Here is a 140,229-nt window from a genome sequence, read left to right on the forward strand (position 1 = left end):
CCCATAACTTTAGCTTGACCTTCCTTGATGAGGCTTTTTATCTGCTGGTAGAACTGCAGTCGGTTGTCAGGATCAGCAAATACTGCTGTAAAAGAATTGATGGATCACATGATAAAAATAGATGGAAAGTTCATATGTTAAACGCAAGCAGAGTATGAGAACAGGAGAGAAACAACCCACCATATCATCTGGGAAAATGAAACTCCTTGGCAAGACTTCACAACAGCCTGATTCAAAATTTCATAATGAAATTATGTCTCTGATCAAAGCCTGAATGAGCTCATGGGCTGATTTTTGCCATTCGTGTTTATTCTGGTTTGAACCAAATTGAGGCATCAGAAACACATTATCCTAGTCTCGTCTCCGGAAGTGGGCTCTTGCCTCTCTGTTTGAGGGACCAAAGGGACAGGGTGAGGCAGATGGGGACACCTTTGGGTCTTCACTGGGTGTCAAGTTGCTTCTGACCCGCTTTGAGAGACTTTCCTCAAACACCATGGCAGAGGTAGGAATGTTCTAGCAAAGTTGTGTTTAAGCTCATGATACTTGCCCTGGGGGCAATAAAAGTGAGTCTCAAGGGAGGAGGTATTTCCCACTCTTGTCTAGGACATGGCCTGGTTTTCCTCTAGAAAGAATAGTTTGGGGTTTGTTTGTTCAGACTCAGAGAAATAAGGACTCAATCATCCATCCCACAATGAGAGAACTTTGCTTTATACCAAGTTGTTTGTTTTTACAGAATGAGCTACCCCACAGCCCAGGATCCACTTTCTTCCTGCCTAACCACCTCTTCACAGGTAATCCTCCTGTAAAGGCAGAGTGATGGACACTTCCGGACAACTTGTGGTGCCAAAAAAAGAGGGAGGCTTCTTGGTCACTGCACAGACATCTAGAGACTTTATTTTGACTAGTATGGGTCTTACTACCCTCATACCCCCTTAGGAATGAAGAGACATTTCCATCTGCTATTGACTAAATGTTTGTGTCCTCCTAAAACTCATGTCATTGAGATTCTAATCCCCAATGTGATGGTATTTGGAGGAGGAGGGGATGATTATGTCTAGATGACGTCATGAGGATGGAGCCCCCATGATGGAATTAGTGCCCTTATAAGAAGAGAAAGATGGGGGTCCAGTGGCTAAGACTCCACACTCCCAATGCAGGGGGCCCCAGGTTTCATCCCTGGTCAGCGAACTAGATCCCACATGCCGCAACTAAGGGTTTGCAAGCCACAACTAAGAGTTCGCATGCAGCAGCTGAAGAATGAAGATCCTGCATGCCTCAATTAAGACTTCATACAGTCAGATAAATAAATAAATGTTTTTCAAAAAATAAGAAGAGAAAGACACCAGAGTCCTCCGCCTTTCCCCAGCGTGTGAGGTCACAGTGAGAAGACAGCTGTCTATAAGCCAGGAAGGGATTCTCACTAGGAAGGCAACCATATTGGCACTCTGACCTTAGACTTCCCAGCTGCCAGAATTGTGAGAAATGAATGTTTGTGGTTTAAGTCACTCAGTCTATGGTATTTTGCTACAGCAGCCCCAGCTAAGATGCCATTTATTCATTCCTTACTTCAGTGAATATTTATTTAGTCCTTGCTATGTTTCAAATGCCTTTCGAAGTCTTGAAGATACAGTGGTGAACAAATTTTCAAAGTCCCTGCTCTCAAGATGCATACATTCTAGTTTTGGGGAAGCAACTGATAAACTTGTAAATAAAATAATTTCAGCTAGTAATAAATGCCATGAAATAAACAAAACAGAATGCCACACCAGAATAACTGCAGAAGAGTGAGAGATTGTGATTTAGACAGATTAGACCGGAAACTTACCCTAGGAGGAAGAGATGCTGGATAAAATACAGGATACCCAATCATTCGCCATCACCTCATGGCAAATAGATGGGGAAACAATGGAAACAGTGACAGACTTTATTTTCTTGGGCTCCAGAATCACTGCAGATGGTGACTGCAGCCATGAAATTAAAAGATGCTTTCTCTTTGGAAGAAAAGCTATGACAAACCCAGACAGCATATTAAAAAGCAGAGACATTACTTTGCCGAAAAAGGTCTGTCTAGTCAAAGCTCTGGTTTTTCCAGTAGTCATGTATGGATGTGAGAGTTGGACCACAAAGAAAGCTAAACAGCTTCGATGCTTTTGAAGTGTGGTGTGGGAGAAGACTCTTGAGAGTCCCTTGGACTGCAAGGAGATCAAACCAATCAATCCGAAAGAAAGTCAATCCTGAATATTCACTGGGGGGACTGATGTTGAAGCTGAAGCTCCAATACTTTGGCCACCTGATGCAAAAAGCCAACTCATTGAAAAAGACCCTGATGCTGGGAAAGATTGAAGGCAGGAGGAGAAAGGGACAACACAGGATGAGTTGGTTGGATGGCATCACTAACTCAATGAACACGAATTTGAGCAAGCTCTGGAAGATGGTGAAAGACAGGGAAGCCTGGTGTGCTGTAGTCCATGGGATCACAAAGAGTCAGACATGACTGAGCGACTGAACAACAACAACCCTATCATATTTTAAATTAAATCATGTAATGATTTTTTAAATTTAATTAATTTATTTATTTTTGGTTGCCCTGGGTCTTCTTTTGGAGAAGGCAATGGCACCCCACTCCAGCACTCTTGCCTGGAAAATCCCAAGGAAGGAGGAGCCTGGTGGGCTGCAGTCCATGGGGTCGCTAAGAGTTGGACAAGACTCAGCGACTTCACTTTCACTTTTCATTTTCATGCATTGGAGAAGGAAATGGCAACTCACTCCAGTGTTCTTGCCTGGAGAATCCCAGGGACGGGGGAGCCTGGTGGGCCGCTGTCTATGGGGTCGAACAGAGTCGGACACGACTGAAGCGACTTAGCAGCAGCAGCAGCAGGGTCTTCATTGCCGCATGTGGGCTTTCTCTAGTTGCTGAGAGCAGGCTTCTCATTGCAGTGGCTTTTTTGGAGCATGGGCTGTAGAGTGCAGGCTCAGTAGTTGTGGTATATGGGCTTAGTTGCCCCATAGCATGTGGAATCTTCCCAGACCAGGGCTTGAACCTGTGTCCCCTACATTGGCAGGCGAATTCTTAACCACTGGGACCACCAAGGAAGTCTTCCCAATCACATCTGAATTTCACATAAAGAATGAATTTTTTTAGTACAGTTCAGTTCAGTCCAGTCGCCCAGTCGTGTCCGACTCTTTGCGACCCCATGAATTGCAGCACGCCAGGCCTCCCTGTCCATCACCAACTCCCAGAGTTCACTCAGACCCACGTCCATCGAGTCGGTGATGCCATCCAGCCATCTCATCCTCTGTCGTCCCCTTCTCCTCCTGCCCCCAATCCCTCCCAGCATCAGAGTCTTTTCCAATGAGTCAACTCTTTGCATGAGGTGGCCAAAGTACTGGAGTTTCAGCTTTAGCATCATTCCTTCCAAAGAAATCCCAGGGCTGATCTCCTTCGGAATGGACTGGTTGGATCTCCTTGCTGCTGCTGCTGCTAAGTCGCTTCAGTTGTGTCCGACTCTGTGCGACCTCATAGACGACAGCCCACCAGGCTCCCCCGTCCCTGCGATTCTCCTGGCAAGAACACTGGAATGGGTTGCCATTTCCTTCTCCAATGCATGAAAGTGAAAAGTGAAAGTGAAGTCGCTCAGTCCTATCCGACTCTTAGCGACCCCATGGACTGCAGCCCACCAGGCTCCTCCATCCATGGGATTTTCCAGGCAAGAGTACTGGAGTGGGGTGCCATTGCCTTCTCTGGGATCTCCTTGCAGTATGTCCCAAATATTACATGGGACATATTTACACTAAAATGTATTATTGCATTGCTTGTCTGAAATTCAAATTTAATTAAGCATCCTGTATTTTTATTTGCTAAATCTTGCAACCTTACTTGTAGGTGACATTTGAGCTGAGACCTGAATGACCAGAAGGAAGTAGCCATGCAAAGGTTTAGGGAAATAATGATTCAGGCAGAAGGAACATTCAGCGAAAATGACCAGAGGGAGGAAGGTACAAATGAGGTAAAATAAATAGGCAGGGACCAGATCACTCAAAATTCTGTAGGGATAGCAAAGAGTTTGAGTTTCTCTTTCTCTCCTCTAACCCTGAGAGTGATGATACGTAGTGGAGTTTTCTGAGGGATGACAAGTTCTGATTGGTATTTGGCTATTGGGTAGTCGGCTACTTTTGGAAGGGCTTAGAAGACAAATCCAGAAGATAATTAAACTTAAGCTTGCGTCATTGGCTTAGGAAGCGGCATCTACGTTTGCGGGCAGGACTCCTAAATCTAGGAGTTCTAGGCCGCAAGTCTAGGGTAACTGGGTGGTTGCTACGGAGGGCAGCTTGACGGTTGCTAGGGAGTGAGAAGGGCGGGGCTCGACGCTGGGAAATGTCTAAGCGGCGGGGTGGGGGCGGAGCTAAGAGTGCGGCGGCGCGCTCCTCGCGATCGCAGGAAGTCGCGCGGGGAAAGAAGGGTGCGAGCGGAAGTGACGTCGTCCCGCACACGCGGTCCAGCGTGGTTCGCGCGAGTTTCCACGGTCCGGTTCGGGAAGTTACGAGCTTTTGTACCCCACGCAGGCCGGGCCCAGCGGTCTGGTACCAGTCCTGTCGGCAAGATGGTGAAGCCCAAGTACAAAGGACGGAGCACTATCAACCCCTCTAATGCCAGCACAAATCCCGGTACGGGCGGCTGGGCTTGCGGAGGGTGGGGCTTTGAGGAAGCTTGGGGTTAGGGACTCCGAGTGGCCTTGCTTGGAGTGACTTCAAGCACTGTGGCCTTTGGGTATGAGAAGGGAGAAGGTGATTTCTTGTTCAGAGGCACTGAGGAGGGCTGAGTCTGGCGCGCCTGTTAAGGGTAGATGCCGGGTACCAGGTTTAAAGCCGGGAAAGGGAACTCTCAGGCCTGGCAGCCTTGGGGAGTCTCCAAGGTGAAACTGGGAAGCTCAGAGTTGGAAGGGGCACTTAAATTTGACCTTTTCTTGTTTTCCTGTGTGTCGGGTGTTGAAGCCCCTCCCCCATTATAGGTCAGTCTTGAATGAGTACAGCTCAAGGAATTGCTAGAAGTAAGTTAGATAAAGTCAGATAAAAGTGATGTAGACCCATCCAACTGGCCTTTTATACTTGGCCACACTTGCCTGCCACCTTACCTTTGGCGGTTTAAATGAGAAAAGGACTGTAGATTTAGCTCTTGGGGTCGTCCAAGTGCATAGAAAACGTTACAGATAAGTAAATATGGTTGTGTCAGGAAAGATGTTTTTGGAGATGTGTATGAATTTTGAGGTTCCACCACGGAGTGAACAAGATAGCCCTTGTGAGAGTCCTTGCCATTTGGGTTTAGTTAATCAAACATATTAAAATATGGCTTAAAGGTTTTGGTTTTAATTCATGTTTAATATTTTCCCTGGACTGCTGCTAAATTATTCAGTTTGTGTAGACTGGCATCTTACAGTATTAAGCCTGAAAAGGCCCTCAGAGATCATGATGTTATAGGTGAAGAGACTGAGCCAAAATAGGGGAAGTGGCTTCTCACAGTTGACACCTTAGTGAGCAGCAGAGCCGCCAGTCCTGTGGTTTCAGCCTGTTTTCTACCGCATGACTTAAGGAGTAGACAGGCGACTTGATGCTCAGTTGATAGTCACGTCTGACTCTGCAACCCTGTGGACTGTAGCCCACCAGGGAAGGCATCCCCAAATGTGAAGCTAGTATTACTATGCTAGTTTGTCTTTCTCTTTCTCTCTGAGGTGTAAGGCAAAAATTACTGTCTATTTTTCTGTTGAGTAAACTAAGATCAAGCATTAAGAAATTAAGAACCTGGTACATTGGGAACACTTAGGTATCAGAATCGTACAGAACCTTCACAGTGCTTTTCCTGGAGCAGGTACTCAGTATTTGTTCAACTGAGACCCAGACGTAGGCATCTTAGTGGTTAAGAGCAGAGATGGTGATCCAGTGCTTTTGTTCAAATTCTGTCTGTGCCATCTTTGTCTTTGTACAGGATGGCTGCCCACTGTGCCTCAGTTTCTTAACCTGCACAGTGGGGATAATGTGTCCCTCCTTATAGGATTATTGTATGGATTATAAGACGATGCCTCTAACATGGATAGCACAGTGCCATAATAGTGCTCAGAAACATTACCTGTTATCATTTTCAAAACAGTCCTATGGAGGATTCAAGATTAGGTCAGCTTTGTCATACCATGTAGCTTCCAGGAATGATTCTGTTGGAGCAACACATGGAGAAAGTGGAGATTTTGCACTGAGTTGGCAGCTTGCCTACTTGCAATGAACTGGTTGGTGTGCTTAAAGCAATGGCTATAGTTAGACTTGTTGGTTATCAAACAGTGTGCAGACTACTCTTGTGTTTCCTAGATCGAGTGCAGGGAGCAGGAGGTCACAACATGAGGGACCGGGCCACAATTCGACGCCTGAATATGTACAGACAGAAGGAGCGCAGGTGAGCCTGGACACTGTTGTCCCCTCCCTCTTCCCTTCCTGCCCTGGACTTGTAGCTGCACCTGTGAAGCCCTTGATAGTCCCACCCCCACTTTCCCCAAATAGGCATCCCCAAGTGTGATACCAAGCCAGCATTGCTATCCTAATTTGTCTTTCTCTTTCTCTCTGAGATGTAAAGCAAGAATTACTGTCTATTTTGCTGTTGATTAAACTAAGATCAAACATTAAGAAATTAAGAAACTGGTACATTAGGAACAGTTATGTGTCAGAATCATACAGAATCTTCCTGATGCTTTGCCTGGAGCAGGCACTCAACATTTGTTCAGCTGAGCGTGTTTTCAAATACTGTTTTATATGATCAACTGTGAATTTTGAGTTAGAGACATGGGTAGTGAGTGGTGAAATAGTGATCATGTCATAGTCCTTACCCTACAATAGCCCTGTTCCTCACAGCTTTGGCCTCCACAAATTGTGTGTTACATCTCAGGGTAAATGTCCATCAGATGGAAATCTGCTTTTCTTGAACAAAGCGTATAGGGCAGTGTCATGAAAGCAGCCAAAAAAGTTGTTTTTTAAGGCCAGACTTTAGATTACCACACTGTGGCACTTGAACACTCATCACAACTCTGAGTTCTGCTGAGGCAGCCTCGACCACAGGGACTTGCTGACTCTGACATTTTGTGAGCTGGTCTTAATTTGTTTGGTGATTGGATTCTTCATCCGTTCTAAAAGATGTGTCTAAAACACAAACGTCAATGAACTCAATCTGCTTTAGTCACCTACTCTGCAGTTTGTTTTAGAATTTTGAGTTCCAGCATAAATCACCCTCTACTCAAAATTCATTTAAACCAGCCTTTAAATGATTATCCTAAAAAGGCTCAAGTATGTGACTTTTTATTTAAAAGCAAACAGTAAACAGATTTTTAAACACGGGCATTAGTTGTTATTCATCGAGCGAAAATCATTACGTGCTCTGTTGCAAGAGGTTAAATGGCTTGGGGCAATCTGTTTTGAATGTCGAAGGACTTTTTGTTTACCAAAATCTGTATTTCATGATCACTTAAAACCAGGAAAGCAGGGCGGGGGGAGGTCCTTTTGTTGGAAAGAGTATTCTGTAAACCGAAATTTGCCCTTGTCTTTCTTCTGTCCTCAACCCAAATCTTTTGTTTCCTTCATTTAGGAACAGCCGTGGTAAAGTGATTAAGCCTCTGCAGTATCAGTCAACGGTGGCTTCTGGCACAGTGGCAAGAGTGGAGCCAAACATTAAGTGGTTTGGTGAGTATGACCCTCTGCTACTTTTGCCCTAGAAAATGTGCACTGTGTGGGAAAGGGTAGAATGTTCAGATGTCTAAAAGGTGTTGGGGTTTTGGGAAACTGTCAAGGACAGTGTGAGAAAGGAATGAGATAAGAAGCCCCTGCCATGGGAAAAATGCAGAGAAAAGTGGTACCGGTGGCTTTCATAAATGGCTTCCTCTTTTGAAAAGAGCTCATCATTGTTCACTGAGAGTGAACCTCTTAGACAGACGAGATCGTCCTTAATGACTAGCATTCACAGACCTCGGAGCGCTCCTGTGTTCCTCTTCTAATTTCTGATCGCCTGGAGAGATGACTGTTTGAGAGGTGCCTTGAGGTGTGTTTGTGCCTTTAGCCTGGAGTTCCTCTGAAACCCTTTATCTCAGTGCAGTTGTATTTGGACTGAGTGACAATGAAAGGACCTCTCGTTAGTCCTTCCCGGGAGCGAGTGGCTGTCTCCAGAGGCAGTGGGGAGGCAGGATTTCTTCCTTTGGAAACCCCACGTTCATCTCCGTTGGGGCTCTCAGCCTTTCCCTCAGCTCTGCCAGCTGTGTGGACATGTCAGGTGGCCAGGCCCCATTGTTTGCCTGCTGTTTGAACTATCCTTGACCATCTCATAACATCTCTGGGTGGGACGGGTATCCCCTAGAAAACTGCAGCACAGGAAAGTGTCCCAGAGAAGAGGCCTTTAGCACGGTGGCAAGGTCCTGTGACTCTAGATCCAGACCTCCTGATGCAAGTCCTCGTTCTACCCTGTCTGGGACCGTGAGCAAGTTCTTAAGGGTGCTTGTCAGTTTTCCATCTGCAAAATGAAGACAGAAATAGCTCCTGTTTTGTAGGTCTGCTGTGGTAATTGAGTGAGTTAACAGGTGATGTATAAGTGTCTAGAATAGTGCCCAGTAAGTCGTACAGTAGAAGCATTAACTGCTATCACTGCCGCCACCCCTGCCGGTGCGGTCTTCCCCTGGAGTTTGGCATGTGTGCAGCAGTGTGCCTTTTAGTCTCACATTTCCAAGTCTCTCACTTCCAAGGTGTGCTCCGGGAGGTGTTACATAGTTTTATTTTGTTTCCTTGCAGGGCTTGGTTGGTTATTGTAACAGTTCCTTCAAGCTTTCTTAATCAAAACAGGAGCGATGACTCTTAGGAGGTGCTGTGCTGGGATTCTCTGCGTATACTACCTGATCAGCTGTGATTGGCTCCAAATTTCTTTGCCACGTCTAGCCGGAAGTGGGGCATCTGTCAAATCTCAGTTCCATTCAGTGATGTTAATTTTTCAGTTTTGTCCAGTTCGGAAATTGGACTTGGAAAACCACTGAAACCCTTTGTGTGTCTGGGTTGGTGATTTAGTTCGTTGTGTATGAGTGCAAGAGAGGCAGTTTTTGTGTTTTTTGGTTTTTTCCTTTTAAGTTTGAAAATGGCTTTAGGGTAGATGTGTCAGGTGTTTGGGTAAGTGAGGGCAATTTAAAAATCTTGCCTTTCACTGTGTCATTGGGAAGATGGAGGCAAAAGCAATAAGGAGCAATTTATTAAACAGCAACATTCTTTTGTAAAACAGGAAATACACGTGTGATTAAGCAGTCATCATTACAAAAATTTCAAGAGGAAATGGACACAGTCTTGAAGGATCCATACAAAGTTGTCATGAAGCAAAGCAAGTTACCCATGTCTCTTCTCCATGATCGAATCCGGCCTCATGTAAGACAGAGGGTGTCCCTGGCAGACGACACAGATCCCTCTCTACCATATTTAGCTCTTGCTTTTTCTATAGAGAATAGTGCCTGATGCAGTACCGATGCGCTTTCTGAGACTTCTGCTTTCGCTGTTATTAAAGGTCTCACCTTCAGCATGAACCGAATTCTGTCAGAGAGGTTCGATAGCATGGTGGACCAGAATGCAGGCCTGACTTTTAACCTTTTTACTGTGGCCCTTTCTGTGGCCTTGGGTGTCTCTGTGAGCTTTCACTTCCCTAGGTGATTGGATGCAGATGAAAAATCCATTAAGGCTCTTGGCACAAAGCAAGCACTTAGGCCGCCACTTAATTAGAGCTAAATAGATCATGGCTCAGAGAAGGCAATGGCACCCCACTCCAGTACTCTTGCCGGGAAAATCCCATGGATGGAGGAGCCTGGTAAGCTGCAGTCCATGGGGTTGCGAAGAGTCGGACACGACTGAAGCGACTTAGTAGCAGCAGCAGCAGCAGATCATGGCTATCACCAATACCATTTTTAAAAGTTTTTGCAGGCAAACTAGTTTAAGTGGTAATTCCATCAAACTTTGGGGAAATGTAGAATTAGGACTGGGTTGGTAGGAAAGGAGACTTTGGTGTTGAGTACTTTCAGCTTCAGTGAGTTCCTTGAAGAGTCTCGTCCCCGGAAGGAAAGGGTACTTGTCAGATTGGTTGTTAAAATCGATGAAGTTCAAAGTGCAGTAAGGACTGAATCTGGCTCGAGTGGAGTGAGTTTCACAGGGAACCAGAGAAGTGGCCTAAAGCTTGCCTGCACGTTTTTACATGAACTGAATAGTAATTTCCCCAAATATCCATCAGTTACAGCACAGAGCTTCGGTTCCAGCATCAGGAGGGGAAGAAAACATTTACATACATACAAGAATTAAACAGTTCAAAGAGAAGTGTTTACTTGCAGAACAGAATAAAACCCAGGGCCTGGTTATTGCCTCGGGTTTTGTCAATTACGCTTTCTTCTGTGACGGACTAGAAGAATGGCACCTATTAGCGGAGTGACTGTTTTCTGTCAGGGAAACACATGGGTGTAATTCGTGAAACACAGACGAGTTGCCATTTCTCTTGTTCTCTCCGTCTGTTCTCCCTAAAGCCATCTTTTAACAAACTGTTGAGTCCTGCTCATGAGAAGAGCAGAGAAGCTCTATTGTGGATTTACTGCTTTGTTGCACATGCCAGTTGTTCGGTGTTTTTAAAATGCAGTGTGTAAAGGTCTGATGGTATAGATCGGAGGGCCCGTGGCTGCAGCGGCCAGCTTGCATTTTGGTGCAGGTACTCAGAGTAACTGGCGAGTTTCCTGCTCTGGCCTTGACAAACCTTGAGTGTGTTTGTGTGTGCTCAGTCGCTCAGTCATGTCTGACTCTGAGACCCCATGGACTACAGCCCTTCAGGCTCCTCTGTCCATGGGATTTCCCAGGCAAGAATACTGGAGTGGGTTACCATTTCCTTCTACAGGGGATCTTCCCAGCCCAGGGATCAAACTCAAGTCTGTTGCATCTCCTGCATTGGCAAGTGGCTTCTTTGCCCCTGCGCCACCACAGTGTCCACTGCTCAGTATAGAATCTGATTCTGAGATGTGCTGCACAGTGCGGTCAAGGCCCGTGGACAGGGGAGCCTGGCGGACTGGAGTCCATGGAATTGCACAGAGTTGAGCGTGACTGAGCTCACACCCGCACGCACATACGTAGTCAAATCAGATGTACTTTTACCTTTTGCACGTTCACCTGTATGTGCATAATAATTACTGTGTTTCTATAGCAATACTACAGTCAAAATACTGCAGTGTACTTTGTGTATTTTCTTGTACCCTGCATATCACTACATTGTACTTCCTGAGGTATAGGTTTACAGACACAGATCCAGGTATACTGTATTTTATAGGCTAAGAGATTTTCAAGGATAATTTTGGTCATAATTTTCCCAGTGACTTTAGAACCTAGTTTTCATGTGAAATGTGACTGTTTTGTGTGGGGATGTTCCCTTGTTGGAGTGTAGTGAGTAAAAGTAAACTAAGAGATGGGTTAGAGACTCTGCGAAAATGATAATATCTGAAGGATCTTTAGGAGTTGGAGGGGATTCTGTTTAGAAGCCATGGGGTTGTTCTGTCTTCTGAATTTCGTAGCTGGTGCTTACAGAGGAGCCTATACTGAGGACAGAAGGTGATTTTGTTTTTTTAAACTTAGAATATTCTCTGCTGGCTATTAACAACATACTGTTATGTGATAGATCCTAACTCGGACTGTGACTTTCATCCTGCTTCAAAAATTCCTCTGCTCGTAGCTCCTTTATAGGCACATCAAATTCTAGTTAGGATCAGGTTCCTCTTATCACATCTAAACTATTATTTTGGAGTTTTGCTAGATTTTTTCATCTGAAGACTTTCCATGTGCATTTAATAAAAACGTTACCTAAATTAGGGAAAATGTTATCTGAAACTAAAACGCATCTTACAAAACAAGCAGTTCCTTTTAGCCATGAAAGAAATTAACTTCCAGGAAAAAGTTGGCATTTACAGTTGGTTTAAAAAAAAAAACACAAATTTGAGTATGATTGTCCTTGACAAAATCTGTGAATTTGGCGAATTTTATGCACTTGTTTGAAAACTTTAAGAGGAAAAGGGGGTTAGAAAAGAGAAGCTAATTTTCAGTATTGTAGCCTTAATTGCATTTGACTAAAAGTTTATGATAAATGAAATAAAGCTGAGTTTTGGCAAGTCTTACACACAGCTATTCATATTTGCTTCGATTATTTGTATTTTGTATTTCTCCAAGGAAGCTTACAGAACTTGAAGAAGAGGGGAACAAGTGTGTTTGCTATTTAAGCATTTCTGATGAGAAGTCAGGCTGTATTCATGTTACATATTTTGGTATGGGTTGAGCTTTGTGAAAATGAGAGCAGAAAGCCTTTCCTGGGTAGGTTTTGAACTTTTTGCTTTTTCTCTGTGCTTTGTTTAGCATTACCTATAATTCTCCTTTCTCTTTAGAATGCAAAGGTGCACATCCTTGATACTGAAAGCTTCGAAACAACATTTGGCCCCAAAGCGCAGAGGAAGCGGCCAAATTTATTTGCAAGTGATATGCAGTCACTTATAGAAAATGCAGAAACATCCACTGAGAGCTATGACCAGGGCAAGGATCGTGACTTGGTAGCTGAAGACACTGGTGTGAGGTACTGTTTTGAAGTTGGTGCACATGTCAGCATTTGCTCTTTTGTAAAACAGACATCTTCTATACAGTTATTTACCTGCAAGAAGCTCAGTGACTTATCTCATAGATGGAGTTAGCCTCTTCCCTTATACTAGAAAAATTAGTGAACTTGGTTGGGGCCAGATGGAAGATAATTTAAGGTAGATGATTTACTATTGGCCTCTTAATCCCCCCAAATAAAAATAAGTGACACTTTCTTCGTAATAATAGCAGTATATTCTGTCACAGGCAATTTTTAAAAATATAGTTAAATTGGAAATGCAGTAGAAAGAAAAGAAGAACTCCTAATTCCACCACCTCTGTTGTTATTAATATTTTGGTGACTATCAGGATTTCCTTAATCAGAGTCTCTGGGTCACTGAGCGGGGTTCATGGATGGCCTTTGAGGTTTCTGTGACCCTCTGAAGATAATATGGAGAACTTTTATGCATACATAAAAGTAGTGAGGTTTTGTTGTTTTTAGGGAAGAGGAGGGAGAGGAAAAGGATCCATAACTTTCATCATACTTTCATTGGTGTTCATACCCAAAAGGAGATCAAGAATCATTCAAGGATATGTGTGTGTGTGTGTGTGTGTGTGTGTGTGTGTATGTATGCGTGCATGCTAAGTTGTGTCTCTGTCCATGGGGATTCTCCAGGCAAGAATACTGGAGTGGGTTGCCATGCCCTTCTCCAGGGGTTCTTCCCAACTCAGGAATTGAACCCACGTCTCTTATGTCTCCAGCACTGGCAGTCAGGTTCTTTACCAGCAGTGCCACCTGGGAAGCATATAAATATATATATATTTATATATATATACACACACACATATATACATATATATACACATACACACACACACATTAGACGTTTCTAATGTGGAGTTTTTACTTATAAATGCAATACTTTAAGACTGTATTTTAACTTGCTTTTAATGTATTTTTCTCAATTAAGAATATATTTCCATGTCAGTACTTAGTCAACAGCAGTATAATGTTTCACGTCAGAGCAGGTTTTTGTCGTGGCCAGTTCCACATTTGGAGATTTATACTATTCAAAGTTTTCCCCTGTGGTAGATGATTGTAGGGTAAAATGTCAGTGTGACTAATTCTCTCTCATCCTGAATTGCCCCCCAAGGATAAATTCTTAGGGGAAAGGACAGTGTCCAAGAGTAGGCAGGGTTTTGATCAGTGGCTGCCCCATTGCCCTCCGGAAAGGGTCTTCCAGTCTGGTGCTCCCGGTGCCCCCTCCCACGTCCCTCAGGCACACTGGTGGAAACGTGCTGTCCCTGCATCAGCGCCACCGCCTCGGTGCTGTCCTCCGCCCATCGCTAACCCTGGACTCCTGGAGGTAAAGTCGAGCCACTTGAGACCAAGCAGGAAGACGCAACGAGTTCATTTTTTCCTAGAGCTTTTTGAACTTCGTATGTTTCTGCTGATTTGAATTTTTTCCACCTCAAAAAGGTACAGTCAGCAATAATGTTAGTTCTCAATCATATCCGACTCTTTGCAACCCCATGGACTGTAGCCCACCAGGCTCCTCTGTCCATGGAATTCTCTAGGCAAAAATACTGGAGTGGATGGCCATTCCCTTCTCCAGGGGGGTCTTCCCCACTCAGGAATTGAACCTGGGTCTCCAGCATTGCAGGCAGATTCTTTACTATCTGAGCCACCAGGGAAGCCCTCAGTCAGCAGTAGGGGAAACATAAAACTATTTTTTTGTGTCAGAGACATTGGGTAAATATCTTTGAGGCTAGTAAACAGATTCTCAACCTTACCAGCAAAGTTTCACTCTCTTTTGGAGCTGTGGCATGTGAATTACATTTCACATACTGCTGATTTCCTTTTCATAATTCTCTGTGACAGACTGCCTAAATTGTAGCTGCCTCTTTAAATTTATATATATATATATATATTTATCATTTATGTTTGCTGCACGGGGTCTTTGTTGCTGCACTTGGCCTTTCTCTGGTGTGGCGAGCGGAGGTGTCTCTGGCTGCGGTGTGCAGGCTTCTCACTGGGGGCTTCTCTCACTGTGGAGAATGGACTAGGGCACGCAGGCTTCAGTAGCTACAGCTCGTGGGCTCAGTAACTGTCACGTGGGCTTAGTTGCCCCCAGCATATGGGATCTTAGTTCCCCGATCAGGGGTTAAACTCACACCCCGTGCTTTGCAGGGCCGATTTGTAACCACTGGACCCCGGGAAGCCCCACCCCAGAGCTTTGAGTAGAGCCCCTGTGCTGTACGGAGGAGGTCCTCGTGCAGCTATCTGTCTTATACATAGTAGTGCACACACGTCTCTCCCAATCCCCCAGTTCATCCCACCCCCCTTTCCCCACTTGGTAACCATAAGTTTGTTTTCTGCATCTGTGACTCTGTTTCTGCTTTGCAAATAAATTCATGTGTACCATTTTTCTAGATTCTACACACAAGCAATACTACACAATATTTATCTCTTTCTTACTTCAGTCTGTATGACAGTCTCTGGGTACATCCACATCTCTGCATATGGCACTATTGTGTTCCTTTTTATGGCTGAGTAGTAGTCCATTGTATATATGTACTACATCTTCTTTATCTGTTTCTCTGTCAGTGGACATGGAGGTTGCTTCCACATCCTGGCTATTGTGGATAGTGCTGCATTGAATACTGAGGTTCATCCCTCCTTTTGAATTACGATTTTCTCTAGACATATATTTTCTCTGTTTTTAGTTTTTTACGGAACCCACATACTGTTCTCCATAGTGGCTGTATCAATTTACATTTCCATGAACAGTGTCGGAGAGGTCCTTTTTCTCAAACCCTCTCCAGCATTTATTTTTTGTAAACTTGATGATGGCCATTCTGACTGGTGTGAGATATACCTCATTGTAGTTAGGATTTGCATTTCTCTAGTCATTACCAATGTTGATAACAACTAGTCTTGATACCCTATTGCCTGAGCACATGATTGATTTTTCCTTAAAATATCCTTTTAATCGTTATAGTGCATCAGTTGCTCACTTTGGTTGCTTTCTTATTTAGAAATGAAGCCCAAGAAGAGATATTTAAAAAGGGACAGTCTAAAAGAATATGGGGTGAGCTCTACAAGGTAAGACTTTAAATTTTCTGTCATTGAGTGGTTCCTTTGGCCTTCATGATCTTATGTGAGAAAACAGACTTGGCCCTACTGATGCTCTGTCCATCCATCCATCCTCTCTCCATGGAGAAACCAGGATGGATATGGCTTTGCACATACTACTGTTGTTCTAGATAACTGCGTTTTTCTTTATTACTAACATAATAGTAACAGCCCAAATTACATGGATTCATATATTCTCTGTTCATATTGATATTTCTTTGGATTGCCTGCTAAAATGATATTCCTACTGAGATTTATTATACTTGTTAGAGCTGCATGAAAATTTTTAAATTCCTTAGTCCAGCCCTCTTGTTTTGCAGACGAGAACGCAGGTCTGGAAAGCTTGAGTACCTTCCCCAGCTCACCCGGGTAGTTAGTGCAGGGGGCTTTGTGTCTCCTGAGTCCTGGTCCAGTGCTGTTCAACTAGCTGAGCTGAATTTGAGTAATGTTCTCAGTAAAAAAATCTTTCAAGTAGAGTCATGTAATTAAACGGTAACATAATGAAACTAGTACCATGAAGGCAAACGCAATTTTTTAGTTTTTTGGTAAAATACGTAACACTTATAACATGGAAACTTAGAGGTTTAAGAAGTAAATGATTCTACTCACTGTTGCATAGCAGTCGTGAAATAGACTGGTTTCATCCAAGCCAGTTCTGCTTGAAATTTTGACAAGTTTCAGATACCCACAGGATGAAAAACACTTTTTAGAATACTGACTACTGGGTTTTGCGATTGGCTACAACCTGCCCTCCTTGTAAGACTGTTGAGAGGTTATCCGTGTTGTTGCTTTATTTTTCCCAGGTTCCCTTAAATGCCTTCTGGCTTTCATTTTGCCTTTGTACTACTGTAGCAAATCACTTTTACTTCTTTGAATTTGCAGGTGATAGATTCATCAGATGTTGTGGTTCAAGTTCTTGATGCTAGAGATCCAATGGGTACACGTTCCCCTCACATTGAGACTTACCTGAAAAAAGAGAAACCCTGGAAACATCTCATTTTTGTTCTTAACAAATGTGACCTTGTTCCAACCTGGGCAACGGTAAGTACAGCTGCTAATGCGGAACAGATAACCAAGGCCACGTGGCTCGTTATCCATGAATAAGTAGGCAGCGTGATCAGTAGGATTTGGGGCAGCAGATAAAGTGTTGCACTGTTGAGGTTGTAGTCACTGAGGTGTCTTCACTGAGAGCAAAGCTCAAATGGGCTTCATTGATGATGGGCAGTTACCTTTGATCCCTGATGGTTGGCAGTGGCACAGCTGCAGTGCCCACAGGAGGACTGGTGTGGGCCCTTTAGAAGGTGCGGCAGCTGCAGCCCCTGGCCCGTTTCACATTATGTTAGGTTAATTGCATTTAGTAACAGTGAAGGCATTTTGGGAATACTGTTTTGTGTTTATAAGGCAAAAAACAGCATCAACTGTCATACTTGAAAAAATATTTCAAAGAAGTACAGCTAGCATTTTCCTTGGACAGCTGTGTATGTGAAGCACCGTCCTGCCATTCGCTCTCTGGTTCTTCCTGTGCTGTAAATAAACAACTTCCAATTTACCAGCTTCTTTTCTTGTCTCCCTTTAGAAACGATGGGTTGCCGTCCTCTCCCAGGATTACCCGACGCTTGCTTTCCACGCGAGTCTTACTAACCCCTTTGGCAAAGGAGCGTTTATTCAGCTTCTGCGGCAGTTTGGAAAGGTATCGAAACCTGGCCTGCCCCTCCTGGAGTTGGAAGGCTGTGGGTTAGTGTGAGAATTTCTCTTCCCAGAGTGCATCTCACCTCCCACATCTTCTCGGTAGTGAGAATGGTGTGTTCTGGAGATGTAAACACTCACAGAGCCTCAGGGGATCCTCAGATGCTCTCTAGCTCAGCCTGTACCCCCTTCCCCGACGAACATCGCTTTGCTTTCTGCCATGTCCCTGGAGTCGAATGGTCCACCCTCTGCTCGGGTTGATGACCTGCCCCCTCCTAACACTCTCTCCACTCTGGGCTCCTGGGCCATGCATTCTCTCCCCTCTGCCTAGAAGGGACCCTGCTGGACTCCAGCCTCTGATCCCTGGTCAGATACTAGTTCCTCAGGGAGGCCCTGAAAGCAGACCTTCTCGAAATTTCCTGTTCTGCACCTGTGACTCTATATTCATGAGTTCAGTTCATCTTATCTGGCTTCTAACAAGGATACATGACCTCTGTCCTACCCTTCCCTGCTTCCCAGAAGAAATTCATGGCTGTTACTTCTGGCATTTTCTTCCATGTTTTTGTACACGCTTATGAGTTTGTTTCTTCATTCCCCACCCTGCTCAGTTTTACGAGTTTGTTAAGCTCCTGCTATGGAAAGTGAGAGTAAGGTTTCTTACCCCGTCCTCTCTCCCCACTTCCTGTGTCCTTGTACGGCATTTGGTTAAACTACTATTTGCTCAGTGTTTACAGTATTATGACCGAAGTGTCAGTCCCTGCTGATCCACAATGCTATGATTATAATTCCTTTCTAATAGGACCTTCAGTTTTATCTGGTGTTAAGTAGCTCCGCTTTCTCACTGACGTGTCACCAAATCCTTGATAGCGTGGGAACTTTCAGAGTGTCCAGCACCTCCCGTCCAGGTGGGGCCACATCCCAAACTGCTGCCGGGTCTTCCTGGGGTCTTTCACCATCATCAGAATTCATATGGCTGTTTCCTGTGTTGACTCCCTTGTTCATTGAATCTCTTTTCTTTCTTGGTTTACTCCTTCCTTTTGATGGAATGTGTTTTCCAAAAGCTTTCTGAGGAAGAGTACTTCGGGGAACATTTTTTGAGACCTTGCCTTCTGCAAATTTCTTCATTCTACCCTCACACCATTTGTTCTTAGAATGTTGAAGGTACCACATTGAATCTTCTTTGTTTTTTTTTTTTTGGCCTTGCCACGTGGCTTGTGGGGTTTTAGTTCCCCCACCAGGGAGCGAACCCATGCCCCCTGCAGTGGACGTGCAGAGTTATAACCACTGCACTGCCAGGGAAGTCCCAATTGTTGAATTTTCTTTGCTTCAGTACATTTATGACATTTTGTCCAATTTTCTGGGCAGTTACCTTGATTCGGTCATTTAGCTGTTCTATCATGAAATGTTTTGCCTCTCACTTTTAATGTTTAACTTCCGAAAGCTCTTATTTAACTCCGAGTTGCCCTCCCCGCTTTAACAGCCTGTTTTTGTTTCACGGGTTCACTGGCTTCTCTGTCTGAGGACGATGAGTATAGTGGTGTTGGGGAATTGTCCTCCACATTTTCCTACATTGATGCTGTCTCTTCCAGGTTGCTGTTTTCCTGTCTTTTCTACTAGAGTCACACGTGCAGTGTCTGCTTATTCTTGGTTCTCCATTCATGTTTAAGAGTGAGCCACCAAAAAAAAAAGGCTATAGAAGCTTTATGCAGGGGGTAGGCTTGTTGAGAGGCTTTACCGTAGGGTGACTGGGAAGAAACCGGAATTTCGTTGGAGGACACTCTAGATGTTGCTCTCTGTAGGTCTATTCTTATTATTTTAGCTGCCCCATGCAGCATGCAGAATCTTAGATCCCTGACCAGGGATCAGACCTGTGCCCCTTGCAGTGGAAGTGCTGAGCCCTAACCACTGACTCATCAGGGAAGTCCCCGTCTGTAGATCTTACTCCTGGACCTGTGAGTTTCCCTAGAAGGGAGTCTTCCTGTCTCCAGCTCGGGGGTGTGTGGACTTGGTTGCCAGGATTCTAGGAGTGCAGTGGGAGTAGGGGCCTGGAGTTGCCCTATTCAGTATTTAGACGTTGAACACTTGCTTTCAGCAACTGTCATGTCTAAATCTAGGGTCCTTGTCAGGCCTGAAAATTAGGAATATTTTCAGACATACAGGGTTCCAAAACAGTTATTGTCTCCTAAGCCTCCGGGGCAGAGAAGTTGGGACGCCTGTGCTGGGCAGGGGAAGGAGAGGTGTGACTATCTGTACAGACAGTCCACTGGTCAGTCCTCTGGATTTGAGTCCCAGCCTTAGAGAGGACTGTACTGCCCGTTCCCAAGGCCTGTATTCCTGCATTTTGCAGTGTATTTGATGCATTTTTAGTTTTTCTACCTTTGCAGCCACGTAGCTTTCGTATTTTGTAGTGGGTCAAGTTAGATACTGCTTTTTAACTGGTAATATTCTGTTAACATCACACATTAGTTTGTTTTGTCTCATCTCTAGCTCATGCTTCCGTTTTATGTGTTTGGCTCTCTGGGGACCAGGCGTAGGGGTGGAGGGGATGTGAATTCACACTGCTGTTGGCTCTGTGGGTGTGAGGGTGTGTGTGTGAATTCTCACTGCTGTGGTTCCAGGGGGTTTGTGGAGGGAGTGAGGCAATCATGGATGTTCAGTCCTCTGTCTCTAGTCAGAAGCCCCCATTGATTTGTAGACTCTACTTGAGCTCTGCCTCCTTGAGGCTCTCACCCAGCTATCTAGCTTTTGAGACTGCCTTTCTTTTCTTTTGCCGTTTGTCTTTGGCAGTGAAAATGCAAAATGTGGTGTGCAGAGAAGAGGAGGGGTGGGTCGTGGGATTGGTACATCTGCTGAGGTTCTCCTCCCTTAAGACATGTATCAGTGGACAGCATTCTTCTACACTGATGGCTGACGAGCTGTTTCTTTCTTTGTTTCTCAGCCTACATACTTTCAACCTTAGAACATTCAAGAATAGTCTCACGTGAGTGACTGAGGCGCGGACTCACCTCTGATTTATTAATGAGGATGTGTATGCAGCCCACTCAGAATAGGCTGGTGGTGCATGTCTGGGCTTTAAATCAAGTCGCATCGGTAGTTTTGTACTGTATTCTTCATGGCAGCAAAGTAACACAACCTGTTTGTCCCAAGACACTCACACCAGGTGTGTGTGGTGTGTATTCTTTTCTTTGAACAGTTGCACACTGACAAGAAGCAGATCAGCGTGGGGTTCATTGGCTATCCAAACGTTGGCAAGAGCTCTGTGATAAACACACTGCGCTCCAAGAAGGTCTGCAACGTGGCCCCCATCGCAGGTGAAACAAAGGTACATCTGGCTCGAGGGGCCTTATTTACTCTGACTTATTTCCCACGGAGGGTGGTAATTCAGGACATGGAGATGTCTGTCTGCCTCTCTCGGATGAAGATTTCCGCTGGGAGTTTGGTCTCCTTGTCGCAGGTGGCGATGTCCTGGAGCTGTTTCTGCCCTTTTGAGAAGACTGAGGGTGCTCTGTGTGCCACTGCCTGCTTTGGGCATGGTTTGCTGTGTGCCACTTGGGTCCTGTTTTCTTGTCACTCCAACCTTTTGCTTTGATAAACAAAACTAGAGAAAATTTGGTGTCTGGCTTAAGAAAGAAAATTCAAGTTTAAGATAGACTGTGTTGGGTAGGGGGCCTACCCTGGAACACGGAGTGTGGGGTGCAGCATGGTTCTGCTGAAAGGAACTGGGGCCAAGCAGCATGAAGCTTCCAGAAGCACTTTTAGAGACGTCAGAGAAAGCTTTACTGGACGTCATTGCACAATCCTAGATGGAGAGCCTGCCTCTGCATTATTGTTAGACACTTAGCTGATGGAAACTATAGTTTATGCCTTGTGGAAGTGCCTCGTGCGTGGCATACGGAGGAGGGGCTTTGGAGCTTCATTACCTAGTAGGCTGCTCCGCTATGACCGCCTCCATACCCGACCCCCAGCCCCAGCCCCAGCCCCCTCTCTCATTAGGTGAGCATCAGGGCTTCGTGAAACCCCTCCGGGACTGACCCGGAGCAGTCAGAAATGGAAGTCTCTGCTTTTAGGTCTGGCAGTACATTACCTTGATGCGCCGGATCTTCCTCATCGACTGTCCGGGTGTGGTTTACCCCTCCGAGGACTCAGAGACGGACATTGTGCTGAAAGGAGTCGTGAGTATTTTGGTCCCGGGAGGCTCTTTGTTTGCCTTCGAGGGGAGCTCTGGAGACCTCTGCTTTTTACTCATTCAGCAGGCAGCTTGGGGTCAGCCTGTCTGGCCGGACTGGAGGAACATGACACTGAACAGGGCGGCCTCTCTGTTCCACTTCAGCCTGTTTGAGGAGGCTGAAGGGCATATCTGGTCAACGTCATCCCACAAGAGCGTTTGTCGTTTACACACGGGATCCAGAGGGAAGCAGGGCCTGTTTATGTTTAGCAATAATTCATCTTCGTGGGTTTATGGATTGAGTCATTTTGGAACTCGGTTATTTCCTCACTTGTTCCTGAAGACAACCGAGAGCTTTAAATGATTCCACTTAACCTTTGCCAGTGTTTCTGGCTATACACATCCTGGACGGTTCCTCCCTCCTTCCTTAAACTATTTATCCCCTTCTCTTTGTGTCCTGGAATCGGCAGACTTTTAACCATTTCTGCAAGTCAGTAGCACAAAGCATTCTGAGTTTAAGGTGCTTGCGGGAGCCATGCCATCCGTTTGTGGTGAGCCGAATTAGAGCCAGATTAGAGCGGGGTTCTGGGTTCCCGGCTGCGGTTGGCTCTCCATGGTGCTCCTTCCAGCCGACCATGTCTCATCACCTCCGGGCTCGCTTGCTTTGAGGCATTGAAATCTATTTTCAGACACGATTACAAAGAACACTCGGAGCTTCACTCTCTCCATAGTCAAGTTTGTAAGCAGGAGCTTTCCTATCAACATTTAGGTTCAAGTTGAAAAAATTAAGACTCCTGAAGACCACATTGGTGCTGTACTTGAACGAGCAAAACCAGAGTATATCAGCAAGACGTACAAGATTAATTCTTGGGAGAATGCTGAGGACTTTCTGGAGAAGCTAGCTCTCCGGACAGGGAAGTTATTAAAGGTGAGCCAAGGTTTGTGAGAATTCAGACTGGGACCTGCTTCAGGCCTGTGTGCACAATGTGTGGTGTGGACCTTTTTTTTTTTTTTGGTACATGTGTGTGAGCAGTGTGAAGTATGAACCTTGGCAAGGTGGTGACGGGCAGCTGGGACAGCGATGTGCCACCAAAGCGGGAGGCAGCTTGGTTGTTTGAATCGGGCATCTTTCTGCAATGTTTCAGGGTGGAGAGCCCGACCTGCGGACTGTGGGGAAGATGGTCCTCAATGACTGGCAGAGGGGCCGGATTCCTTTCTTTGTCAAGCCGCCCAATGCAGAACCCCCAGCAGCCCCCGAGGTAAGACAAGGGTGGACCCACCTCTCTGGAAGTGGGGTTACTGACCCGCATGTCTTTGGACTGCAGCCATCTTCCTTTGGGGTATAACTTTGAACTGTGGTGTCTCCCCAGGTGCCACTGGCTGTGACCTTGTGGGGGGTTACCTGGAAGTAGAGGTGTGATAGGAGACTGCGTGTAAATGCCAGTCTTCAGGGCTTTGAAAGAGGAGAGCTCATTACATGCGAGTGCTCGCTTACAGCTTCAGTGTCTCATCTTCTGCTGGAAGAACAGAGACATTTCCAAGGTTTGTTTTGTTTCACAAGCCCAGCCAGGTGCTGGGCACTGGGAGCACGGGATTAGATAGCATGGTCCTTGCCCTCAGGAAGCTCGTGATCAGGCGGGAAAGGAGAGTGGTACAGTGGATGCTCAGGGAAAGTCTTAGGTCTGGGGGCTCTGAGCTACCCAGAGAAGCTTCCCAACCGTTCTGTGTCTCTCTCCTGGCAGTGGGCTGCACAAGACTCCAACTTGGGCACTTTGCTTTTCTATTTCTAGGGTCTTCTTCAGAGCTCAGCCAAGTCTCTTGAAGAGATGGCTTTAAGTTTTGCTTCATGCCAGTCTTTGGGGTCCATATTTCTCTGATATCCTCTCACCTGGCTCCAGTCCCAGAGTTTCCATTGTCAGCTAGAAATTTCCATTTGAATATTTTCTCCAGCATTTCAAAATCAACACACCTGAAACTGATGTTACTCAACCTTTTCTCCTCTCCCCCTAAAACCACCAGACAACCAGTACTGCAGGACAAGGCCCTGCCCTCCTGTACATGCACGCACACACATGTCCATGTCCATGTGCCAGTGGAGGAGTACCTGTTGTTTTCTGATCCCAGATAGGCTTCATCTTTCTGTACCTGTTATGCAAGCTCCGGACACCAGCTGGGTAACTGCCAGAGTTAGTGCAGACCCCACAGGTTAAGGGCTGAAATCCCACAAGACTGCCCCCACTTCACGTGCCAGGATAGATGGCATTCTAAGGCTACCCACACATCTGCCCAGCTCACTATGAATTCAGGGCTTCCCATGTGTGATCATATGCCGAAAGGACTTACAGAACTCAGGAAAGTGATTTGCTTGTGATTACTGGTTTGTTGTAAAAGATATAAGACAGGAATAGCCAAATGTCAGGTGCATAGGGCACCTGTGGGGTGGAGGGTGGCATGGAGTGTCCACACCCTCTCCAGGCAGGCCACACTCTCAGCATGTCAGGGTGCTCACCAGCCTGGAGGCTTCCTTACACAGGTGCGGTTGACAGGCTCATTAGCCGTCAGTGATTGAACTCAATTTCCAGCCTTGTCAGCAGTTGCTTGGGCTCTTGGTGGCCAGCTCCTAGTCTGAAGCTGGGTCCTAGCACAGTCGTCTCACTAGCATTAACTGATTTGGGGCAGAGGGACTTACTAAGAATAACAAGAGACACCAAAGGTTTTAGGAGCTCTTGTGCCAGGAACTGGGGGTCAAAGGCCAAATGCATATTTTTATTACACTATTGGAAGACACGTAGTACACAGATAAATACGTGATGTCAGGATGTACCGATTGCCGTGAGGGAAACTAAAGCAGGTTGAGGGTTTGTGGGAGACAGGAGTGCTTTGTAAGTGAGGTGGTTAGGGATGGCCTCTGGGGAAGGGGCCTTTTAGGGGAGACCTTGGTAACCTGAAGCAGGAGCTCCATGGATGTCACAGGAGAGGTTCCAGGTGTCGGGAGCGGTACCCCCTAACACCTGAGGCAAGGGGAGCCCCATGTGCCCTGGTTCTGGAGGGCGGCCACGGGGTGGGCAGCACTATGGCTGGTGGGGCCGAGGCCTCTGGCCCAAGGAGACCATCTTTGCCCCCGTGTGACCCTGTGTGGAAACGGTGGGGTTTTCTGTAACTCTTCCTCCATGTCTAGCTGTTAAGTTGAGACAGTCAGTTTTCCCCACTCTGTGACTTGCCCTTCTCTCCTTTTGGTGGTGGCAGAAACGCCCTTGAGAATCCCAAAACTAAAAATCTACCTCAACAGAAAAACATATGAAAACATATGTAGGAATTTTGTATACTGTTTCCTGAATTTTATGGATTCCTGATGTATTTAGTGCTTTGTGCAGCCACCTCGCCTTTGGAAAATTGCACGGGTTCTTCCAGCCTCAGCTCTGAGTGCCCAGTGGCACTACATGAGGCCTCACACTGCCAGCCCACATTTCCCTCTGCCCCTTCCCCAGAACATGCCTGGCACCTGAGTGTCCACCACCTCAGGGCTGGTTCTGAACATTCCGTTTCCTCCCGCTCTTCTCGCGCAGCACTTCCTCGGTGCCTCTCCTCCACCTCAGCACTTTCTGAACCAGCGCCTCCTTGGCCCTCTGCATTCTGCTGGGCCTCCATTCTTCCCCCGGGTGTGTGCTCCCTGGGGACGTGCTTCCTCAGCAGCCCCTGATCCTTCAGTCCTCAGGGATGGTGTAGGCAGCCTCCTGTGTCTACAGTGTCTAGTGGTTTTGGTTTTGATGGCTGAGTACTCTGAGTTGGCGCGTAGCTGTATTCCTCTCATCCTCCATGCTGGGTTCAGGGCTTAGTGCATATTGACTAAACGCTACATTAACAACATGACTGAGACGTGCGTGTTTTTGACACTTTCCCTTGGTCCTGAGAAGAGGCCTGCCTTGTTTAAGAGCATGATATGTAAGTTCAGAAATTCAGCAGGGATTTCTGTGCAGTATTATAAATTGGGAAATTTTTTTTGAAAAAGAAGAGATACAAGTATATGTGTAACTGAATCACTCGGTTTTATACCTGAAACTAACACAACACCATTAATCAACTATACTCCAATGTAACAAAATAAAGAAATTGAGTTTTCATTTTCTGATTCCATTTCTCTTCCACCCCCACCCTTCTGTCCTGATTAGCTTCCATCCTCCTCATCTTTGGAAGTTGCCGCAGAAACAACCCAGAACAACCCAGGAGAGAAAGTCACGGAAACAGTAGGTGAGGAGTCGGAATCCATCCTCGAGAAGGAAAAAGAGGAGCCCCGGCACTGTGGCATCGATTCAGAAATGCAGCAGATTCTGGCGCGGGTCCGGCAGAACTTTGGCAAGATCAACGTTGCACCTCAGTTTTCTGGGGATGACCTGGTTCCTCTGGAGATGTCCGATATCGATGACGAGCTGGAGAGCCTTTCTGCGGAGAATGAGGAGGAGGAGGAACAGGAGTACCCAGGAGACGATGAGGACGAGTCTTATGCAGAGTCCCAGGAGGAACATGCGGGAAGCACCACTAAGGGCGTTATTCAAGCCCTGGATGAAAAGATCGCCAAGTACCAGAGGTTTTTAAACAAAGCCAAAGCTAAGAAGTTTTCAGCAATCAGGTAGTGTCCTCTTGATCTCACAGATTGCTGTGTGCTTATTCATTTTCCCAGAAACTTGCCATAAGGAGTTTTTTATAGGGTAGGGGAAGGTGTTGCTATACATTTTTAAAATGTACAGCTGCCTGAACCTTGAGAAGCGTAGTGGTTGGGTCTTTTACAAATGTCCAGGGGCTGCAGAAATGGTGTTGGCTTCTACCAGTGGCATTAACCACATAAAGAGGAGCAGGTTTCTTTCATCTGGGAGCTTGTCACCATCCTCACGTTTGTGTGGGCTGTGGGCAGTGGAGGGGAATGTCAGATGGTTTCATTATCTGACTCTTCCCTTTTAGGATATCCAAGGGACTGAGTGAAATGGTTTTTGCAAAATCCGAAGGACGAAAAAAAGGAAAAGCTGAAGAAGATGTAGATGATACAGGTACAGTTAAATTACTGAAATCAGGTAGATGCGATATGCATTTTCAAAACTTTGGGAAATTTAAGTTTCATCTCGGGAATTATCTCTTGTACTGTCATCCTGATATTTATCATATTTGGCAAATTACCTTGGTTCCACTTACTATTTATCACACAAATTGTCTTTATCTTCTTTTAAAAACATCTTTTATGGCTGCCCTGGGTCTTCGTTGCTGCTCTTGGGCTCTCTCTAGTTGTGGCGAGTGGTGGCTCCTCACGTCGCAATGCGCAGGTTCTCATTTTGCTGGTTTCTGTTGTTGCGGAGCTCCAGCTCAGTAGTTGTGGGGCAAGGCTTAATTGCCCCGTGGGCGGTGGGATCCTCCCAGATCAGGGATTGAACCCTTCAACCCAGTCGTGTCCAACTCTGTGAACCCATGGACTATACCGTCCATGGAATTCTCCAGGACAGAATACTGGAGAGGGTAGCCTTTCCCTTCTCCAGGTGATCTTCCCAACCCAGGGATCGTACTCACGTCTCCCGCATTGCAGGCAGATTCTTTACCAGCTGAACCACAAGGGAAGCCCAACAGTACTGGAGTGGGTAGCTTATCCCTTCTCCAGTGGATCTTCCTGACCTAGGAATCCAACGGGTCTTGTCATTGCAGGCGGATTCTTTACCAACTGAGCTCTCAGGGGAGTCCTTATCGTGTTTTTTTTTTTTTTTTTCCTTATCGTGTTTTTATTCTGCACATTTCTTGGGGTTAAATTGGTAATTCAAGAAACTTTCTCTAAAAAGAATACATTATTAAACTTGGAATCTAAGGGTGGATCCAAAGACAGATTTTCTTCGGGCGGGCAGATGGTTCATATATTTATTCTTTATGCAGTCATTCTAATAACTTCTACATCGGGTATGTTTTCAAGATAAACTGGAGGCCTGGGAGCACACCCCCACCCCTGCCCCCGATCTGGCAGCCTCCTGGCCTCGTCCTGATTTTATCTGTGTTTCACACCACTCTGTGTTCACACCGGCCTTCTGCCTTCCTCCTCCAGCATATCAAGCTCATTCCCACCTTAGGATTCACGGGCACATTTTAAATTAAAAATTCCCATTTCTTTTCTGTGTGTGTTCGTGTTTCGTTTCCAGCACCTCCCAAAAAGGGAAAGAAGAGGAAGGCCCAGAGGGAAGAGGAGCAGCCAGACAAAACCCGCAGGACGCTTACGTCTAAGGAGGCATGTGTTCTGGTCCTCAGCATCACCCAGTTTAGAGTAGGGCGGGGAAGTCCATTTCTTACAACTCACGCTTGATGAAATTAATGCTCTAGAGTTAAAGTCAAGGAACCCCAGTCCTAAGTGACCTGGTTGGGGTCAGTGAAATAGGATCAAGAGTTGACCTTGACTGCATGAAGGTCAGCTGAATGTATGTCTTGTTTCAAGAATGCCAATCGCTGTCCTCAAACTTGAGGACTGCTATTGGAAAGAATGCTGGGTTTATGTGGCCTCAGGGAAATGACACATGACGAGCCGAGTTGTGTAGGCAGACAGATTGCTGCTGTCTGTGAAGCTCAGCTCTGTAACCAGGCTCTCGAGAGCTAGAGGGTCCCCTTTGGGAGGTGGCGAGCTTGTAATGAGTGTCCAGCCTTAGAGCAGAGGACCACTTGGCAGGAGTGCAGAGAAAAGATTCGGGCATTGGCTGAGGGTTGGGCCACATCACAGCCTGTCACTCGGAGTGTCACAAGCTACAGAGGAGGTACACACTTGAGTCTGAGAGGTGAAGCCTCCCTCGTCAGTTCTGCCGCCAGTACTCATGGGAGCCGCGTGGGAATGGAGCACAGAGAAACAGGGGCCTCTTTATGACTTCCAGCGTTTGATTGGTTTTTTCCCCTCTTGGTGTGTGTGCCATTTTTTACAGAGGAGGCGAGAAGCACGGCAGCAGCGATCTAGAAAAGTCGGCGTACGCTACTATGAAACACACAATGTGAAGAATAGGAACAGGAACAAAAAGAAGACCACCGACTCAGAAGGGCAGAAACATAGACACAAGAAAGCCAAACATAAGCAGTAACGTGTTAAAAGTTGTCTATTAAATTATACAAAAATATGCAACTAGAAACTGTTCATTTTCTTCATGACCAGTTGGCATTTCAAAGGCCATGATGCATCTGTTCTGAGATTGGACAGTTGAAACCACCCACCAGTACTAGTGAAAGTAAAGAGAACTCCTCACCCCCAAGGATTTCAGTGATGGAGTCCCCTCGAACTCCTGACAAATGAGTTAGTCCTCTGAGTTCCTAAGAGTATAACCCTGGCATGAAAGTGTCTGACACAAACAGGGCCGAGGTCTAGAAAATACGGAGTGTGGTATTTATTTTGTACTAGCAATGAGCAGTTTAGTTTGGAATAGAACTGTTTTTGTTTTAATATTATGGATGTTGTGTCAGAGCCTAGGCTTTAAAATACGAAGCAAAAGCCTCAGCAGCTCGCAGTGCTCCTCACTGGGTCTGTTAGGAGAACCCGTTTCCTCACTGGGTCTGTTAGGAGAACCCGTTAGGACATGGCTGCTTTACAGTCACGGAGTTGTGGGTCTGGAACATCTCTGTGACCACAGCTCTTCCCATGAAGATGACGGAGCACAGACAGGCTGTTTCAGTGGAATCTGGGGGCTGGTGCCTCAGGACACCTGGATGAGGGCAAAAGCTGTGACTTCAGATTTGAGATGAAAGTATAGAGGGCTTGTTGGACTCAGTGGAACACAGCTCTTCTTGTTGGCCTGCCGTTCTCTGAGGGAGCCTGGAAGCCCTCGCCAGACAGGTGTCAGGTCCGAGCACCTCTTCATGGGAGCACTGAGCACCTAGCACCTTCCAGCGAGGGGAGATGTTAGTGCCTTCTTAGTTATGCTACTTGGGAAGTTTGAATGATGGAACTTAGTCATTTTGCTAGTCTACCCTGAATCAGATTTATGTTGCTAATTTAGTCTTCTGGGTCTGTAAAACGAGAAGAGTTCTGAGCCTCCAAACTTTGAGTCTAGCTTATGAGGAAGAGTAAAATGCAGTTGTCTCCTCGCCATGGCCTGGTCACTAATAATAATGAGAACTGCATGTGAGGTGTGGGCTAGTCAGAGTTGTAGGGCTGAAGTTTGATTTTCTGCAGAGTAAGGTGAAAAGATCCAATCAGTGGGGGAGGAGCAAGGTCCACGCAGCTCACAGTGGACACCTCGACCTGTATTTCTTTCCAGCAGACACTCACTTTTTTGAAACTCGTGGGTGTGACTCCCTGCCATTGCCTCTTACCCAGCAGTATGCAGTGGCAGGGAGGAAAGGGCCCAGTGACTTGGTGAGCAGGGATAAGATGAAACGGTATCAACGGAAAACTCCAAAATGAGGTGTTAGAACTTCACTGGAGTATGGACGATGAAAAGACTTCAAATAAGGACAAGGTTAAGGGACAAGGTGAGCTGTGGACCAGAAACAGAGAAGCAGCTTCCTGTGACCGGAAATCAGTGATGGAGTGGAGAGACGACGAGAAAGCCGCCGCTCCACCTGAGACGGGTATGGCCAAGAGGGCTGAGTTCTAAGTCTCACTGTCGGAGTAGGCAAGTGCCAAGGTTGGCCACGTGCAGAGGCCACCTGGGCTGTACTGCCTTCATTGTCCAGCCTGGAGCCTGGCTGTCAGACCTGAGGTGCTGCGCAACACGGGGCAGTGGTGTGACTTCTGACAGATAAGTAGGTGGTGCTAAGGGGCGGGGGTGTGGCTTCCTTCACTCAGGAAACTAGCTTTTTATTACAAAGGGCTTATGATGGGGTCGTTAGTGCTTGCCGAGACCCACGTGGAAATTATCACTTCTTTGGCGCAATAATGCCTTCCAGTTGGGCCTGAAAACGAGAAACAAACTCCATTAATATTTGAAACATGCAGCCTAACACAAACAGCTGAGAGGTGACAAAAGTCTCCTGGAAGAATGATCCAGATGCTGCCACTCCAATGATTTTTTCCCTTCATTCCCAACTCCATGTTTTCTAGATTAGCTGGTTTCTGGCTTGGCATTCAGTCTTGCTGCATTAGGAGAAATCAGAGCTGGCCTGCTTTCCATACAATAGCTGCTCAGTGTATAAGGCATTGAAAAGGAAATTGAATAAAAGTTGTTGAAATAGTGGTTTTTTCACGGCTCACGTTTCAGGCCTGAATACTTCTGCTAAGTTAAACATTTGGCTCTCTCATTTGGGAGCCTGGGAGCTCTGTGCTGGGACAAGAGGTTTGGGAAACAGCAAATTTTCAGCCACTGAGACAACTTGACACCCAATTAGAGAAAATTGCTACTGGTGAGTAGGGAGCTGTCCATCTTGTATGTAAAGCGTCAGACACTTGGGAGTTACTTACTCTGCTCCTGTGGCAGCCGGTAAAATAATTCACTATCATGGTGTGTGGACAGACCTTTAAGTAGGTCTGTCCTGGGGACTGCAAACAATGCTTTATTTGGAGTGCAGCTTTGAGCCAATAAAAATAACTCACTTCTAAAGAGTCCTTCGCCCCAGGGATAACAAGGTTGCTTGTAAATGTTAGAAAGATGCCAAGGTATGCTGCTTTGCTCTTGCCGCCAATACCATAGGAGGCACTGGGGAACTTGGGCTTATGATGAAAGAATATGGCAGATAAGGGAGGCAGCCCCAGAGACTGCTAAGTAAACAGATTCACATCTGGCTGCGAAAGTTTGTTTTGTTCAACTTGCCAAGGAGAAAATCTGTCATCCTCCACTAGCAATTAACACAAGCCCTTCTTTATCTCAAAGGCTTGGCCTTCTTGGCTTGTAGCACCCACAAGCCTGCCAATCATAAGAATGTAAGCTTCTGTGAAACTAGGGAGGAGAGGGAGATACATCCAGGGGCCCCTCCGAGCCAGGGCCATGGGAGACGGACACTGTACACCAATAGGCCGTATGTCTAGAGCAGTGGTTCTCAAACTTGAGCGAGGATCAGAATCGGCTGGAGACCCGGTTAGACTGGCTTGCTGGCCCCCAACCCCAAAGTTTCTGATTGGGCAGCTCTGGACCGGGCCCAGCGATTTGTATTTCTAAAAGCTGTGGTGATGAGGATGATGCTGTCTGGAGCCCAACTTCTGAGAACCTCTGGACCAGACAGACGGCCTGGAGTTTGAGAGGCCTGGCCCCCTGCCCAGCCCTTTTTACTAAGTCCCCCTCCCTCCCTTCAGCTCAGTCGGACTAAAGTATACTGTCAGCAAAAGGGCTTTGATGAAAAACACCTACAGCTGAGTTCCTCTGATCATGCACCAGAAGAAGTTTCCTCATTTGAATTGGTTCTTCCCTCTTAAAGGGCCTTCCCTTACCCCCCGCCCCCACAAATGCAGTGCCTCTTTCTAGGCAACTGCAATAGGAAAGCACACCCCGAAAGCCCACTGGAGAGACCTGGACCCCTCTGAGGAGGCTCCGAAATGCCAGCTGCCACAGAACAGAAGTCCCACCTTTGACGCACCAACCTCTCCCAGAAGATAGGCAACTTTTACCCGAAGGGAAACAAAAATCCACTGGAGAGCCAGGCTGAGGAGTCATGGGGGTTCAGAGTTGAGAACAGAACCTGTCTCCAAAACCAGAAGGACAGAGAATCTGATCCCTCACCTCTCCCCAAAAGAGTCAGCTTCCTTGACTCCTTAGCAGTACTGAAAGTCAGTGTAGGACAAAATGCTTGTGCTGCTCTGCTTGGCTGGCAGGGCCTGGGGCTGGGGCTGGGGCTGGGGGCGCCCACCTGGGCCGGCGCAGCGATTACCTTGAGCTGCTGATTCGTCCGCTTCAGGAACTGTATCTCCTCGTTGTGCTTCTTCTCCTCCACCTGTCTCCTCTCGCTCTCCCGCTTCTCAACGGCCTCACATTTTGCCTTCTGCTCGTTCACTTGCCTCTCCAGATCTCGCTTTTCCGTTTCTAACTCTGCAATCTGCGGACAGAAACCCCAGTCATCCTGCGACGTCGCCAAGCGGATGGGGCGGTGTGAGTCCCTGGGTGGAGGGGACTTGGGACTCAGCTGCCCGACCCAAGGCATTGCCAGGGTCTGTACTGCCACCCAGTGGGAGGCCAGTGACTGGCAGGGCTTGTCCAAGGAGAGACAGTTCCGTCACCCCAGGACCGGCCATGACACTGAACTAAACAGTCCTCGCTGAGGTGATGGGAGAGCACCCTCGGAGGCCACAGTTGGGTGCTGGCGTGACAGGCTGTGGCCCTGAGGTGGACAGAAGACTCGCAGAGGCTTGGAGGCTCCTGGTGAACCCACTCACTTTCCTCTCCATGTCTGACTTCCCCTGCTCGGCCTGCAGTGCCTTCCTCATGCCGAACGCCACGCTGCTCTCATACAGGGTCTGGTAGGCGGCGATGGTCATGCGGATCTCGTCCCGCACCCGCAGCAGCAGCAGCCCCCGCTCTGCACAGTTGATGGTGACCTCGCGGATCAGCTCATCTGCCAAGGTGCACACAGCGAGGTCGAGGTCAGAGAAAGCAGGCGGGAGGGAAACCGCTTTCCTACCAGGAAGGGCAGTAGGGTGTGTCCTCCTCACTTGAAGGCAGGCAGGTCTCAGGGGCCCTGTCAGGACTTCTCTGAACTCGGCACTTGGGAGTACAGGCCATCAGCAAGCCTGGCTTAGCCAGGGCAAATGGAGACAAGAGCTTGGTGTGTCTACAGCCTGGGGGCCCTTCTGGTCCACTGTTAGGCAGAAACTGGGTGCTATTCAAAGCAATCTGACTTTTTCAATATAAAGATGGTGGCTGTTTTAAAGCAGCTGGGAAATCCTCTGTGCCCCCTTGGCTGGACTGGTTTGGGGCTGGAAACATCTCCTCCATAAATGCTGACAGGGAGCACAAGCCAGAATCACCCTCAAACTGAAGGGAACCTGCCAGCCCCTGGGCAGCAGCCAGTGGGCCCACTCACGTGGGCCAGTGAGACTGGACTGAGGGCCAGTCATCTGACACCAGCATCCAAGGAGGGAGATCTCAAATCCCTGGGTCTGGGGACTTCCCTGGTGGTCCAGTGGTTAAGACTCCATGCTCCCAATGCAGAGAGCCTGGGTTCGATCCTTGGTTGGGGAACTAAGATCCCACATGCCACAAGGTATGGGCTAGAAAAACAAAAAGGCCCTGTGTCTGTTGAGTCACAACAAATCACCCTGAAATACTTTTCTGGACCAAGGCCTGATGTTGATAGATGGATATAAATATAGAACATGAAGTTTTTCAGATTGAAAAATTAATCTATATTTATTATAGAAACCTTTGAAAAAAACCAAATGGTAGGGGTTCCATGGAGGTGGGAAGTTCTCATCTCACTCTAAGCAGCTGCTGAGGGGTGAGGAACCAAGTCATCAGGAACACGGTGACTGACAAGGTGGGGACTGGTAGGAGAGACGGGCGGAGGGGAAGACACAGTTAGCAGTTCCTGGGTGGGGTAGGTGGGGGGAGACAGGCGTTCCAGGATGGGATGGGCTCAGCTCAGGGGGACTCAGGGCCTGGGTTCTACTGAAGGGAAGGGGAAGGAGGCAGTAGAGGGTGGTGTAGCCTCCCTCTCTGACCACTCACCGAAACACTGCGAGTACAGCTCCCGGCGCACTGGGCAGATGCCGGTCTCCCGGGCCTGCCGCTGCTGCAGCTTCAGGTCCAGCTGCTCCTGGAGGTGCACCACGTCCATCCTGGTGCTGGGCGTGCTGGACACCTGCTGGATCCATAGCTGCGTGTCCTCCACCCACTCCCTGTGGGACGGACACAGCCAGGCTGAGCCAGCCCCATCCACCACAAGGTCCTCAGGACCTGAGCAGAGGTGGCCCTTGGCACTCTCTGCCTGAGAGGAGGGAGGAGCAGCTCTGTCCCCGACCCACCAGAATCCCCCATCTCTCTCTTCCTTGAAGAGTGTGTGGCTGCAAAGCCACACCCACGGTGCCACCTCCATAGGGCCCCTACCTTGGGGCTGGGCAGTCTTCATTCTCCCACGATCCTCTGTGAAGTCATCACCCACATTCCAGATCACCCACTCCTAACATGCTGAGCACAGATTTATGGTGGATGTTGCTTGATCTGAATGGGAGGCCCAGCGGCAATACCCACTGACTTGGAGGGTAGGAGACACAGGAGACCATAAGCCTTGTGTCAACAGAAAGAGGTGAAGATATGTATTGGCGGCGGGGGAGTGTACCTATATGGATGCCCATAGTGAACCTTGTTTCAGAGACACAACCAGGTTCTGGAATCACAAGGGGCAGTCTGAGGGCAGAGCCACCTTGACGGAGAGGATTCCATGCGTTGTTGAGAGGGAAGCAAGTGAAAATCACCCTCAAAACTTCTATCACCTTATTACATAAAAATAGTTGAAAAGGATGTTAGTGATCAATGTGGCTGTGGAAGAAAGCATCAGGGTAAGAAGAAGGGAGCTCTCCTTTTCTAAAGGAGTCTGCAGAAGTTTCCTTGAGGAGAGGACATTTGAGCAAGATTTGACTGTGGTGTTGGAGAAGATTCTTAAGAGTCCCTTGGACTGCAGGGAAATCCAACCAGTCCATCCTAAAGGAGATGAGTCCTGGGTGTTCACTGGAAGGTCTGATGTTGAAGCTGAAACTCCAATACTTTGGCCACCTCATGAGAAGAGTTGACTCACTGGAAAAGACGCTGATGCTGGGAGGGATTGGGGGCAGGAGGAGAAGGGGACGACAGAGGATGAGATGTCTGGATGGCATCACCGACTCGATGGACATGAGTTTGGGTGGGGTCCGGGAGTTGGTGATGGACAGGGAGGTCTGGCGTGCTGCAGCTCATGGGGTTGCAAAGAGTCAGACATGACTGAGTGATTGAACTGAACTGAGTGAAGGAACAAGGGAATCGGGAGGATATCAGGGGAAGAGGATCCCTGGTGGTGAGAAGGTCCTATGGTGGCAAAGTCACTGATGTGCTTCAGATACAGCAAGCAGAGGCCCTCGTGGCATTAGCCCCGTGAACTAGGAAGAGAATAACCAGACAGAAGATCCCGGATACCTCAGGGGCCAGGTCCTGCCACGTCTTCTGGGTTGTTGTAAGGACTTTGAATTTTAGTCTGAGCGAGATGGGATGCCATTAGAGTTTCTGTAAGAAGACTCGCACAATCTGACTTTGATTTGGGGGTTGTGTGGGGAATAGATTGTAGGAGCAGAGAGCGGAAGCAGAGTTTTCAGCTGGGAGGCCATCACAGTAGTGCGGTGACAGTCACTAGGAATAAGACAGTGGGAGCAGAGTGAAAAGCGGTGAGATTTGGAAAGTAATTTGAAGGCTGAGGCAAAAGGAGAAAGGGGTGGCAGAAGATAAGATGGTTAGATGGCATCACTGACTCAATGGACATGAATCTGAGCAAACTCTGGGAGACAGGGGAGGACAGAGGAGCCTGGTGTGCTACAGTCCATGAGGTTACAAAGAATCAGATACGACTTAGTGACTGAAAACAAGAACAATGGAGACAAGAGAATGTGAGAATTCCCAGACATGTGATGGGAGAGATCAAAGGGAATGAAAAGTGGCCTGAGACCCTAGTGGAAAGAAGACTGAGAATGAGCTGGTTAGGGGAAGAAAGACATTGTGATTTAATTTGAACATGTTGAGTTTGAGATGTTTCTTGGACATCTTCATGAAGGTAATGAGTAAGTAGTAGAATATATACCTTTGGAGTTTAGGGGAGAGGGCAGGGGTGCAAAAAGACCCATGGCAACCATTAGTATACAGATATTTAAAGCCACGAAGAGGCGCCTGGGTGAGAGAGCACTCAGGAAATGATGGCGAATAGAGAACAGGTCTCCCTGGACCCTCCCAGGATCTAGCCATCTGCAAGTTCTAGAGAAACTCTGGGATGCTGGGAAGAAATCTCAGTCAGAAACAGGGTCAGGGTGCCTCCTCTCACATTCCCAAGTTCCGGGAAGCAAAAGCCTGGGCCTCCTCCTAGCCACTGCTTGTTTACCTTGGGGGCAGGATGGCATTCAAGATTTCTTCTGCTTGCTTTGTAGGATCTGGGACACAGGAAGTTGAGGGGAGCTTGGTCTTGGGTGGCTGTGGGACGGGACCTGAGGGTCCAGGCTGCTGGGGGCTGAGTTTCAGCGGCCGAGCCTGAGAGGGAGGGACAAGTTGGGGCAGGAGGCGACTCAGACACTCAGCTCCACACTCCCTGGGCCCCTGGATTGCTCCAGGTTTCCCGCACATCCCTCCCCTATCCCCAACTCACTTTTCCCCATCTGTCCCCTCAGCAGAAGTTATGTTTCAGAACTGAAGGAGGCCATGTAGCATCTCTGGTTCCACCCAACCCAATGCTTGCATCTCCTTGAACAGATGTTTCTGGCCCAGCTGCTCAGGCCTCTACTCTAGTGATGGGGCATCACTATCAGATCTATTCTGGGACCCTGGGACCCTAAAAAGACTTGTCACATCGCCCTGTGACTTTCTTCCCCATACTAATCTGCTCTTTGGGATCACCCAGCATTTGGTCTTCTCTCTCTCTCCTCAGGTCCCAGTCCTTTACTCCCAGTGACTTCAGCCTCTGCCCTTGGGGACTCCCGACCTTCAGGGCAGCCCCTGTCTTACCCCAGCGGAGCTTCGTGCTCCCCCACCCTCTGAGACTCGGCCTTACTTTGGGGCTCCGTTTCTCAGTGTTCCGGCTCACCAACACCGGGGTGTCATACTTAAGCAGAGAGTCCGCTGGGGGAATCATGGTGGCGGCGGGAGAGGCAACCCAGCAGACGCCCTCCAGTCAAGCCTTGTTTGCCGTCGCCATGGAAACCTCCGCTCCGCCCTCATGGCCTGGGCGGGGCTTCGGGGTGAGGCCCGCAGCGCGCGAGTTCAAACTCAGCCTTCGCAGGAAGTTTTCCAGTGCTAACAGACCACCTGCTCAACAGGTCGCCTCGGTACTCTTGGAAGCAGGGAGAAAAACATCAGTTCTGAATCCCTGTGCTGCGTCTAGCTCGCAATTTGAATTAGATGCTTGCCACCTTCGTTGACCCTCCATTTTGTCATCTGCAAAATGGGGAGTCTTCTGACTCCTTAGCGAAGGGTTGGGAAAGATTCTCAGTGGAAGGCATCTGAAGTTCCCACGTTTTAAAAGGTATTTGTTTTTAATTAAATGGAGAAATGACAACATATCAGATAGTGGAGGAACAGAGGGGAAATGCTAATGATTTGCCCACGGGCTGCCATCTGTGATTGCATTTTCTTCCTTTTTCCTTGGTGTCTCCAAACGTAAATGTAATCACAATCCGTGTACAATTTCGTTTAACAAGTCAGGTTTTTTTTCCATTTGTCATATAGTTTGTAAATAGCAAACTGTAATTCAAATGGGCTTCCCTGGTGGCGGTAAAGACTATACCTGCCATGTCGGACACTTTCACTTTTCTTATAAATAGCATTGCGAATGGCGACAGAACATCTTTCCTACCGCTGGGAGTGCAGGTTGTCTCTGTTTAGTAATTACTAGTTAAACATCCTTGAAAGTGAGTGAAGTGAAAGTTGCTGAGTCGTGTATCCGGGCCAGGCTCCTCTGTCCATGGAATTCTCCAGGATACTAACTGGAGTATCCAGAATACTGGAGTGGGTAGCCGATCCCTTCTCCAAAGGATCTTCCCAACCCAGGCCTTCCGCATTGCAGGTGGATTCTTTACCGTCTGAGCCACCAGGGAAGCCATCCTTGATAGGAGCTTTTCCCTAAGTTTGCTTTTGAAACTTGAATCTCCCGCCTCTCGAGTCGGGTCACTAAGGCCCCGCCCACTTCGGAATCTTGTCACGTTATCTCCGCTGCAAGGGCTTCTGGGAGAGCGCGCAGCCGGAAGCGGAAGTCCCGGAGGCAAGTCCGTCATTTCCTTTGGGACAGGAGGGCAACGGACCTATTTTCCTTGGCTCCGCAGACCTCTCGGCATGAAGGAGGTGAAGAGCGAGCGGGAGCGGGGGAGCCGGCGAAGGCACAGGGACGGGGACATGGTGGGGATAGCGCCGGCGGTAGTGGTGAAGCAGGAGCGACTCAGCCCGGAGTCCGCGCCTCCGGTCCACCGCCGTCCGGATTCCTCCGGCGGTAGCCCGTCCCCACCGGCCGGCGAGTCGGGCCGCCCAAGTCACCGCGGGAACCGAGCCCGAGGAGGTAGCCGGTAGGTGGGAAGCATCCTGGGGTGGGTCTTAGATAGGGCTCGTTGAGAAGGGAGGACAGGGCTAGCGCCAGAAACGCACCTTGAACGAGGAACGCGACAGCTTGGACTTAATCCTAAAGCGATGGAAGTGACCAGTTGTGCTTGTGTGGAAGAATGTTTACTCCGGTACCTAACACTTGGGTTGCAGCTGGATGTTAAGCGCTCAATGCCTGTTGCGCAGTCTCTCGCCCCTTCATTTCTGTGTACCCAGCATTTCACCGAATATAGTCCAGTTGATATCAGTGATAATTTAAATTTAAGATTTTCCCCATCTGCCTGCAAATGGAGTGCAGGCGTTATCTTTTCAATTATCTGTCCCAAGAAGTTTACATATCGAGGGCCTAGGCAATCTACCTGATATTCTTGCGGGGAGAGAATGTCTCGTGATAGACACCTTCATTTATTCATTCATTCGACGTAGTTTTCAGTTCAGTTCAGTCGCTCAGTCTTGTCCGACTCTTTGCGACCCCATGAACCGCAGCATGCCAGGCCTCCCTGTCTGTCACCAACTCCTGGAGTCCACCCAAACCCATGTCCATCGAGTCGATGATGCCATCCAATCATCTCATCCTCTGTCGTCCCCTTCTCTTCCCGCGCTCAATCTTTCTCAGCATCAGGGTCTTTTCCAATGAGTCCGCTCTTCGCATCAGGTGGCCAAAGTATTGGAGTTTCAGACTAAACATCAGTCCTTTCAATGAACACCCAGGATTGATCTCCTTTAGGATGGACTGGTTGGATTTCCCTACAGTCCAAGGGACTCTCAACACCACAGTTCAAAAGCATCAATTCTTTGGCGCTCAGCTTTGTTTATAGTCCAACTCTCACATCCAATCATGACCGCTGGAAAAACCATAGCCTTGACTAGACAGGCCTTTGTTGGCAAAGTAATGTCTCTGCTTTTTAATATGCTATCTAGGTTGGTCATAATTTTACTTCCAAGGAGTAAGCGTCTTTTAATTTCATTGCTGCAATTGCCATCTGCAGTGATTTTGGACTGAGTACCTATTATGTGCTAAAGACCATTCTAGGTTATAAAATAATGTGGGAAAATATGAAACATTAAAAAAAATACATACAAACGTGTAATATGTGGAATTTGACTTAAAATAGTGTAGAATTATACGCAGATAAAATTGAAAATAGTGAAGGGTTGGGGAAGAAGAACGTCCTAGGTTCTGGGGCTGCAAGGGTGAACTTAGATGTTCTGCCTCTAGATGGTGCTCCTAGATGGTACTCTAGCCCTGAGACAAAGTAACAAGCAAATTTGGAAAAGTAGTCTCAGTTAGTAACAAGTATTTGAGGGTAGGTTAATGTGGTAGTGAGAGAGTGGAGGGAGGTGGTTTTCCCTGAGCTGCTGTCTGAAAAGTCTGCTATTTGACCTAAGACCTGAATGATAGGAATAATCTGCCTTGTTGAAGATCTAGGCAGAGGGAACAACCCATACACAGAACCTGAAGTGGAATTAATTGTGTTCTTCTAGAAATGGGGGTGGGAGGAGAAATCCAGTGTAGTAATCAAGGAGAGTGGTAGGAATGACTTTGGAGAGCCAGGAGATAGAGCCAGAGACTTTGCTGATAAATTGTGATTGTGTAGGGAAGGAGCATGGGGGGCTGTTGGTCGAGGGGAGAAAAAGAATCGGGGTGACTTCTAGGTTTTTTGCCTGAGGAGCAAGGTGGATGGTGGCACTAATTACCCAGCTGGCAGAAAACAGGAAAAGTGTCTTGGGTGGTTGGGAATCCAGAGTTGTCAGATATCTAAGTGAGAAGTTCCAGTAGGCAGTTACGTATGTGGAAGACATAGGACCAGAAAAGTGAAGCTCCTGATTCTTTTAGCGTGATCAGCAAAGACATGGTGTTTGTGTTAGTTGGGTACGCCTGACACTTGGAGCTGTTTTGTATGAGGGAATGAAAGTTGAGATAAATGTGTGTACCATTTTCTGAACAGGTCCCCAGCCAAAAAGAAAAACAAATCCTCAGGGAGAAGAAGCAAGTCTCCCCGGAGTAAGAGAAGCCGAAGTCCTCACCACTCAGCAATCAAAGTAAAGCAGGTAAGTGGACTGAGATGTTTTCCACTGGCTCCAAACCTAGCGCCTCTCCATCATAGCTAAAGTGCTGTGTATGTGTTCCTGTACCTGCAGTGGGCTTCTCCAAAAACTGGGCTTTTTTTCTTTCTTTTTTCTTCTTTCTTTGTTAAACTTTTTATTTTGAGATAATTGTTGATTCACATGCAGTTGTAAAGCAACAGTTTGTCCCAATAGTAACATCTTACAGAATTATAGAACAGTATCCCAACCAAAATGTTGACATCAGTTCTGTCAAGATACAAAAACATTTCCATCACCACAGGATTCCTCAAGTAGTTCTTTTATATCACACCCAGTTCCCTCCCACCCTTACCCCTCCAACTCCTGGCAGCTTCTAATCACTTCTCCATTTCTGTAATTTTGTTTCTTCAAGAATGCTATATAAATAGAATCACACAGTATGTAGCCTTTCTGGATTAGCTTTTTCCACTTGGCTAAATTCTTTTGGAATTCATTTATATTGTTGCTTTTGTCTGTAGTTGCTTCCTTTTTATTGCTGAATAGTATTCAGTGGTATGGATTTAACCATTTGCCCATTAAAGTATATCTGGGTTGTTAGCAGTTTTTGGCTATTAGACATAAGACTGCTATGTACACATTTCTGTACAGGTTTTTGTGTGAACATAAGTTTTCGTTTCTCTGGGATAGATGCCCAGGAGTGCAGTTTCTAGATGGTGTGGTAGTCGCGTGTTTTTTTTTTTTTTCCCCCTGCTGCTGCTAAGTCACTTCAGTCGTGTCCAACTCTTTGTGATCCCATAGACAGCAGCCCACTAGGCTCCGCCGTCCCTGGGATTCTCCAGGCAAGAACAATGGAGTAGGTTGCCATTTTCTTCTCCAATGCATGAAGGTGAAAAGTGAAAGTGAAGTCGCTCAGTCGTGTCCGACTCTTCACTACCCCATGGACTGCAGCCTACCAGGCTCCTCTGTTCATGGGATTTTCCAGGCAAGAGTACTGGAGTGGGGTGCCATTGCCTTCTCCGTTTTTTCCCCTAAGAAATCAGTTGTTTTCCAGAATGCTATGTTAGTTTGCCAGGTCTTCCATAACAAAATACCATAGACTGGTTGCCTTAAACAATGGAAACTATTAATTTTCACACAGTTCTAGAGGCTAGAAGTCAGAGATCAAAGTTTTAGCAGTTTGGTTTCTCCTGAGGCCTTTCTCCTTGGCTTGCCTTCTCTGTTGGGTCCTCACAGTCTTTCCCTCTGTGCACTCCCATCTCTGACTCACATCTTCTTTAACCACATCAGCCATATTGGATTAGGGCCTTACTCATTTTAACTCAATCAGTTCTTCAAAGACCTTACCTGCAAAAAATCTGGTTACAGTCTGAGGTGTGGGGGTTGAGACTTCAGTATATAAATTTGGAGGGGGCACAATTCAGTCCCTACAGTGGCTATCCCTTTTTATAATGTGAGTGATCCAGCATTTGGTATTGTGACCATTTTGACCATTCTGACAAGTGATAGTGATACTGTGATTTTTAATTTGCGTGTCCCTGGTGGCTAACAATGTTGAGCATGTTTTCATGTGTTTATTTGCCATCTGTATTTCCTTTTAGGTAAAATGTCTCTTCAGATCTTTGGCCTATTTTCTAGTTGGATTGTTTTGGGTTTTTTTACTATCGAATTTTAAGAGTTGTTTTTTTTTTTTTGGTAATATATTCTTAGGTACCAGGCCTTTTTGGAGTGAGAGGTTTTCCAATATTTTCTTTCCGTCTGTATCTTGTCTGTTCATTCTCTTAAAAGAGTTTTCCTCAGAGCAAAAGTTTTTGATTTGTTTGGAGTTCAGCTTGTCTGTTTTTCCTTTTACAGATTATACTTTTGGTGTTATGTCTAAGAACTTCCCTGACCCTAGAACCTGAAGATATGTTTTTTCTTTAATGTTCATTTAAAGTCCATGATCTGTCTTGAGTTTGTTTGAATGTAAGGCAGGAGCCTTAAACCAAACTTCCTTTCCACCCATGGGTCTCCATTTACTCCAGCGCTAGGTGTTGAAAGGCGATTCCCCTCCCTTTAATGGCTTTTGCTTTGTCAAAAATCGAAAGTGTGTGTGTGCCTTTATTTCTGGGTCCTCTGTTCTGTGCCATTGGTCTGTCATTCTGCCAGTACCACAGTCTTGATTACTGTAGCTATATAAGAAGTCTTAAAATCGGACAGACTGATTCTTTCACTTTCTTCTTTTTAAAAATTGTTGGGGCTTCCCTGGTAGGCCAGTGGTTAAGACTCTGAGGCATAGGCTTGACCCCTGGCTGGGCAGAACTAAGACGGCACATGCCGCAGGACATGGCCAAATAAATAAATAATTGTTTAGGAATTCTCGCTCCTTTGTCTTTCCATATATACATTTTAGAACAATCTTGTTTATATCTATAAAAAAAACTTGCTAGGATTTTGATTGAAATTGTATTAAACTTGTACTTTTTGAGAATTTTTAAAAAATTATAGAGTCTTCCAGTCTTTGAATATAGATGTGTCTCTGTTTATTTAGATCTTTGATTTCTTTTATCAGTGTTTCAGTGTACAAGTCCTGTATGCGTTTTGTTAGATTCGCACTTAAGTAATTTTTTTAAGTTACCATTAAGTGATATTTTGAATTTCAGTATTTACTTCTTCATTGCTAACACATAGAAATATGATCAATTTTTGTATGTTTATCTTATATCCTGTGACCTTACTGAACTCATTTATTTTGCCTAAATAAATCCCAACCTAAAACTTGGGATTTTCTACATAGATAGTCATGTCTGCACAGGGGCAGTTCTGTCTGTCTCCCTTTATAAAGCATGTTCATTTTATTTCCCCTTGCTGCATGGCTGGGACTCTGGCACTGAGTTGAGCAAGAACAGTCAGAGCAGGCACTCCTGCCCTGTCCTTAGTCCCCAGGGACAGGCGTTCAGTCATGTCTTGTGCTCTTTCCTATAAGTTTTATTAAATTTTTGACAGTGCTGGGTCTTCATTGCTGTGGGTCTTCATTGCTGTGTGTGGACTTTCTCTAGTTGTAGTGAGCAGAGGCTACACTCTTGTTGTGGTATGCAGGCTTAGTTGCCCTGTGGCATGTGGAGTCTTCCTGGACCAGGGATCAAACCCATGTTCCCTGCATTGGCAGGCAGATTCTTAACCACTGGACCACCAGGGAAGTCCTCAGTCTTCTCTTTAAAGAACCTCTGGGTTACAAAGTGCAAATAGAGACACTGGCATTAACAAAATGGATTTGCCTGTGAATTTGAGCCAACTTCCTGCTACCTAAAAAGATTCAAAGCCAGTCCTGATGATCTGTTGTATGAGTTGGTCAGCCATCACCTTCATTATCTCAGAATTCAGCCACTGGAACCACAATACCCAGATCAAACCTCTCAAACCACTTGTAGCTTTGTGTGTGTGTTTGTACAACTTGCCACGGTTATGATTTAATAATTTTGGCCTGTTAACATTTGTAGATTTAAAAGGTACAGTACGTAGCCTGTTAGTTGGATACATTTATAAATTGTAATATGATTGCCATGGAAGCAGTATTTACCAAGTTACATCATTATAGAGTAGTGTTACTGTCTATATTCATTTTTCTGGGCATTAGATCTCTATCTATGGCTTATTTACTATTCGTTACTGTTAGTATCCTTAAATACCATCAGTCTTGTCCTCCTACCTCCCATCTCCTAGTGACCACCATTTTACTCTCTGATTGTTTTGTTTATGTATATATATATATATATGTATATATACACACACATAAAGGAGCTTCCCTGGTGGCTCAGACAGCAAACATATGCCTGCAGTGTAGGCGACCGAGGTTTTATCCCTGGGTCAGGAAAATCCCCTGGAGAAAGGTGTGTGTGTTACACTTTTTTCAGCTTGCGGTTTTTTACCTCTGGTTTCTAAATCAGCAACTTATAGTAAATCCTGGGGCCTATCACATGGAACTGTTTTGTGATTATTGTTACTTTGGAGTGTCTTAGTTTGCTTATCTATGCTAACTCCCCTTCTGACTTCAAATAATCTCTTAAAAAGCTGACTTTGTTTGTATCAGCTAGAAACTTGGAAATGGTTCTCAACAGAGGGAATTGAGGACTTGATAGGCAGTTGAAAATCAGTGACTTTCACCTGGATTGTAAGAGCACACACGGCCTCTGACTTGTACTTAGAGATATTTTCTGCACTACTCAGCCACCATTAAAAAAAAAAAAAGTTCAACACAGAGTTATATTCAATATAATTTAATAACCTAATATGGAAAAGAATTTGAAAAAGAATGTGTCTATGTGTGTAACAGAATACTTTGCATATGCCTGAAATGAATACAGCATTGTAAATCAACTGTATTTTGGTTTGTTTTTTTTTTTTAAAGGAGGTGGGGGACAGGATTGTGGAAACCTGAGGAAAAAATTTGTCAGTTGCTTATTCATCATCATAACATGGAAGTCTGTAAAATAAAAAGTGAGAGTATGGTTTACATAGTATATGGTTACTTCTATCATTAGCCCCAGAATCACACCCCTCCCCATGAACAAAAAAAACCTCCTCAATCCCCAGAGGTCACCATTTTAATAGTTTGGTATTTATACTTCAACGTTCTGTAATGCTTATGTTCTCTTCTTTTCCTTTATATTTTGGTGTGTGTGTGTATTCTGTGCAAAGATGTTAATTAACAAAAAGAATCATATTGTATCTGTTATCCTACTTGATTTATCAATAGTTGAGAGTGTATGTTGAAACGTTAATTATTTTGTGTTGTCTGGTTATGTAATTTGTCGTATTCTCTCCAAAGTTTCTACTGATTTTGCCTAGTATACATACATGTACTAGAAATGAAGACAGAATCACCCATTGGATTTAGCAACATGTAGGTCGTTGGTGACCTTGACCAGCAATTTTAGTGGAGTAGTAAGGATGAAGCCTAATTGGAGAATTAAAAAAAAGATGGAAAAAGAATTGGGGACTGATTAACACCAAACTCTTTTAAGGAATTTTACTCAGAGAGTGAAGAAATAGAGTGGAAGCCAACATGGGAAATGGGCTTTGGAAAAGAGCAGACGCCTGTGCTGACAGGAGTGGTTCAGTGCAGATCAGGGAAGTAGATTGTGTACAGGAGAGGCAGGAATCACTGCAGAGATATTCTGGATGAGAGGGAGACTCCCAGGTGTGGGAATCAGCTTTAGATAGAAGCACAGATAGTTTCCTTACAGGCACAGGAAGGGAAAACAGTAAATGGGTGTAGATACTGGTAAGTGGGCAGACATAGAAAAGCCCTTCTGAGTAAATAAGAGATGTAGAGGGCTATGTAGGGAGAGAGGGAAGGGCTGAAACAGTCATCTGGGAGGAGGAATAGTTGAAGAAAATGTAGGATGGTTGCTGGGCATCATTAAGGAGGCTTGGGTCATGCTTCTGAGGTAGGACCAAGGTGGGACCCGTCAAGATGGCTTGTGCTTTTCTCTTGCCACTTCAGTGTGCTTGATGCTGGCTGTGGTTTTGCCAGGACAGTGCAGCATGAATGGCATGGGACAGGGGATTGAGGGAGTGATCATACTGCTTGACCCTGGAATTTCAGTTAGAGGGGAAGGGAAGAGAGCGCATCAAGAGAGTGAGGGACTTTGCAGAGGCGAGAGTATCAAAGGCTGGGATGAGTCTTACTGGGATGATTGTTAGAGTTGGGTAAAATGCGAGCTGGGAAGATGGGCAGAAAGAGGACTGCTTGAAAGTGAAATAATGGAGGGGCTGCAGTTATTAGAAGTGAAAAGGTCTGTGTAACAATGAGGTGAGTGGCTGAGGAGAAAGGAGGTGACAGATAAGATAATGGGAAGAGAGAAACGCGAAGAATGGAGAGGTCAGCATGGTACTGGAATCAGCAAGGGTAACGCTGGAGAGAATGACTTGAGCTAGAAGTAAAACTGGTATAAAGTGAAGGGACGTGATTTAGGATTAGTAAATGACAGCAACGGTGAGAGTAATGGGTGACAGTAGTCTTATATGAGATTCGCTGCCGCATCTTTTTTTTTTTTTTTTTCGCTGCCGCATCTTTTTAGGAAAAAAGAAAAAGGTGGGGAATGTTTTAGAATTGGCAGTGAGAAGAAAGGGCAATGCCTGCCATATGTCCAGGCCTGAAGATGGCGGGAGCTGAGGGGAGGTCAGAAGGAGAAAACCAACTCCTTTGAGAGAGCTGCGGGGGAACAGTGCTCAGGCAGAGTGAACAGAGACAGGAACTATCTGAGAAGACGTGGAGGATGTAGGTTGGTTTTGCCAAGCTTCCCATTTCCAGAAGAAATAGAAAGTACAGTGGCTTTAGGAGTTGAAAAAGGGTGGAATTTGGGGGCAGAATCCATCATATACAGAGCCTTATGGGAATTAGAGTACAAGGGAGATGGAAGTGATGGCCCGGAGTCTGTGACTTCTTACGGTGACTCATTTAATCAGGGATAAAGGGGGTAATTCCATGAATCAAGGCAAGTTGGAAGTCAGATGACCATTATATCTACTACTGTAGGCAGGAATCCCTCAGAAGAAATGGAGTAGCCATCATGGTCAACAAAAGAGTCTGAAACGCAGTACTTGGATGCAGTCTCAAAAACGACAGAATGATCTCTGTTCGTTTCCAAGGCAAACCATTCAATATCACGGTAATCCAAGCCTATGCCCCAACCAGTAACACTGAAGAAGCTGAAGTTGAATGGTTCTGTGAAGACCTACAAGACCTTTTAGAACTAACATCCAGAAAAGAAGTCCTTTTCATTACAGGGGACTGGAATGCAAAAGTAGGAAGTCAAGAAACACCTGGGGTAACAGGCAAATTTGGCCTTGGAATACGGAATGAAGCAGGGCAAAGGCTAACATGGTTTTGCCAAGAGAACGCACTGGTCATAGCAAACACCCTCTTCCAACAACACAAGAGAAGACTCTACACATGGACATCACCAGATGGTCAACACTGAAGTCAGATTGATTATATTCTTTGCAGCCAAAGGTGGAGAAGCTCTATACAGTCAGCAAAAACAAGACCAGGAGCTGACTGTGGCTCAGACCATGAACTCCTTATTGTCAAATTCAGACTTAAATTGAAGAAAGTAGGGAAAACCACTAGGCCATTCAGGTATGACCTAAATCAAATCCCATATGATTATACAGTGGAAGTGAGAAATGGATTTAAGGGACTAGATCTTATAGAGTGAGTGCCTGATGAACTATGGATGGAGGTTCATGACATTGTACAGGAGACAGGGATCAAGACCATCCCCATGGAAAAGAAATGCAAAAAAGCAAATTGGCTGTCTGAGGAGGCCTTACAAATAGCTGTGAAAAGAAGAGAAGCAAAAAGCAAAGGAGGACAGGAAAGATATTAGCATCTGAATGCAGAGTTCCAAAGAATAGCAAGGAGAGATAAGAAGGCCTTCCTCAGCGATCAGTGCAAAGAAGTGGAGGAAAACAACAGAATGGGGAAGACTAGAGATCTCTTCAAGAAAATTAGAGATACCAAGGGAACATTTCATGCAAAGATGGGCTCGATAAAGGACAGAAATGATATGGACCTAACAGAAGCAGAAGATATTAAGAAGAGGTGGCAAGAATACACAGAAGAACTGTACAAAAAAGATCTTCATGACCAAGATAATCACGATGGTGTGATTACTCACCCAGAGCCAGACATCCTGGAATGTGAAGTCAAGTGGGCCTTAGAAAGCATCACTATGAACAAAGCTAGTGGAGGTGATGGAATTCCAGTTGAGCTATTTCAAATCCTAAAAGATGATGCTGTGCAAGTGCTGCACTCAATATGCCAGCAAATTTGGAAAACTCAGCAGTGGCCACGGGACTGGAAAAGATCAGCTTTCATTCCAATCCCAAAGAAAGGCAATGCCAAAGAATGCTCAAACTACCGCACAATTGCACTCATCTCACACGCTAGTAAAGTAATGCTTAAAATTCTCCAAGCCAGGCTTCAGCAATACGTGAACTGTGTATATCCAGATGTTCAAGCTGATTTTAGAAAAGGCAGAGGAACCAGAGATCAAATTGCCAACATCCACTGGATAATCGAAAAAGCAAGAGAGTTCCAGAAAAACATCTATTTCTGTTTTATTGACTATGCCAAAGCCTTTGTGTGGATCACAATAAACTGTGGAAAATTCTTCAAGAGATGGGAATACCAGACCACCTGACCTGCCTCTTGAGAAACCTATATGCAGGTCAGGAAGCAACAGTTAGAAGTGGACATGGAACAACAGACTGGTTCCAAATAGGAAAAGGAGTATGTCAAGGCTGTATATTGTCACCCTGCTTATTTAACTTCTATGCAGAGTACATCATGAGAAACGCTGGGCTGGAAGAAGCACAAGCTGGAATCAAGATTGCCGGGAGAAACATCAATCACCTCAGATATGCAGATGACACCACCCTTATGGCAGAAAGTGAAGAGGAACTAAAAAGCCTCTTGATGAAAGTGAAAGAGGAGAGTGAAAAAGTTGCCCTAAAGCTCAACATTCAGAAAACGAAGATCATGGCATCTGGTCCCACCACTTCATGGGAAATAGATGGGGAAACAGTGGAAACAGTGTCAGACTTTATTTTTCTGGGCTCCTAAATCACTGCAGATGGTGATTGCAGCCATGAAATTAAAACACGCTTACTCCTTAGAAGGAAAGTTATGACCAACCTAGATCGCGTATTAAAAAGCAGAGCCAAAAAATAAAAAAATAAATAAAAAGCAGAGCCATTATTTTGTCAACAAAGGTCCGTCTAGTCAAGGCTATGGTTTTTCCAGTGGTCATGTATGGATGTGAAAGTTGGACTGTGAAGAAAGCTGAGCACCGAAGAATTGATGTTTTTGAACTGTGGTGTTGGAGAAGACTCTTGAGAGTCTATTGGACTGCAAGAAGATCCAACCAGTCCATTCTAAAGGACATCAGTCCTGGGTATTCATTGGAAGGACTGATGCTGAAGCTGAAACTCCAATACTTTGGCCACCTCATGCGAAGAGTTGACTCATTGGAAAAGACCCTGATGCTGGGAGGGATTGGGGGCAGGAGGAGAAGGGGGCGACAGAGGATGAGATGGCTGGATGGCATCACCGACTCCATGGACATGAGTTTGAGTAAACTCCGGGAGTTGATGGACAAGGAGGCCTTTGTGATTCATGGGGTCGCAAAGAGTCAGACATGACTGAGCGACTGAACTGAACTGAACTGAAAGGGGATAATGAGATTAATTCTGGTGAACTCAAGACAGATGGTGGTGGCAAGCTTGTGAATGTCTTGGGGTAGGAGGGATGGGTGTCTGAGGCTCCCTCCCCCTTGGTACTTGTCTTTGGAGGTTAGGAAGTCTAGGAAAACTGGGTCTGGCTCTGAGCAAACAGACCCCTACTTGACCTCTATGGATGGTAGGGAGAAGGCCTTGAGGCAAGGGCTAGGGATGAGGGTTGGCGAGGAAGTCGGGGCAAGGTCCCAGTCCTGATGCTTGGGATTTCCTCTCTACCCCTTCCCAGGAGGGGAGCCTCACTTCATAGTGGCAGGTCCCCCTCTTGAACTCTGATACTTTAGCTATAAACCTATCTTCATGTGTTCATTAGGTATTTATTAATACTTCTTTTGAAAATTGCTTATTACTATTCTTTGCCCATTATCCTACTAGGCTGATTTTCAGTACTTTTTTAAAGAAGCCTTGGTATGTTTCTTCATTTCTTCAAATCTTTAAAAAATATATCTGTTACAGTTGACCCTTGGACAACATGGGTTTGAGTTGCACTGGTCCACGTATATGCAGATTGTTTTCAGTAGTAGAGGCTGCAGTACACCGTGTCCTGAGTTGGTTGAATTTGCAGGTGCAGACCCTCAAATACAGAGGGACCACGTATAGGGAAACCATATATACAGAGGGCTGACTGCAGCTGCCTGGAGGATTGGTTCCCCTGTGCCCCAGCCCCCTCATTGTTCAAGGGTCAGCTGCAGTAAATTTTTACAGGTTTCTTCTTATATAATTCTTAATTTTATTCCTAGGTATTGAGTAATATTTGTTACTGTTGAAATAAGATCTTTCAAAATTACTATTAATACATTTTCATTTCTGGCATAAGAGAAAGGTAGCTTTTTTCTTTATGTAATTATCTTGGACTGCAAGGAGATCCAGCCGGTCCATCCTAAAGGAAATCAGTCCTGAATGTTCATTGGAAGGACTGATGTTGAAGCTGAAACTCCAATACTTTGGCCACCTGATGCAAAGAGCAGACTCATTTGAAAAGACCCTGATGCTGGGAAAGATTGAAGGCAAGAGAAGAAGGGGACAACAGAGGATGAGATGGTTGGATGGCATCACTGACTCAATGGACATGAGTTTGAGTAAACTCCGGGAGTTGGTGATGGACTGGGAGGCCTGGCGTGCTGCAGTCCAAGGGGTCGCAAAGAGTTGGACACGACTAAGTGACCGAACTGAACTGAATTATCTTGTATGTGACTACTTAATTCTCTCTGTGAGTTGTTTTTTCCCTAAGTTTGCCTGTAGGTATTCTTGTTTCTCAGGCTCTGAACCTGGGCGTGTGCTGTTAGAGCTATATTTGGGCAGCAGCCTGGGATACCTTGGAGAAGGAGATGGCAGCCCACTCCAGTATTCTTGGCTGGGAAATCTCATGGACAGAGGAGCCTGGCAGGCTACAGTCTGTGGGGTCGCAAAGAGTCAAACACAACTGAGCGGCTAACACTTTCACTGGGTGGTAGCCTTGCAAGCGAACATGACCACCACTGGTAACCTTATTTCTGTGGGACATTTTGCTCTGAACGCCAAATCAGAAATGACTTCTCGAATGCAGCTCTGTTTAGAGACCATGAACTGGCTTTACTTTCCTGAATCTGTTTGAATTTCAGGAACGTGAGGACCATCCTCGGAGAGGCCGGGAAGATCGGCCACACCGAGAACCCTCAGGACAGGAACACAAGCGAGCTCGGAACAGTGACCGAGACAGGCACCGCGGCCATTCCCACCAGAGGAGAAGCTCAGGCGAGAGGCCTGGCAGCGGGCAGCCTCAGGGACGTGATCGAGATGCTCAGAACCTTCAGGCTCAGGAAGCCGAGCGGGAGTTCCACAACACCCGGCGCCGCGAGCACCGCCAGAAGAACGAAGTTAGCGCCGGCAGTAATGCGTCTCAGGACGCGCTGCCTCGGCCTGGACCTGGAGGCAACAACAAGGACAGAGAGGTGCCTGTTAAAGAGAAGCCAAGCTTCGAACTTTCTGGGGCACTTCTTGAGGACACTAACACCTTTCGGGGTGTAGTTATTAAATACAGCGAGCCCCCGGAAGCACGTATCCCCAAAAAACGGTGGCGTCTCTACCCCTTTAAAAACGATGAAGTGCTTCCAGTGATGTACATCCACCGGCAGAGCGCTTACCTCCTGGGCCGGCACCGCCGCATTGCAGACATTCCCATCGATCACCCCTCCTGTTCAAAGCAGCATGCCGTCTTTCAGTACCGGTAAGTGTCCATCTGCGGAGGAAACCACGGTGCCAGCAGAAGCCCGACGTCTCGGCCAGTTAGGATTACTGAGATCTGTGTATGTGTGTGTGCACAAGAAGCCCATATCCCTCATACCTAATAGTAATTTTTTTTAATTTTTATTTTTTTGGCTGAACCTGCATGGTTTATGGGATTTTAGTTCCCCATCCTGGGATCAAACCCAAGTCCTTGTCCGTGAGAGCGTGGAGTCCTAACTCCTGGACTGTCAGGGAATTCCTTCTAATTTAAGGAGTATTATTCTTCTAATGTATAATCACTTTATATGAATAATTGCCAACACTTGTGTAAGAGGATAGATGTTGGTGTCTGAAATCCAGATTTTGAATCCTGCCAATGCCACTTACCTGGGGCCAGCCGCTCTTCTGGGCCTCAGTTTCTACGTCCCTCGCAGGGCTGTTATGATAGGTAAATGGAAGTAAAGCCGAGAATGAAAATAAAGCTGAGAAAGCCTGGCATATGTTAGCTGGATCTGTATCTTGGCAATTTCTGTAGTACATCTGTTGTTGTTGGATGCTCACAACAATCCTGTGGGGAGGTGAGGACTAGTCTTAATACCCCATTTAACAGATGAGCCGATGAAGCTCAGCAAAGCCAGGTGGCCTGCCTAATAAATAATCACTGAGGTAGCATACTGCCTCAAATTGGTTTTGATTTGAATAATTTTGGTCATCTTATCTGTTCCCTTGACTCTGAAGTCCAAATATACTGGTTTATTCTTATTGGGACAGCATCTAAAATATGTTGAAATATAGGTAAAAGAAGCATTATGTTGATTATTAACAATACAAAAAGTGTCAAATTTTTAAAAATACAAAAAAAAAAAAAAAGTATTTCTTAACCATGGCAAGAGGCCTTGGATTCTGCATTTTAAGCTATGATCTACCATGAATTCCTCTTTCCCAGTGACCAGTTCTCACTGATTTAACTTGCTCCCAATTTCGAAATCCATGACTGTGCCTTCCCATTGAGTTCTACAGTTTGAACTTGAACTGAGTCTCAGCCAGGTATTTACATTGTCCAGACTGTTAGCAAAGAGCTGGAGGCTCTGAGGCTGGATCTCGCTCACAGCTTTCTCTCCTTTACTCCGCTAGGCTTGTGGAGTATACCCGCGCTGATGGGACAGTTGGCCGCAGGGTGAAGCCCTACATCATTGACCTTGGCTCCGGCAACGGGACATTCCTGAACAACAAGCGAATTGAGCCACAGAGATACTATGAACTGAAGGAAAAGGATGTCCTTAAGTTTGGGTTCAGCAGTAGAGAGTATGTTCTGCTCCATGAGTCTTCTGACACCTCTGAAGTAGACAGGAAAGAAGACGAGGACGACGAGGAAGAGGAAGAGGTGTCTGACAGCTAGCAAACTGAAAATAGCCCAGGCTCTCGAGAGACCTTTTCTTTGTGCGAAGGCTTTGGGACTGACTCATGGGGCACCGCGGTGCTCTCTGTAATGCCTCCTACTGCCTTAAGTCTTTCTTCTGTTGCTGACCAGCTTATGTCCAGTGTAAAAAAAATGACTTACGTTTGGTTGAACTTCTTTCTGTGACACGTTGGCCACATGCCTGTGGGCATTTATTTTCCTAACAGTCTCACTGACACATCGTGTTTTAGTGGAAGCATCATGGCTTGAGTTGGTGCTTTCAGAACTGCTGCCTAGGAAACTATAAACCCTTGGTTAACGGGGAGTTGTGGCTTGTTTTCTTTGTACAGTTACCCTATTTATATAGTTGTTAAGCTTTGTGGACCGGGTTTGTTTTTATCTCGGGGGGCAAACCCCTGAACAGAGAATCTTACTAAGCTTTGGTTATCACCAAAATAGCCTCCAGAATATACCAAAGCTTTGACCTGGTTGAGCTCTTGAGTCATAGAAATTGATTTTGCACTTGGTTGGTTTGGGTGGGTGGGTGGGATTTACCACATGACCTCATTATTGACTGTTGGACTCAAACAGATGCTTTGTGGAGCCTGCTTCAGCTCACGACTGTACAGGAGGACCACAGCCACTGCCAGCGGGTGCTGACGGCATGTCACAGGAGGCCGAAATGGTCGTGGATCTGTTTCCTGGGAGAGAACTCTAATTTCTCCACGGAACATGAACAATTTTGATCATCGTAGCTGTTCTTCAACTTCACATTTTTATTTAGAGGTTTTCTCCATTCTTTCTTCCTTGAGAGAAACAGTCATTTATGTAGCAGGGTCTTTGCTTTATCCTAACAACATATACATGTCAGAAGACGGTTGTGTGGTTTACATGTTTCACCTTTTTAAAACAACGTTCAGAAAAGTTGTATTTACCTTCCCAAGGCTGAAAAGTATGGGAATTGCCCGATTTTCTAATTTTCCACCAGAGGACTATGTGTAAGTAGAAAAGTCACAACTGCTTACATCTGTTGTGTGTATGTATATATGTACATATTTAAAAAATTGTGTGTGAAAGAGCCGCATACTGAGTTTCCTATGAGAATGTTTTGTGACGTAAATGTAATACAATATCATAGGCAAAGGCCTCCCTGCGTTTGAGGAGCAGGTTTTCATTTATATGTATTTTTGGAATAAAAAATAATAAAATTTGTAAATATAGCCCCCTTTCAAAATGTACTTCTTTGCTAGCACAGAAGACCTTGTGTTCACAGGTATATTTTGGTGCTAAGGAAATCTTTGAATCAGTATTGCGGGAGTAGAAGTCGACAGTTGTGGAGGGTGTTGAGGGAATGGGAGTGATAGGGCCCACACCTGCCCTGGAACCAGATCTTCACATCTCAGTGACTTGAGTGGTGGTCCTGATGAAGCTGCAGTGCTTTCTGAGTTGGCAGTGGGGGCGTTTTTCTTCCCAGAAGAGTCAGAGTTGGGGCAGGTTATCCGTCATGGGCCTCATACCAGCTGACACCTGTCCCTGCCTCCTCACCCTCAGGTGGTGATGGGGTGTGAGATGGGAAGGAGAGATGATGCAAGTCAGTCAGTGCTGCCACTAGCTGGTCCCCTTGGGTGGAAACTAATGAGATTATTGGGCTTCTCTGGTGGCTCAGTGGTAAAAGAATCCACCTGCCAATGCAGGAAACTCAGATTCCATCCCTGGGTTGGGAAGATCACCTGTAGAAGGACATGGCAACCCACTCAAGTATTCTTGCCTAGAAAATCCCATGGATGGAGGAGCCTGGCAGGCTATCAAGTCCATGGGGTTGCAAAAGAGTCGGGACACAAGTGACTTAGTGACTAGACAACATTAACGTTAGCTGATCTTGCTTACCATTGTATTTCCATTGAGGTCTCATATCTGTATGTACTCGACATTAAATGTTGACTAGTACCTAGTGTGGGGAGGAGCAGCTGACTAATTTTATTCAAAAGAAATGAAAAGATCCCCTCTGGGGACTTCTCTGGCAGTCCAGTGGTTAGGACTCTCCTGTCCACTACAGGGAGTATGTGTTCTATCCCTGGTGGGGGAACTAAGATCCTGCATTGTTCAGTCACCAAGTCGTGTCCAATTATTTGCAACCCCATGGAGTGCAGCACTGCAGGCTTCCCTGTCCCTCAGCATCTCCCGGAGTTTGCCCAAGTTCATGCCCATTGAATTGGTGATGCCGTCCAATCATTTCATCCTGTGTCTCCCTCTTCTGCCTTCAGTCTTTCTCAGCATCAGGGTCTTTCCCAATGAGTCGGCTCTTCACATCAGGTGGACAAAGTATTGGAGCTTCAGCCTCTGCCATCAGTCCCTCCTATTAATATTCAGAATTGATTTTCTTTCAGATTGGTTTGATCTCCTTGTAGCCCAAGGGACTCTCGAGAGTCTTCTCCAGCACCACAGTTCAAAAGCCTCAATTCTTTGGCACACTGCCTTCTTTATGGTCCAACTTTCACATCCATACATGACTACTGGAAAGACCATAGCCTTGACTATATGGACCTTTGTCAGCAAAGTGATGTCTTTGCTTTTTAAATATGCTGTCTAGGTTTGTCATAACTTTTCTTCTGAGAACCAATCATCTTCTAATTTCATGGCTGCAGTCACCATCGGCAGTGATTTTAGAGCTCAAGAAAATAAAATCTGTCACTGCTTCCACCTTTTCCCCTTTTAATTGCCATGAAGTCATGGGATTGAATGCTGTGATCTTAGTTTTTTTAATATTGAGTTTTAAGCCCGCTTTTTCACTCTTCTCTTTCACCCTCGTCAAGAGACTCTTTAGTTCCTCTTCACTTTCTGCCCTTAAAGTGTATCTGCATATCAGGTGGTTGATATTTCTCCCAGAAACCTTGATTCTAGCTTGTAACTCATCCAGCCTGGCATTTTGCATGATGCAGTCTGCATATAAGTTAAATAAACAGGGTGACAAATAAACCTTGTTCTTCTTTCTCAATTTTGAAACAGTCGGTTGTTCCGTATAAGGTTCTAACTGTTGCTTCTTGACCCGCATACAGGTTTCTCAGGAGACAGGTAAGATGATCTGGTATTCCCATCTCTTTAAGAGTTTTCCACAGTTTGTTATGATCCACACAGTCAAAGGCTTTAGCGTAGTCAATCAAACAGATGTTTTTCTGGAATTCCCTTGCTTTCTGTATGATCCAGTGAATGTTGGCAATTTGATCTCTGGTTTCTCTGCCTTTTCTAAACCCAGCTTGGACGTCTAGAAGTTCTCGGTTCACATACTGCTAAAACCTAGCTTAAGGATTTTGAGCATCACCTTACTAGAATGGGAAGTGACTGCAACTGTCCAGTAGTTTGAACATTCTTTAGTACTGCCCTTCCTGGGAATTGGGATGAAGATTGACCTTTTCCTGTGGCCACTGCAATCTCCAAATTTCCAGTCTAAATTTGCTGACCTTGAGTGCAGCACTTTAACAGAATCATCTTTGAGGATTTTAAATAGCTCTGCTAGAATTTCATTGCCTCCATTAGCTTTATTGGCAGCAGTACTTCCTAAGGCCACTTGACTTCACACTCCTGGATGTCTGACTCTAGGTGAGTGACCACACCACTGTCGTTATCAGGGTCATTAAGATCTTTTTGTACAGTTCCTCTGTGTATTCTTGCTATTTCTTCTTGATCTCTTCTGCTTCTATTAGATTTTCACCGTTTCTGTCCTTTATAAGTGCCCATCTTTGCATGAAATCTAGAGATCTCCAAGAAAATTGGAGATCTCAAAGCAACATTTCATGCAAAGATGGGCACAATAAAGATCTCACATGCCTTGGGGCAAAAACTAGAAAAAAAAAAAAAATCCCCTTTGAAGAGTGAATACTTAAGGGTTAATTAGGTAGAAGCTTACCTGAGGGAAGAAACAATGTAAGCAATTAGCATCCTCACTCAAAGTGCTCTAATTTGGCCCGTGGATGTGCATATTATATACGTGCATGTCTAAAAGGTTATGTTTGGATGAGTTTTTCTCTTGATCCAGACGCATGGTTTTCTCTTCCTGGAATTAGGTACTTACCTGGCATCTCATTCCAGGGCCTCCTTGTTGAGTTTATGCAGCTACTCCTGCTTCCTGGCAGCTTTTGGCTTGACTTCATGCACCATTGTGGTGGACACTGATAGATGACCACTTTTCCTATATTTTTCAATTAGAGGTGCCAGTTACATAGTTAACTTTTGCTTCCTGGATTAAGAGATTTTTCATGCCAAATGTATGGGACAGTGTTTCCCGCCCACACTCACGTTTTTTTAAGAGAGTCAAAGACAAAAACTACTCATCTCTGAGGCCAGGCCAGGTATCACCAAGTAGACTTATCTGAAGTTGATGAGTTAATCCTAAAGGTTTCTTTAAAAAAAGAAAAAAACAGACAACTTGGTCTTGGCTGGGTCTTAGTTTTGGCACATGGGATTTTCACTGCAGTGCCAGGTTTCTAGTGTGAGCTCAGTAACTGAGGTGTAGCATTGTGGGATCTTAGTTCCCCGACCAGGGATGGACCGTCACCCCCACACTGGAGGATGGACCACCAGGGAGGTCCCAATTCTGAAGCTTTCGTCTTGAATTAATTCATTGCTTAGAGACTCATGTTCATTTTAGCTGTTTACAATTGCTTTACTCCCCACCCTTTCTCGACCCTGGCTGACTTGTCTGCAAGTCATAGCTGTCAAAATCGAGCCATCTGCAGAACAGCTCTGTGCTTCTGAGCCCCTCCCTCAAATCCTCTGTGGTTCATAGTTCTGTCAAGGTACGGGACAGAATCTTCAGATTTCCCCCATAAGCCCCATTCCAGTCATCTTCTAGTTTCCTCTTTCTGACCGCTGATAAAGGATAGCTCATTAAGTGTAACCAGTAATAGAACTTTTCCCCCCCACCGTGCAGCACAGCATGGGGGATCTTAGTTCCCTGACCAGAGATAGAACCTGTGCCCCCTACATTGGAAGGGCAGAGTCCTAACCACTGGACTGCCAGGGAATTCTCTTATTGTATTTTTAGATACTTTTTTACTTATTTAAAAGTTTAAAAGTATTTAAATTTTAAATACTCTTATTGTATCCTGATGATAAGGGAAAACAGAGTAATCAATTCAGATAACTGGGAAACATTTTTTTAACTTTTTACTTTATTTTGGAGTATAGATGATTAATAATGTTGTGATCATTTCAGATGTACAGCAAAGTGATTCAGTGACACATTGCGTGTATCTAAAAAAATTAAAAAAAATTTTTTTTGTATTATTGTACTGAGGTGCCACAGTATAGCTTGGTTTTTAAAGGCTTAGAAGTTATATATATGTTCTTATATATAATTATGATTTTATATGGTACACACATGGTTATTTTTTTTAGCATTTTATTTACTTATTTTTAATTAATTTATTTGGAGGCTAATTACTTAACAATATTATAGTGGTTTTTGCCATACTTTGACATGAATCAGTCATGGGTGTACATGTGTCCCCCATCCTGAACCCCTCTCCCACCTCCCTCTGCATCCCATCCCTCAGGGTTATCCCAGTGCACCAGCCCTGAGCACCCTGTCTCATGCATCAAACCTGGACTGGCGATCTGTTTCACATATGATAATATACATGTTATGCTATTCTCTCAAATCATCCCACCCTCGCCTTCTCCCACGGAGTCCAAAAGTCTGTTCTTTACATCTGTGTCTCTTTTGCTGTCTTGCATATAGGGTCATCATTACCATCTTTCTAAATTCCATATGTATGGATGAATATACTGTATTGGTGCTTTTCTTTCTGACTTACCTCACTCTGTAGGCTCCAGTTTTATCCACCTCATTAGCACTGATTCAAATGTATTCTTTTTAATGGCCGAGTAATATTCCATTGTGTATATGTACCACAGCTTTCTTATCCATTCATCTGCCGATGGACATCTAGGTTGCTTCCATGTCCTGGCTATTGTAAACAGTGCTGCGATGAACATTGGGGTACACGTGTCTCTTTCAATTCTGGTTTCCTTGGTGTGTATGCCCAGCAGTGGGATTGCTGGGTCATATGGCAGTTCTATTTCGTTTTTTAAGGAATCTCCACACTGTTCTCCATAGTGGCTGTACTAGTTTGCATTCCCACCAACAGTGTAAGAGGGTTCCCTTTTCTCTGCACCCTCTCCAGCATTTATTGCTTGTAGACTTTTGGATAGTAGCCATTCTGACTGGCGTGAAATGGTACCTCATTGTGGTTTTGATTTGCATTTCTCTGATAATGAGTGATGTTGAGCATCTTTTCATGTGTTTGTTAGCCATCTGTATGTCTTCTTTGGAGAAATGTCTGTTTAGTTCTTTGGCCCATTTTTTGATTGGGTTGTTTATTTTTCTGGAATTTAACTGCAGGAGCTGCTTGTATATTTTTGAGATTAGTTCTTTGTCAGTTGCTTCATTTGCTATTATTTTCTCCCATTCTGAAGGCTGTCTTTTTACTTTGCTTAGAGTTTCCTTTGTTGCGCAAAAGCTTTTAAGTTTAATTAGGTCCCATTTGTTTATTTTTGCTTTTATTTCCATTACTCTGGGAGGTGGGTCATAGAGGATCCTGCTGTGATTTATGTTGGAGAGTGTTTTGCCTATGTTTTCCTCTAGGAGTTTTATAGTTTCTGGTCTTATGTTTAGATCTTTAATCCATTTTGAGTTTATTTTAGTATAACACACATGGTTATATTTGTTAATACCCTTCCATTTGTGGAAATTAGTAGTTGATGAAAGGAATAAAATGATGCTACATTAATCAGAATCTAAGTGTGACATGCACATAACACACCAGTAATGCCTACTTGTGAGAGAATGTTCTGGACCCTCAAGTTTCCTGGATGTGTGAGTTTATATCAGGTAAAAGGGCTACTTGATTTAAATCAAAGGTTTGGAATTTAAAGCTTCATTCAGTCTCCTGGGTCAACTTTCTAGTATATTTATCAAGTGGGAGACAGTTTTAAAAGACAGTTGATTTGTTTATATTACTCTAAAGTTGGGGCTTCCCTGGCGGCTGCAGTGCAGGAAACGTGGGTTTGATTCCTGGACTGGGAAAATCCCATGGAGAAGGCAGTGGCTACCCACTATAGTATTCTTGCCTGGAGAATTCCATGCATAGAGGCGCCTGGTGGGCTACAGTCTATGGGGTCAAAAAGAGTTGGACACTACTAAGTGACTAACACTTTCACACTTATACATTAAAGTGAATTAATCCAATCAATGATTGCATAAAATTACTATGCTAGTAATTGGTGTACAGCTGAGTTAGAAATGGAGCAGTAATTTGGAGGTGCCCTGCACCTTGTACAAGAGATGGTATTTGTTTTTAGTTCTTATTTGGTTGAAGTGTATTTGATTTACAATGTTAGTTTCAGGTGTACAGCACAGTGATTCAATTGTACACACACATATAAAATAGGTAACCAACAGGGACCTACTGTATAGCACAGGGAACTATACTCCAATATTTTGTAACACCTTATAAGAGAAAGTAATCTGAAAAAGATTATATATATACTTGTGTGTGTGTATATATATATATTTGTGTGTGTGTTGTTGCTGTTCAGTCTCTCAGTTGTGTCCAACTCTTTGCTACCCCATGGACTACAGCATGCCAAGCATCCCTGTCCTTCACAATCTCCTGGAGTTTGTCCAAATTCAGGTCCATTGAGCCGATGATGCCATCCAACCACCTTATCCTCTGTTGCTGCCTTCTCCTGCCTTCAATCTTTCCCAGCATCAGGGTCTTTTCCAATGAGTTGGCTCTTTGCATCAGGTGGCCAAAGTATTGAAGCTTCAGCTCTAGCATCAGTCCCTCCAGTGAATATTCAGGGTTGATTTCCTTTCGGATTGACTGGTTTGATCTTCTTGCTGTCCAAGGGACTCTCAAGAATCTTCTCCAACACCACAGTTCGAAATCATTAGTTCTTCAGTGCTCAGCCTTCTTTATAGTCCAGTTCTCACATCTATACATGACTACTGGAAAAACCAGAGCATTGACTAGATGGAGCATTTAACATGTGCACAACAAGCACATACATTAACTCATTTCATCCACATAACCTTATGAGTGGGGCTTCTATTATCATTACATTTTGCAGACGCCAAAACAGGAAAATAATTTCTAGACTTGATGTGAAGAGCTGACTCATTGGAAAAGACTCTTATGGGAAAGACTGAAGGCAGGAGGCGAAGGGGGCAACAGAGGATGAGATGGTTGGATGGCATCACTGACTCAATGGGCGTGAGTTTGAGCAAACTCTGGGAGATAGTGAAGGACAGGGAAGCCTGGCATACTTCAGTCCATGGGGATGCAAAGTGTCGGACATGACTGAACAACACCAACAATTTCTAGACAGAGACTAGCACTCAGAAATGCCTAAGGTGTTCAATGAGGCTTTGGAAGCACTTGAAGTTCAGTAGGGGAAAGAAGGTGATTGAGACTTCTGGCTTCTATTAATGACTGCCAAAGAATTGATGCTTTTGAACTGTGGTGTTGGAGAAGACTCTTGAGAGTCCCTTGGACTGCAAGGAGATCCAACCGGTCCATCCTAAAGGAGATCAGTCCTGGGTGTTCATTGGAAGGACTGATGTTGAAGCTGAAACTCCAATATTTTGGCCACCTGATGAGAAGAGCTGACTCATTTGAAGAGACCCTGATGCTGGGAAAGATTGAGGGCAGGAGGAAAAGGGGACAATAGAGGATGAGATGGTTGGATGGCATCACCGACTCAATGGACATGGGTTTGGGTGGACTCTGGGAGTTGGTGATGGACAGGGAGGCCTGGCGTGCTGCTGCGGTTCATGGGGTAGCAAAGAGTTGGACATGACTGAGCGACTGAACTGAACTGAAGTTATTTTTATGAATCCTCCTGCTGAAAACAGCTAAAATTTCTGAATAAAAGATAAATTTAAAAAATCTCTTGGGCTTCCCTTGTAGTCTAGCAGTTAGGAATCCGCCAGCCAATGCAGGGGACATAGGTTCAACCCCTGGTCTGGGAAGATCCAACGTACCAAGGTGTGACTACGCCCGAGGACATAACTACTGAGTCAGCGCTCTAGAGCCTGTGCTCTGTGACAAGAGAAGCCACCACAATTAGAAGCCCATGAACTGCAGGTAGAGCGTATGCCCTACTCACAACTAGAGAAATCCTGTGCACAGCCAAAGACCCAGTGCAGCCAAAAATTTAAAAAAAAAACCAAAAAAAAAAACAATAAAAATTTAAAAAATGAATAAATAACAATAAAACTTAAAAAAAAATTTCTTAAGGCATCCAGGAACTGACAAATAGAGTCATCAAGCCCAAACTGAAGATAATCCAGAGAGAAATGGAGCACAGATACCTGGAAACCACTTCCAATATAAAGGCAAACCATATTTGGTTCTAACATATCAAATATGCTGGATTGAATGGGACAAAAATCAAAACCCAAAGCACACATACAATGAGTCTAACAGAACATCTTTCCAACAAAAAGCTTGGCACACCAAGGGCTATATCTTTCAGAATAAAAGAGTGGGTCAGAAATTGAATCCTCCCAGGGATTTGCAGGCTGGGAGCTCAGAAAACCTCAAGTCTTGAACTTGGTTTAAGATGACGCTGTACTAAATACAAAGGAAAAAAAGAAGAAAACAACCCTGTACTATTCGTGCCTCCAGACATCTGATACAAATAAATAAATGAAATTAGTCTTTGGAGGAAGAAACATTTTATCTCCCCTCCAGTATTTCCACATCTTATTCTGCAAAGAACCAATTATTTTTTAAAGTATACAAGTAAAGATTATTGCCAACAGAAATAATGGATAAAATAAACTGATTGTCAAAGGCTTCAGATACTTGAACTCAAGGTAATATATATAAAATGTTCATGGTTGCTATTTTCCAAGAAATACATGACAAACTTAAAAATACCCACAGAGAACAAGAAATGGCAATGAGTGAAATGAGAGTTATTCAAAAGACCAACCAGAACCTTTTTAGAAATGAAAAATATAATAACTAAATCCATCAATGAACTCCTTTAACAGAAGCTTCAGGGAGAATTAGTGAACTGGAAGATAGGTCAAAGAAATTATTTAACAATTATTTATTAACACATAAATTTAACACCTTAGAGAAAATGTATCAATTCCTCAAAACCCATAAAATACCAAAATTCACCTGATATGAAATAGATCATCTGAATAATCCTGTAACTATTTTTAAAATTGAATTTGTAATTAAAAACTTAAAAAAAATAATATCCAGGCCCAGTTGGTGATAGTTTCATTGAAGTATTCTACCAATCATTACAAGAGGAATTAGCACCATTCTGTACAATCTCCAGAAATTAGAAAAGTAGGGAATACCTCTCAGCTCACTTTATAATGCCATTATTATTTTGATATGAAAACCAGACTGGACAGTACAAAACAAAAAGCTACAGCCAATATCCCATGAACTTAGCTACTAAAATCTTCAGTAAAATATTAGCCAATTGAATCTAGCAGTACATAATAAGAATTATGCAAGATGGCCACAGGGTTTATTCCAATATGTAAGGCTGGTTCAACATGTGAAAGTGAATTGATTTAACATTTGAAAATATATTGATGTAGTAATCCACTGTATCAAGAAGCTAAAGATAAATAAAAATCATATAATCATGTCAATTATTTTTGAGTAACAAAATTCAACATCCATTCTTTGGCTGCCCTGGGTTTTCATTGCTGTGCATGGGCTGTTTTGTTGTGGAACAAGGGTTTCTCTTGTGTGTGGCATGGGTTCTAGAGTATGCAGGCTCAGTAGTTGTGGGGCATGGGCTTAGTTCAGTTCAGTTCAGTTCAGTCGCTCAGTCATGTCTGACTCTGCGACCCCGTGATCGCAGCACGCCAGGCCTCCCTGTCCATCACCAACTCCTGGAGTTCACTCAGACTCACGTCCATCGAGTCAGTGATGCCATCCAGCCATCTCATCCTCTGTCCTCCCCTTCTCCTCCAGCCCCCAATCCCTCCCAGCATCAGAGTCTTTTCCAATGAGTCAACTCTTCGCATGAGGTGGCCAAAGTACTGGAGTTTCAGCTTTAGCATCATTCCTTCCAAAGAAATCCCAGGGCTGATCTCCTTCAGAATGGACTGGTTGGATCTCCTTGCAGCAGTCCAGGGGACTCTCAAGAGTCTTCTCGGAATCATCCCGGACCAGAGATCAAACCTGTGTTCCCTGCATTGGTAGGTGGATTCTTAGCTACTGGACCACCAGAAAAGTACCTCAACACCCATTTATGATAAAAAACTATCAGTAAACCAGAAATACAGGGGAACTTCCTCAACTTGATAAGACTGAATACCTTCCTCTTAAGGAAAAAGTCAAGGATATCTGCTCTGGCCATTCTTATTCAACAGAGTACTGAAAATCTAGCCAACGCAGTAAGACAAGAAAAGGAAATAGAAAGCACATAGATTGGAAAGGGAAAAAAGAAAACAAACTTCCCTATTTGCAGATAAAATGATTGTCTATTTAAAAAAGTCCCAATGAAGGATCTGAACACTGCTGCAGAGCAACTAAGCCCGTGTGCCACAACTACTGAGCCCATGCTCTACAGCCTGTGAGCCCAAACTATGAAGCCTGTGCTCGGCAACAAAGAGAAGCCACTGCAATGAGAAGTCTGTGTACTGCGAGAGTAGCTCCCACTCACTGCAACTAGAGAAAACCCTCTGCAGCAACAAAAGACCCAGTGCAACCAAAAAGAAATAAATAGAGGCTTCCCTGGTGGCTCAGTGATAAAGAACCTGCCTGCCAATGCAGTGTTGAGTCCTGCCCACAAGGCCACATTAGCGGAGCGCAGAACCAAGGTCACCTCTGAAGCAGACTGAGCCCCTTTGTAACTGAGCCCCTTTTGTTTCCAAAAGCCCCCCTGACTTCGTGACTCCCAATTAGGCAAAGATGCCCACTTCAGCAAACACCCTATAGCACCCCAACCAATCACCTAACACCAACCTTCCAGCAGGCATTTTCTTTGGCTTGAGGCTATAAAAATTGGCCATTAACCCACAAAAACTGTCAACTCTCTCTGGTCTGTCAGGAGGTTGGCCCACTGCGCTCTCGGTGCCTACTTTATCTCTGCTCTTTGTTCTTAATATACTCGCTCCCTGCTGGAATGCTGTGTGTCTGGAAATTATTTACCAACCTATGCTCAAACTGCTCAACATGCAGGAGATATGGGTTCGATCCCTGGTCCATGAAGATTTCACATGCTGCAGGACAACTAAGTCCGTGTTCTGCTGAGCCTGTGTTCTAGAGCGCAGCAGCCACAGCTTCTGAGCCCACGTGCAGTAACTACTGAAACTTGAATTCTCTAGAGCCTGTGCTCCGCAGCAAGAGGAGCCACCACAAGGAGAAGCCTTAGCACCGCAGTTAGAGAGCAGTTTTGAATTGTTATAAAACCCTTCATCACATCCTCCCAGGGTGGAACACATAGTTTTTTGAGACAGAAGCCCAGTTTGTCTCCCTTTGGCTGGCAAAGTGATAGAGCTGTCCTTTTCTACTTCCCTCAAAACTCTGTCTCCAAGATTGGATTTGGCATTAGTGTACGGAGAGGCCAAGCTTTCCATAACATTAGACTTACAGCCATTGTGTTAGGTATGCACTGTTACCTCCATTATACAGATGAGGAAATTGAGACAAGTGAAATTTAGCTACCTGCTCAAGGTGGCACAGCCTCATCAATGGTAGAGGTAGGATTTTTTAAATTTTAATTTTTTATTGAAGTATTGTTGATTCACAATGTTGTATTACTTTCAAGTGTACAGAAAAGCGATTCACATATAGAGAATCTTTTTTCAGATTCTTTTCCTTTATAAGTTATTACAATATAATGAGTATAGTTTCCTGTGCTATAGAGTAGGTTCCTCATTGGTTATTTATATTATATATAGTAGTGCCTGTATATTAATCCTAGACTCCTGGTTTATTCCTTGCCCTCTGCTCCCTTTGGTAATCGTAAATTTGTTTTCTGTGTCTGAAAACACAGAATAATCATCTTCCAGACCTCAGCTTTGTTCCTCCTCCTCCGTTTCTACCGCCAGCCAGGTGTCTGTTCTGGCTCGTTTGTGCCCTTAATGCTTGTCTGTCCAAAGGGCAATAGGGAGCCACTGAAAGGTTTTTACCCAGAAGGTGACACATTTGTTTTCTAAAAACAAATCATCCTGGCACCACCTTGGATAATGGATTAAATGGAGCTAAGGATAGAAACAGGAGGCTGTTGGAATGTCTCCAAAAATGAGAGCCTGGATGAATGAGGGAGGTGGCAGACAAAAGAAAACAGATTTGCGAGCTCTGCTTGAGTCAAGTCCACAGGACTTGGTTTTGGATCGGATTAAGGGGGTGAAGAAGGGTGAGGCCGGTACAAAGGTTTCTGACTCGAGTAATTCCGCGGACACTAAAAGTCATTCACTGATAAGACTTCTGAGAAGTCTTATTTTGGACACGGTGAATCTGCAGTGCAGAAATGCGGCCGGCACCTAGGGCAGAGGCCAGCCCTCGGGTCCTGCTGGCAGGGGCGCGCTGAGCCCACTGGCGGGAGCTCTAGGGGTTGCCCAGCGCGCCTCCGGAAGCCGCGCGCGCAGGCGCAGTGTGGCGGCGGGCGCCCCCTGGCGGGCGGTGGCGCGAAGGGACCGCCCCCAGCCTAGCGCTGCTGCCGCCGCCGACCGCCTCAGCCCAACATGGCGATGCACAACAAGGCGGCGCCGCCACAGATCCCCGACACCCGGCGGGAGCTGGCGGAGCTTGTGAAGCGGAAGCAGGAGCTGGCGGTGAGGGCCGGCACAGGGGGTGCCGGGGTGGGGGCCCCCGCTCTTGCCCCCGTCTCCGGGTCCGGCCCAGCCGCTTCGGGCCGTTCGTTACTCCCCGGGCGCAGCGCGGCGGCTGGGAGTCCGCCGGCCTGAGGACGGCTGCGCGTTGCGCGGCCCGCCGGCGCCTCGGCTTCCCCGTCGGGCGGATCTGGAGCCGGGAGCCGGGGGCGGGGCGCGGAGCGGGGGAGGGGGAGGGAGGCTAGGCCGGCGGAGGCGTGGAGGGAGGGTGGCGCCGCGGGTGGGGGCTTCCGTGTGGGAGCCCTGCGGCGGCGAGGGTCCGCGAGCTCTGCGGGCTGGATGAGGGCGGGCGGCTCCGGGCTCTTGGAGCGATTGGGCAGCAAGCGTGCCGGCAGGGTGGAGGAGATCGGCTCGGGCTTGGCTGTGGGCTCTGGGGAGGTTGGGTAGGAGACGGATGTGGGAGGGGAGACCCACACATCCATTCTGACCTTTCGAGGATGGAGGGGCGTTAATGTCTTTGCGGGGAATAGGAGTAGATCAGTTGGATTGGGCTTTTGATGGGCAGGCGTGGGATGTATTCGGGGACTTCTTAGATGACAGGTGAGGGGGAGCAGACTCAGTCTAGGAAATTAGGAATTGTGACACGCGCCTGGGGCCCCTTGCTTTCTGGTGGCTAAGCCCTCCCTCCCCGTGCGTTTTTGGCTTGAGCACCGGGAGGCGCATCTTACCTGAAGCTGCCCTTCCAGGTTTCCATAGCAACCGGCAGCCCAGTGCAGGCAGCCTTTCGGAGCTTACAGGGAGGGGAAGCTGGAAGGCTGCTCACCCTTCCCTCTCCCATAGCGGTATCTTCTATGCGTGGGAGTGGCGACTGCTTACCTTCTTTCTCCGCGGAGTTTCTTGACAGCTGGGTTTCCACGAAGCCTCTGAGTATATGCAGACTTTTGCCTGGGTGTACATTTTTCTGGGGACAGAGTCTATTTCATTTTATTCTTAAAGGCACCCAGCAAGACAGGTCTAGACCGTCTTGTCTGAAACAGCCTGCCCCTGCTCATGTCATCCCTCTCTCCAGAAGGCTGACGTCGTGTCGTTTAACTTGAATTTCTAAGCCTGTTACCAGGATGTCAGGTTGGTCCGACTTAATGCTTGCATGTAAAAGGCATCAACTGCTTCCTTGTCTTTCACCCCAGGAAACACTGGCAAACTTGGAGAGACAGATCTATGCTTTTGAAGGAAGCTACCTAGAAGACACGCAGATGTATGGCAACATTATTCGTGGCTGGGATCGGTATCTGACCAACCAAAAGTGAGTGACAGAGGCCTGTAGTGTTGCTTTGTGCCCTAGTAATGTTTGCATATGGGGCTTCCCTGGTGGCTCAATGGTAAAGACCCTGCCTGCCAGTGCAGGAGATGTGGGTTTCTTCCCTGGGTCAGGAGGATTCCCTGCAGGAGGATTCCCTGCAGAAGGAAATGCCAACCCACTCTAGTATTCTTGCCTGGAAAATCCCATGGACAGAGGAGCCTGGTGGGCTGCAGTCCATGGGGTCTCAAAGTATCTGACACGACTTGCGACTAAACAACAACAACTATATTTGTGATTGGGACTATGATGTCCTTGGTGGTAGCTTTGGAGGGAAGCAGTAGTAAGGTGGGGGGGGACAGAGGTCTGCATTTGAGCTTGGTCTCTGGTTCAGCCCCTGCCTCACTGAGTAACCCTGGACAAATCCTACACAGTAGGGGAAGTCTGGCCGATGGTACAGGGTTGTGTGAGGCTTAAATGGAATACAGCATATAATATTTTTTATACCAGCATGCCTCTTGCTATTTTGTATATTTTAATCAGTCAAGAGTTCCACCTTCACAGGATTTGCCCTACCTATATGCCAACTGTGCCATGGTTTATTTAGTAATGTTATTCTTAAAAATGTTCTAATTTTTTTTGAAAATTTTCAAATTTAGAGAAAAATTGAAAGACTAGTTCATGATCTCTTGATACCCTTCACCGATCACCAGTTGTTAGCTTGCTGCCACATTTGCTTTCTCTCCTCTTTCTGTAATTTATAAGCACACACCTCTATGCAGGCATGCCTGTTAGTCGCTCAGTGGTGTCCAGCTCTTTGTGACCCCATGGACTATAGCCTGCCAGACTCCTCTGTCCACGGGATTCTTCAGGCAAGAATACTAGAGTAGGTAGTCATTACCTTCTCCAGGGGATCTTCCTGACCCAGGGATCAAACCCGGGTCTCCTGAATTGCAGGCAGATTCTTTACCATCTGAGCCAAAAGGGAAGCCCATACATCCCCATATCTATACTTAAAATTAAAAAAAAAATTTTTTTTTGGAAACAATTATAGATACATAGGCAAAAAACAATACACAGAGGTTCCATATAGCCTTCACTCAGTTTTCCCCAGTGGTTGGGTTTTATGTAACCATATAGTACGATGGTAAAGCCAGGAAACTGACATTGGTACAATGTGTATGTTTAGTTCTGTCGTTTTATCACGTGGGTAGCTTCCTGTAACCACCACTGCAGTCAAGATACAGAACTGTTCTGTCACCACAAAGATCTCCCTCGCGCCACCCCTCTGTAGTTGTATCTCCCCTTTCTCCCACATAGGTGTATATATACTTTTTGCTAAACCATTCAAAAGTTAAAAGCCGATCTTGGACACTTTGTCCCTAATTGTGTCAGCAGATACCTCCTAAGAATAAGAACATCTTTCTTAACCACAATTAGGCCTAGAAAATTAGCGCTATGTTAATAGTATTATCTAATATACAGTCTTTACTCATACTTCCCCTAATGGCCCCCAAAATGCACTGCTAGCTTGTTTTCAACCAGGTGGTGCTTGTGCATTGCATTTGGCTGTTATGTGTCTTTAGTCTCTTAATTTAAGATCTTCCCAACCTTTTCACGGAGAAGGCGATGGCACCCCACTCCAGTACTCGTGCCTGGAAAATCCCGTGGACGGAGGAGCCTGGTGGGCTGCAGTCCATGGGGTCGCTGAGGGTCAGACACGACTGAGCGACTTCACTTTCACTTTTCACTTCCATGCACTGGAGAAGGAAATGGCAACCCACTCCAGTGTTCTTGCCTGGAGAATCCCAGGGATGGGGGAGCCTGGTGGGCTGCCATCTGTGGGGTCGCACAGAGTTGGACACGACTGAAGCGACTTAACAGCATCAGCAGCAACATTTTCATTGATGAGCTTGTTTATGACATGTAGAACGTACAAATTCTAGGTTTTTCTTGTTGTGCCTTCATGAGGGATCCTTTAAATATTTTTGGCAAAAGTGTTGCATTACTGATTGTGTACCTCTTGTTTACCTCCAAGTTGTTTTTTCTTTTTTTGACTGCCCCATGGCATATGTCGGATCTTAGTTCCCTGACCAGGGATCGAACCTGTGCCCCTGCAGTGGAAGCGTGGAGTTTTAACCACTGGACCACCAGGGGAGTCCTTGCTTACCTTTGTGTTATCAGACAGCTCAAAACGACAGATTGCCCCATTGTTGGTGCTGCTAAGTTTGATTCTGTAATTTCACAATTGCAAAAGTAATTTTTTTCTCTTCATAATTAACAGTTTCAGAGGTTGTACTTTTTTAGAAGTGTGAATATGCTACTCCCCCGATTTTTGTCACTGGTTTTAATGTCCATTGTTGATTCTTATCTAACCAGTTATTATAACGGAGGTTGCAAAATGATGATTCTAATTTTACTGTTCCTTTTACATTTGTTGCTAGCATTCCGAAAGAAGAGTTGTCCCTTTTTATCTTCTTTCCCTTTCATTCTGTCTCTCTCTCTCTTTAGAATCCTTGTAGATGCATGGATTTAAAAACAAAACAAAACCCAAAAAACCCCCAGTGTATTGGGGTCTAGTAACTGTCACTTTTTTACGCCAGAGGTTTATTTTGTTATTTAGTATAAATTCATTTATTGAAATCTATACAAAGAAGTACATAAATCATGAATTTACAACCCACTGACTTTTCACACCCCAGCACACCCATCATCGTTGTTTTTGATGCTTGTTAGTCACTCAGTGGTGTTCAACTCTGCGACTCTATGGACTGTCGCCTGCCAGGCGCCTCTGTCCATGGGATTCTCCAGGCAGCAGTGCTAGAGTGGGTGGCCATTCCCTTCTCCAGGGGATCTTCCCGACCCAGGGATCGAACCCCGGTCTCCCACATTGCAGGTAGATTCTTTACCAGCCGAGCCACCAGGAAAGCTTAAATTGTCCCAGAAGTGGCCGGAGGGAGCCCCCCAGCTGATTGCTTTGACATGACCCTGCGTTCTGAGCACTTGGTTGTTTGCTGTCCCTTTGTACTCTTCTTGTCCCAGGCCTGGCATCAGTCATTTCTCTGAGGACCCCTGGTTCTTTCCTTAAATTTTTTAAATTCAGGTTATTAAACAGAGATACTTCATAGCACTAGTCTGTGCTAGATGTTTTTAATAATAGGCATTAAAATAAATACATATTAAATACATGAAAATGACTCTGAACCTAACGCTAAAGTAATCCCATGTGTCACAGTGGATCACATATCATACATTGGAAAACACTGCTATGTATGTAGGCATTCAGAATGAATGTCATTTTGGTCAATCCAAGTGGTGTGGAGGTGTTTCCGTAATGAACTCCATAATTAAAACAAAAAAAGACTTCCTTGTATTTGTCCTGGGGCGTCCTCAGCTTGAGCCATAGGAGTAGCTTGGTGCTTACAATGTGTTTCTTGTGTGTGTTTTAGAAACTCCAATAGCAAAAACGATAGAAGGAACCGGAAGTTTAAGGAAGCAGAGCGGCTCTTCAGTAAATCCTCAGTTACTTCAGCAGCTGTAAGTGAGGTGGGGTAGGGGGGAGGATCTTTCTGTGGCCCATTGTTAAGGGAGCCCTCAGTTAAATTTCTGTGAGTTTTCCCTTTCCCGTCCGTCTGTGAGTAGGGTGTCTCTTTCCTTTCTGTCTGTGAGTGCTCTCCTGAGACCTGTAATAATTTTTTTGGTAACTGGTAGTTTTTTCTTTTAGGCAGTGAGTGCTTTGGCAGGAGTTCAGGACCAGCTCATTGAAAAGAGTAAGTTTATTTATTTATTTATTTTTTTACTTTTTCATCAATTTATATTTGAGCCTCCATCACTCCTATATTTAACTTCTGTCCAACTGTGTATCTGAAGACTGCATGTCTTTCTCTTGCCTCTTTCTGGAAGTTAGGAGCCCTTTTGGATATCCTTAATCATGTCTTTCTCTGGTGGAAGAAACTACCGTATCCTTCCTGCCTTTTCAGTCACATGAAGATTGACTTTAGCTGCTCAAAGACACAGAAATGTGTTTTCACTCCTGTTAAGTTTTAGGAAATTTTTTTTCTTAGTTACAAATAACCCTTTTATCATCCAACATTTCAGACATATCTAATAAATCCCCATGTACCCAATTTAATCATTCTTAGGAAATTCTGATACTATGACAGGAATGTACCTGTGTGTTCTTAAATTTAAAATGGAGAGCAGATTGTATTTACTTTGTAGAGAAACGTATCGTTCTGTGTACTTAAGCCATACAGTCTGACTCCTTTCTAATTTCTCGTAATGAGACTAGGAGCTGCAGGTTTGCCTTTCTGCACGAGACTCTAGGTAGCTGGACTGGATGCTCTCCCTGTGGGTCGGGTCACTCTGAAACTCACCCTGCTTTCTGTACTGGGGCTGGGTACTTTGCCATGGCATGTCTTGTTGTGGGATCCAGTTGTTTTGTTTGCATTAGGGCAGTGGTTTGAGGAAAATGGATTTTGGTAGTTTGGGAATTAGAACTACTCAGTGACTTCTGTTATTATTTCTGTATACAGATTTCTGAGTTTTTAGCCTCGTCCCTAACTCATTTCCCTGAGCTTTAGTCTTGCATTTCTAGAAAATTCTAGAAAATGTCTTCTAGATATTTCCACACAGTCAGATTCATTTTGTCTAAAACTGAGCTGTGCCGTTTTCTTCAAAGTGTGTCTGCCCAATTATTTTGTTAGAGTATTCTGTTCTCCTGCCTTCAAAACTTGGTATGTGGCTTTGACTCCTTTCTACCAACGTCATCAGTTGGACTAAGTCCTTTTTTTTCTTTTCCCTTTACTATGACTGTCAGAATGGTTTGCTTTGCCTTTCAGTCTTTTTTTCCATGGTATAAAATCTCTCCCTTGTCCCCAAATTTTTGTATAACAGATTCTGTGGAATGACTCCTGTGTTCTTGATCTTTGGTCAATGGAGGAAACAACCTTTTCTCTTAGAATTTGTACTTTTATGTCTTCATATCTCAAGGATTTTGGAGTTTTATATTTGGGGCATTTGTTTTTAAACTGTTTTGAAATTTTTCCTCAAGCATGCATTGCTTTTGTTTCCTTTGGCTTCTTTTGTACCTGCAGTAGGAAGAGAATGGATTAGCATAGTCCCAAAGGGGAATTGTGTCCTAATTAGTGAAGCATTGTATATTTTTGTTAAAAGAATAAAGTGAAACAATAATGAAAAACAAAACAGGCAGATTTTATTTAGTTCTCCTGTAAAAGGATCAGCAGTCTCCCTTGTCTGTTTTCCTGGGCTTCTCTGAAGCTTTCATCACAGCAAACCCCTCCGGCATCCACGTCATTGCGCAGGTAAGTGATGCTTGAGCACGGTTCTCCGTGTCTTCCTTTCTGCCTTTTAACGTTTCATGTTGTTCTGAAGCCACTGCCTCAGACTGTTCAGTAGCTAGTCCGTTAAGTAGAGTGTCTCATTTGTAGATTTATTAAACTTAAAGTCTGATGTTACTTGCTCTAAGAATGAGTTGCTCAGTTTTATGTCAGTGAGAGGCAAACGCGTGTGTCTTTTCATGGTGGCAGCATTAGTCGACTGACGCCTTACTGTTGTGCCCTGAGATATTGTAACCCAGTTCTCTTGCTGTCCCTTGCCTTCTGCTTCCATGAGCTGAGGAAGAAAACGATTATTACTTTGTGGTCTCATTTTGTACTTTCAGATCAGATCAGATCAGTCGCTCAGTCGTGTCTGATTCTTTGCGACCCCATGAATCGCAGCACGCCAGGCCTCCCTGTCCATCACCAACTCCCGGAGTTCACTCAGACTCACGGCCATCGAGTCAGTGATGCCATCCAGCCATCTCATCCTCTGTCATCCCCTTCTCCTCCTGCCCCCAATCCCTCCCAGCATCAGAGTCTTTTCCAATGAGTCAACTCTTCGCATGAGGTGGCCAAAGTACTGGAGTTTCAGCTTTAGCATCATTCCTTCCAAAGAAATCCCAGGGCTGATCTCCTTCAGAATGGACTGGTTGGATCTCCTTGCAGTCCAAGGGACTCTCAAGAGTCTTCTCCAACACCACAGTTCAAAAGCATCAATTCTTCGGCGCTCAGCCTTCTTCACAGTCCAACTCTCACATCCATACATGACCACAGGAAAAACCATAGCCTTGACTAGACGAACCTTTGTTGGCAAAGTAACGTCTCTGCTTTTGAATATGCTATCTAGGTTGGTCATAACTTTTCCTTCCAAGGAGTAAGCGTCTTTTAATTTCATGGCTGCAGTCACCATCTGTAGTGATTTTGGAGCCCAGAAAAATAAAGTCTGACACTGTTTCCACTGTTTCCCCATCTATTTCCCATGAAGTGGTGGGACCGGATGCCATGATCTTCATTTTCTGAATGTTGAGCTTTAAGCCAACTTTTTCACTCTCCACTTTCACTTTCATCAAGAGGCTTTTTAGTTCCTCTTCACTTTCTGCCATAAGGGTGGAACCGTGATTAATCTAGTCTCCCTAGCTCCCGTCCCTCTTATAAACTGCTTCTAGCCTAAAAATCCTAAGACATAGGTTGGCACAGAGAATGCAGTGCATATTAGTTGTTTGGTGTTACTTCCCTGTTGTAAAATTCAGGATGACTTCCTCTCTTATCTCCTTCTAGCAGCTCTTTTACTGCACATAACCTTGACTGATTGTTTGGAGTTTGACTTGTGTGTTTGTAGATCTCAAACATGTTGAGATTTGAACACTTACTTGTGTTGACGAAGGAAACGAAACACTTTACTTTGCATTATCTCATTTAATCTAAAGCTACTCCTTGAGGATACGCATAGATTATCAGTTCCTTGAAAGTAGGGAACATGGCTGTAGCCCCCAGTGTCTAGCTCAATATCTTAATCATAAGAGATACTCAACGCATGAGAGATAGAATTCCTGTTTTACAGACGAGAAAACAGGTTCAGAAAGGTTAAGCAACAAATCAGTTCTCTTAACATCAGCTTGTATCGTCCCCTTAGATTAGATCTCCCAGTCTGATAGTTATGACTTCTCTCGTCACTTCCCAGGCTCTCGGTTTAAGAGGTGGTGTTTGATTTATTTGTTTCGAGTACACCTTGTGTCTTCTCACCTCTGTGCTTTAGCTTGTGCTCTGTTTCGTACTTATTTTGGCCTCTCATTTCTATCAAGGTCCAGTGTCAATCCCACACCTGCAGTGAAGCTTTTCCAGAATAATCCACTCTTTCCTCTCTGACTCCCATAATACTTAGTATCCATATCAACCATTTAGAACATCACTTAGTGCCTGGGTTCTCAGTTCTTAGGGCTTTGATTTGATGAAGGCAGCTCTGTATGTGTTTGCACGTGTGTGGGGGTACATGTGTACCGGCTTTATAGAATATGACCAACTCATGCATCCATTGACTCAGAACTCCCATAGCAACTGCTATACTATGCTATACTCCCAAATGAGTCAGCAGTTGATTTTGCTCCCGAATGCATTTGAATAGAACTGCAACATAGATAAAATTTGCCATATCTAATTTGCCTTTTTCTTACTTGTCTCCCACCTTTTTAGTTAAACTTTCTCTCCCCTATGCCCAGCCCCTCCTCCACTAATCCCTTATCCCTTCTTTCATACTGGGATCCCAAGTTTTCTTTTTTTTTTTTAATTTTATTTTTAATTGGAGGATAATTATTTTACACTGTTGCGATGGTTTCTGCCATACATCACCGTGCATCAGCCGTAGGTGCACCACATCCTCTCCCACTCAGCTCCCTCCCCATCCCTCCCCTCTAGGTTATCGCAGGGCACTGGATCCAAAGTGTTTCTGCGACCGCATGGCCTGTCAGCCTGTCGTCTCCGCAGCCAGCCCTCTACCACGTGCGTGTTCTGTGATGATGGTTTTGCTGTTCCTACTTGTGGCTGCGCTGGGTCTTTGCTGTGGTGCACAGGCTGTCTCTCGCTTTGGAGAGTGGGCTTCTCTCGTTCTGGCACTCGGGCTCTCGAGGGCGTGGGCTCAGTAGTTGTGGTGTGCGGGCTTTTCTAGTTGCGGCGTGCTGGCTTAGTTGACCCACTGCATAGACAAGTGTGGATTCTTAACCACTAGACCTCCAGGGAAGTCCCGGGAGATGATAAATTTTTACTTGGATAAATAGAATTGGGTAATGGAGAGAAAGACTGTCCTGACCACACTTCTCCATCTTACACTCATCTTTTTATATTTCATTAGATTTTTTTTTTGGACCTCCCTGGTGGCTCAGACGGTAAGGAATCTGCCTACAAAGCACAAGACCTGGGTTTGATCCCTGGGTCGGGAAGATCCCCTGGAGAAGGGAATGGCCACCCACTCCAGTATTCTTGCCTGGAGAATTCTGTGGACAGAGGAGTCTGGCGGGTTACAGTGGGGTCGCAAAGAGTCAGATGCAACTGAGCTGGAAAAATAACATGTTCTCATTATAAGTCAGGCTGTTCAGAGGTGAATGTGAAAAAGGTTATTTATTTCCTGAGGTAGCCAGCATTAACAGCTTGGTTTTAATCTAACATATATTTCTGGACATAATCACACACACACAGAGCTGGAGGTTTTTTTTTTTTTTTTTTTTAATAGAGATAGTGGATCGGTGCATACTGTCTGCTTTTTACTGTTTTGTCACACATGGCCCTGCCAGTTCAATACACACACTGAGAACAGTGTTGAGTTGTGATTAAAGAGTGTGATTTGGACTCAAGCCATCTGGTTTGAATCCCAGCTCTACAGCTTCTGAGCTGTGTGACTCTAGGCAGGTTCCTTAACCTCTCCAGCCTTCCATTCCTTTCTCTGTAAAATGGACATCGTAACCGTAGAGCTTTTGTGAGGGTTCCGTGTATTAATATATTTAAAGTGTGTGCAACAGTACCTGGCTTACAGTAAGGACCGTCATGTCAGCTATTGTTCGTGTCTTATATTGTCTTTTTTTTTTTTTTTTGGCCATGCCATGTGGCATGTGGGATCTAGGGAAGTCCCATAAGATTTCTTTTTTTTTGGCTGTACTGCTCGACATGTGGAACTTCCCCAACCAGAGATGGAACCCATGCCCTCTGCAGTGTAAGCATGGAGTCTTAACCACTGGACCACCAGGGAGGTCCTAGCATCTTGCATTCTTTTTAAAAGCTGAAAAATACCTGCTAGTCTGGTGGTGCCTCCTCTGTTGATGAATATTCCCATCATCTCTGTTTTCCCCACTGTGAATGGTGTCACAGTAAACATCCTTGTACCCATATACTTTTTTATAATGCAGTTTTAATTTCTGTATGACAGTATCCCAGAAGTGGCATTACTGTGTCAGAGTGATATTCATAAATATAGTACAGTTACTGTCCGTGGCATAAGGGGCAAGGTGTATGTGGTCTTTGTCCCCTTTCCTGGCACCAAGCTCCTAAAACTCTTGGATGCTCCAGAATATAAAGAATGACTAGTATGCAAAAGAGCAGTCAGAGAGCTTCAGATGGGGCTGATTCCCTGAAAGACCAATCCTTGATCAGAAGCTTGGAACTTTGAACCTTATCCCTGAAACCTCCAGGGAGGGCTGAGTTTGAGATTGGAGATTGAGTTAATTAATCATACCTGCATAGTGAATGGAAAAGGAAATGGCAACCCACTCCAGTATTCTAGCCTAGAAAATCCCATGAACAGAGGAGGCTGATGGGCTGCAGTCTACGGGGTCACAAAGAATTGGACATGGCTGAGCGACTGACCATGCATAGTGAAACCTTTGTGAAAACCCCTAAACAATGGAGTTACCGTTGGTGAACACGATGCGACACTGGACAGGTTCCCAACCCAGACAAGGCAAGGAACTCTGCGCCCCTTCCCATGCCTGGTCCTGTGTGCCTCGTCCTTTGGCCTGTTTCTGACTTGTATCCTTTATAATTAACCAGTGACAGGAAGTAGTGTTCCTGAGTTTTGTGAGCTATTCTAGTGAATCATCGACCTCGGATTTATAGCTGGTCTGTTGGAGGAATGGGAGGCCCAGGACTTGTGTCCAAAGTAGGGAGCACTCTTATGGGACTGAACCCTTAAACTGTCGGGTCTGCCCTGACTTCAGTAGTTAGGGTCAGAATTAAGTTGAATTGTTGGTATCTAGGGAATCAAAGAATTGGTTGTTGGTGTTGGGAAACAACCCTGGACTTACCAAAAAGAATCTTGTCATTCCCATTCTTAAAGGCATACCTTGGGAGAAATCACTGGGATAAAATAAAAGAGAAAAGGATCATTTTATTATTACTCTTTATTAGAGTAAATTTTCAATCTACACAAATAGAGACAAAATAATGAATGCCTGTGTACCTGTCACACTGCCTCCCGACCATCACACCATGGCTCGTCCTGTCTCATCCACACCCTACCTGCCCTCAGCTCCACCCCCTGTATCATGCTGAAAGTCTCAGAAATCTACGCCTGTTTCTTGTGTACCCTTCACCATGTATCTCCTAATGATCATTTTTAAATTGTGGTGAGAACACTAAACATAAGATCCACAGATGTTTTAAGTGCACAGCGTGGTGTCGTTAACTGTGCAGGGTCGCACTGCCGATCTCTCATCAAAGAAGGACACCCCACTCACCGCCTCCCCCAGCCACCAGTGCCCACCGTTCTGCTCTCTGCCTCTGTGGGTTTGACTGTTTTGGATTCCTCATAAAAGTGAATCATGCAGTATTCGCTTTCCTGTGACTGGCTTATTTCATTTAGCGTGATTCCTCCAGGTTCATCCATGTTGTGGCATATGACAGGATTCCTTCTTTTTAAGGCTGAATACTGTATTCCATTGTTATGACTTTACCCAGTCATCTGTTGATGGACATTTAAGTTGTATCCACGTCTGGGCTATTGAATGATGCTGCAGTGAACACAATGAGAGTGAAAAAGCTGTAAAACTCAACATTCAGAAAACTAAGATCATGGCACCTGGTTCCATTACTTCATGGCAAATAGATGGGGAAACAATGGAAACAGTGACAGACTTTATTTTTGGGGGCTCCAAAATCACTGCAGATGGTGACTACAGCCATGAAATTAAAAGACACTTGCTCCTTGGAAGAAAAGCTATGACCAACCTAGATGGCATATTAAAAAGCAAAGATATTACTTTGCCAACAAAGGCCTATCGTTTTTCCACTAGTCATGTATGGATGTGAGAGTTGGACTATGAAGAAAGCTGAGCACCAAAGAATTGATGCTTTTGAACGGTGGTGTTGGAGAAGACTCTTGAGAGTCGCTTGGACTGCAAGGAGATCCAACCAGTCAATCCTAAAGGAAATCAGTCCTGAATATTCATTGGAAGGACTGATGCTGAAGCTGAAACTCCAGTACTTTTTCTACCTGATGTGAAGAACTGACTCATTGGAAAAGACCCTGATGCTGGGAAAGATTGAAGGTGGGAGAAGAAGGGGACAACAGAGGAAGAGATGGTTGGATGGCATCACGGACTCGATGGACATGAGTATGAGCAAGCTCCAGGAGTTGGTGATAGACAGGGAAGCCTGGTGTGCTTCAGTCCATGGTGTCGCAAAGAGTCGGACACAACTGAGTGACTGAACTGAACCACAGTGAACACGGGAGCACAGATACCTCTTCAAGATCCTGATTCAGTTCTTTTGGATAAATACTCATAAGTAGGATTACTGGATCATATGGTACTTATATAAACGGTAGACCGTTTCTACTGTAATTACACTTTAAAACCCCTAAACACAGCATGTATTCAGTTCAGTTCAGTCCAGTCGCTCAGTCGTGTCTGACTCTTTGCGACTCATGAATCACAGCATGCCAGGCCTCCCTGTCCATCACCAACTCTTGGAGTTCACTCGAACTCATGTCCATCGAGTCGGTGATGCCATCCAGCCATCTCACCCTCTGTCATCCCCTTCTCCTCCTGCTCCCAATCCCTCCAAGCATCAGGGTCTTTTCCAGTGAGTTAACTCTTCGCATGAGGTGGCCAAAGTACTGGAGTTTCAGCTTCAGCATCAGTCCTTCCAATGAACACCCAGGACTGATATGCTTTAGACTAGACTGGTTGGATCTCCTTGCAGTCCAAGGGACTCTCAACAGTCTTCTCCAACACCACAGTTCAAAAGCATCAATTCTTCAGCGTTCAGCTTTCTTCACAGTCCAACTCTCACATCCATATATGACCACAGGAAAAACCATAGCCTTGATTAGACGGACCTTTGTTGGCAAAGTAATATCTCTGCTTTTCAGTATGCTGTCTAGGTTGGTCATAACTTTGCTCGTACTGCATTTGTTTATTTGTTTAGTTTGGGCTGCATTGGGTCTTTGTTGTTTGCACGCGCTTCCTCTAGTTGCAGTGAGCAGGGGCTACTCTTCATTGCTGTGCACAGGTTTCTCACTGGGGTGTCTTCTCTTGTTGCGGAACGCTGGCTCTAGATTCTCGGGTTCAGTAGTTTGGTACCGGCATGGGCTTAGTTGTCCTATGGCATGTGGAATCTTCCCGGACCAGGGGTCCAACCTGTGCCCCCCTGCATTGGCAGGTGGATTCTTAATCAACCAGAGAAGTCCTGCATCTCTTTAATGCTGAATAGTACAGGCATACTTTGTTTTATTGCACTTTGCAGATACTGCACTTTTTACACGTTGAACATTTGTGGCCACCCTGTGTGGTCAGATGATGGTTTAACATTGTTTAGTAGTAAAATATCAAATTGGCAACATCCGCTGGATCATGGAAAAAGCAAGAGAGTTCCAGAAAAACATCTACTTTTGCTTTATTGACTACGCCAAAGCCTTGGACTGTGTGGATCACAGCAAACTGTGGAAAATTCTTCAAGAGTTGGAAATACCAGACCACCTGACCTGCCTCCTGAGAAATCTTTATGCAGGTCAGGAAGCAACAGCTAGAACTGGACATGGAAAAACAGACTGGTTCCAAATCAGGAAAGGAGTATGTCAAGGCTGTGTACTGTCACCCTGCTTATTTAACTTATATGCAGAGTACATCATGAGAAATGCTGGGCTGGATGAAGCACAAGCTGGAATCAGGATTGCTGGGAGAAATATCAATAACCTCAGATACACAAATGACACCACCCTTACGGCAGAAAGCGAAGAAGAACTAAAGAGCCTCTTGTTGAAAGTGAAAGAGGAGAGTGAAAAAGTTGGCTTAAAGCTCAACGTTCAGAAAACTAAGATCATGGCATCTGGTCCCATCACTTCATGGCAAATAGATGGGGAAACAGTGACAGACTAGTTTTCTGGGCTCCAAAATCCCTACAGATGGTGACTGCAGCCATGAAATTAAAAGACGCTTGCTCCTTGGAAGAAAAGGTATGACCAACCTAGACAGCATATTAAAAAGTAGAGACATTACTTTGTCAACAGAGGTCCGTCTAGTCAAAGCTATGGTTCTTCCAGTAGTCATGTGTGGAGTTGGACTATATAGTGAGGGCTGGACTATAAAGAAAGCTGAGCAACGGAGAATTGATGGTTTTGAACTGTGCTGTTGGAGAAGACTCTTGAGAGTCCCATGAACTGCAAGGAGATCCAGCCAGTCAATCCTAAAGGAAATCAGTCCTGAATATTCATTGGAAGGACTGATGCTGAAGCTGAAGCTCCAATACTTTGGCCACCTGATGTGAAGAACTGACTCATTGGAAAAGACCCTAATGCTGGGAAAGATTGAAGGCGGGAGGAGAAGGGGACCACAGAGGATGAGATGGTTGGATGGCATCACCACCTCGATGGACATGAGTTTGAGCAAGCTCTGGGAGTTGGTGATGGACAGGGAAGCCTGGCATGCTGCAGTTCATGGGGTTGCAAAGAGTTGGACACGACTGAGCCACTGAACTGGACTAATTTTTAAATTAAGACATGTACATTTCTTTAGACATAATGCTGTTGCACACTTAATAGACTACAGTATAGTATAAATATAACTTACATGTACTGGGAAACCAAGAAATTTGTGTAACTCTCATTATGTTGATGCTTGCTGTGTTGTGGTGGTCTGGAACCAAATCCACAAGGTATGCCTGTATTCCATTGTATGGATATCAGATCAGATCAGATCACATCAGTCGCTCAGTCGTGTCCGACTCTTTACGACCCCATGAATCGCAGCATGCCAGGCCTCCCTGTCCATCACCAACTCCCAGAGTTCACTCAGACTCAAGGCCATCGAGTCAGTGATGCCATCCAGCCATCTCATCCTCTGTCGTCCCCTTCTCCTCCTGCCCCCAATCCCTCCCAGCATCAGAGTCTTTTCCAATGAGTCAACTCTTCGCATGAGATGGCCAAAGTACTGGAGTTTCAGCTTTAGCATCATTCCTTCCAAAGAAATCCCATGGCTGATCTCCTTCAGAATGGACTGGTTGGATCTCCTTGCAGTCCAAGGAACTCTCAAGAGTCTTCTCCAACACCACAGTTCAAAAGCATCAATTCTTCGGCGCTCGGCCTTCTTCACAGTCCAACTCTCACATCCATACATGACCACAGGAAAAACCATAGTCTTGACTAGATGAACCTTTGTTGGCAAAGTAATGTCTCTGCTTTTGAATATGCTGTCTAGGTTGGTCATAACTTTCCTTCCACGGAGTAAGCGTCTTTTAATTTCATGGGTGCAATCACCATCTGTAGTGATTTTGGAGCCCAGAAAAATAAGTCTGACACTGTTTCCACTGTTTCCCCATCTATTTCCCATGAAGTGATGGGACTGGATGCCATGGTCTTCATTTTCTGAATGTTGAGCTTTAAGCCAACTTTTTCACTCTCCACTTTCACTTTCATCAAGAGGCTTTTTAGTTCCTCTTCACTTTCTGCCATAAGCGTGGTGTCATCTGCATATCTGAGGTTATTGATATTTCTCCTGGCAATCTTGATTCCAGCTTGTGTTTCTTCCAGCCCAGCGTTTCTCATGATGTACTCTGCATATAAATTAAATAAACAGGGTGACATATACAGCCTTGACGAACTCCTTTTCCTATTTGGAACCAGTCTGTTGTTCCATGTCCAATTCTAACTGTTGCTTCCTGACCTGCATACAAATTTCTCAAGAGGCAGATCAGGTGGTCTGGTATTCCCATCTCTTTCAGAATTTTCCACAGTTTCTTGTGGTCCACACAGTCAAAGGCTTTGGCATAGTCAATAAAGCAGAAATAGATGCTTTTCTGGAACTCTCTTGCTTTTTCCATGATCCAGTGGATGTTGGCAATTTGATCTCTGGTTCCTCTGCCTTTTCTAAAACCAGCTTGAACATCAGGAAGTTCACGGTTCACATATTGCTGAAGCCTGGCTTGGAGAATTTTGAGCATTACTGTACTAGTGTGTGAGATGAGTGCAGTTGTGCAGTAGTTTGAGCATTCTTTGGCATTGCTTTTCTTTGGGATTGGAATGAAAACTGACCTTTTCCAGTCCTGTGACCACTGCTGAGTTTTCCAAATTTGCTGGAAATGTATGGATATACCATTTTTATTTATTTATGCATTTATCAGTTAACGGACTTTTGCATGCTTAGTTGCTCGGTCGTGTCCATCATCCCACTGACTGTAGCCCACCAGGCTCCTCTGTCCATGGAATTTCCCAGGCAAGAATACTGGAGTGGGTTGCCATTTCCTTCTCCAGAGGATCTTCCCAACCCAGGGATTGAACCCATGTCTCCTGTGTCTCCTGCACTGCAGGTGGGTTCTTTACCCACTGAGCCATCAGGGACGCCCACGGTGAATCGTGCTTCTGCGAACATTTATGACCAGTTTTGTGTGAACGTGTTACCATCTCTGTTGAATGTGTTCTCAGGTGTAAAGTTGCTGGTGGTTTGTTAACTCAGTGTTTAACCTTTTGAGGTGTTTTCCAAGGTGAGGGTGCAAGTTTACATTCCCATCAGCCCCATTGGAAGGTTCCAGTTTCTCCACATGCTCACCAGCACCTGTTACTGTTTTCTGCTATAGCCACCCTAGTGTTCGGAAGGGTTACCTCCTTGTAGTTTAGTTTTGCATTTCCCTAATGACTGATGATGTTGAGCGTCCTTTCCTGTGCACCTTGGCCATTTGTATATCTTCTTTTGAGAACTATCCAAATCCATTGCTGATGTTTAAAATTTTGTTTGTCTTCCTGAGTTCTAAGAATTCTTTAATATATATTCTAGATACAAGTCTTTATCAGATATATGATTTGCAAATACATTTTCTCCTGTTCTGTGGGTTGTGTGTGTGTGTGTTTAGGTGGCACTGGTTTATAAGCATGGTATGAACACACCATATTCTGACGTGTGTGTGCACTGCAGCGTGCTCACTACCAGTTTCGTTTCCATGTGTGACCGTGTGCTTGGCCCCGTGTGCCCACTTTGCCCCTGCCCCACTGCTGTGGGCTGTGTTTTTACTTTTGGGGTGTGATTTTCAGTTCAAGAGTTGTATATAAATGATATAGTTCACTTTACTTATTTTTTCTTTTGTTATGCTTGGTTTTGTGGTCTTATCTAAGAAACCATTGCCTAATCCAGTGAGTTCTAAGAGTTTTACAGCTTCTACATTTGAGTCTCTGGTCCAGTCTGAGTTAATTTTTATATATGGTGTGAGATACTGTTCCAACATCATTCTTTTGTGTGTGGATATCCAGTTATCTCAACACCATTTGTCAAAAAGACTGTTCTTTTTTCATTGAATTGTCTTGTCATTTGTTGAAAATCAGTTGACCACAAATGTAAGGATTTATATCTGGACTCTGAATTCTGTTCTCTTGACCTGTATGTCTGGTCTTAGGCCAATACCACACAGTCTTGGTTACTGTAGCTTTGTGTAGTAAGTTTTGAAGTTCTTGTGCTGATTTTTTATAAATTCCACTTTGATTTCAGGACAGGATTGGTTAGTATACTTTTTCTAGCTTAATGGTGTTAGAGCTCCCTCTTCTGTTTTCATAAAGTGTTCAAAGGCAGGGATTCGTCACTGCTGAGATCTGCTTCGATTTCTCCCTTCTGCTTTTTGGGGACTACCTCTTTGTTTTAGCTCTAATATCCTTGTGCTACTCAATTTGAAATCTCTTCCTAGAAGTTTATATTACAAAGACGTAACAAGAAGAAAGCTAATCCTTGGTTCTGCTGTTCACCTAACTCCTTTTGAAAATTTTTAAAAACAGGTAATGTACACATATTTGGGATTCTTCCTCAGTTCAGTGAAGTGATAGTCTTCTCCTCCTCTGTCCTTTTATATTAAGTTTCAAGGAGTTCCTTTCAGGAAGAAAAAGTGTACCTTTACCAAAGTATGTGTAGTTTTTCTTAAAAACATGTATTTATACAAATTGTTCTTGATTTGCTTATTTAATGTATCTGAGGGATATTTTAAAATTGGGAATATGTGTCAACTGAAGGGTATTATTACCACTTTTAAAATAATATTCTTAAGGCGTCTCAGAGTAACTTCGGTGGTGGAGCTCTTCTCCTCCTTGACCCTTTTTCTTCACGGAAAGTCAAGATTCCTGTGTAGTTTGGCAAGGAACCAGGGCCAGCTGTAGGATCTTTTCCCAAGGTCATCTCTCACCTCCTGAAGACTTATATACTGTTTTTGATAATGCTTCTTGTGTAATTATTACTCCCATTAGTGTATTCTGTGTTTCAGTAACTGCTATGTAGCGAGGTTATCTTGTGTGGTACAGTCTCTCAGCTGTCCTTAAATCTGCTGCCTCTGGTTACACTGTTTCAGATTACAAGTTCTGCAGCACTCTGGTAACTTTGATGCTTTGACTGTATGTATCTTTTGCCACCTCATGTGAAGAGTTGACTCATTGGAAAAGACTCTGGTGCTGGGAGGGATTGGGGGCAGGAGGAAAAGGGGCCCAAAAGAGGATGAGATGGCTGGATGGCATCACCGACTCGATGGACGTGAGTTTGGATGAACTCCGGGAGTTTGTGATGGACAGGGTGGCCTGGCGTGCTGAGATTCATGGGGTCGCAAAGAGTTGGACACAACTGAGTGACTGAACTGAACTGAACTGAACTGATCTTCCTGTCAGTTGGAATATATGGTCCTTGAGGGTAGTACTATATATTTTAGTGCTCGAAAATTCTTTTCTGGACTGATGGACAAACTGCCTGTCCATCAGTCCATCAGTACTGATGATGCTTTGGGGGCCTTGTGTTTCTTCCCTCCAGGGGAGCCAGGAAGTGGGACAGAAAGTGACACTTCTCCAGACTTCCACAATCAGGAAAACGAGCCCAACCAGGAGGACCCTGAGGATCTGGATGGATCTGTGCAGGGAGTGAAACCACAGAAGGCTGCTTCTTCCACCTCCACAGGGAGTCATCACAGCAGCCATAAAAAGCGAAAGAATAAAAACCGGCACAGGTCAGTGGCAGGGACCACCCTTCCCCAACCCCTGCACTTCTGCCCTGTCCCCAGCCACTTAGAGCTTCCACTGACCATTGCCGTGAAGGGTCTTTACTGTAATAAACGTTCTTCAGGATTGGTGTGGTCTTTCTGTTGCTGATGGGAAGAAACTCATTTGGTCTTAATGAAGCAGGCTAATTTTTCTCTAAGGAAGGAGTTGGTGGGCATTAGAGTAACTGTGAAGGGAGACATCCTGCTTACTGCTTCTAGTGTGAAAAGTGAAAGTTGCTCAGTTGTATCTGACTCTTTGCAACTCCATGGACTGTAGCCTGCCAGGCTGCTCTGTCCATGGAATTCTCCAGGCAAGAATACTGGAGTGGGTTGCCATTCCCTTCTCTAGGGGATCTTCCAGACCATAAAACTTTTGTTTAGTCAGATGAATTTGAAATCCTTTCAGAGGAGGTAAAGGGAACTAGAAGCGGAATCTGTGTACTGGCAAAGTGCCACTCGCTTGTGGCAAGCTGTGTGCATGCGTGCTCAGTCGCTTCAGTCGTGTCCAACTCTTTGGGACCCTGTGGACTGCAGCCCCCCAGGCTCCTCTGTCCGTGGAATTCTCTAGGCAAGAATACTGGAGTGGGTTGCCATGCCCTCCTCCAGGGCGTCTTCCTGGCCCAGGGATTGAACCTGTGTCTCTTGTGTCTCCTGCATCGGTAGACGGGTTCTTTACCGATGCCGCCACCTGGGAAGCCTGTGGAGAGCTGCAGGATGAGCTAAGTCTTTTGCCTCCTAGTCCTGATCCTGCCTACCCTTATTCCCTGGAGGATGGAGAGAATGAGCTGATGTGCCTTTTTACTTTTTAAATACAAGGTTTGTGATTGCTTATCTTCACAAATTGCTGATTTGAGTGCCAGAGGAACAATATAAAGGCTGTAATTCACAAGAGCGCCTTCCTAGATAATGTTTGTTCACCGTGCTTTTTTGTAGTGCCTAATGAGCTAGGAATCACACCAGTGGACAGAGAGGTCAGGTGTTACCCAGAGAGGATTTCAGCGTTCACTCTGCTTGGGGTTGTATGATAGTGCCGGGGTCTCTTAGCTCAGGTAATCTGAAGCCGTCCAGTTGCAGTCAGAGAGGGAAATTCTTAGTTTTTCCAGGAAGGAATCTTGTCCTGGCCTCAAACCTTCTTCTGGGAGGTATGAAAACCAGACATCCAACAGGCTGGCTTTTGTCCTGCTCCTCTTAGGAGCCTGCATGCTGAGGAGATGCGAGGGGGTGTGCAAGGAATGGGTGGGGTCCCCTGCCTTTCAGCTTGCCTCTGGTCTGAGCTCTCCTGTAGAACATGCCCTCACGCACCCAGGGCATTACCGTCGTTAGCTCAATGGATGTGGCAAGCAGGGATGATACAGAATTAACTCTTACCAGGTTTAAGCCTCCTTGGCATCAGCTGAGGCTTTAATTCTTTGAAGAGTCTTTCTTGTCATTGGTGGTGGTTTTAGATGCAGGAGTATATCCAGATAGTGACTGAGGACTGCAACTGAACATTTTTATGCAAACCAGACATCACCAGGCCAATCTTGTAAGCATAGTAAGAGAGAGCAAAAATTGCATCGTGTTGTCTCCCCCTTTTTTTTCTTAAGTAAGGCTACAGGTTATTTGATTACTATGACAGGACCGATGCCAGTTTATCATGAATAGCAGAGAGCCATACTCTTTAAAGTATTTTTTTTTTAATTGTCAAGATAAAAAGGTTATGCTCTGTGTTGCTTTTGTTAAGTTTACTTCAGTGTCATTTTAAATGTAACAATTTATTTTCCTATTTCAGAGTATCTAGAGGAGGGGATAAATTCCTTGAAAGTTTCTGGGACATTTCTTTTTCCATTCCTGGTATATAATAAGACTCTCTATAGCTGTTGTGTATTTCAGGTTATACCTTATTTTCCTTAGTGATACAAACAGCTGATAAAAAGGAATTAGACATCGAACTTAACTTTCTCCTTGTGGATTGCTAGTAGATTTCCATAGGAATAGCTTTTCCTGCCTTTCTTCTCCTGGCCTTAGGAGCTAACTCCTTCCAGAAAAATACTAGGATTTAAAAAGATCTTCGGTGGTAGTTATTGCCTTCACAGTGGGGCTTTTTGTTTCGAAAGCAGAATCCTTTTGTCATCCCCCTGGTTTAGTATCTGGCTGGATTTCTCTGTGGGCCTTAGGGACGACTCACCTGCCCCAAGGGAAGAGAATGGAATTGATTTCCCTTCTTTCTGGAGAAAACACGTTTAGCACACCTTCTCAGATTCCTGCCATCTTTAGTGTGGAATTGTGTCTGGCCCAACCCCCTCACCCCTGACCAGTGTCTTCGCTGGTCCCACAGATGGGGGTGGGGGTGGGGAGCACTTTGTCTACACGTTTGTGATTCTGCTCCCAGTGCAGTATTGTTTCTCCTCCAGTGTTCCACGCTCCATATTGTCCGATAAAAGTCAATGGTAAATTACTTCAATAAAGGTATGAATACCCGCCATGTGCAAGGCTTTATTTAGTGATGAGTAAACAAAGTGGAAATAAATAGGTACCTTAGCAAAAGAAATAACTTTTATTTGACCTTTTCAAGAATATGAAAATCTATCGAATAATTTTTAGCATTCATAAATTGATCACAGGATTCTAAATTCTTATGCTTTACATGATATCGGAACAGTAAATCCCAGTGTGTTTAAAGAAGAAAGTTGAAATTACAACCTCTAGCTGCTCTGACAGGTTTTTACTACTGTACCAAGCTCTAGAATTCTAGTAGTTTATGAAGTTTTCATTAAGTAGGTACAGTCTACTTCTTTAGTTTCTGATCAAAGTTAGACTGAAAGTTAAATTTCTGACAGTTCCTGGTGTGTACACTTACTGTATACTTTTCCCAAATGTCTTAAGTGAAACTGTTGCATAAAGGATGTTGAAGTTAAGCTTTATTCTAGCTTTGTTCCTGCAAACATTAGCTAGGAGGAAATAACAGCCGTTTTGCATATTGCTTTACCATCTGTCTACAGCCTGCAAGGTTCTGGAGCCAGCTAAGGACGGGTGTCGTGCCCCTGATTAATGTCTTCTTTGGAGGTCTGCCCCAGCCCATGGTCCTGTAGCAGAGATGGCCCAGAGTGGCTCCTGTGGGCTTCTCCCAGCTAGACTCCTGTGGCCTGGGTGCTTGTAGATGGCGGCTTCCCTGCAGACTTTGGTGTTCCGTAATAGTAGTGCTGATGTAAACAGTTCACTTGCCTTCCACCGTTTCAGGGGCAGGGTAATGTGGCTCTATGATTTACGGAATAAGACTCTGATTCGACCCTTGGCTTCTAGCATGAATGCTGGGAAAAGTAATACTGTGTTTGGACACAAATATAAAACCTGAGTTAGAAATTACAAAATGTTTTTTATCTCCAGAAATTTATGATGTTTTAATCTTTCATTTTAGCGAAAGTACATTATACTGAGTTGTTGGTACTGTCTTCAAAGCACCTTTCATTATGTGACTAAACCCTTCTTTCTCTGTTTCTTCTAATCCCCTGTTTATTTTTCATTACAATTAAATATTTAAAAATTTCTAACTCTCAATCTAGCAGCTAATAGAAGGCCTGTAGGTATCTATAGTTTTCTAATTAAATAACTTTTCTTATTATAGTCTTTTCTTCTGATATGAAATCCACTGAAGGAAGGGAGTCTCCCAACCCCAGAATCTTTGGTGCTTTGATGTTTTAAACTTTGTGGCTTAAGATTCTTAAAACTGATATTGTTTCTACAAACTTGCTAGGGTGGCTAATCAACTAATTTATTCAGTTAGTACATTATTAACGTCTATTGCTTTCTTCCTTTCAAATGCTGCCCTCAGCCCGTCTGGCATGTTTGATTATGACTTTGAGTAAGTTTGATTTGAACTAGTCTTTGTGCTGTGTGTCTAGTGTGTAGAGACCAGTATGCCTTTTTGAGACCTTTCTAACCCCTAGTTTATCTGTTTGATTATAGGTATGTATATTAGGTTAGGCTGGGAAGTTTTTTTAAAAACAAAAACGTGATGGAGGTAACATTTTTTAATAAGTTAAGCAAAGTTAAGTAAACTTCACTTTTATGCATTTCGATTTCTTGAAAAATAAGATAACCTTTACTTTAATCATATTTAAATTGATGTCCCGGCTTTGCTTCATAAGGAGGTTAATAGTTTAAGATCTTGATATTTTGCTGTGGGAAGATTTAAAAATTGAAATGTGTTTAATTTCTTTTGTGTTTCACATCCAGAAATACAAACTCCTAGTCTCTTTTCTGTTCTTAATTACTCTGTGTCTCAGACAGCGATGTAGTTGCAGAACTAGTATATTAACGTAGAGCATGTCCTCTTAATCCAAGCCCTTTAACGTGTCATTTTGGAATAATTTCTAAAAATTGTATGGCTTTCATAATGGCTGTTGTCTGTTTCTTTTTGAGTCATCTAAGTTTACCTTGTGGCAAGAGTATCTGCTCATGTTTTTAATCAATACTTGCTCAGTAATATCTGGGTAAACAACTAAATGTGACTTAGTCTAATGAAGAATGTGGGTTTTACTTAACCAAATAGTCTTTGTTATAGCTTGTGCCCTATGCAGTAGCTGGTTCTTGGACCCTTTTTCTGTAAATTAAAATGCAAATATCTCTTTTATCTTTCCCATCACAGGATTGATCTGAAGTTAAACAAAAAACCACGAGCTGTAAGTATCAGCCAGACCATTTCATAGAGGCTGGTAAATTTTGAAAATGGTTAGAAAGATGTATTTGCCTTCTTGAATGTTCCTAATCTGGGGTCACAGTTCTTGTTTTAAAGTCTGGGGTGTCCATCTGGACACAGTTCAACTTTTAGATTGATGTTCTTCTGTTATGTTTTGGAGAGAGAAAGGGTCACGTATTTTTAAGTGAAGAAAAACTACATTTGATTAAATAATCAACTGTTCATACTACTCTTTCTCATATCCTCATCCACCCCACCCCCCGCCATGCCTCTGCCTGGTGAGTTCTCAGGTCTGATAAGGAAGAGTTGATACCTCTGTCCCTTTGTGGGACTCAGAAGACAGGCCACTTTCAGATGTGAAATGTCCATTGCATTTGAAACAGAATCTTGATTACAGAACAGTCTCCTGGCAGGGTTGTTGATGAGAATTTATCAATGTTCTGCTGAGGGTAAATTGGGACTTTTGTTTTTCTCTCTTCAGGACTATTAGAAGACTCATTAGTGCAGATGCTTCCAGGCTGTAGAGCCCTGCTTCCCTCCTCCGACCTCACGAAGATGAGCATCCTTCACCTGCGTGCGTGGCCATCCACCTCTGCTTTCCCAGGCCCCAGTGCCTGTGACTCTGAGTTGTTTGTTCTGAAATGTGGTGACAAACAAGTCATTTCCATAAGACCGCATTGGGTCATTTACTTTGTGTCATTTTTAGTAACAGAACTGCAGGAAACCACACGACACAGTTATACTCCCAAGTTGCTAACTGTTCATTCCTCCCTTCTCGGAAGGAATGTCTCCCCCCCAGCCCCGAACTGGCTGGCACCAGCTTCATCCGTCATGCGCATGGAGAAATGTTCTCTGGGTTTGTTTTATGCTGAATGTAGAACACAGGTCACATTTCAGAGGGAGGCTGTAAATATCTGACGTTTTCTTATTTTGTTTGTGTTTTACCATTTTTCTATTATTGTTTTTACCATCTTATTTTCTTTGGGGACTTTTTGTAATGCCATTGTACAGCTCATACCTTCCTGCTGACATATCTGATAATCTGTTTTGTGCAGTTGCCAATATTCTTAACTGAATATAATCTGGTTTACCATAAATAGAATGGGGCTTGGCTTTTTGTTTTTCTGCCGAGGGAAGGTAAAGGGTGTTTATTTAATAATTACCTACCTTAAATCTTTCTGAGTTGAAAGCAGTTTCATGTTCAAGGAACAAGAAAAACTGAAAAACATAAGTTTAAATCAACCCTTTTAAAATATTTTTATTCTTTTGTATAAATAAAATTTCACAGGCTTTGACTTCTCATGCTTTACTTTTTTAAAAAAAATTTTAATTGAAGGATAATTGCTTTACAGAATTTTGTGTCATGCTTTACTTTTAAACCTGAGATTGTTTTTTGTTTTTTCACTTATTTATTCATATCATGCCTTATGGAAATTTCTCTTTCCAACTTTTCTCTCTTTGATGATATTTGCCTGGTTAAATATTGCTGTAAAAATCACTAAGGCAAATGGAAGGGCTCCAAATTGTACCCAAAACTGGTAACGCCTGGAGTTCAAGAGCAGAGTAAATGACAGGTTTGTGGAGAGGCCACAACACCAGCAGATGCCCCTCCCTAACGGAGTGGATGGGCCGAGGAACCTGCTGATGGCTGCTACCTGCCTCTGGAGCAGCGGCCGCCCACCTTGGCTGCACGTTGGAATCACCTGGCATGCTTAAAAAAACGCTAATGCCTGGGTCCTACCCGCCCCGTAAAGACTCTTGCTTGGGTATAGTCTAATAGTGGAGATATTCTTTTCAAGAGTCCCTGGCATTCTGATAAGAAGTCAAGTTGAGAGCCACTGCATTAGGAGACTGGATTGTTTGATTTAAGTCCTATGTCTAAGGGATAAGCTGTGGGGCCTCAACTTTCCTTTGACTCTATTTAGTCATAGCCCTTTACATACGTCTAAATCTTTGTTAGAAAAAATATGTCCCATTTGTGGTAATATTGGTAGAGTTAAAATGTGGATGGCGGCTATTATCAAGACACATCTACCTTGTCAAATGTGTGCGGAAGCTTTCACTCTTGTTCTCAAATAAACTTTCCTTTTTTGACTCTGTGGCTATTTAGATGTCTTTGCTTATGTCTTTGGTAGTAGAACTTCAGGGATTTTTTTAGGAAATAGTTTCTTATGTATAGATTTTCCAAAAGACACAGATAAACCCCACTAAGCTAAAGACAATGGAAACCAGAAACTTTCTGTATCCTTTTTTTTTTTCTCCTGTTTCTCCTTTCCTAGGAGGAAAAGATGGGATCTCTGTGGTTTCCTTAACCCGGAGGACAGCACGTAGCAAGCCTGAAGATAGTTTTGACTCTCATGACTTTACATTTGCTAGAGACAGAATAAGTGAGTCACTCAATCCTGTCCGACACTTTGGAACACCATGGACTGGAGCCTGCCAGGCTCCTCTGTCCATGGAATTCTCCAGGCCCGAATACTGGAGTGGGTAGCTGTTCCCTTCTCCAGAGGATCTTCCCACTCCAGCTCTCCCACGTTGCAGGCAGATTCTTTACCATCTGAGCCACCAGGGGAGCCAGAGATAGAATGCCTACTTTTAAAAAGGTGTATTATTAGGAGCATATCTATGTATAGGAATACCTCTGTATATATATAAAGTCATGATTAGAGACATGGGTAGCTTTATACATATTTTCTCTGTGAAGTTTCATCATTGATTAGGAGACCTCCGAACTTTTCTGTAAGTTGGCCAGGCGTACTGAAGATACAAGAGCCTGAGAGTTTGTCTAGGCTCCCTGGTTTAGGGAAAAAAAAAAAAAAAAAACCATCAGGAAGTCTCTGTCTACTGTGCCTGTGATATTTGTAACTTTGGTTATTGGCTAAGTTTAAGTTTGCTTGACTTTATATAAAAAGAGGATAAGGTCATGACTTTGATCTTAGCGACCATGCGAGTGGAGGAACATGTTTACTGAGGTGGCCGTTGCCTTCAAAGCGCCCCTGTGTAACACTTGGTGAGCTGGTCTGCTGGGTGGCCTGCATCCTCCCATCCTGGCAACTCCCACTGGCGACCCCTGCCCTGGAATGGCTGCTAGGACCACCGAAAAAGTGCTGCCTTCACCAGGTTGGTGTGTTTGGAGTAGTACTTGGTTTCCTGTCTTTACCCTTCTCATCTCTAAGATGGGGGTAGGATGTCCTTTGCTCCTTACAGTAGTTAATAAAACGTGGAGAAGCACAAGCACTTCATGCCTCATTCTGGGAGGATGGTGCCTGTACAAAGCTTTCGAGGGAGTCTCAAATGCCTGTCTTTCAGGAGCTAAGGACTAGCTCAGTGTTAAAAATACCATCAGACCCTCAAAGGTGAACACGGAGAGTGGGAACAATCCACAGAGTAGAAGCTGAGAAGCTATTTGGGGGCCTAGGGAGAGACCGAGGGACGTGTCACGAGGGCCAGTGAGGGTGGAGCACCCTGCCTGTCCAAGCTGCTGTCCCCATCTTGGGGGCCTTCGGAGTGCTGTAGGAAATTGATCTGGAAATAGGTGAAATGTTTTCATGATAATGGAGTTTATTCTCTTTACTTAGAAGAAAATCCCTTACTATGGAAGAGGAGGAAGCAGGCATTAGCATTACTTCTGATTCCCAGAGTGGTCTTTGGGTGCTGGGATGATCTGGGCACCCTCTAAGTGTGTGTTCTAAAGAGGGCAATGTTGACGTCTTGAGCTATGTGGTAAGTAAGGGAACTGAAACCGGGATTACAGGGCCCAAGCTTGAGAGCAGTAAGGATGCTGTTTTGAAACACTGTGACTTAGTTTTTGCTTTTATGCTGACTCCTCTGCCCCTTAGCCTTACTCCAAATTACTAAGGCATCATTACACTTAAAAACTCACATCAGGGGGACTTTCCTGGTGGTCTAGTGGCTAACACTCCAAGCTCCCAATGCAGGGGCCCAGGTTCAATCCCTGGTCAGGGAACTAGATCCCGCACGCCACAATTAAAGATACTGCACGCTGCAGCTAAGACCCAGTGCGGACAATTACATAAACAAAAACTAAGGCCTTGCGTCGGAAGCCTGACTCGGGGCGCTGCTCTGGTTTGGCCGTGGTGTGGAGAGGGAGTTGGATTGTACTTTGTAGGCATTTACTTCTCCTGGGCTGGCTCCTGTTCAGTGCCTGCAGGGGCCATGTGCATTAGAGATGCAGAGATAAGAAGAAGGGGTTGGGGTCCTTATTCCTGTGTTAATCTAAATTAATGTTATCAAGCCTGAATTAATTATTAAGTGGCAAGCTCCATAATTTGAAACAATTTTCCCTTTGAAAAACTACCTCTGTGGAGTAACTATTTTCTCCCACTTGAGAGGAGCTGTAACAAAGTTGATTCTGATCCCCATTTCAAAAGGTGTGGTCCCCAAGGAGGGTGATGGGGGCTGGGAAGAACAGGGGAGCCTTTGGTTTATGTTACTTTCAGGCTCAGTCTTATTTAGTTCTTCACTTTGTGTTATAGAATATACGGAAATATTCATTTATTAGTACTTGGAAGATAATTTATAAGTATTAGGGTTGAACCACAAGCAATCAACCATTTTGATCTTCCAAAATGGCAGTTATCATGATTTAACAACATACATGTGTTGGGGGTAAGTGTGCACCAGGTTTTTACCGATTATGCACAAAAATAAACAATAGCTGGGAATTCCCTGGCGGTCCATTGGTTAAGACTTTGAGCTTTCATTGCTGTGGACCTGGGTTCAATCCCTGATTGAGGAACTAAGATCCAATGAGCTATGCAGTGACAGGAAGAAAAAAAAAGAGAGACCCCTGGCCAATACAGCTCTCCTCAGACTCCCATCCCCACCCCCCATGACTTATTTCTCTACCCAAGGATGTACTTAGTCACTCAGTTGTGTCTTACTCTGTGACTCCTTGGACAGTAGCCCACCAGGCTCCTCTGTCCGTGGGGATTCTCCAGGCAAAAATATTGGAGTGGGTTGCCATGCCCTCCTCCAGGGGATCTTCCCAACACAGGGATTGAACCCAGGTTTCCCACATTGCAGGTGGATTCTTTACCATCTGAGCTATAAGGGAAGCCCCTTACCCAAGGATACTTTAAAATATGTAATTTGAATAAGTAATACATTCAAATGACATGTATTCAAATGGTACTGAAGTCAATGGAAAGTTGGGCCACCTGCTCTCTGCTCCCAGTTGTCCTTCCAGAAGAACCTTGTACTTATATGAGCAACATTCACGTGTGTAACAGAAGTGGGTAGCATACTCTTTTAAAAATTAAACAAATTATTTATTTTTGGCTGTGCTGGGTCTTCGTGGCTGCCTGTGGGCTTTCTCTAGCTGGGGGCCCCTTGCTCCCCAGACTGTCATACCGGGAGGCGCCAGAAGGTGGCAGGCGGAGCACCCCAGCGCCCCTGGCCTTAGCGAGGCTCTTCCCTGGAGAGGAGCCAGGATAGGAGCCTTTAGACCCGTCCCAGTGACCTGCCTCCCAGCAGCAAGCCTAACTCTGTGTGGTGGGTGGGTTGCCCAATTCTCCCCCGCCCCCCACCTAGTTTTACAGCCGTTTCTTAAATGAGTGAGCCGTTTGAGATCACCAGCAGCGACCTTGAGCTGGGCTTTGAGGCCGCACCCTAAAATGACAGCCGGGTCCTCCTCCCGCTCCAGGAACTAGCCGGAAGGATTTACATACCGTGGCCTGGCAGGGCTCCAGTTTCCTTAATTGTAGGGCTCTACTTCCTGTCCCTTTTAGCCAAATCTCCCACGCCCTTCCATGAACTAGGAGGTCCCCAGAACAGGCTCTTACTCACCACCCTTTACCCACTCTACTATGTATATAGGGAAAAATAAATTAATGAATAAACCAGAGGTTGGAGCACCCCAAAGGCAAAAGTGCTGGGACCCCGGGACTGCTTTCCTGCGGGGTGGGGCCCCGGCGACCATCTGGGCCCAGAGCTTGGGCTGATGGCCCTCCCCCTCCTCCCAACTCTAGATTTGTGACTCACTGAATCCCAGCTTCTCTGTCTGAGATAGAGGCCCGCCCAGCGCCTCCTTCGGGGCGGGCAAGGGAGACCCCAACCCTGGCTTTTCAGGAGGCTTGAGGGGAGAAGGGAGGGCACGGAACAGCGCCGGTGGGAGCGGAGGGCGGGCAGCTGCGATGGCGGCTGGTGGCCTCTCCCAGCCACGGCCCACGCCACCTTGCAGGAGACCAGGGTTGCTGGGGGGGTTCACAGCCTGGGGGCTGGGGACGGCATTTGTACCTAGTTTAGGTCCCCAGGTCTTTAGGGACTACTGGATTCTCAGGCGGGCTCAGTGGAATGGGGACAAGAGTGGGCAGGGAATTTCATCCAGTTCTCTGCCAGGGGGTGGCCGAGCTTTCCGTAGTCATCCTGCGCTCCTGGAGTGTGGTTAACCTGTGCACGGGACAGAACTTGCAGGAAGACTCAGGGTCAGGCCCCAGCCGGTGAGAGCCCCAGGGTCGGGTGGGGTGGGGTGGGGGGCCTGTAGGGTTCTGGGAAGGGCTGGCAGGAGGCCCTCCTCCTTGAGTGCCCCAGATCATTTCCCAATGCAGGGATTTGCATATGCTCTGTTTTCCCCATTGGCTTTTCAGTCTCTGGAACCAGGAAAACAAAAGGAGGAAAGAGGAGGCTGGGCAGTGCCCGAAGCTTGATCCCTCCAACACCTCAGCGACTTGAGCTCCTGTCTCAGGGTCACGTTCTGGCCCTCCCGCCCTCCACTTCACACCTTTTCCCCCCAAGTGTTTATTTTTTTAAATTTTTATTGGAGTATAGTTGATTTACAATGTGGTGGTTTCAGGTGTACAGCAAAATGATTCAGTTATACATACACACACTCTTTTTTAGATTCTCTTCCCATCCAGGTCATTCAGAGTATTGAGCAGTGCTGCCTGCGCTCTACAGTAGCTCCTTACTAGTTATCTGTTTTATATATAATAGTGTCTATGTCACCCTAGCCTCCCAATTTACCCCTCCCCACCACCCCTTTCCCCTGGCTCACCATTAAGCTTGTTGTCTACATCTGTGACTCATACTTGTGTTTTCTAAATAAGTTCGTTTGTACCCTTTTTTACATTCCGCGTGCAAGTGACATCATATGATCTTTGTCTTCCTTTCGCACTTCACAACCCTGTAGTGTGTGCCCCAGAAAAGCCAGGCTGTGAGAAAGCTGAGTGAGGTGGCCAGAGCCATATAGCCAGTGGCGGGGACCTGGACCCAGGGCTACTTTATTCCGAGCTGCTACCACTCAGACTGAGATGTCCTCTTGCCAATTCCAGGGAGAAGCAGGGACCATTGCGTCCCTGCCATGGGAGGGGACGCTGAAGCCTTGTGAACAAAGATGTTTCAGCGGGTGGGGCGGGAGTTGGTGGGGAGAACTTCACAGTTAAAAATCCAACTCGTGGGAAAGAAACATGCCGGGCATTGGGTCTGGCAGCCTCTAAGCAGCTCTGCCTGGAAGCCAGATTGAGAAAGAGGCCTGGAAGGGAGGCTCCAAGCCCTGGAGGGCCCCAGCCAGGTCGAAGCTGCTGGGGAAGTACAGATGACAGGGCACTGAACTGACTCAGTCCTCAGAGAGCGTGGCCCCAGCTGGCACTGGCTGCTCGGGCTCTGCTGCCCTTGTCTGTGCCTGCCAAAGAGACAGCAAAGCCAGACATGGCCCCTAGTTGGTCCGCCAGCACCCAGACCTGTTGCCCCCTGCCCCCTGCCCACCTGCCTGTAAGATCTGCTTCCCCAGATACGGCCCCTAGACAGTCCACTAGCACCCAGACCTGCTGCCCTCTGCCCACGTGCCTGTGAGATCGGCTTCCCCCGCCTGCTCCTTACAGAGCAGAAGCCGTGAATGACCAGAGTTCAGCTCTGTGCCAAGCACCCAGTGTGCGCCTTCAAGTCTATGGATGCAGGCTGGTGGGATTGGCAGAGGGGTGAAGGCAACCTACTTCTCCTTCCAGACCTCCCTTGGGGCCTCAGGGCCTTCACACCCCCCACCCCACCCCACCCTGTGGTATGCAGCGGGCTTGGGGGTGCTGCCTGGGTGGAGCTGCTGGGCAGGGAGGGTGTCAGGTCAGCTCTTGCGTTAGAAGTTACCATGTAGATGTAAGGGCTTCCCTCATAGCTCAGCTGGTAAAGAATCTGCAATACAGGAGACCCTGGGTTGATTCTCAGGTTGGGAAGATCCCCTGGAGAAAGGATAGACTATCCACTACAGTATTCTCGAGCTTCCCTGGTGGCTCAGACAGTCAAGAATCCACCTGCAATATGGGAGACCTGGGTTTGATCCCTGAGTTGGGAAGATCCTCTGGAGGAGGGCATGGCAACCCACTCTAGCATTCTTGCTCGGAGAATCCCCGTGGACAGAGGAGCTTGGGGGGCTACATACAGTCCATGGGGTCGCAAAGAGGTGGACACGACTGAGCGACTGAGCCCAGCACACGCAGGTGTAAACCTGCGTGACTGTGAGGCACAGGGCTGAGGGCACCCCCGCCACCTCCGTCTCTCTTGGGGCCTGAGAGTCACTGCGAACTAGCGTCTGGAGCACCCTCCCTTCCTCAGGTTTGTGGGGCCAGGGGAGCCCAAGCTGAGGCCCTGCCCCGGTTTGTCTTCCTCCATGGGACCTTGGGCAAGTCACAGCTTTGTCAGTGGCTGATAATGAACTGGACAGTCCGGTATTTTAGCTTCCCATCTATAAACACAAAGGCCCATAAAGGGCCTTTAATCTGGAATACAGTTCTTGACTGGGAAAGCTATTTTATAAATAGGGCAACGACCTTTCTTGGTTGCAGATACAGCCTCCCGAGGTGGCTGGACATCGCAGGCACAGGGCACCTACCTGGACGAGCACTCTGTGGGGGCTTGGAAGTCATGTTTGCTGAAGTCACTCCCATGTCATGCCTGGATTCTCGCCTCAAGTGCAGGCTTCTACAGGGTGTTCAGGGCCAAGAACAACGGGGTGGGGTGGGAGGGCTAACAAGCAGAGAGATGGCCAGTGTCGCCTTTCCTACAACAGGCTGCATGGTTGTTGTGTGGGAAAGCTATTTCTAGGGAAGAAAAAAAAAACTAGTATAAAAGCTTCACAGGGCTTCTCTGGTGGTCATGATTAAGCCTGCCAAAGCAAGGGGACACGGGTTTGATCTCTGGTCCAGGAAGATCCCGCACACCAAGGAGCGACTACACCTGTGAGCCACAACTCCTGAGTCCACGGCGCTGCAGCTACTGGGGCCTGTGCACCCAGAGCTCTTCCCCCCAACAAGAGAAGCCACTGCAACCAGAAGCTCATGCCCGGCAACAAAGAGCAGCCCCCGCTGGCTGCAACTGGACAAAGCCTGCACGCAGCACGAAGACCCAGCACAGCCAAAATAAATAAACAAATCTTCTCTGAAAAACAAGAAAGTTTCACAAATTCTAAGTACAAATTTGTGAGACGTTCAAAGATATAATTACCAATTGCTGATCGTGTTTAGGGCTCATCTGACAAGTCTAGCTTTTCACTTAAAATATTTAACATTTATACCTCCTTTTTGAAACACGTTTTGTGTATTTGGCCATGCTGGGTCTTAGTTGTGGCATGCTTGATCTTTGATCTTCATTTCGGCATGAGGGATCTTTAGCTGTGGCGTGTGAGCTCTTAGATGTGGCATGTGGGATCTAGTTCCCTGCCCAGGGATAGAACCTGGGCCGCCTGCACTTGGGAGCGTGGCGTCTTAGCCACGGGACCACCAGCGAAGTCCCTATACCTCATTTATCTGGAAAAACAAACTAACAAACAAAACCCCCAAAACCAAAAAGAAGAACAAACTCCTGCCGGGCCTCCTCCCTCGCAGGGGCAGAAGGGAAGGTTGAGATGATAGCAAGAGGTGAGCACCACGTGAAGCCTGTTAGTGAGCACCAACATGAATGTAAGGCACAACACTGGAAGGCAGGCATCATCGTCCCCGCTTCACAGATGTGGAAACTGAGACCCAGGGGACAGACGTGGTGGCAGAGCCTATTCTTGGGTTTGGGGCCAGAACCCCTAACCTCCTGCTTGGGGGTTACCCTGGCAGGGCCTCTTCAGGACGGTTCCGCCCCAGGGCCTCCTACTCAGCTCCTCGCCTGGAGCAGGGCAACATCTGGGAGGACGGGGCAGAGCTGAGCCCCACAGCCACTCCCCAGGCTCTCCTGAACGCTCAGCCTGGTTGCAGGGCAGAGGAAAGGGGACAGCCTGGCCCACCTCCCAGTCCTCTCAATAGCACCTCTTCCTCACTCTGTAGGCTCAGGACTCCAAGCTCTACACCGCTGCTTCCTGACTCCCTGCCCATGTGTCCACAGCTACCTCCTCCCAGGGCCTGACCCAAGCCTCGGGAAGGATGCTTCTGCCCCAAGGGACAGAGCGCTTTCCGTGGAACTCAGCAACCTTCCTTCAGAGAAGGGTCAGAGAGCGAGTGTGGAGACAGACCTGGGGTGCCCACCTACTGACCTTCCGTCACCCAGAAGCCAGCTCCACCCCCAAGCAACAAAGACCATCACTTTTTAGAGCACTCACATTGTACTTTATTGAAGTGTGAAGAGAGGCAAGGGCTTTCCGTGTAAAATATTTAATGTTTACACCTGTACACAGACATATATGTATCCCCGCCTTGGGGAAGGGCTAGACGGCTCTGAATACAGAGGAGGGCGGGGCGGAAAGGGTAAGACAGACTGCCCTGGACCCCTGCAGGCATGGGGGACAGGCGCACAGAGTGGGACGGAGGTGGGTTATTAAGAAGCATCTTGCTTACTAACATGAAGCCACGTACCGCATGGAGAGCGCGGATGAGGCCTCATTGGCTTAAGAGGAGAGCCCACAGAGGGCGGGCACACGGTGCCCAACGAGCCAGCCAGGGCCGGCGTCCCAGCGGCGGGGTGGAGGTGGGGGGGCTGTGCACAGGGCCCCCAGCCCAGGCCTCTGCACCCCCCTGCCTCCCTCCCCGCCCTCTGAGAGAAAGGAGGGTTTGGGCCTTAGCCACGGACTGACAGCCGTTACTGGCAGCGTCTCCTGAAACTACAGATACAATGTGCATCAACAGGCTGATCACTCCTGAGCCCTCGGGCCGGGGGCGGCTGGAGGGGCCAGAAGCAATCCTACAGGATCTTTGGTTTGGGGTTCCCTTCCCTACTTGAGTCCTCCCTCTGTCCAGCCTCTTGTGGTGGGCCTCGGGGCCGGGCTGCTCAAGGGCCCACGGCCCAGCCTGGCAGCTCTCGGAGGTGCTGCCCCCGGGGCGGCTGGGCCGGCTTTATTCACTGAGGTGCTGGGACTTGTAGGAGAGGATCTCGGCGGCCAGCTGCTGGGGGTCCAGGAGCTGCGGGAAGCGTGACATCACAGCCTCCACCAGGTGTGGGGGGAAGACTCCACACAGCTTAGTGTACACGCTGGCTCGCTCCTTCGCCAGCCTGCCTGCCCCGCCCCAGGGGCCCCTGTCAGCTCCTGGGCCAGGTGCCTGGGGCTCCTGCAGGCGTTGGGTGGGCGGGGGCAGCTGGTATGGCTCAGACCAGTATTCCCGAGGTGGAAAGGCGGCCGGCGGGGGTGCGTAGTCAGCGGGGACGCTGAAGTGGCCAGCACCCAGGGCCCGGCTGAAGGCCGAGAAGGCCGGGGTGGCGGGGAGCTCTGCCCCGTAGGTGCAGTAGCCGGCATAAGGGCCCCGAGGTGGGCCCGGCTCGCCAGGGCCCCCTCCTCGAACCCCCCAGAGTTCTGACATCTGGCTCTCCAGGGAGCCGATGCCCGAGTCCAGGCAGTCCTGGGAGGCGTAGGGGAGAGAGTCCAGGGTCTGCGGGAACCACTCTGAGGGCCCGAAGCTGCCGCCACTGCTCCCACTAGGAGGGAGGCTCCTGCCTGTCGGGGCAAAGGTCTGCATCAGGCCCTCCCGGGGGGTTCCTGGAGACGCCTGGGCCCCCAGCTTCTTCCTGTCCGGGCTGCACTGCTCGTGCTCTGTTGGCAGAGAGCCGGGCTGAGAGGAGGGTGAAGGCCGCCGGCTGTTTTTGTCTTTGCTCGCGGCCCTGGAGGGTGGCAGCAGGGCGTTGGCGCGGAGCTCGTCGGCCACGGAGCGCTGGGGCCGGCTCGGCCGCTCGGGGTGCAAGAATCGGCACTTGATCCCGTAGGTGCATTTCCTCCCTGGGAGAGAATTCAGGGGGGTGGATATAGAACCAGGGCTTCCCTGGTGGCTCAGACGGTAAAGCGTCTACCTGCAATGCAGGAGACCCGGGTTCAGTCCCTGGGTCAGGAAGATCCCCCGGAGAAGGAAATGGCCCCACTCTAGTACTCTTGCCTAAAAAATCCCATGGACTGAGGAGCCTAGTAGGCTACAGTCCATGGGGTAGCAAAGAGTCGGACACGACTGAGCGACTTCAGCTTCACCTTTACCTAGAACCAGGGAGTGGGAGACGGAAGGGCCAGTCCAAGAAACATGGGGTGGGTGCAGGCTGATTTGGGCGAGCGATCAGGGGATGCTGTGAGGATGGCCCAGGAGGCTGGGGCCCAGGCTCTTACCATAGGGACACGGCTGCTTCTTGTGCTCTGATGTGAGCGGCTTCTTACGCAGGAAGTTGTCCAGGCTCGGCCCATGACGGCCCAAAGGGTCATCGGGGGGCATGAACCTGCAGAAGACAGGGAAGAGGTGATGGGGGACTTCCCAGTGCTGGGGAGGGGCTGGATAGGGAACCTCACTAGGACGAAGAGGGGGCAGCTCCTAAAACTAATGTCCACCCAGTAGGATACCCCCAGGTGCTGGGGGGATTGTCCTGAGGCAGGGAGGAGGTCCCAGTCCAGAGGGCTACAGTCAGGGGTGACTCTCCTGCTGGGAGCTCGCTGAGGCCTGAAGTCTGGATCTAAGGCTGCATCTGCTGGCCTCTGGTCAGAGCCTTGGGGCTGGGAACTGGAGAGACTATCCTGAAGCATTGACCACATCCTGTCCCAAAAGCTCCTGACCCAGCCCCTAAACCAGAGAGCCCAGCCCTCTCCCAGCCTGGCCGCTCCCCTGTGGGGTCCTGTCCGTCTTGAGCTCAGAGCTGCCCAGGCCCAAGACCACACGGCTCAGCCACAGAGCCACCCCAGCCCAGTCCCTCCCGAGCCGCTCCGGCAGTGGTGGGGACATACTTGTCATTGACAAAGGAGTACATGAGCAGCCGCTCCTCGATGAAACGCTTCCACTCCTGCCGCTCGCCCTGCAGGTCCCGGTACGTGTCATTGGAGACCACGATGCCGTCCGACTCAAAGGCCAGCTTCACGATGAAGCGGTCGTCATAGCAGACCACCCGCTTGCCACCCACCCGCCGCGACGGTGTGAACACCAAGATCTTCTTCTTCTCCAGGTCCCGCAGGATGTGCTGATCTGGGAGGCAGCAAGGGCGCATGCAGGTCAGGGCCCAGCCTGGACTCGCAGCCAGCCCGCATGGCTCCCTGACCCCTGGTAGCCAGGCTCTCAACTCCAGGGTCACGGGAACAGGAAGGGGCTCTGTGGAGGCCAAGGACCCCTGCGCCTTGCTGGACCTGGCACCTCGTTTCCTGCCCAGATACCAAGAACCCCCGAGAACAGGCTGGCCAGAGAAGGCTGGGCTGCCTCCATCTCCCCCATGGACGCCAGGCCTGGTCGCACCCAGCCTGTCCTGGGGGGATCTGGCAATGAGTTCCGGCTTGAGCTGAGGCCAGATGAGTGTCTCAGCCAGGACAGACGGACCCACCCAGAAGGGGCCTCTTTTCCTGGAACGGGCGATGCTAGCCAGCCTGCCCCCACATCAAGACGTCCAGAGAAACAAACCTGGGCTCTCCCTACAAAGGTCAGGAGCTCATGTAAGAGCAATGGTAGCGGCCGGAACCCGTTACGTGCCAGCAGCTGGCATCCGCTATGTGCCAGGCGTTCTGCTGAGTACTTAGGTCGATTAACTGCTGTGATGCTGACACCCACCCCGCAAAGTTATCAAGCTCTCACCCCACCCGTGTCTCAGATGAGGGGCAAGTGGCCTAGCCAGAAGGGACTGAGCCAGGATTACAGAGCCCAGGGACTTAGCTGCTATGTCACCCTGCCCCTGTGCCGCAGGGTATATGGCAAGAGCCTGCCACCATTAGGTAAGGGAGGTGCCCACTACCCGGAGGTAGAGGCTGCCCAGGGTGACCTCCAAGGACCACTGTTCAGAGCAGGGATGCTGAAGACAGCAAAAGCCAGGGAAAGAAATGCTGGTTCCTGCTTGGGGCCTGGAAGCTGTTGCTCACACCCAAAGGGTCTCTCTGGAGGAGAACTGCAGCAGAGAGACCACGCCCCGTCCGAGGTGCCACTCACCAGTGATGGGCACATCTGGGCGAGGCTGCTCTTTCCTCCAGGACGGCACAAACACGGTGATGTCTGTGTGGCCCCGCTCCAGGAACCAATTCACTGCCAGGAGGATCCCCCGGCAGGAGAAGACGTCCTTGTTCCCATGGCTGGGGAGGAGAGGAGGGCAGGGTCAGCCTGCTGTCGCCTTGGCCTGCACAGGAGGGAGGCGGGCTGCCCTCCAGCCCCTGCCCTGGCTGGTAGAGCCACTGGGCTCGGCCCCCCGCCCTCTGGCTGGGGGTCCTGTGCCTGTATTCACTGCTGGTTCCCACACAGGCTGTGATGACCAGACCTGGGGCTTTTTTTTCCCTGAGGTTCCATCTCCCAACAGACAGCAAGGAGACGCCCAGGAATCTGGCAGCACCTGCTCCCCATGTGGGGCAGGGTCAGGCCGCTTACAACACACCTGGGGGTGGGGGAAAGGCGCTGGGACCACAGGGACACAGATGTCCACAGGCGAACTGAGTCACCACCCCTCCCTTGCCGGCTCGGCAGGGCTGTGGGTGGGGGCTGGGGAGGAGAAACCAGATTGCTCTGGATTAAAGTTGGATTAGAGTTCAGGCCTGTTCAAACTGCAGGGAGTGGGACTGAGGAGGGTGAGGGGGGAGCCTCGAGTCAACCCTCATTTCGGGGCAGGAGGCGGCCACAGGGCCCTTCAGTGTGAAAGTGAAAGAAGACTGCTTTTCCTCCCACTGCCCTGATTCCCTAGAGCGAACGCCTGGACCGCCTCACCCCTCCCAGGAGGGCGTGACCCGAGGTGAAAAGACGGGTCTGGAAGCCTCTGCGGACTCTGCCAGCAGCCGAGCTGGGAGAGGGGACACCCCTACTGCTGTGGGCTGTGGACCAGACCTCAGCCCATCCAAACGCGGCTGGATCCAGAAGCAAGCCCTGAGGTGGCCCTGGCTCAGTTTCTCTATCTGATAAATGGGCCTGAGGGACCGCAGCCTCCTTCAGAAGGGCCCCCTGTCAGTGGGACAATGGTCCTGTCTGCTGGAGGCCAAAGACAGTCCAACAAAGTGGAGGTTCCATCTGGCTTCACGGGGGGGACGGGGTCTCCCAGGTAATACCGGGTGTCATGACAGGGCTCCAGGACCAGGCGAGGGCATGGGAAGGAGCCAGATGGGCCTCCCTCCCCAACAGCCCCTACCCCTCAGTGAACAACTCAGACTCATATTTGGCAAATAAAACAGAATAAGCATTACGCAAAAGAGGCAACTCCATGGCCGACCACATCCTGTGGGTGGGTTTGGGTGGGGGGGCGGGCGATAGCTAGAGCCCCAAGAAAGATAGAAAGGGAGGGAGGGCGGGCATGGAGGCTGTCGAGGAGTGAGGCTGGGACTCCCAGGGCTAAAGGTCTCTGTAAATTGTAGGTGAGGCAAAGTCCAACCTGAAGGCAGAGCTCATCCCTGCCAGGTGGGGCCTCCTTGCTGCCATCCGCTGGCCCGCTTATAATAAAAGTTAACATTTACTGAGAGCTGTGAGCCAGGCCCTGATCTCCGTGCTCAGTACTGAATCATCAGTAAGCCTCTGAGGAGGGGACTGTCATGAGAGGAACTTTGCTCTTTTATTCAGGTGAGGAAACTGGTCCACAGAGGGCAACCAGTTGCCAGCATCACAAGTAGCGATGGTCAAACAGAGATGCATACCCAGAGGCTGTGCTCTTAACCCCTACAGGTGCTGATGCCCGGATGGTACAAAGGCAAGCAACAGCCCTCACAGCAGGCCTGAATGGATGGGTACCCAGCCCCTACCGGAGCCCAGGTGCACTGCACACCTCCTTGGCTTCATCCTTACAAGGCTCTGAGATCCTTCTAAAGCTCCCTGGCTACTGGTAAGAGGTTGAACTTGAACCCACGTCAGACTGCCTTCTGACCCCTAACAGGAGAGCTAAGGTTTCTTTAGGAGAGGAAAAAAAAAAAACCCAATAACTCCCAAGCTTGAGTTTGAACAAAAGGGTTCAGTGGGTGGGGCAGGCTGGGAACAGGGAAAATCATGCATCTGGCAAACTCCTGCTCCTCTGTCAGGACCCCAGGTGGGGTGTCCTGACAGCTCCTCATCTCCCTGCCTCCTCCTGTGCACATGTGTGGACCTGCACACGCCCCCTCCCAGGCCAGCACTCGCAGGCCCTGGGACTTCGGGGTCCACTGGGGCTTCCGGAACAGAGCACTGCTTCTGGGAATCAGAAACCTTAGCTGGGGACAAGTCTGCTCTCAGTCGTCCCAGCCCCCAGAATATTCCTTAAGCAGGCAGCCAGAGCCTTACTCTTGGCAGAAGTCGAGCACGTGTGGCCGTCCCTCGAGTCAAGCCCAGATCCTGCCCCCCCAAGCCAGGAGCGCCTGTCTGCAGCTAACCTCAGTCCTTCTCACTGCCCTGAAGGAAGCTCTGCTGGCAGAGGAAAACCAGACATCCTCTCACCCTCACCGCAGTCGTGCTGGCCCAGAAAGTCAGGGGCCCTCAGCCTAACGAGACATTGGAAGACGTGTGCTTCTGCTGGAGACTCCAGATGCCCGCCTTGGGTAGAGGGCAGGGCCAAGGCAGGCTACCCAGGTGAAAAGATCTGCCTGGGCTCGGCCCAGCAAGTGGAGAAAAATTCCCTTAGAAGGAAACAAGAGGTGAATTTCCCCACGATTTGCATATGGTAGGGGCTGGCCCGCCTGCCCTGGGGCGGGAGGGGGCAGGAGGGTACGAACCCAGCAGCAGCTGAGACAGGAAGCTAGAGGCTGGAATTCCCCTTTTGCTACTGCCCCAGCTCAGAAAACCCCGAGCGGCTAGGCCTCTGGCCAGGCCCTCCACCACCTGCCCCTCCTCCTGCCCGGCTCCTCCTCCTCCGGCCAGGATACAAACACACACTGCACATGGCTGCCCCCGGGGCTCAGCCCTCGGGCCCACGCCCCCCAGAGGAGGGAGTCGCTAAGGGATCCCAGCTCCTGACCCAGTCAACTGCTACTGCAGCCCGAGAGGGGTCCCCCAACTCTCAAAGCACGTAGGGTGACCAGCTGCCGCGGGCTTGTGGATGCCAGCTTGCCTCAGTTTCCACCTAGGCTCAAACCATTTCAGAGACGGGATGACGGACCCAAAAGTGGCTGGAGGAGGGCCACCTGCACATCTACTGAGCTGGGCCGGGACCAGGCAGACAGTTGAGCTCGGCCAGGTATGGGAGGGGCAGATGGGGGGTGGCGGGGGGTGGGCAGAGGTATAGAGGCCTCAAGAAGCCCACCTGGGAGAGCCCTCGGGGAGGCGGGGGAAGGAGTCCTTCCCACTCCACACCCATGTCTGGGGTCTCCGCATCCACACCCGCAGGAACTTTTCTTTGTGAACTAGCCACCCAGCCCTGACTCACCAGCCTGCCTTGAAAGGACAGGGAGAAAGCGAGGCCAGAGGGCAGGGCTGAATGGAAGGGAGGTCTGGGTTCTCTGGAGTCAGCAGCAGCTACCCCCCAGCCCCGCCATGGGAGCCTGCATAGGGGAGAGGTGGGGATGGTTACTGGGGCCCAGGCCTAGCTCTGGTCCCTGGGGGGCCCTGAGAGCCCAGTCTAGCCTAGGTGGCTTCAGCAGAAGCAGAGGCAACCCAAGTCATTGAGCCCCTGGAGCCAAAGCATCAAGCTACCCGCCCACACCCCTGATGTCGCCAGGTCCTCAAGGTTACTCTTGGTCACAGCTGCAAAGGCCTCAGTAGCTGAGCCGGCTTCCACGCGAGCCCAGGTCTGAGACAACAAGGCCCCAGCAGTCCCAGACTCTGAATAACAGTAATGATAACAACCACCACCAATGATGAACAAGCCCTTCTCTCCAGGTTCCAGGCATTCATTCCTCACAAGCACCACCTCAAGGGTGGTGAGCCCCATCTCAAAGAGGAGGAAGAAGGCTCCTATGTGAATAAGCTGGAGCCCACAGTCTGATCCCTCATGGAGAGCATAAGGCAGCTTTAGAGTCAGAAGGACCTGAGTTCGAATCCTTGCTCTGGCATTTACGAGAAGTGGGCCCCAGAGTACTTCTTTGAGCCCCCTCAAACAGCCCTAAAACCCACTTCCAAGAAGCTGCGAGGATTAAGGGAGACTCCTGGCACACAGTAGGACCTCCATAGAGGGCTTTCCCTTCCTCTAGACCAGTCTAGAGAAGAGACCAAACTCCTTCCTGAAGTCCTCTCTACAAGAGGTGTAGAGACGTGGCCACCAATCCCAGCCAGAGGCCAGGGTCTTGAACACAAAAGCGACATGTACCTCATGGCCACGTTGCTCCCATCGATGACTATGGGTCTCAGGTCACTGCCCTCCTTGTCTTCCTCGGGTGGATAAGTCTCCACGGTGGGAGCCTTGGGGGTGCCCCCACCCCGGGGGACCAGAGGCAGCTGAGGGCAGGGGTCCGGCGATGCCTGGCGCTCCCGCTCGGCCGCTGACCCATGTTTAACCAGCTCCCCCAGCACTGTGTTGGTGTCTGCCTGGACGCCCAGCTTCTGCAGGACACTGTGGATCTCAGCAGATGAGTAGCCCAGCTTCCGGAAGAAGTCAACCTTCATCTGCAACTCTGCAGTCGTTGCCTCCTCGGCCGTGGGCTCCTGGGCCGGCCTGGGGGTCCCCTGGCAGCTGCGGCGGTCTTCAAGTTCCCACAGGCTCATGGTGGGACTGGCTTCCTGCCTGGGCCTCTCTTCACTGGCCACTCACAGCTCAGATTGGTGGAAGGCACTTTTCATAGCTCCTGTAGGACAACCAGGAGGGTTAGGGATGGGACTGGATTTCCTGCTCACCCCATCTCCTGTCCCTCCCTCTCCATCCAACAATATGGGTGGCAGTATCCAAAGCCATCTTGGCCTGTTCCCTCTATTATCCTCCTTCCCAGCTAGAGAGCATCACTCCCATCTTATGAAGGAGGAAAGTTCAGCTACAGACATTAAGAACTTGCTCAAGGTCATCCAGCTGTTAGCTGGTGACGCAAGGATTTGAACTTGGGCAGTCTTACTCCTCCTCCCACCCCATCCCCAGCAACCCCCCCTCACCCCCCCACCCGCCAACCAGGGGATCCAGAAATCGTGGGAGGCCTCCGAGGACCCGGCCGCGCCCCCACAGCAAACGGGGCGGGGCTCTCAGGTGGAAACCCGCTGGGTTGGAAGTGCGCTGGAAGCGGGTGGCGGGGGCTTCCCCGTTGAAGCCATAGCCTCCTCGCGTCCGTCTGCCCACTGCTCGAAGCCCAGGCCGGGAGGCGCGGGGCCCGTGGCCGGACTCCCGGACCGGGGGAGGGGAAGTTTCCAGGGAGACCCACCGGCGAGAAAAGTTGCTGGGAAACTCTGGTTGGCCTCCGGGCTCGGTGACGCGGAGGGTGTCCCGGCCCAGAACCTCGCTCTCGCCCGATTCCCACTCCGGACCTCGGTCTCCCAGGATCCTCCGACTTGGGCAAAGTTAGAGGAGGCCCCGGGGATCGGCAAGGCCGGAGTGGACTGGCCCCACGCCCCTCCCGCTCCGGTCGGTCTCAGCTCCAGCCCTTCCCACCCCCTCCTCCTCCCGCCCCGGAGGCCTGCTCCCCTTCCCAGCCGCGAGCGCCTCACCCTGCCGTACGCCAGCAGCGGCCGGCGGCGTCTCCATGGGGCCGAGTCCCGGGGGCCAGGCCGCCGGCGACTTTATACGGGGCGAGTGGGCGGGCAGGTGGCGCCCGGGACCGTGACGCGGAAGCCTGGCAGGGGAGGCGAGAGCCGAGAGCCGGCTTGGGCGGCGAGGGGCGGAGCGGCCACCGCCCCTTCCTGCTCCGCCCCCGCGCCGCTCCGCCCCGCCCCGTCCTGGCCTCCGGCCCCGCCCCCGCTGCCCCAGAGTAGCCGGCCCGGCCTGGAATGGGGGTAGGGGGCGCGGGCAGCAGCCCCTTCCTCTGAACCTCTGGGCCCTGGCGGTGGGGAGATCTGTAGGGCAGGAGTGCACGGCTCGCAAGGCGGGAGGTAAGCCCAGGCTAAAGCAGATACGCACATCGAGTCAGTCATCGGCGGACCAAGTGTGGCACAGGTCCGCGTCTAAGTGTGCAGACGGTACAGTCCGGGACGATCGAGTGAATTAGGTATACAGTTTGGTTCACACACGGTTGGAGGCAGAGCCATAGTTATCAAGACAGGGTACACCCAGGCAAGTAACTTTTCACATTGAGAATCAGGAACACTCAACAGCTACAGCGTGACTGGAACAGGTACACGCACAACGGGGGCCCCACCCAGGGCCAGGTACAGTTTTTTTTCTGAAATCAGGACCTTGTCAGAATAGAAAGGCAGGTACAACCTGCCTTGTCCCAGCTGGAAAGACTTGCATCCAGGGCCAGGAGCTCCTGTTCCAGCCACCTTTGTCACTTTTGAAACCCCCAGTGACTCCACCTAGCCAAGTCCCTGCTTTGTTGACTGGTCATCTTTAAAACCCCCCCAAATACCTCTTCTTCTGTGCCTCCCAGGCACAGCAACCCCAGGGGCTGGCCTCCAGGAGAGGGAGAAAATGCAGCCGCCTCCGATGTTGCTCACCACCACTCCTGCCCAGTGCTCTGTGTGCTATAGACCTGATCTTCACAACAGCCCCTTTTATAGTTGAGAAAACTTCAGGGAAAAGTGCAGTATAGTTAGACATTTATTCATTGTAGTAACTCCTTTATGGTAGTAAAAATATTAAGTAATGAGTCCAGGTTAATAACCATAATGAAGATAAGCCAACCACAGCGATAATGCTTGGCATTTATGGAGTACTCACTGGGTGGTGGGCACTGTGCCAACGCTGTGCAGACACTTCTGTGCCTTTGCATCTCCTATCTCGGCCAGCAGCGCCCTCCCCTTCTTCCCTCCCTGCTGCTGCCTGACCAATTCAATTCCTCTTTTTGATGATGTCACCTCCTCTGTGAGGCCTGCCCAGACTCCTTTGGTGCTGAGTTGCTTCCTCCTCGGTGCCCCCACAGCACCCTGCCTGTGTCCCTACGTGTTGGATTGCAATCGCTGGCCAGGGACCGCCTTCCGGGCCAGGACTGAGATGGGACTCCGCCTGTACTCCTGGGCCCCGTGCTCCTCAGCACTGTGCCAGAGGGAGCCGGCAGCACTGGGCGGCGATGAGTCACACAGCTCTGTGTCCTCCCAGAGTGAGCCGCAGTCTCGCTCTCTTCCGGCTCATGAAGGCAGCTCTTTCCCAAGAAGCTGAATCTGTTCTGCAGAACCCAGGACTGCTCCTGGGGAAACCCTGCTCCAATTGTAGCTGGAATGGCCTCAATCCCCAGGAGCCCTCTGGATCTAATGTGCCCAGCCTTTCTCCCTCCCCCAACCATTCTTTGCACACCTGTCTTGCCAACTTCCTTCCTGGAGCCTTCCTGCTCTCCTGCCACCTGGCCAGCCTGGGTGGGGTCTGCAGAGGTTCAGGACTGGTCACCCATGGGTAGGGGACGAGGAGAGGCTGGAGAGGGAAAGGTCCCAGGAATTACCTTGGCCTTTGGAAACTTTCCCCCACAATGGCTCAGCGGGTAAAGAACCTGCCTGCAATGCGGGAGACACAGGAGTCTGAGGTTTGGATCCCTGGTTTGGGAAGATCCCCTGAAGGAGGAAATGGCAACCCACTCCAATATTCTTGCCAGGGAAATCCCACGGACAGAGGAGCCTGGTGGGCTACAGTCCATGAGGTCACAAGGAGTCGGACACGACTGAGCAACTGAGCCCACCCGAGATGAAGAAGAGAGACTGGACCAAATATATATATATTTTTTTTTCTTGGAAGCTCACTGGGCAGCTCAGTCTGGGAATGACACAGGAGCTAGATCACTGCTCTAGGAAGGGTGGGCAGGCTGCCCCCAAGCCTTGGCCATGGGCTGCAGAGGTTCAGTTCCACAGGGCCTCCTGGAAATGCAGAAAGAGCCAGTGTTTTGAGGCTCCTAATATACTTTAAAAAGACTTGTCACACTAGAGCTATAAAAATTGAAGTATGTTTTAACATTTAATTGAACAAATTAACTCTTTCATCACCTATTCAAATTCAGTGCAATGTATTTGAACTACTGACAAGACATTTGGAGGATTTGTTTTTAAAAATGTATTATTTCCTTGGAGAAATGGCTGATTTGGGGGCTGGGACAGGGAAAAAAGTGAGCTTGGAGCGTCCTGTGGTGCCAGAGTTAGGAAGTGGTCCAAACTCAAAAGGATAGGGGTGTGTCACAGGGCCTCAGGAGCCTGAAGCTCCCAATGGCCAAAGCTGCAACAATTAGAGCAATAAAATGGGTAACTGAGTGTTTGGTTGTAACCCAGAGTATAAAAATCCATGTCCCTGAGCTGGCACTGATAGAAATAAATTATTGGATAAATAACTAGCTGGAGGAGGAGAGACAAATCTTCCAAATAACATGTGGAGGTTCTCACTCCTCCTGGTTAATTATCCCTTCCTCTTCGCTTGAATGTACACTGGGCTTGCACGCGTGTGTGCTAAGTCGATTCAGTCATGTCTGACTCTTGGTGACTCTATGGACTGTAGCCCACTGGGTTCCTCTGTCCAAGGGATTCTCCAGGCTAGAATACTGGAGTGGGTTGTCATGCCCTCCTCCAGGGAATCTTCCCAACGCAGGGATCCAACCTGCATCTCTTATGTCTCTTGCATTGACAGGAGGGTTCTTTACCACTAGCTCCACCTGGGAAGCCCCACACTGGACTTAGTGACTTCTAAATAATAGAGCAGGGAAAGGAAACAATAGTAAGTTTACAGTGGAGACACCTGGCAGATACCACCTTGACCAAGTGATCGAAGTTACCACCCTATCATGTGCCCCCATCAGTACGTGATGAGGTGCGTGCGAGCTCAGTTGCTTCAGTCATGTCCCACTCTTGGCAACTCTATGGACTGTAGCCTGCCAGGCTCCTCTGTCCATGGGATTCTCCAAGCAAGAATACTGGAGTGGGTTGTCATGCCCTTCTCCAGGGGATCTTCCCAATCCAGGGACTGAACCTGTGTCTCTTACGTCTCCTGCACTGGCAGGCAGATTCTTAACCAGTGTGCCACCAAGGAAGTCCTCAAACGCTGATTGAAGGACATTATGCAAAATACTTGACCAGGACTCCTCAAAACTGAAAAAGATCTCAAAAAGCACGGAGAGACAGAAACAGGCACAGACCAGAGAACACAAGGAGACACACCAGATGGATGCAGTATGGCTCCTGGTCAGATCCTGGAACAAGGAGTGCAGTAGTGGAAAAGCTGGTAGAATCCAAATAAGGTCTGGACATTTTTGTTTTGTCTGTGCCACCTGGCATGCAGCATCTCATTTTCCTGACTAGGGATTGAACTCATAGCCCTTGCACTGGAAGTGCGGAGTGTCAACCACTGGACTACAAGGGAAGTCCCAGGGTCTGGATTTTAGAGATGTACTGATGTTGGTTTTTTTTTTTTTTCTGGCTTTGACAAATGTACCACAGTGGTGTGAGATGAGGGAACTCTGTGTACTATCTTTGCAGTTCTTCTGTAAATTGAAAATTAAATCTCAAATTAAAAATTTATTTTAAAAAAAACCTAATTTCATGGATACTGTAGGTGGTCTGTTTTGGTAAGAAGTTCAGAAGGCTTTGTTCACTTCCGTTGGTGTCTGTCTGTCTGTCTGTCTCTCCTGTGGTTGAATATTATCATTTGGAGATAGCCTCCAAAGTCTATGAGGCCCTGGCCAGACCGTTCCCCTGCCACCCCTCTTCCCCCACTTCAGCCACCCCTGCTCCCTCTTTTCTGAACCTTGAATGCTCACATTCTGGACTGTTAGAGCTGGAAAGCCCCAAAGAGACTGGTTAGCCCAGAATCTTGGTTTTATAGATGGAAAGACAAAGCAGGAAAGAGATTTGCATCTGGCCACATGGCAGGTTAATTTTGGCAAAGCTGAGAAAGGCACTAGCCAGGCTTTCTCCATTCCAGGCATCCCTGGGCCCCTTTGCCAGACACAGTGGAGGTCAGACCTATACAGGTGCTCAGAAGTCCTGGTGACTTAAGGACCCGATAAGGGCAATGTCTTGTTCAAAGGAGTGGTCTTGTTCAGGTGTCTGTTGGAGAGGGCTGTTGCAGGGGACCCCTTTGGCCTCAACATGTGCTCCCTTAGCCAGTGAATCCCCCCTGGTTTTGAAGTTCCAGAAAGAGACCGAGCTGAAGGTGGGCAAAAATCGTGATCTGGCTTGTCACCCCTCCCCGCTGCCCACTCCTCCCCACCAGAGCCACTGCAGGGAAGGGGCCAGAGAGAATCCTGTAAGGCCCTGACGGTGTGCAGAGGCTTGGGTCTCCAGTCCTGTGGTTGAACCCTCCCGAGTCTTTCCTGGGGGGCACAACCTTGGTGGTATCCTTGAAGCTACCAGAGCAGAGTCCTGGCTAGGCTGAGGGGTCCTGGTGCTTACCCTGCTGGGTGGACATTAATGCCCTGAGGCCCGGGCTGGGGAGGGCCTGTTCCTGTCCTTTGCTGTCCACCTCACTGGGTTTGTACACCGAACTGTAATACTCTGGGGCGCCACTGCCTCCCACCCCGCTGACAGGTCCCTGGGACAGGTCCTGGCACAGATGTTGGTAAACCTGGAGTGAGTCAGTGAGCCAGGCAACCGGGGTACTTCCGGGCATGATGCTGTGGGCATCACTGTTTCATCCTCTTTGTCAAGTCCAGGTCACGGATGTCCCCTTGTGTCTGAAAAGAGCAGGCATAGGCTGGGAACTGGGGAGTCCGGGGTTCGCCTGGGCCTCCAGCTGAGCCATCTCTGAAGGTCTGGGTGGGAGTAGAGAACTAGAAGTTTCAGAGATGAATTTGCATTTGGGCCAGGTCTAACCACAGTTAGGTTGACGTCTGTTCACGTGGCCAGTGTGGGCACCCACTTATGGGGTTGTCATTGAGACCAGTTCATAAGGCCCTGGAGGTCACTAATATGCAGGTCACATGCTGGTCAGAGGTTCTGATGGGCGGTTTGAGATATCGCTGGTTTATAAACATGCCACAGGAAACTGGCTGCTGTCTCTCCAGCACACTTTGCCCAATTCCCCCTTCCTAATAGTGCTGGGAATTTCCCAGCCATGTGATCTGGTTAGAAATGACCCCATTCCAGATAACTAACAAAGACCTACTATATAACACAGCAAACTCTGATCAATGTTATGTGGCAGCCTAGATGGGAGGAGAGTTTGGGAGAGAATGGAGACATGTACATGTGTGGCTGAATCCTTTTGCTGTCCACCTAAAACTATCACAACATTGTTAATTGACCATACTCCAAAACAAAATAAAAAGCTTAATAAAAAATGATTAAAAACAAACAAAAGGCCCCATTCCAGCATCAGGTCCTAACTGGCTTAAGCAAATCAATGTATCTTATCCTCCAGACTATGGTAATTGGTCAGGAAAGGTTACGTGACCCAAATCAGGCCAATTTGACAGGATAATGAGTCTCAATCCTGTGTCTTTTCTTCGTGTTAACTGGGCAGCAAGCTCTGTTTCTTACCAGTCACACATGATAAAAGCAAGTAGTCCCAAGAGTTTCTGGAAGCCACCTTGTGACACTTCAGAGGAGGCAGAGACAAGAGACTGCAAGAACATTGGTCCTTAGTAATAGCTGCTGGATCAAGCCTTGCCTGAAGCTATTACAAGTTCTAGACTTTTCATCTGTGTAAGTCCATAAATTCTGTCAATCACAACCAAAAATATCCTTTATGATGGTAACAATAATTGCCTAATAGCTCTTAAGTATGTAATAATTATCTAAATACAGCTTGGGATTTCCCTGATAGCTCAGTTGGCAAAGAATCTGCCTGGAATGCAGGAGACCTTGGTTCGATTCTTGAGTTGGGAAGATCTGCTGGAGAAGGAATAGGCTACCCACTCCAGTATTCTTGGGCTTTCCTTATGGCTCAGCTGGTAAAGAATCCTCCTGCAATGCGGGAGACCTGGGTTCGGTCCCTGGGTTGGGAAGATCCCCTGGAGAAGGGAAAGGCTATCCACTCCAGTATTCCATCCATGGACTGTATAGTCAATGGGATTGCAAAGAATTGGACAGGACTGTGTGGCTCACTTCACTTCACTTCAAATACAGCTTAGGGGATAAAATCTTACTAAGTATGAGGTCTGTGGGGGTGGTTTGGAAATAATAAAACACTGGTGAAAAGGTCAGCAAACTGCTGATCTAATTCAAGCTCTGCCATTTGTTGTTCAGTTGCTCAGTTGTGTCTGAGACTTTGTGACCCCATGAACTGTGGCACGTGTGCCAGGCTTCCCTGTCCTTCACCATCTCCTGGAGTTTGCTCAAACTCATGTCTATTGAATCAGTGATGCCATCCAACCATCTCATCCTTTGTTATCCCCTTCTCATCTTACCATTAATCTTTCCCACCATCAGGGTCTTTTCCAATGAGTCGGCCCTTTGAGTTAGGTGGCCAAAGTGTTGGAACTTCAGCTTCAGCATCAGTCCTTCCAATGAATATTCAGGGTTGATTTCCTTGGCACATGGTAAAACGAAGACCCAGGGAGGTCATGAGATTTGCTTGAGGTTTTATAGCTGCTCGGTAGAGCCTCCAGACTCATTCTTGATGTTTAATGATAATAATTGGAATGCTTGAATTTCTGTGCATTTCCTGTGAAATCATGACTTTATGTTTTTCCTTTTTTTTCTGTTTTTCCAAAAGGCAGAGAAAGAATGGCAGCAATCCTCTTCATTTTGTAAATAAGGAGGCAGAAGCCCAGAAGCTTAAAGATTTGCCAAGATCACACAGAAAGGCAGGGGTAGAACTAGTCCCAGAAGCCAAATGTCCTGAATGTCACTCAGGTTCAGCTGCTTCCACCTGTCCCCTTGTGCTAGTCACCTCTGCCTCCTTTAGGGTAGGAGTAAAATGAAGGGCATGGAGGGGCCCCTTCTTCTGGCCTTACTTCTAAGCTGCAAAGTGATTAAAGAGGACTTTGAGTTGTATATTTGAAGGAGGTGATTCTCAACCCAGGCAGATGGTCCTCCCCGCCCAACCTTAGGAAAACCAAGCCTCTGAGGCTCAGAGAAAACTTCGGTTATTTCTGTTGCCAGAGCTTCCCAAGGGGAGGCTAGTCTGGAGAGATGCAAGGTTGCATGCATGAGTTTCTGGCCTCCCAATCTATGTGACCACAGCTCTGACACCTACAATTCCTTCCTCAAAAGCCTTCCATGGTCCCCATCATTTTCAGTAGCCACAGGATTGATATGCCCAGTTATGCAAGCAGTGCACTGCACAATTTGAATTATGATCTGAATGGCATCCCCTGGCGTTGTACAGTTCGCAGCTTACACAACCATACACAATGAGCCCAGGTTACACTTCTCAACATTTTTGAACCCTCAAATTGTTTTCATAGTGATCAGTGACCTCGCAAACCCTTTTTTGAATAAAGAAGATAATTTCATTTTTCTGCAATATGAAAAGATATTTTGAGAAAATTTATTTTAGATCAATCTGATTCCAAAGATTGTATTAGAAAGTTGATATTTAACAAGATTTGTTATTTTAAAGGCTACTTTGGATCCTTTCCTATTTCATAAATGATGCCAACAGTTTAATAGAATTTAAATTAATTTTATGGGGAAAAATTGAGATTTACAGACAAATGAATTGAAAATATCTTGTTAGCCTTGGTTTGGAGACTGAATGTATGCTGAAATTGTCATTATATATTGAAATTTAACTACATGCTATGAATTAAAAAATATATTTGTTTTCAATACAGAGGAATTTAAAATTTTTGCATCTTGTGCTTTATTTTTTGTGATCTATTTGTTTATTTTCAAAACACATTTTATGCATTGTTTCCAAATGAAGAGATAAGAGAGAAAATATCATCTCCTCAAATAAACCATTTCAGGTACGAATAGCTGTTATTTTGAAAGATGAAAAGCTAAAATGGCTATATTTTCTCTTTTTCCTGTGGTTTTTGAAGTACTAGAGGCATCTTGATGTTGTACATAGATTATTTTGTTTGTTTGAACAGGTGTTACACAAACAGTGTAAAAGATTCAAAACGTACAGGTGTGCTTTTTTTTTAATGAGACATTTACTTTTTTAAAATAACATGTTTATCTATTTATTTTGGTTGTGCTGGGTCTTAGTTGAGGCATGCAGAATCTCTCGTTGCTCATGCGGGATCTTTAGTTGCGGCATGTGGGACCTAGTTCCCAGCCAGGGATCAAACCCTTCCCCCCTGCATTGAGAGCTTGGAGTCTTTGCAGCTGGAGCACCAGGGAAGTCCTGGTACAGGCGTGTTTTGAGTAGAACCCAAATCTCCTTTCCATGGTCCTTAAAGTGATTCCATTCTCTAGGAACAACTGAAGGTAGCAATTCCTTATGTATCTTTCCAGATAGAATCTGTGCAGCTACAAGCATATATTTGCTCACACACCTTCTACTTTCTCTTTATTTTTATACAGAGGAGGCCCTCTCTATAACCAACTGCACCTTGTTTTTTTTGTTGTTTTTTTTTTTTTTACTTCCTAATAGACCTTTGAGATAATTCCAATCAGTATGTGTTATGCCACCTCATTACTAAAAAATTTTCAGCTGAAGAACCTTCCATTGTAAGAATGTGCCATCCTTTATTTGACTATATGTGACTGATAGACATTTAAGTTGTTTCCGACCTTTAGCTATACAAACAGCACTGCAGGTAGACCGTCATCTGCTCACCACTTTGCAACTGTGCAAATATAAAGCAGGATGAATTCATCTGACTGGGTCAAAGACTGTCTTAGGGACTTCCCTGGTGGCCCAGTGGCTAAGAATCTGCCTGCGAGTGCCGGGTACACGGGTTTGACCTCTGGTCTGGGAGGCTCCCAACTACCTGGTAGCTCAGACGGTAAAGCGCCCACCTGCAATGAGAGAGACCCGGGTTCGATCCCTGGGTCGGGAAGATCCCCTGGAGAAGGAAATGGCAACCCACTCCAGTCCTCTTGCCTGGAAAATTCTATGGACGGCGGAGCCTGGTAGGCTACAGTCCATGGGTCACAAAGAGTCGGACATGACTGAGCAACTTCATTTTCACTTTCACTGGGAAGCTCCCAAATGCCTCAGGACAACTAAGCCCGAGAGATGCCAACTACCGAAGCCCGCCTGCCCAAGAACTGTGCTCAAGAAGAGAAGCCACCGCAATGAGAAGCTGGAGCGCTGAAACTAGAGTGCAGCCTCCACTTTCCGCAACTAGAGAAAGCCCGCATACAGCAACGAAGACCCAGGGGAGCCAAAAATAAGTAGAGAAAATAAAATAAAATAATAAAATGAGTGCTTTAGTTTGCTAGGCTCCTGTAACAAAGTACTACAAACTGAGTAGTTAAGCAGGAGAAATTTATTATTTCACAGTTCCGGAGGCAGGATGTTTGAGATCAGGTAGGGGCGGGGTGACTCCTTCTGAGAGCTGTCGGGGAACGTCTGTTCCAGGTCTCTCCTGTGGTTCCTGGTGGTTTGCTGACACTTTTTGGTGTCCCTTGGCTTGTAGCTGCATCACCTCACTTCTGCCTTGATGTTCACATGGCATTCTTCTTGTGTGCGTATGTCTGTGTCCAAATCTCTCCTTTTTACACCCCACTCCGTATTCTTGCCTAGAAAATCCCATGGACGGAGGAGCCTGGTAGGCTGCAGTGCATGGGGTCGCGAAGAGTCGGACACGACTGAGCGACTTCACTTTCACTTTTCACTTTCATGCACTGGAGAAGGAAATGGCAGCCCACTCCAGTGTTCTTGCCTGGAGAATCCCAGGGACGGGGGAGCCTGGTGGGCTGCCGTCTATGGGGTCGCACAGAGTCGGACACGACTGAAGTGACTTAGCAGCAGCAGCAGCAACAGTCATATTGGATGAGAAGCCTCCTCCACCTGGTATGATCTCATCTTAATTCCATCTGTAGTGTCCCAGTTTCCAAACAGTGTCATATTCTGAGGTACTGAGGATTAGGACTTCAGCATGTAAATATGGCGGTGGGGGACACAATTCAGCCCATAACAAAGGGTGTGTGAGCACTGACCTTTAGAGAAATACTGCGAAGTTGCTCTTCATATATACTGTACCGTTACCCTCCCGCCGGCAAGGATGAAAATGGCCCGAGCACCATATCCTTGCCCCACCGTGGTCACCAGACATTTGATCTTTGCTAGCCGAGTAGATGCCAAATAGTACCTCCTGGTGTTTCACTTATTTGTAAGTGAAGACGAAGGTTCTCTTTTCTTACATTTAAGGCGGATTTGCACTTTGAGGGGTGCCCAGTCGTTTACATGCTTTGCCCATTTTTCTCTTGAATTATTGGTCTTTTATCCTTATGGATTCGTAGGAGCGCTTTATAGATAAGGAAAATTAGCTCTTTGTAATAGATTTCAAATATTTTCCTTTCCTATTAGTCAATTATCATTTGACTTTGTATATGTGGCTCTTTTTTCCTTAACTCAGGAAAACTTTTTCAATTTTATGTAGAGAAACAGATCATTTTCTTTTATGGTTTAGGGGTTTTCTGTGATACCTAAGAAGGCGTTTTCCACTCTAGGATTATGACACAAATTTGCCCATTTTTGTAACACATTTATATATATATATATATACTTTTATTTAAAATTTTTATTTTTTTAAATTTATTTTAGCCAAGTGGTGCATCTTGCAGGATCTTATTTCCCTAACCAGAGATCGAACTCGGACCTCCATCAGAAGAAGTGTGTAGTTCTACCCACTAGACTGCCAGGAAATTCCCACATATATAGTTTAAAAAAATGTTTTGGAATTAGTTTTGGTGCAGGTGTAAGGTAGGGGCCCAATTTAGTTATCATGATGGATACTTAGTGGTCCCAACAGTATTTATCAAATAACAGATGAGAATTGTGATCAGATGTAAGCATTGTGTACATAGGAGGAATTTGCAGAAATATTTTCTTTTTCATTTATTTATCTTTTATGCCAGGGTCTTTAGTTGTGGCATGCGAGATCTTTAGTTGCAGGCATGTGGGATCTAGTTCCCTGACCAGGGAACCCATGCTCCCTGTTGGGAGCTTGGAATGTTAACCACTGGTCCCAGAAATATTTTCATTAATATTTTTCCCGTATTAACTTGTATTAGGATTTTTGTCTTTAAACAGTGATTTCTCTCATGGGTATAGTCTATAAATTTTTTATTGTAATAAAAACAATTTAAAATTGTTTCATAGGCAAAGCTACATGAGGAGCTGTCTGTGTTCAGCCAAGTGGTAAGAGGACTGAATAACTGCAAATCACTATTTGACAAGCCCTCTTGTCTCTCAAGCCATTCCCTTTAAACAATACAAACTGTTTCTTTCTTTCTTTTAATGTTTATTTGGCTGCACCGCGCCTTAGTTTCAGCATGCAGGATCTAGTTCCCTGACCAGAGGTTGAACCTGGACCCCTGCATTAGAAGCATGATGTCTTAGCCCCTGAGTCACCATGGAAGTCCTTAAAAACTATTCCTTAGTTGATTAAAATACAAAGATTGAAACAGAACCTAGTATTGCGTTTAAAGACATGAATCCCCTGGGAAAACTCAAGCCCTCGTTGATTCATCTGAGGGGGTTAAGAGTTTAAATCCTGACTCACTGCACTGACTTCCGGCCCTGACACCTTGGGTAACTTGCTTGACATCTCTGTGCCACATTTTTCTTCATCTACAAAATGGGGAAAACAAAAAGAGAAGGTTCGGTAGGGCCTGAAGTTCCTGCAGTTTAGGCAGGGGCGCCTCTTAAAAACTACAAATGTGAAGTGAAGCACTGTCCCTGTAGGTTCTGGGGGGAGCCTCTCACTTGCAGGTTAAAACCTTTTAGCTTCACAGCAGACCTCTGAAAATAGCATCTTTTTCAAGGGCTGTTGGGAATATGGAATGAGGCCATGTGGCTCTGGTTCTGGGGCATGGTGGGCCTGACTCCCAGACTAACTCAGGTGTGTAAGAAGCATCGCTTTATTTACTTACAAAAACCTGCCTGAAGTTCTGACACCAAGCATCCCGATTCCACCAAGCTGGCAAACACCTTCATTTCAGTCATTCTTGAAGCTTTTACTCCACCTCACTCTGAAGGCATATTGAAAGAGAGGGGGCAGAGGCCTATTTTTCTGTAACCATCATTTGTCTTTGATCATCGGTACCCACACAGATACCTCCACAGACACCCTTACAGACTCATAGACACACACACATGTCCTAACTGAAGCATCTGCTATTCCTTGCTGAATTCCCCTTCAACTTTCAACTCTATATTGCTTCTGATCCATGCACGGGACGTGGGGATCTTGGAGGGGTGCCCTAGGAGTGCTGTTTAATAACATATAAGAGGACTGCTGTTGGGGGCCGAAATGGGTCTATTCTGCACCATATCAAAGATGCAGCTCTCTGAAGAGGCAATGAACCACTGGGGCTGAAAGCACTGGACTGGGTCCCAGACAAAACCAGGTTCAAATCCGGAAAAGCCTTGTTTTTCTCATCTGCAGAATGGGGAGGATGATTATGTTTCCCTCACAGAATTGGTGAGTCATCAACATTGAGGTTAATTAAGGTGAAAGGCTTGGCATAGCGTCTCCCACACTGTACAGAGACTCTAGTGCTAGGATCGCCTCTTCACTTTTCTTTAGTAGACGAGGCAACTGAGTCCCAGAGCCACTGGCTGGCTGGGTGAGGTCACCGTGCAGCATTCTGTAAACAGTGGGGGTGATGGTGCAGAAAGCATGCTTATTTGATTTGCAAATGCCTTAAAACTAGGTCCGGGAGCTGGGTTTGTTTGTTTGTTTTTTAACATTATTTATTTGACTGCACTGGATCTTAGTTGTGGCACATGGGATCCAGTTCCCCGACAGAGATAGAAAGTGGGCCCCCTGTATTGGGAGTGCAGAGTCTTAGCCACTGGATCACCAAAGAAGTTCCAGTGGCTGGTATTTTAAATGACCCATACTAGGGTTCAAATGGAGAAGGCAATGGCACCCCACTTCAGTACTCTTGTCTGGAAAATCCCATGGACGGAGGAGCCTGGTGGGCTGCAGTCCATGGGGTGGAGAAGAGTCGGACACGACTGAGCGACTTCACTTTCACTTTTCACTTTCATGCATTGGAGAAGGAAATGGCAACCCACTCCAGTGTTCTTGCCTGGAGAATCCCAGGGACGGGGGAGCCTGGTGGGCTGCCGTCTATGGGGTCGCACAGAGTCAGACATGACTGAAGCGACAGCAGCAGCAGCAGCGGGGTTCAAAAGCACCTAAAGCAGGTGAAAGGATAGACTAAACCCCCTGAAGTAAAATGGAATAGGGGCGGATGTAAAATGAAAAGATTGTGCATGAAAAGGTTTTGGCTGAAGTTTCAGCACAATCCCATGTTAAGATGGCTGCCCCCGATCTAATGTGATCTCAGGCAGCATCTCTGGTGGTATAGATTGAGGATGAGAAAGGTGACAACTGGAAGGTTGGGTTCAATTCTGGTTGCTGTACTTTTGAGGGTACAGGAGAGACCAGAGTCCAGTTTGTGGAGGGGCAAAGATAGCGAGGGGCTTGCCAGGTAGCTCAGCCTGGGATTTCTTTGGAAGGAATGATGCTAAAGCTGAAACTCCAGTACTTTGGCCACCTCATGCGAAGAGTTGACTCATTGGAAAAGACTTTGATGCTGGGAGGGATTGGGGGCAGGAGGAGAAGGGGATGACAGAGGATGAGATGGCTGGATGGCATCACCGACTCGATGGACGTGAGTCTGAGTGAACTCCAAGAGTTGGTGATGGACAGGGAGGCCTGGCGTGCTGCGATTCATGGGGTCGCAAAGAGTCGGACACGACTGAGCGACTGAACTGAACTGAACTGCCAGGTAGCTCAGTGGTAAAGAGTCTGCCTGGGAGTGCAGGAGACATGGATTCGATCCCTGTGTCGGGAAAAGCCCATGGAGAAGGAAATGGCAACCCATCCCAATATTCTTGCCTGGGAAATCCCATGGACAGAAGAGCCTGGTGGGCTACAGTCCCTGGAGTCACAAAAGTGCTGGACATGACTTAGCGACTGGACAGCAAGAGCAAAGGATAGTGAGGAATGGGAGATAATGACTTTGAAGAAGAGACTCGGAGGGGCAGAGGTGGGAGCAATAGTAACCCTGCCTGGCTCCAAGGGCAGAACGTGGAGATGACAAAGCACTGAGAACCAACTCTGACAGAACTGTCCCTCAGTGAAAATGATTGTGTTTTGAGGTAGTGAGCACCCCACCACTGGTAGTATGCAAGTGGAGTGAGGAAAGGATTCCTGCTTCAAGCTCCCAATTTCAGCAAAAATACTAGGCCGTACTGATAAAACCACCCTTTGTTGGCTATATACACACATATTATAGTCAACAAATATGTAATCCATATTTCCCCTATTTTAAGGTGTACTTTATGAAATGAATATTTCAGAAACTGGGACTGTCTTAAATCAGTGTGTACGCTTCATGCATAATGCATCCTTCTTTCTGAGAAGTTGTTATTCAAGCTTTTTTGAATCAGCAAAATGAAGTGTACACTTTGGGAAGTTGTTCTGACAATCTGTATTTCATCTTACATTTGCCCTATTAGAATGCATGTCTTGACTTTACAGAAATCTATCTAAATAAATGATGTGTACAAAAAAAAAAAAAATCCAGCTTTCTTAGTGAAGCCATACACAAAAGTATTGAATCCAGCAGCAGGTGACAGTCTACCCTGTTGCTGCCATCTTGGCATCAGAAACGGAAGCGAGACAGGCTATTAAATCGGCTTTTAACATATTCAGAAACAGAAGGTTCTTGGCTAGGGGAAAAAAAATTCCACTTATCAAGAGATGTTATCCCTTCAAAGGATGAGAAACTATTTCATCATAAAGAGAGTTTGGAGGGAGCTTTTTGTTCTGCGAGGATAACATCTGGATTTGAATATGTCCATCCTCAAAAGGAGATTTTTCTCATAATGGATCGGACTCAAAACACTCAGAGCATAAGGATCGGTGCTTTTTCAAAAGGAGACACTTGCGGAGGCGCGCGGGGAGCCCTCGTGTCTCCGCAGCGCCAGCTCGGGAGGTCCAGGAGGGCCCCCGCGCCCTTGACTAACTTTCACACTGAAAGCCTCTCCATCATCTTCTACCTCCCCACCCTACTCCGGGAATTTGGGACCTGAATTCATTTAAAAACATTTGTGATTTCAGGAGGCTCTCTTTAAAAAAAAAAAAAAATCTGCCAAGGATATATTACCATGAAAGATCATTTGAGAGGCTAGAAAGAAGGAAGTCAGGTCAAGGCCGGCGCGGGCTGTGCTGTAAGTTTGGGAAGGATGCTACGCGGGGCCGGCCCACCTATGGACCACCTAGGCGGACACATGCCCGCCGATGTGGGTTTGAATCCCGGCTCTGCGGGTCCTTCCGACGCGACCTGGGGAGAAGTTGTGTAACCTCTGCGCCCTGCGACGCTCTTTCCTGGAGCCTAGAACTGGAAAGAAGCCCCTGGAAGCCCTGACATCAGAGGTGACGCGAGCCTTCGCAGGCGATGACTAGGCAGAACCCGTCGCCACTCCCTTTCCCGCGTCCCGGCCGCTCTGCGCGGGTGTGTCGCCTCCGACCAGGTGGTTCTGGCTCCTACAGCAGCTTTCTCTAGGTCCGCGCGCCCCAGAGCCCCCCGGGGCCCGCCAGACCCTCGGGGCTCCTCGGCTAACACAGCCGGATTTCTAATTAGAAGGCCCGTGGGCCGGGCTGTGGCGCCCCCTCCCGGTAACGGCAGGGGGGCGGTGCACGGAAGACGTCATTGCCACATTTTAATCAAAGGAAGTCCTTTCTGGGGTCCAGCCTCGACTTCTCCCGCGGGGGCCGTTTGCAGGAAGAAAGGTCATAGGGAGCTCAATAGTCCTGTTGCCGGCTAGTCTGGACACCACCTTGAGGCCCAAATGGAAGGAACCACCTGGAGTAGGACCCTGCCAGCATGTCTCTGCTGAAAAAGACTTTTGGGGAGTCAGGCTAAGGACTACCGTGCTGGGCGGGTGCGAAGGTGCGGGGGTGGGTACGAGGGGTGGGGGTATTGGGGGCGGATGGTGAGGGGGCGGTGCATGAGTGAAGATCTCAGCTGGGCTGTGGGAAGGACGGAGGGACCCCAAAGGAAGGATTGTAGCTTAGGGCTTCTGAGAAAAAGAAAAAAAAAAAAAAAAAAAAAGGACTAGGAAGGGAGCCTGTGCCTGAGGGAGGGATTTGGTGCAGCCCCCAACTCACTGACCTGGTCCGCTTCTCCCCTGTCTCCCGGGACAGATTTTATCAGTGCCTCAGCGGTATTGGGGAAGGTCTTCAGTGAGGCATTTTTCTTCATAAAGAAAGCAAGAGGGGTTCGTTAAACCCCAGGCAGAATGTCACAATGATGAGAGATGTTGAACGTCAGAATTAGAAGCAGGAGTGGGTGGGGTGGACCTTACCATGGAGGCAAGCCCCCAGGTGAAGTGGGGTCCAGACAAAAGTAGGTGGCGCCCCTGAAGCTCCCTGTCTGTCTGAGGGGCCTGTGACTAGGGTGAAGTCCTTGGGGGCCCAGAGTAGAAAGGCCTCTAATGAGGTCCTTGGTGATTCTCAGCCTTGGGGATAGGATGGACCTGGGTAGGTGAGAATGGGCTGGGGGAGAAATCAAGGTTTAGAGTCACCCCACTTGACAAAGTTATCTTCCTTCACCACTCAACTTGCCTCTTCCCCAGACAGTTCCAGGAGAGGTCCCACTGCCCGCTCCTGACCCCCACCCCAGTCCCCCTCGTGCTCCCATCACTCCTCTCCTACGATGGCGATGGCGGCTCCAGGCTGTCCTCCCCCCTGGGCTGTTGTGCTCCATCCCGGCTCTCTCCCCAGCACCCAGCATGCTGCCCAGCGCATGGCTGGTGCTCAGTGAATATTTGATTTGGGAAGGGCCCCAGTTCCTCCTTGGCTTTAGACTAGATTTGAGCAGGCAGAAGAAGAGGCTTGAGAGGTAGTGATCTTTCTGAAGGTCCGTCCTCTTTCTGAAGGGCCCTGTTTCAGAGTCTGATTTCCCAGGCAGGGTTACCCTCTCCCTCCATTAGAGCCCGTCCTCACGTCACCTTAGGCGCCCAGCCTGGCCCCCTCCTCATCCAGCTTGGCCTCTCATTTCCCACCCTGGGCCCATCCCCTCCACGTGACTGACCCCTCCCTTCCTCACCCTGCTTAGCCTCTGACACCCTCAACACTCAAGGCCAGGCTGTCCCTCTGTGACAGATGCTCTCCCCCACCAGTTGGGGCTCTGAAGCTGCCCCTCCTACATGGACCCCTCCTCACTCTGCTGTGACACCCCTTCTCGTCCACCATGTTTCCCCATCCTTACGCTGGAGTCTGCCCTGCTCTGCTGCCGCTGATGGTTTTAGGACCTAAAGGTTCAGGAAGGACAGAAGAGAAGAGCAGGAGCAGAAAAAGTATTTTAACAATGGAAATTCTTGTGCAAGCAAAACCTTGGAAAGAAAATATAAAATAGAGCTGCTCTGGAGCCTCACCCACTTGGTCGCACTCTCGGAACTGTCATTAAATCCTGAGGTGGGGAGAGTGTTTCTTGGTGTACAATTTGGGAAACACTGGAACAATTCTGCCTAGAATAAAAAGGATGTTGCTTTGCAGCCACTTAGATGTTCTCTCTGAGCTTTTCTGAGAAAGTGACTTCTGCTGATGGGAAGATGGAGCTTGGGGGCCAGCCGTTGCTGCTGCCTGGGGAGTGGGTCTCTGAGGGGGCTGGAGGGCCCTGTGCAGGTGTTGGGGGCCTGTGGGAGGTGGATCAGGGTCTGCAGGGCAGGGGCTGTGAGTTACAGCACCTCTGTGTGTGGGGGCACCGGCCTGACCACCCCCTTCCCTGCCTGTGCCCCTCTGTGACCCTCTGTGTCCCCATCTCTGGTCACCTCCAGGAAGAGAACCAGGAGACTCTACTTCGGTGGCTTAATCAGATGTCAGTGACCTCCCGATGGTTCTCATCACACCGTGAGCAATACTTTACCGTTTGCAAAACGGTTTCACATCCAGTCGTGGGTTTGATCTGATCTCTGCAGCCGTTGGTAGAGATAGTGCTGTGGCTAATCCCTCCTCCCCCACCTTCCCCGGAGAGAAGAGGAAGTTGAGGATCAGGAGTTGCGTAAATTGCCCCAGCGGCAGAGAGGAGGCCTGGAATCCCAGACTCCATTCCCAGTACCTTCCGGGCACTGTTGGCCTTTCCCAGGCCTCTCCCCACCCCGTCTCTTTATCACACTTATTGAGGTAATGAGCTTCTTCAGGACACGACTGAAGCGATTTAGCAGCAGCAGCAGCAGCCTGAGCCAAGCGTGAGGTTAGGGCTTAGGGGTAGGATTCTGTGGTCAGGCAGAAAACAGGTCAAGAATCATGACCTGTTTCCCAAAACCCCGGGGGCAAGCTCCAAGGCCCCCTCACTGGAGTGGGGGGTTTGGAGTAGGATGATCACATAATTAGTCATCCAGATTAGAACACTTTTGAGAATGAACGGGAGTGCTGTTAATAGAGATTTCATGGCAACAACGTTGAACAGGGACCTGAGGTCACTATGGTACCACCTGCCCAGCCTCTTCTTCGTCTTCACAGCCTCAGACCTCCAGACCTGAAGCAGAACAGCGACCATTCCCTGGGTGCTCCTTAGAGCTTATTTTATTAGATCTCCATGAAAACATGTGGCTGATCCACTTATTGTTCCCATTTTATTAATTGAGAGACTGAGGCCCAGAAGACTCTTGCCCCCAAACAAACAACTGGTAAGTGGTGGAGCTGGGATTTGAACCCGAGGAGTCTGGCTTACTTTGAGAAGATTCTATTGATAATAACATTTTAATGAATTGATTTGGCCCACAAGAATTGGCAGGGAATGGGTGTTCGTCCATCTTTCATCAGAGCTCTCCCACCACCCCCCATCTCCCTAAGCTGTCTTTAGCTCAAGGACATCATTAAAAGGACCTTTGAGTGATGGGGGGACGTGTAGACAAGGACGGTCCACTGGGAATGGAAGCATCGTGGCAGGATGGGTATAGTAAAAGCTGACATTTTTTTGGCTGCATCTCATGGCAGGCAGGATCCTATTTCCCCAAACAGGGTTTGAACCTGTGCCCTCTGCAGTGCAAGCATGGAGTTTTAACTACTGGACCATCAGGGAAGTCCCACAGCTAACATTAAATAAGCACTTACTGCATACCCAGACTCTGTTTCAAGTGTTCTCAGTGTATGAGCCTGTTTAATCCTCACAACCACCCTATGAACTAAGTATGATTCCCATTTTACAGATGAGAAAACTGAGGCCACTTGCCCTCCATTGCATTGTTGGTGTGCCAAGGCCACCCAGTTGGCTTAATCATTATGCAGTTTGTCCCTGAGGAAGAGGAAGCTGCTGGCCCAGTGGTGGAGTCCCTCCAGCCTGCTTCCTCTAGGTTTAGAACTTGGAAATTCTGTGTTGGTGGCTGAAGCAGATGTCACTGACCTCCTAATGGTACTCATCAGACAGGGAGCAACACTTTACAACTTTCAGGGAGGGGGAGAGTCCATGGTCCAGCCTTCTGGGGGTGTCAGCAAAAGATGTTCACTGATTCCTCCTTCTGCTCCCCCTTCTCCCTGCAGAGGGAGAAGGTGGGCAGAGGTGGAGCCTGATCTCCACCACCCTCCGCCGTGGCTCATTTTCATTCATTTTCTTTAAATGTTTCTTGCTCTGTTTTTAAATCTAATTTTTCAGCTTCTTTTTTATCTTCACTCAAGTTGCTTTAATGAAATGAAAATGTGTCTGTTTCCCTCTGCTGGAGCTGCCTGGGGAATTTCAATATAAAACAAACAAGTTGGCTTTTAAAATTAAAATTTTATGGGTGGCATTTCCTCACTTAATGAGAGGCACAAAAGGCTGGAGTAAAACCAATTAACACGGGGTTGGGACTCGGTGTTCAGCAAAATTAAGCAGCAGGAGCACGGTGTGCTGGGAACCATGGGGGTGGGGGCTGGGGGAGACGTGCTGAGAGGCCGCATGGAGGGCGGTGGCCCCCCAGGACCCCTGTGCTCCCTGGATGGCCCTGCACACGTCTACGTGCAGCCCCCAGCCCCCAGCCCCTGCCCCCGGCTCCCCACACCTGCGTGCCTGTGTGCACACCTGCTCTGTACATTCACATGGCCGGCGAGTGTGCGGATGAGCAGATGGGGCTGGGGAATGGCTGCTTTGGGTTCCTGGCGTCTTGGACACCAAGTCTGGACAGGTGTCCTTGAAAGTAGTTAAGGTGTCCGAAAAGGCCACTCGAGAATTAACGCCCTGGGGACAGCATGCGTCCAGTCCTGTCTTCCTCCACAGCTGTGCCCCAGGGCCCAGACTGCCAGGAGTGGTGTAGGCGCTCCAGGAACACACAATGACGGCATGGATGACTTCATTCGGGCAAACACTATTAATGGAACTCAACAGTGAATCACTCAGAGTCCTTATCGCCCCACACAGGACTCTTTTTGTTGTTGTTGTTGTTAGAAATGGTGAAAATGCCACGGGATCCTAGGCAGGAGGGGGCGTTGTGATGGCACTGCCAAGGGAGAATGGCTTTATGATACCAGCAAAGGCATGAATGGAATGAATCGCTCCAGACCAAAGACAGCAGGCTGGGGGTGTGGCAGGACCAAAGGTCTGGGAGTGAGAGCTGGGCACGGCTGAATCTGGCCAGAAAGTAAGGTGTGTGCAAGCAGAGGACTCTGGGGAGGTCACAGGCAGCCAGGGTGTGAAGAGTTGGAGCTTTGACTTTACCTCGTGGGCAGTGGGGAACCCTTGCAGGTTCCAAAAGCTCAGAGGTGGTTTCTGGGAGACTGATTCCGGAGGCTGATGGGAGGGAAAGGAAAAGTCCAGGCTGGTTGGGTTGGCATTGGTTCAGGTTGAGCTGAGGACCTCAGGCTGGGGAGTCAAGGGGCTGGTGGGGCCCTCCTCTGAGCTGGGGAGCCCTGGGAGAGGAACAGGTGGAGAAACTGGGGGTATTCAGTGTGGCATTGCCAGCTCACCCCCCAGGCATGGACCTGACTGTGCTGCAGACACAAGAGGTAGATTTCACACTGACATTTACAACCCAAGTCTGTAAATTCCTGGCCTTGATGCCATAGCCCCCAGGGGCCCCTGGGGAAAACCAGCCTCATAGCTTCAGAGAAAGGGCCTGGGCCACCTCTCCTGTTCCCTTCATTTCCATTTCCTGCCCCCCCCCCCCATCCCCCTCCTCCCCAGAGACTCCTTCTGTCCTACCCTAGGACATCTTTCTCCCCACCCTTTCTGCCCTCTGATCCCCGATTCTGTGGATAGAGTCATTCTGGTTACTAGAATCCCCAGAGTGGTGATAAGGTGGGGAAAGCTGACTGTCCCACCTGCTCTGAGCCAGGACATGTAGCTGGTTGCTATGGCTACCACCAGCATCCTTAGTCTTCCCCAATTAGGCCTTTGGACCCACAAATGCTCTCCCAGACAGAGTTCTGCAGGTCCCAGACAGACTTCCAGCAGGCATGTGGACAGTGGGGGCTGGGTGTTGGCTCTTGGGAGAGTGTCTTTGAAGGAACCTCTCCGCCTGCAAGGCAGGAGACCCTAGTTCAATTCCTGGGTCAGAAGATTCCCCTGAAGAAGGGATAGGCTATCCACTCTAGTATTCATGGACTTTCCTGGTGGAAATGGCAACCCACTCCAGTATCCTTGCCTGGAAAATCCCATGGAAAGAGAAGCCTGGTAGGCTAGAGTCCATGGGGTTGCAAAGAGTCGCAAAGTGAGTGACTTCATTTTCTTTCTTTCCTGGTGGCTCAGATGGTAAAGAATCTGTTTGTAGTGTGGAGACCTGGGTTCAATCCCTGGGTTGGGAAGAGCCCCTGGAGGAGGGCATGGCGACCCACTCCAGTATTCTTGCCTGGAGAATTCCCATGGACAGAGGAGCCTGGTGGGCTACAGTCCATGGGGTCGCAAAGACTTGGACATGACTGGGCAACTAAGCACTGAGGTTGGAGGAAGTGGCTTCCTTATGCAGGTCTGTGTTGTTCTGATCTGTGCCCATTGAAGGGTCCTGCTAAGGCCAGTCTGAGGATCCAGGTGAGGGTCCCTTTGAGACCAATCTGAGAAGTCTGAGGTTTATTTGTAAGTCTCTTTGAAGGCTGTCTGAAGGCCTAAAGACTGGGTTGGCCTGAAGGTCAGTCGTGTAAAGCCAATACAAACAGCCTGAGGCTAAGGGTGACACTGACCCTTTTCCCTCCATAAAACAAAGAGAGTAAATCTGGCCAAGACTGCAGGGAGTTCCTGCGGCCCAGGGGCTGGGGGAGAGGCTGATGCCTTTCCTTTGGTGATGGATGAAGTTTATCGCAAACCACAAAGCAGTTGACCAGAACCCCCATTCTATCCCAATTAGCAGCTGGCTGATCTTGACCAGTCTGGCAAAGGCAACACACTTCTTGAGGGCCACAGCACCTGCCGTCTTCCTGGGGAGAGTGAGGCTGTGTGCCCTATCTGAAATGGGCTTTTAGGTATGAATAGGAGTTCACCTACTGAACAAGGTGGGAAGGATCGAATTGACTGAGTGACACTGGGGAAGACATAGAAATGTGGAACAGTTTTCTGTGGGCTAAGAGAACTACAAATATACCAGTTTCCCCGGAGTCAAGAACTTGCAAGAGCTAGGCACACAAGTATCAAACAAAATAAAGTAAGAGAGAAAGTGAAAGTGTTCGTCGTTCAGCTGTGTCCAACTCTTTGCAACCCTGTGGACTATAGCTTGCCAGTCTCCTCTGTTCTAGCAGGTAGCCTATCCCTTCTCCAGGTAACCTTCCAGGGGTGGAACCTGGGTCTCCTGCATTGCAGGCAGATTCTTTACCATCTGAGCCACCAGAGAAACCCTAAAGTAAGAGAGAGGGCCTTGCAAACTATCGAATGCTACACAAAATGAGGCCTTGTCGTTACCACCCAGCTTTCTTCTTTGTCATGGGAACCAAATGACTCGGAGTGTGTGAAGTTGCATGGTAAACTGGAAAGTATTTGTGAAAATGTTAATTAATATATTTAGAGAGTAGGTAGATTAAGTGTGAGAATGTGGAGATGGAGTAGACAATTAAAGTATCTGCTAATTTCTCTCTTGAATTCACATTTTAGGCAATGTTTGTAAACTGAGAACTCTAATTACTTTTCTCCCTCACACCTCTTTTCAGATGAATACACTGTAAGAGAGTTATAGTAGCTATTAAAAATATTGTCAATTTCCTGGTAGATCAGTTGGAACTCTTTATATTAACAAGTTAACAGAGTATAACTCTTTATACTCAGAGTTAACAATGTAACTCTTTGTAACTCTTGCAAGTTAACAAGCAAGGCTTCCCTGATGGCTCAGTGGTAAAGAATCTGCCTGTCAAGTCAGGAGATGCAGGTTTGATCCCTGGGTCAGGAAGATCCTCTGGAGAAGGAAATGGCAACCCACTCCAGTATTCTTTGTCGGAGAATCCCTAGGACAGAGGAGCCTGGCAGGCTACATTCCATGGGGTTGCAAAAGAGTTGGATGCGACTTAATGACTAAACAACAACAGAAGACCCAGAGCAAACCAGTTCACCCAGTGAAAGGAATGGGTAATTTTTTATGTGATGTGAAAGTCCAAAGGTATCATGAACCTCAAGATGAGTTTGATTCAGGGTTTTTTTAATCCTGATGCTGAGGCCTGTTTTTCCGTGTTGGGTACTGGTAGTTTCTAGGTCTCTTCCTCCAAATCTTGGGAGAGAGAGAGGCATCCTTTTGGCCAACCATCCAACAAATTTCCTGAGCATCATGTCTGTTTGGACTAACTTGGGTCATGGGGGCGGGGAATGCCAGGGCCTCTTTGGCAGAGGTTTGGATCAAGTGTCCATCCCTAAAACAATCACTGTGGGACATGAGAAGGTGGAATGGGCACCTACCATACCTGGTCACTCAGGTGGACCCCTGGGCTTCAGGCATGCAGACCTGGAGTCGTGTTCAGTTTCTGCCTTCATTTCTGTCTCAGCATCTAAATTCTCTCCCTTTTGCAGGCATGATACTCGTCCAGGCCTTGTCCCATCACCTCACATTTAAATTCCTGCCACTGTGGTTTTTGTTGTTGTTTAGCCAGTTAGTCACTAGCCTTTTTGCTTGCCAGTACATTTTTCTTGATAGCTGCTCAAAACCTTTAATCATAGCAAAGAACACATGTTACAGCCAACGTGATGAGACAGGAAGCATGATTACAAAATTCAGCTATGGTAAAATTAACATCATTTGCCAAAGACCCAATTTGATCGCTAGAAAACCCAGTAAAATTAACGCAAAACAATTAACTATGGCAAATAAAAGAGTTTTGTGAGATATTGGAATCAAAATAAGAAAAATAAGAAGCAAGCTCTTTTCTATAACAACGATAACAGTTTAAAAATAATGTAGCAGATTATCTGGAGAAGAGGGTTTTTACTTTTTTGTAATTTCACGAGGAAGCTCACTTGGGGATAGTTGGTTTCTGGAAATAACGGTGGTTTCTAGAGGTGGAGACACACTTGACCTTGAACTAGACCCCTCCCCCCATCCTTTTAAAGAACATCACTAGGATGGGTCCATTATACAAGTAAGGCAAGTAACCACCGGTTTTTCTAGAAAGAGGCCTGGAAGAAGGAAATCTAGGTGCAGGAAGGCAAACTGAGATGGTAAATATTCTGTTTTGTAATGACTGCATTTAAGCAGTTTGCTCTAGAGGTGACTTGATTTTATTGCCTGGGATAGGAGCAGAGGGGAACAGGGATTTTCAGGTAGAGAGAGGGAGAGGGAGAGGGAGGAGGCGAGAAAGGGATGGGGAGAGAGAGGGAGAGAGACAGACAGAGAAAAAAGGGGGAGGAGGAGAAGAAGGGGAGAAAAAAGAGGGGGGGAGCCAGGAAAAGGTGAGGTGACAAGCAACCCCCCAGGAGTGTGTGTGGAACACCTCAGCACCTATCTACCTTCCCCAGGTGTCTAGGTACACTTAAAATGTCATAAATATAATTCTCAGGCAATATATAGTGAACACAATCAAAATATTATTTAACTCAATGAGAATTGAGCAAAGCTGATTCAAAGGAGGATATGAGAAACTCATATTCAAAGGAGGATATGAAAAGCGATGATGGAATATGATGACTAGATACAAAATTGGTTAAATTCCTGTAAGGCAACACAACCATAACCTTTGGGGTTATTTTCTCTTCTGGATGGAAATCATTTGCACCTTATTGGTTTTCTACAAGTGAGCATCTAACTTTACAGAGTGTGTGCCCTGATCAATAGTAATTAGAATGTCAAACAAAGCTGCAGGCCCCAGATAGTCAGCTGACTCTAGACCGGCTTGTTGGCCAAATCACAGGATGGGGCGAGAACTCAGCTATCTTTTCACCAATTTCCAAGTTTTGAATAGGATTAGCAGAAGGGAATCTCATAGAAGAATATACTTTGCATAATTGAGTTTGAGTGTTCAGGGCTCAGAGTCATTATAGAAGGACCCTGAAAAGAAATATGAACCCAACTTTCAATATAGTGAAGTGGGACAAATAAGAGAAGGATCAGATGTTGCAAATGGCTTGGTGGGCTCCATGTGGGGTCAGGAAGATTGTCTGTGCCCATCCCTGTGCCACACTTTGAAGCACCTCTACTTGGGCTCAGAGTTACACCAACCTTTTTATTTTCTGGAGTCTTCTTCCTGCTTAAAAAAAAATTTTTTTATTGTGGTAAAATACACGTATACATAAAATAAAAGTGACCATTTCTGTATTTTTAAAGTGTATAGGCCAGTGGCATTAAGTACATTCACATTGTTGTACAACCATCAACACTTTCCACCTCTAAAACTTTTAGGATATGTCTGAGGTCAGAGCGAGTGAGGGGCATGGGAGCAGGAGTGGCCTTGGAGACCATCATGAGGACTTTGCTTTTTACCCTTAGTGAGATGGAGATTCACTGCAGGATTCTGAGCAGAGAAGTGACTTGATCTGACTTGTGTGTTTTCTTATTTACTTTTTTGAGTGCACTGGCTCGGATCTTTGTGGCAGTGCGCAGGCTCATCTCGTTAAGAAGCACAGGCTCTGGAGCGCGTGGGCTCGGCGGTTGCAGAGTGTGTGTTTCTCTAGTTGTGGCTTGTGGGCTTAGCTGTCCCATGACATGTGGGATCTTAGTTCTCTGACCAGGGGTTGAACCTATGTCCCCTGCACTGGAAGGCACATTCTTAGCCACTGGACCACCAGGACAGTCCCTGTTTTTTTTTTTTTTTCCAAGTATTTATTACTTTTGCAATGTAAAGACTTTATTTTTTGGAGCAGTTTTAGGTTCTCAGCAAAATTGAGAGGAAGGTACAGAAATTTCTCTTTTATCTCCCGTCCCCACACATGTAAGCATCCCAGACTCAAACTCTGTACCCAGTAAACCCCAGAGCCCCATTACCCCTTTCTTCTACTTCCTGGCCACAACCATTCTACTTTCCGTCTCTCTGAATTCGAATACTCCAGATACCTTATATCAGTGGAACAATACACTATAGATCTTTAGTGACTAATTTATTTCACTTGGGATAAGTTCAAAGTTCATCCCTATTGTAACAATATATCAGGACTTTGTTACTTTTTAAGGCTGTATATACCATATTTTGCTTATTCTTTCATCCATCAATGGACAGTTGGGTTCCTTATACCTTTTGGCTATTGTGAATAATATTGTTGTGAACATGGGTACCTAAATATCTGTTTAAATCCCTGCTATCAGTTCTTTGGGGTACATTCCTAGGGAAGGGATGGTTGGATCACATCATAATTCTGTGTTTAAATTTTTGAGGAACCACTACACCGTCTTCCACAGCAGCTGCACTGTACCTTCCCACTAGCAATTCGCGAGGATTTCAATTTCTCTACATCCTTGCCAACACTTAAATTTTGTTGCTGATTTATGTAATAGCCCTCCTAATAGATGTACAGTGAAAACTTTCAGTTTTAAAATAATTGCTTGACTGTCACTGGGTATTAGAAGAAGATCTGATTGAGATTCTTTCCTGTGTTTCAAGTGCCCAGGAGTCTCTGTGGCTGATGCAGTCAAAATGAGGTCAGTTCTGCCTCCAGGACCCCTCCCAGAAGAAACAAGGCCCCCTTCTGCTGTTTCTCATTCCTACCACATGGTGTCACTGTTGAAGATCTGTTCTGCACAGTGTGAAGGACCTTGCTCCTCTGTGGCTATGCCAGTGTCTCTGTTGGTTCAGATTCCGCCATGGGTGCCACTAGTTCATCCAGAGGAAATAATAAGCTTTGACTAGGATGACAATTCCTCAATTAAATTAGACAAATATTTACTGAGTGCCTACCATGTGCCAGGCATTGAGCTAGGTCCTGGGAAAACATCAAAACAAGATAGACAACAATCCTTGCCCTTCTGGGGGCTAAACAGTAAACAACGGCCACAGTAAATCAGTAAGTCACAAGGTATGTTGTTAAGCATAATGGGAGGATGAAAGAATAAAATGGGATAAGGGGATTGGGAGTGGTGGTGGGGTGCTGAGTGAGAGCCGCCTCACTGGGCAGACGTTGAGTCCAGTCTTGAAGGAGGTGAGTTGTCCCTGGAGGAAGAGCTCCAGGTAGATGGCCCAGCCCTACGGCAGAAGCATTTAGGATATGTCTGAGGTCAGAGTGAGTGAGGGGCATGGGAGCAGGAGTGGCCTTGGAGACCATCATGAGGACTTTGCTTTTTACCCTTAGTGAGATGGAGATTCACTGCAGGATTCTGAGCAGAGAAGTGACTTGATCTGACTTGTGTGTTTTCTTATTTACTTTTTTGACTGCACTGGCTCGGCTCTTTGTTGCAGTGTGCAGGCTCCTCTCATTATGAAGCACAGGCTCTAGAGTGCGTGGGCTCGGCGGTTGCAGTGCGTGTGTTTCTCTAGTTGTGGCTTGTGGGCTTAGCTGTCCCATGACATGTGGGATCTTAGTTCTCTGACCAGGGGTTGAACCTATGTCCCCTGCACTGGAAGGCGCATTCTTAGCCACTGGACCACCAGGACAGTCCCTGTTTTTTTCCCCAAGTATTTATTACTTTGGCAATGTAAAGACTTTATTTTTTGGAGCAGTTTTAGGTTCTCAGCAAAATTGAGAGGAAGGTACAGAAATTTCTCTTTTATC

At 47.0% G+C, this 140,229-nt stretch overlaps 5 protein-coding genes and 1 long non-coding RNA gene across 10 annotated transcripts; 3 read left to right on the plus strand and 3 right to left on the minus strand.

Annotated features, from left to right (window-relative positions):
• Nucleotides 1–4,457: 4,457 nt before the first annotated feature.
• Nucleotides 4,458–28,744, plus strand: GNL2 (G protein nucleolar 2). Of its 2 annotated transcripts, XM_061412470.1 has the most exons (16): nucleotides 4,458–4,665; nucleotides 6,355–6,439; nucleotides 7,619–7,713; nucleotides 9,287–9,426; nucleotides 12,453–12,637; nucleotides 15,676–15,742; nucleotides 16,655–16,813; nucleotides 17,349–17,462; nucleotides 20,652–20,780; nucleotides 21,526–21,630; nucleotides 22,393–22,551; nucleotides 22,769–22,882; nucleotides 25,793–26,250; nucleotides 26,580–26,665; nucleotides 27,791–27,876; nucleotides 28,556–28,744. In XM_061412470.1, the coding sequence occupies exons 1-16, from the start codon at nucleotides 4,602–4,604 to the stop codon at nucleotides 28,706–28,708; spliced, it is 2,199 nt and encodes a 732-aa protein (XP_061268454.1). In that variant the 5' UTR covers nucleotides 4,458–4,601; the 3' UTR covers nucleotides 28,709–28,744. The 2 variants fall into 2 exon arrangements, with proteins under 2 accessions (XP_061268454.1, XP_061268455.1); XM_061412471.1 differs by lacking the exons at nucleotides 4,458–4,665; nucleotides 6,355–6,439; nucleotides 9,287–9,426 and having other exon boundaries at nucleotides 7,625–7,713.
• DNALI1 (dynein axonemal light intermediate chain 1) lies at nucleotides 28,710–37,450 on the minus strand. The gene is made up of 6 exons (XM_061412476.1): nucleotides 37,266–37,450; nucleotides 36,603–36,748; nucleotides 34,214–34,383; nucleotides 32,923–33,101; nucleotides 32,421–32,585; nucleotides 28,710–30,515 (listed from the first exon to the last, which is right to left on the minus strand). The coding sequence occupies exons 1-6, from the start codon at nucleotides 37,344–37,346 to the stop codon at nucleotides 30,480–30,482; spliced, it is 777 nt and encodes a 258-aa protein (XP_061268460.1). The 5' UTR covers nucleotides 37,347–37,450; the 3' UTR covers nucleotides 28,710–30,479.
• A 79-nt stretch (nucleotides 37,451–37,529) lies between these two features.
• SNIP1 (Smad nuclear interacting protein 1) lies at nucleotides 37,530–54,955 on the plus strand. 2 transcript variants are annotated; one of them, XM_061412475.1, is made up of 5 exons: nucleotides 37,530–37,736; nucleotides 38,533–38,769; nucleotides 40,753–40,855; nucleotides 51,733–52,337; nucleotides 53,471–54,955. In XM_061412475.1, exons 2-5 carry the CDS (start codon nucleotides 38,543–38,545, stop codon nucleotides 53,733–53,735), a joined length of 1,200 nt encoding a protein of 399 aa, XP_061268459.1. In that variant the 5' UTR covers nucleotides 37,530–37,736; nucleotides 38,533–38,542; the 3' UTR covers nucleotides 53,736–54,955. The 2 variants fall into 2 exon arrangements, with proteins under 2 accessions (XP_061268459.1, XP_061268458.1); XM_061412474.1 differs by lacking the exon at nucleotides 37,530–37,736 and having other exon boundaries at nucleotides 38,320–38,769.
• On the minus strand, nucleotides 52,264–68,714 carry LOC133244830 (uncharacterized). The gene is made up of 3 exons (XR_009735528.1): nucleotides 68,283–68,714; nucleotides 52,724–52,772; nucleotides 52,264–52,349 (listed from the first exon to the last, which is right to left on the minus strand). It is a non-coding gene; the product is annotated as an uncharacterized LOC133244830 (long non-coding RNA).
• On the plus strand, nucleotides 67,392–93,937 carry MEAF6 (MYST/Esa1 associated factor 6). Of its 2 annotated transcripts, XM_061412477.1 has the most exons (8): nucleotides 67,407–67,557; nucleotides 68,742–68,857; nucleotides 72,301–72,388; nucleotides 72,576–72,621; nucleotides 86,940–87,132; nucleotides 90,977–91,006; nucleotides 91,793–91,826; nucleotides 92,325–93,937. In XM_061412477.1, the coding sequence occupies exons 1-8, from the start codon at nucleotides 67,468–67,470 to the stop codon at nucleotides 92,331–92,333; spliced, it is 606 nt and encodes a 201-aa protein (XP_061268461.1). In that variant the 5' UTR covers nucleotides 67,407–67,467; the 3' UTR covers nucleotides 92,334–93,937. The 2 variants fall into 2 exon arrangements, with proteins under 2 accessions (XP_061268462.1, XP_061268461.1); XM_061412478.1 differs by lacking the exon at nucleotides 90,977–91,006 and having other exon boundaries at nucleotides 67,392–67,557.
• Nucleotides 93,938–102,361: 8,424 nt separating this feature from the next.
• On the minus strand, nucleotides 102,362–111,799 carry ZC3H12A (zinc finger CCCH-type containing 12A). Of its 2 annotated transcripts, none has more exons than XM_061412472.1 (6): nucleotides 111,712–111,799; nucleotides 110,393–110,867; nucleotides 106,144–106,283; nucleotides 104,964–105,198; nucleotides 104,358–104,464; nucleotides 102,362–103,982 (listed from the first exon to the last, which is right to left on the minus strand). In XM_061412472.1, the coding sequence occupies exons 2-6, from the start codon at nucleotides 110,785–110,787 to the stop codon at nucleotides 103,108–103,110; spliced, it is 1,752 nt and encodes a 583-aa protein (XP_061268456.1). In that variant the 5' UTR covers nucleotides 110,788–110,867; nucleotides 111,712–111,799; the 3' UTR covers nucleotides 102,362–103,107. The 2 variants fall into 2 exon arrangements, with proteins under 2 accessions (XP_061268456.1, XP_061268457.1); XM_061412473.1 differs by lacking the exon at nucleotides 111,712–111,799 and adding an exon at nucleotides 111,429–111,516.
• Between the last annotated feature and the right edge of the window lie 28,430 nt (nucleotides 111,800–140,229).

Source organism: Bos javanicus, chromosome 3 (genome assembly GCF_032452875.1).
Source record: "Bos javanicus breed banteng chromosome 3, ARS-OSU_banteng_1.0, whole genome shotgun sequence".
Lineage (NCBI taxonomy): Eukaryota > Metazoa > Chordata > Mammalia > Artiodactyla > Bovidae > Bos > Bos javanicus.

Excerpts from the sequence above, each read along its gene's own strand:
- MEAF6 (XM_061412477.1), top strand. The coding sequence starts at position 67,468 with ATGGCGATGCACAACAAGGCGGCGCCGCCACAGATCCCCGACACCCGG. Across the intron at positions 87,133-90,976 it reads AAGAATAAAAACCGGCACAG|CCCGTCTGGCATGTTTGATT; the intron begins GTCAGTGGCAGG and ends TGCTGCCCTCAG. Across the intron at positions 91,007-91,792 it reads ATGTTTGATTATGACTTTGA|GATTGATCTGAAGTTAAACA; the intron begins GTAAGTTTGATT and ends TTCCCATCACAG.
- DNALI1 (XM_061412476.1), bottom strand. The coding sequence starts at position 37,346 with ATGATTCCCCCAGCGGACTCTCTGCTTAAGTATGACACCCCGGTGTTG. Across the intron at positions 36,749-37,265 it reads CTGAGAAACGGAGCCCCAAA|GCTCGGCCGCTGAAACTCAG; the intron begins GTAAGGCCGAGT and ends CCTCCCTCTCAG. Across the intron at positions 30,516-32,420 it reads GGACGAATCAGCAGCTCAAG|GCCCAACTGGAAGGCATTAT; the intron begins GTAATCGCTGCG and ends TCTCGTTTTCAG.
- GNL2 (XM_061412470.1), top strand. The coding sequence starts at position 4,602 with ATGGTGAAGCCCAAGTACAAAGGACGGAGCACTATCAACCCCTCTAAT. Across the intron at positions 22,883-25,792 it reads AACCCCCAGCAGCCCCCGAG|CTTCCATCCTCCTCATCTTT; the intron begins GTAAGACAAGGG and ends TGTCCTGATTAG. Across the intron at positions 27,877-28,555 it reads GGACGCTTACGTCTAAGGAG|AGGAGGCGAGAAGCACGGCA; the intron begins GCATGTGTTCTG and ends CATTTTTTACAG.
- SNIP1 (XM_061412475.1), top strand. The coding sequence starts at position 38,543 with ATGAAGGAGGTGAAGAGCGAGCGGGAGCGGGGGAGCCGGCGAAGGCAC. Across the intron at positions 40,856-51,732 it reads CAGCAATCAAAGTAAAGCAG|GAACGTGAGGACCATCCTCG; the intron begins GTAAGTGGACTG and ends TTTGAATTTCAG. Across the intron at positions 52,338-53,470 it reads CATGCCGTCTTTCAGTACCG|GCTTGTGGAGTATACCCGCG; the intron begins GTAAGTGTCCAT and ends TTACTCCGCTAG.
- ZC3H12A (XM_061412472.1), bottom strand. The coding sequence starts at position 110,787 with ATGAGCCTGTGGGAACTTGAAGACCGCCGCAGCTGCCAGGGGACCCCC. Across the intron at positions 104,465-104,963 it reads TACTCCTTTGTCAATGACAA|GTTCATGCCCCCCGATGACC; the intron begins GTATGTCCCCAC and ends TGTCTTCTGCAG. Across the intron at positions 103,983-104,357 it reads GAAGCAGCCGTGTCCCTATG|GGAGGAAATGCACCTACGGG; the intron begins GTAAGAGCCTGG and ends ATTCTCTCCCAG.